A 143215-nucleotide genomic window follows, 5' to 3' on the forward strand; every position below is an offset into this window, starting at 1 on the left:
TGAGGATAGCTCAGACTGATGTACGCATGAAAAGGAGAATTAACACAGCATTGTGATCCTCAGAACCTCAGGAAAAGTGGGAAAGAGCAAAAAGAAAAAGGAAAAAATCTCTTTCCAATGCAAAAAGATCATTATTTGAGGCGACGGTGTATTCACTAACCTTATTGTTATAATCACTTACCTTATTGCCATAATAATTTTATGAGCATATTTGTCAACTCATTACCTAGTGCTCCTATGCAAAGTTATATGTCAACTACTGTCACTGTCAGTCACTGTCACTGTCCTCCCGAGCGGGCCCAGTAACATTGTGAGACTTGTTACTGTGTTGGCATATCGAATACGTCACGGGGAGCTTGCCAGGCTTTGCCGTGCTTGCCGAGCTCTCTGAGAGGGGCGGAGGAATCGAACCCGGGTCGGCCATGTTGGCTGCGTAAAAGGCGGACGCCCTACCCGCTGTGCTACCGCTCCAGCCCATGTCAACTACATCTATGTCAATTGTGTGGTTGGGGGTGGGCAAGAAGAAACAGAATAAAATAGTAATACATTTCAAAAACCAAATAAAATAAAAAGTCCTCGGTATCATCTCTACTCTATCACCAGCCAAAATGCAGAAAAAAAGCCCGCAGGGGTGGAGAGAGCTAGTATGTCAGGTAAGGCACTGGCCTTGCATGCAGCCGAGCCTTGCACCCCACATGGTCCCCTGAACCCCAGCAGGGGTGATACCTGAATGCAGTGCCAGGAGTAAGCCCCGAGAACCGCCAGAGCAAAGGAGCCCCTGCTTTCATTTTGGAGGCATCCAGTGTGAACCCCTCGGGGTATGTCCAATTCACCCCAGGCCCCCGGTGAGGGCTGGTGTGTGCCCAGGCAGGCAGGTCCAGTGCTGGCATCATACCCAGGCCCGGGCTCTTCACTGAAACCTGCACACGGCGGACAATGCTCCCTCCTAGGGGACCTCCGGGGAGAGGGTATGGAGAACGAAGCGCCCCCCATATCCCTGCTGACAGCTGTGGGCCCCCCTTGGCCCTCTCCCAGGCCTGGGCTGAGCTGAGCCCCTCCAGGGGTGCTCTCCAGGGGCCTGTCTCCAGCTTCCGGAGTCAGAGAATTCCCAGGATGGATCAGGACAGGGCTGGCCCCAGGCCGCTTGTGGAATTTCCCGCTGCCTGAAGGAGGGGGTCCTGCTCCTTTCCGCTTCATGAAGGGGGTGCGAGGGGGGGCAGGAGAAGGGCCCGGGCGCCAGCCCAGGCGACTGTCTGGACTTCTGGGTGTTCAGAGTTGGGTCCTAGGGAAGCGAAACCTCTGCCTCGCAGGTGCTCCCAGGCCCACTCTCCTGCTCCGTCTCCGGTGCCGAAGCTTCGCTGGAGACGCGCTGCCGAGCTGGTGTGCGAGGAGCCGATCTGCGCTTGTCTCTGTGAGTGCTCCCCGGAGCACCAGCCGACTTCCTCTTCAGTTCCCTGGCACCTTCCTCCTCCAGTTCCCAGCGGGGGATCAGCTAGTGACCTCCGAGCACCTCCGCTGACTCCTGTCCCCCTCCATTTCAGGAAGATTGTGACCCGGACTGGCTAAGCCATACCCTGTGATGACAAGGTCAGGCCCAGGAGTGCAGTTCGGGAAGGTCATGTGACCGATGATTGCATGTGCGTGGGGGCCCGAGCCCTCCGCATAGCCTCACTTTGCGTTTCTGAGAGGCTGGGGCGGAGAGGGGGTCCCAAGCGCCCTCCAGGATCTTAGCGGCAATGTGCATTCTCCGCCACAAGCTAACCTGAGTCCCGTTCGAACCCTGCTCTCTCCGCTGGATAAAAAAATGTGTACTGGGGACCAGAGAGTTAGTACAGTGAGTAGGACAGCTGGCTAGCACGTGGCAGACCCAGGTTTGATTTCCGGGCCCCCATATGGTCCCCTGAGCTCTGCTGGGAGTACTGGTGTGTTGGTGCTCTCAGTCATCCCAGTGTCCATCCCACCAGACCCCCAAATCCACACCTGCTTTCTGATTCTTCTTCCTGTCTCAGCCCATCGAGGCGCAGAAGCCCACGGCACTGGTGTTCTGGGGGTGCCAAAGTGGCCGAGCAGTGCAGCCGGTCCCCTCGCTGTCCCTCAGGGAACACAAGGACCCAGGCACCAGATGGTCCATTTCAGTGCCCCCGGCCACCCCCTTCACCGAGTAAAAGAAAGGGAACAGGCACAAGTTGTTCAAGTGACGTATTTCAATATAATCTCTAAAATTCTATGAATTGAACAGATAAAATACCTCTGGGCTATTTTGTTACAAAATATTTGCCATTTGGATTCGTTGCTGGGTGCAGCTGCCCTGCCTTTCCCCAGAGAGGTTCTCTCTGATGGTGTGAAGGGTAGGGGGCAGATAGGGGCGCCCCTTTGTAGGGGAGGGGAAGCAAGAAGGTATGTACAGCAGACACGGGGGTGGGGTCAGACGGTTGGGGGGAAGCCTAGTTGGGGGCCAAGAGATGTTCTGGCAGGATATTGGAAGACAGGAGTGGGTAAGGGTCTTGGCGGGAAAGGACTCAGGGCTGAGAGATTTGTGCGCCTCTGGAGACAGCCAGGCAGCCTCTGGAACACACCGTGGCGGAGTCTCACCCCAAGGCAGGGCCCGGCACCCCCCAGAATGGTGGGAAAAGCTCCTTTTACCTCCCACTTTTATTATTCTGGAACTGGGACCAAATGAACACAACTGGAGGGGGACGGCCCAGTCCCCCAAAACTAAGGCCTGGGAGAGTTAATAGAGGTGGGGCATCTTGGGGTACTTGGGCTGCACCCAGGAAGCCGTGACTGGGGTCCGCCAGCACTTGGTAGCCCCTCCCATCCCGAGAGCAACTCCATCTCCAGCCACACCCGCTGAGGGAACCAGAAGGCTCCCAGTGTGGCTCCTCTGGGGAGGGGCATGAGGCTGGTCTAGCCTTGGGGCCTGGGCTCTGGGCAGGGGCCACAGGGGCTCCCAGGCCCGGCCCGTGATGGAGGCGCATGCGGGGAAGATTTCACCCCGCTCTGGACCCCAGCTCAGGCTGGGCTGCGAGGCAGAAGTGCCAGTCCCGGAGGGGGCAGCGGCCTGGGCGAGCAACCCCCTTGGGGAGGGCCCCTGAGGCTGACACAGTAGGGGGCAGATAGGGGCGCCCATCGAGGTGCAGAAGTGGGGGGGGTCACCAGATGTCCACACTGTCCTCGGGGGTTTCAGCAGAGTTCGGGAGCAGGGACTTTGGTGTGTACAGCCTACCAGAGACCCGATGTGAGGGGTGCTGGGGCCCTTCCCATCTGCGTGTGGACCCCCGTGGAAGGCTTTCACAGTCACACCTCTCTGCTCTTCCATTACTTCCCTTCTGTTCTCGGGCCCCCTCATTCAAGAGTACCCCCTCCCCAATCCCAGTCACCCAACCCGTCACTGTGCATGCACTGCCCTGGCCTGGCCGAGGGCTTTGGGGTGTCAGGAACCCCTCGCCCCTGCCCCTGCCAGCTACCCCCCGCCCCCGGTTCCGGAAAAGATGTGGGAGAGGGGGCATCGGACAGAGGGGGGGCAGGTCAGGGTCTCCATGGGAGGGAGGCTGGGGCTCAGTTCTGGCAGCTGGGCTGACAGAGACCAGAAATCAACCCTTGGGAGACATCTGGTGACCCCCACACACACCTGGACTCAGGGTGCAGCGAGGAACACCCGGTTCTACCTGGCCAGGGAGTCAGGGAGCCCCACTTGCCTCTCCTTTGCACGTGGGAGGGTTCGGACTCTCTCAGCCACCCTGGCTAGAGGGGTGCTGCAGTCCGGGAAGTCGGGGGGGATATCTAGTGTGTCAGGGGGCTAAGGGACGAGAGGCTAGTTTGGAACGCGGGTGAGGAAAGGCAGATACCTCTGGGTCCCCCCTCTCGCGCCCACAGGGAGGCTGGCTGCTGGCTTCACGCAAGAATGTGCCTCCAGGGGTCAGAGCAATAGCACAGCAGGGAGGGCGCTTGCCTTGCACGTGGCTGAGCCGGGTTCAAACCCCGCATCCCACATGGTTGCCCCAAGCACTGCCAGGATCCATTCCTGAGTGCAGAGCCAGTAGTACATCGCTGGGTGTAACCCCCCAAATAATAATGATAATAATAATAACAGTAATAATAATATGCGTCCCTCGTCCGCCACCTGCTGGCCACCTCTCCTCCGTCCCTGCTGCTGCTGTGGTTCTCCCTTTGTGCTGGCTGGGGACTCTGCGCTTGGTCAAGGTTGGGCCTGGGGCCCGCACTCGTGCGCTGGAGACTGAACCTGGGGCTTCCGGCAGGCAGATCACACGCCGCCCCCCCCCCCCCCCCCAGGCCTCTCCGGGTGGTGACCCTCGCCACCACCACTAACCTTGAGACAGGAGGACCAAGAGGCTCTCGACAAAGGTGGACGGTTCCCCTCCCGCCGCCTGGAGAACTGGCCTAGGGAGGGAGGGCCTGCTCTTTCTCAGCCCTTCCCTGGGGTCTGGGCAGCCCCGGGCAGCGGACCCCAACTCCCGAGGAAGCAGGAGACCCCAGGGAGGAGGGGGAGGATGAGGCAATCTCCTTTGAGAACTGCAGGTTTGGGGAGAAAGCGGGAGCAGCAGAGATGACCACCCTCCCCCTGCACCCCTCCGCCCTCCCACCGGACGGACGAGGGCCCTGGGGACAGCCCTGTGCCCCCCAGCATGGCGCCTACAGGGCAGTGGGCCAGGCCACCTGGGGTTCAGACTCCAAGTGGCCCTTGGAAGCAGAGACCCGGCCGTGTCTGGATGCTGAGGAACGCCCAAGAGTGAGTGACGGCTTCTGGGCTGGGGGGGTGGGGTGGGTGGGGGGATGCTCAGCTCGGCCAGGGAAGCTCAGCGCAGGGGAGAGTCGGACCCGGGTCCCGGAAGCGGGTGCCAGGGAAGCTCAGCGCAGGGGAGAGTCGGACCCGGGTTCCGGGGACGGGGGTTCCCTTCCACCGGGGCGAGGGGCCACCCGGAGTCTACACCAGGCTCCGGGAGCCGCTGGAGTGACGGCGGCGGTGCAGCAGGGAGCCGGGCGGGCAGAACTGGTGCGGGTGGTTGTAGGGCGGGGGCGGCGGGGGCAGTGGGGGCCGGTGGCCGGCCTTGACCGGGGAGCCCGGGCCCCCCAGGGAGGCAGAGCCGCAGGAGTCGGAGGACGAGGAGGCGGCGTAGCAGGACAGGGCCCGGCTCAGCAGGGGCTCCATGCGGGCCAAGCAGGGCTTGTCCAGCACGATGACCTTGACAATCTGCTGGCACTGCACCAGGGTCCCGGGGGGCGTGGGCGGTGGCAGCCGGGGCGGCGGGGGCTGTTCCCTCAGGGGGCTAGGCTGCAGGTCTGGCTTCGGGGCACCCGGGTCGGGCCCCAGCCCGGGGCTGTGCTGGGCCGTTTGAAGCCTGTTGTGAATTGACACCTAGTTTAGAAACAGCCAGAGAAGCATGAAATGTTACAGGACTAATTCCCAGCGGCTGGGGGGGCTACCCTGAGCCCCTCCCCCTCCTGACCCCACCCCAGCCCCTGTCTCCTGTGTCCCCTGGACACTCTCCCGCACCCTCCCCCTGGCTCTCCACCCCGAGGAAAGCCGGCAGCCAAGCGGAGGGGTCCCCCCTTGGGGTGGAGCCAGGAGCCGAGGCCCGGCAGCCCCTGCTGGCCACAGGCCCTCACGGCTCTGCAGGAGGAGTCCTGTGGGGTGCTGGTCAGGGTCAGCACCCCGCTCCACCTTGGAGAGAGGCACGAACTGGCCTGACCTCTCTCCAGAAATGCTGGGATCCAGGGAGCTCAGGCACACGATCCGGGACCGCCCGCTCCCCTGGCCCTCTCAAGCCCCAGAAGGCCGGGGGTCCCCTACGTGATCTTCGCCCTCTCCCACCCAGGCTAAAGTCCAGCTGCCTCATAGGAGGCCTACCCCCAAAGGAGCGTGGCATGAGGAAGGGGCCCCTCCTCGGCCCGTGGGGGCGCGGGGCAGGGTCAGCTAGCCTGGCCTCCTTGTGCCATCGGCAGAGGTGGAAGACGGGGGCGGGGGGGGGGACCTGTTCAGTATTTCTCAACCCTTTCCCCAACGTGGGCCGCTTCCAACCCTGTCACACTGGTCGCCCCCACCCCGGCCCTACCCCCAACCTCATGTGCTCTCGTTTACGTCCTTTTCCCACGTGGTGCCTTGAAACATCCCGGGGTTTCGCAGGGGACCCTGTGGCAGTTGGGTTGAGAAATGCTGGACTAGAAGATTCTAGAAGGAGAGAGGTTTCTTCATACTGGCCCAGCTCCTAGCCAGGAGATCTGACATACCCCAATCCTCTTCAAATACCCGAGCCCTTTGGTGGGGGTGGGGGGAGGTAAGGGGGCTGCAAAACCCCTCCCCCCTAAAGGTGGGGTCTACTGCCCTGGACACGAGCACCCAGGATGGGCTGCTCAGAGGAGGGGGGAAATCGAGGCTGCAGGGGACGGACCTGACTCCCTGCCCTCCATCAGCAGGGCCCAGCCCCGCAATCTCAGAGCCCTAACTAGGAGACCCCAGCCCTCCTGGTGCAAAGGGGCGATCTCGGGGCCCCTGCCCGGACCCCCGAAATCCCAGGGGGACTGCCGCCTCCCCCGTCCCACAGGTCCCTTGGCTAGGATTCTTAATCTTCGATGGCCAGTGCATGAAAAGCAGGAAGTGACAGCGCCATGCCCAGCGCCTCCCGTCTCCAAAGCATGTGCTAGGTTTGAGACCTCAACGCAGCGAAGACCTCGGGCAGAGAGCAAGCAGAGAGCCTCGCTAGGGTCCACCTTCCTCCTAGGAGGCCCTGGGTGCCTGAGGAGGCCTCTGGGCCCGCACTGCACGGTAGGGAAAGGGGGGCTGGGCCCTTCCCCAGCCTGCCAGCAGGCGGAGTTATCCTGGGGAGAAAGGTGCCAGGGCCAAACTCCTCTGCTGCTCCTCCGGGCAAGTGCTGGCCGCCCCACACACCCGCTTCTTACTCCTCCCTGGCTGGGCCCCCACTGGCCTGTCGGCTTGCAGCTCGTGGGCCCGTCTTGCACCCTCTCTCCGCCCCTCTCTGTTCTGAGTTCCCTCTCTCGGTGCCTCCCTTGCCCCCACCTGCCTGATCGTTCATGGCCAGTAAGGGAAGAGCAGGAAGTGAGAGCAAACTCTCCTTTCATTTGGACCCCCTTCTCCTTCCCCACTGATGAAAGGAGAGAGAGCAAGTGAGAAAGAGAGCGGGAGAAAGGAAGAGAGGAAGAGGGAGAGAGGGTGGACGATGAGTAGCCAGTCACAACAGCTCAGAGAGGATGGAGAAGCACCTGCCGCGATGGAGAGAGCTGGGGGCTAGCTGAGCGGAGAGGGGCTGGTGAGCTGCCCTCTGTGCAGGGGGCGGGGCTGGCAGGACCCTGGGGCTAGCCCAGGGTGGCAGCCTTGCAGATAGTCACATGGTGGAGAGGCGAGCTCCGGACTGGGGGTCCTCCCTAGACAGGGCAGGGCAAACACGGTGTGTTTATCTGCAAGGCTGGAGGATGGGCGGCCGCAGGAAGATGGGGGTGTGCGGGGCAGAGGATGGAATACCCACCCTGGGAGTGCTCAGCTGCCGGGGCAGGAAGCTCCTCCGTGTAAAGGTGCCACCTCCGGACACAGGTGTGGGGTGGGGGGGGGGGGATGAGAAGAGAAATGGCTCCTGGGGGTGTCCCAGGCCCCCCAGGGTTTAGGCTGGTGGGAAGGGCTGGTCCCTTGGGCCTCTCGGGCATGTGCTTACGGGCTCATAGTGGAGGGTGGGAAAGGAGGTGTCTAGGGGCCCCCAGCCCCTGGAGGCCTGACAGAGAAGGAATGGGGGGGGCTGGAAGGGGTTAAGGAAACCTGGGGGAGGGGATCTGGGGCCTAGCAGAATTTTTCAGAGGCAACTGCAGGCCCCCGAGGTGCCAGTGTGGGGTGTGCTGAGGCCCAGTGCTGGCTCCAACTGCGGGTGGCCATCTGCCCACGTGGCTGGGGCTGGGAATCCGCTTCCCGCAAGGGGAGCCGCCTGCAGAGAGACCAGCTCTCCTGAAGGCCATCCTCTGAGACCAACGCGCCGGGGGCCCCTTTGGCCACCTGCAGGAGCCGCCCGTTCAGAGGCCCCAGCGACACCAGGGAGACGTTCCACCCTCCCCGCTGGCCAATCTCCAACTTCCCCCAGCAGCATCCAGTGAGGACAGGGCCCGCCCGGAAGTCATCCCTTGGGGCTGCCAGAACTGGGGACTGACTGACTGCCCGCTCTGGCCAATAGGAGGCCGCAGCAGGGCCCGGGGGGCGGGCATTGGGGGATTGAGAGTGTTGCTCTCTGATTAGGATGCTCGCTAGGGGAGCGGGGCTGGGGTGGCTCTGGGGGGGGGGGGGGGACACCTGGCGTTCATCCCTGCCCTGTCGATTTGGGAGCCTGGAGGGTGATGCGCTGGGCAGGTGGGGCCGGGGCGGGGGTGGACAGTGCCGGGGCTTAGTTAGGCGCTGGAAGAGTGGCATTACCCATGCTAGCAGTAACTTTTAATTGTATCTCTTGAAATTGGTAAAATGGTGAGTCGGGCTGGGGAGGCATTGATTAATACCTGAGAAGAGAAACAACAGAGACGGTGAGAAGGAGGCCAGAGGGGGGCACGGAATCACTCACCTGGGCGGCCAGGCCTCCACTTACCTCCACCGTGCTCTCCACGGGCTTCTCCCCCAGCGCGGCCTCCCTTTTGGCTTTGAATGCAAACAGCACAGGGCTCATTCTCCATGCTCGCCCAGAGCCCCTCCCTGCCCCCCCAGCCCGGTTATCTCCGACGGGTGCAGGCACTACGTTTCTGGGTACCGTGCCATCCCTGACTGAGAGGCCGCCTGGGGACAGTGGATGAAAGAGCCCAGCCCTGCCACTTAGCAAGACGCTACACCTCTCTGGGCCTCTTTCGGACCTGGGCACTAGGGAGTCTACCCTACCACAGTCGCACTCTCCCTGCTAGGGTCTGTGAAAGCTGGTTATGAGGGAGAACTGCTTCCTGGCTCCCTGCTGGTGGGCACCACCCCAAGACGCCTCCTTTGGTCACAGGCTCTTGGAGAAAGGTGCCTTGGTTCTTGCTGGCTCCCACGCTTAGCTGGCTGGTGAGGAGTCAATGAGCTGAGCTCTTTGCACAGTGCTTTCCTCAGAGCTGGTAATGGCTCTGTGACTGCAGCAGAGGGCCTTCTCTCTGGCCTGTCGCTGCCCTCAGGGCTGCTGCAGAACCCCAGGGAGAGATTGATGACTCCCCCACCCCCAGCTTAGTCAACCCCTCTCTGCCCACCTCCACCCCAGCAGGCAACCCCAGCCTCTTGGCTGCACCCACCCCCCAAACACCCCAGATAGGCTCCTCCCTCTGCTTTCTGCAGCTGAAAGCAGGAGCTGGGCCGCTGCTGGGGAGGCGCCTGATGGGCAAGGCCAGGCGTGCTCCAAGGCAGGCCGGGAGGCAGCGAGTGGGCGGGTGTCAGGCAGTGAGTCACAGCTGAGACTTGGCTCCACCAGCTCATCAGCTGCGCAAACAAGCAGTGAGCCCGGTTCAGGGACCCCCGAGGAATGAAGGGGTCGACTGGAAATCAGCGGGGCAAGAATAGTGACTCTCAGGATGACAGGTCGCCGGCGCTGCCGAAGGCGACAGCCCAGGGAGCATCGCCAGGGAGTGCAGCCCAGAGGAGCCCCAAGCCTGCCTGGAAAAAGGACTCGCGTCTCTGAGTGGGTGTGAGTGCTCCCGGGAGCAGGCTGCCCCAGGTCTGGCTTCTTTGGCCAACAGCATGAGACCCTCTGGGGCCCCCAGTCCACGCCAACGGCTTGCTCGACTCTCCTTTCCAGTGCGTAGGAGGGCAGGTCTCCCCAGCTACCCAGGGCAGGCAAGCAGCATTGTTAAAGAAAGAAGGCGCAATTGAACGGACGAGGGGACAGTTCTACAGGGCCTGTTGGGGCTTTATTGGGATGGGAGTTGATTCCTTTGCTACTGAGATATATATATATACACACATATATATATTCGGTGGGGGAAGGTCTTAAGCAATATTCAAGGGACCTGGGGTAATATTCAACTCCTGACAATACTCAGCCAACTGGGTTGGATGGTTCAATACTTGGCTTTGATCAAAGGATGCTGCTTGGGCCCAGCATAGGGCCGTGTGGTACTGGGGATCGAACTGTGGCCTTAAGCATGTGTTCGCGCTCTCCGAACTGTGTCCCTGATCCGCCCTATCTAATTTTCCATGGGAGACAGGGGAAAGCGAAGGCCATTCTTCCCGTGTCCCAGAAGTTGGGGGACAAGGACAGAGGGGCACAAGAAGCAGAGAGGGAGGAGGATTTCCATGGGAGGAAGCTTTCGTGTGGCCAAAGTACCAAAGAGTCTGGTGCTCAGAGTGGAGTGATGAGCTCAGTTTGACGGAACCATTCAACAAGCTGGGTTTGGGGCCAGAGCGACAGTCCAGTGGAGAGGGCACTTGCCTTGCACGCGGCCAAACGGGGTTCAATTCCCAGCCACCCATATGGCCCCCAAGCATCTCCAGGAGTGATTCCTGAGTGCAGAGCCAGGAATAAGCCCTGAGCCCTGCCTTGAGTGTAAACCAGCACCACCCCCAACTCCCCACCCCTCCCAAAAAAAAAATTGGGTCGGATGGTTTATCTGGGGCTGGAACTCATCAGTTAAAGGGCTGATGGGGCCAGTGAAGACTTGTCGCCTCCTGGCTGCCCTTCCTTCTTCCCCCGTGCCGACAGCCTTAGTTCCCACATACTTTGCCTCTACCACACCTCTAAGCAGACCCTGGGACCCAAGACCGAGGACTGGGTCCTGGGCGTGGTGCCATCTGTGAGCGGGCATGCTTCCTGCTCCTCCTCCCCCTGGCTCCTGATGCCCAGGCCGGAGGAGGGACGTGCAAAGGAGTGGGCGCAGAAAGGGGACCGCTACCTGCCCCCCAGTGCCCCAGGCAACGCCGCCCAGGCCCCAGCCCACGCCCCAGGAACCTTCACTTGGGCCAGCCCTGGCGGAGGATGGGGCCCAGCTCACCTGTAGGCGATCCCTGCTTGGACTGTGGGTCCCCTTGGGGTCCCCCAGACTTGAAGGAGAGCGTCTTTGCTCCCTGCTGCTTCTCCAGCTCCCCTAGGGAATGAGCAGAGAGACACCCTACCCTCAGCTACACGGCAGGGGGAGAAGTGAGGAGAGAGGACGCGAGAGCAATAGAGGCGCACCCGAACACGTGCTCCGGAACGTGGGCCTGGGAGTCTGACTGCCCCTTTCCAAGGCCAACTCGACACCCACTAGGGCCTCGGTTTGCTACTCTGTGCCGCAGGGGCTTACTTCAAAGAGTCGTTAAGCATAGTGCACAACACTGAGCTGCAAAGATAAAGAACTATGGCACGTCTACACAGTGGAACACTACTCAGTCGCCAGGAAAAATGAAGTCATGAAATTTGCTTATACGTGGATGGACATGGAGAGTACTATGCTGAGTGAAGTAAGTTAGAAGGAGAAGGTCAGGCACGGAAGGACTGCACTCGTTTGTATGAGACTAATAAGGCAAACTATGAGACTAAGCCCAAAGGACAGTAGAAACCGGAGCCAGGAGGACTGGTGGATGGTTGGAAGCCTGTCACAAATGGGGTGGGGGACGGGGAGGCAGTTAGGCAAAGGGATATGATAACCTTTACCTGTATTGCAAACCCATAATGCGCCCAAAGGGGGGTGGAGGAGGGAGGGAGAGAGAAAGAGAGAAGGAGGGAGGGAGGGAGGGAGAGAATAATACAAGGGAATAAAACCCTCTAGAGGCAAGCTGGGTAGGGGTGTGGGGTTTGGCAGGAGAGAAACTGGTGACATTGGAGGTGGGAAATGTGCACTGGGGAAGGGATGGGTGTGGGAACATTGGATGACTGACACCAATCATGAACAACTTTGTAACTGTGTATCTCATGGTGATTTAATTAAAAAAAAAGGGGGGGGTGGAAAGTGATGTGAGGGAACCTGGGGACACTGGGAAATGTACACTGGGGGAGGGATGGGTGTTGGAACACCGTATGACTGAAATCCGATCATGAACAGCTCTGTAATGGTCTATCTCACAGTGATTCAATAAAAACGTTTTTAAAAAAGGGGGGAGGATTACATGAGAGAAGAGCCAGAAGTAAGCCCTGAGGACATGGGTGTGACCCACCTGGCAAATTACAAAAAAAAAAAAAAGGACAGGGGACAGGGGCTGGTATAGCAGATGAGATGCTTTCTTTGCACACAGCTGACCTGGGTTCAATCCCCAACACATATGGTCTCTGAGCTTGCAGGGCATGATCCCCTGGACACAGAGCCTAGGAGTAAGCACTGCCAAATGTGCCCCCCACCCAAAAGCTTGCTGGTTTTTTTTTTTTTTAAAGAGGATCCAGGGGCTAAAGTGATAGCACTGCAGGTAGGGCATTTGCCTTACACGCGGCCGACCCGGGTTTGATTCCCAGCATCCCATATGATCCTTCGAGCACTGCCAGGAGCAATCCCTGTGCATAGCCGGGTGTGACCCAAAAAGCAAAAAATAAATAAATGAAAAATAAATAAAAGAGGATCCATCAGCCTGGCATGGCCTGTCTCTGTGCTCACCCTGAACTCCTCTCCTTATCCCACGCCTCTTTCTCCTCATTCTCTGCCCAAGAACAGCAGATTTGATCATCATCAGCCATCACTCCTTCAGCACCTCTTCTAAGGTTTCTTTCATGAAAGCGACCCCCCACCCCCGCCATCGCCCCACCTTTTCTTTCTTTTTTTTTTTTTTTTTGCCTCTCTGGTTGTCAAGAACCTAGGAACTCTAGACTGCAAACCCCCAACCAGACCGCTTTGTTCTGCTGGCCCAAACCAGGCCATCATCAGTCCTGATTACTCAACCGGGACTTACTCTCCTCCACACCCCCCGCCCCCCCCAGGGGTTCGCTGGGCTTTGGAGAAATTAGCCCAGTAATTACAAACCAGGAGTCCAAGGCACCAGGGTGCAAATCTAGTTTTGTCACTGCCTGCGGGAACTTGGACCATTTCCTTAAGCTCCGCAGATCTCAATTTCCTTCTTTGTGAAATAAGGCTACTACGGACTCACCTCTTGCAAAGCTGTTGCCAGAAATCAATCCTACAGTCGGCTCAGCGGTCCGCCCAGAGCTGGGTGTGGAATGAGTGTTTGATAAATGGTAGTTGTTTTTTCATTTTCTTTTTTGGCGGCCTGCTGTTCCTCTCGGCACCTTTCATTCCTCTCCCTCCCTTTTCTCGCCACCGGAAAATGAAGAGCCCAAAGCAAGCCTTTCGCCCTGCACCCCTGTCTTCAGGCCTGGGAGAGGTCAGACACCTCTTGACATAACAGTCAGGCGCTCTCCACTCCCCGGGCATCTGACACGCTCCCCCAGGGCTGAGGAGGGGAAGAGGAGCCTCTTGTAAGAGCGCTGCTCCCCAGGGCCCAGCAGAGACAGCTGCGACATTTGGAGGAGAGCAGTGCAAGTTCAGGCTGTGTCCTTGGGCACGGTCAGGATCAACAGCCCACGAGGCATCTCTGAGCAGCCCTGGTAGCCTTCGCAAAGAGTGTTTGTCGCACCTTGAACTCAAGTTCCCGCCCCCTCCACCAAGTTGGCGCCTGAGCTCTCCGGTCTGGTCTGTGTTAGCATGGGGATCTGTTTGAACTTGTGTGAGTTGTTTTTGTAAGAAATGAATGATTCACTGAATCTCTGGTGCTGAGCCTGCGAAGCGTAAGAACCGTGGGTTAAACTGCAGTGCAGAGCCTGCTTCTGGGGACCTCAGGGCCTGGCCCCTGTGGGAGGTCTGAGGGGAGGATGTCATCATCACTCCAAAAGCACCCCCCCGGGGGATGGGGACATAGTCCCAGGGGTGGAACACGTACCAAATTTGATCCCTGGCAGAGTTGAGGTGACCTGTCCCAGAGCACTCCTCGGCCCGAGGACTAAACTGTTAGGCTTTCTCCTCCAGGTGGAACGTGCTGGGAGCATCCCTGGGGTCCCTGCAGCACTATGGGGGGGGAGGCGGCTCAGAGGTCCCTAATTTTTTTTTTAAAGAGGCACCTCCTTACTAAACTGGGCCTGCTCAAAACCCACTGGCCTTTCCCATTGCTGACTGAAATTTGATTCATGTACTTTTCAGATCACAGCAGTAGGGCGTTTGCCTTACAAGCGGCCAACATGGCCAACTCGAGTTCGATTCCTCCGTCCCTCTCGGAGAGCCCGGCAAGCTACCGAGAGTATCTCGCCCGCACGGCAGAGCCTGGCAAACTCCCCGTGACGTACTCGATATGCCAGACACAGTAACAAGTCTCATGATGGAGACGTTACTCGGCCCGCTCGAGCAAATCGATGAACAACAGGAGGACCGTGACCGTGACCGTACTTTTCAGCTCAGCGACTGAGTGAGGCAGGGCTGACTGATGATGATGGTCTTGAGTTCTGGTTCTAGTTTCAGAACCCATTCTTCTTTCTTTGTCGGGTAAGGCTATGTGCAAGCACTGCAGTGTCTACTCGGGCTGTGTCCTTGAGAACGTTCAGGATCAACAGCCCAGCAGCTAAAACTTGCCAGAGTCTCTGTTGCAGCCCCCTGCCTCCTCCCCGACTCCTCTAGTTTTTAGGGGCTGTGAGTGGAGTAACTCCCAGCTGTGTTGGAGGTTCCTCCTGGCTCTGTGCTCAGGAGTGACTCCTGGTGGAGCTTGAGGGACCCATGCCACGGGTCCAGCTGGAGTTGGCAGCCTGCAAGGCCACCACTTTAATCCTCGTATACCTCTCCCGTCCTTGTCCCCTCCCCTGCTATTTTCTTGTGTGTGTGTGTGTGTGTGTGTGTGTGTGTGTCAGGGTGGCGGGAGGTTCAGCCACATGTGGTGATGCTCAGGGGTTACTCCTGACTCTGCACTTATGAATCATTCCTGGCAGTGCTCAGGGGACCATAAGGAAGGCTGGGGGATCAATATAGGTGGGCCATGTGCAAGGCCCTACCCCCAGTACCATCTCTCCAGCCCCTCACTGTTCTTTCATTAAACCAAAGGCATGTGAAGAGACCCACATGTTTTCTGAAAGATCTGAGTTGGAGGCAGGCCTTTCTGAGAGGTGCAGAAGAGTAGAGACCTGGTCAGAACATCAGGCCCGACTCTTCAAAGGGCCAGGTACGTAAAAGGAGCTGGGTGGAGAGGCCAAGGTGACCATTCTAGATCAAAGAGCTTAAAGAAATGAAGCACTGAGTTGAAACAGGTGAGTGGGATCCATGGGAAAAGGCTGCACATGGCAGTTTGTAGGGCGTGAAAAGTTCCAGACCTCTTCCACTGCATGTCTACCTAGGGGTGTTCGATTGATCATCCTGGTTGAGCACTGCAGAGGTCCCTGTTCTGGGGACCCACACACAGCCCGCAGCCTGGCTGGCCGGTGCTCCCGTGCATCTGTACACTCTACTGGATCTCGCTCTAACTGTGAAGAGACATTCTTGGCAGAGCACCCCCTGGGCTGACAGGATGCAGTGAGCTGTGCCTGGGACAGCTTTTAGATGTCCTTCTTTTTGGCCTCACCCAGTGGTGCTCAGGACTTATTTCTGGCTCTGCGCTCAGGATCACTCCTGGAGTGGTTGGGAGAGCATATGGGATGCCAGGGATTGAACCCAGGTCGGCCACATGCAAGGCAGGTCCCTACCTGCTGTACCATCACTCGGCCGCAGGGCAGGATGCTCCCGGCTCACCCCACACTCACCCCTGGGTGGACAGAGACTCGGGGCCTGTGTTCCAGGCGCCCGCCCGGCTGCCCTCCGTGCTGGAGAGCTGAGGGCCCGTGTCCTTACACTCTATCCGGATCTGCTCCAGCTCGGTCACCTCTGCAATGGACTCTTTCAGATCCTCCACAAACTTCTGCATCTCGTCTGAGCCCAGGGCACAGAAGTGCAGCGCCTGCTTCTTCTCAGAGCCAGACAGCGGGGTCACCAGGGTGATTCCGTGAGAATAATCTGGAAGCCAGACCCCAGGCCCCCATGGGCTGTGAGCAGCAGCAAAGGAGGCTGCCACCAGCCTGATGGGAACTTGGGTTGGTGGGGATCGACCCCTCCCCACTCCCTCCTGCCCACAGTCCCCCACCCTCCCTCACCCCACCACTGCCCTCTGCCGGATCTCCGGGCAGCCGAGACGTACATTCATTCTCGAAGAGCTGGAACTGCATGCCCAGCAGGCCGACGGACTTGCAGAAGGTGTACGTGGAGGAACTCTTCTTCTTGGGGCAGAGCTTGAGAATCTGAGCAAGAGGCCGGGATACAGGCACAGATGGTGTCAAGGGTGTGTGCACACTTGGAACAGCCAGGACGCGTGGGAGCACACAACGTACACACACACACACACACACACACACACACACACACACACACACGTCCATAGCCACCCTCCTGCTCTGGTGTCAAAGCCTCACTCGAGCTAGCCCACTCCCTACTCTGGGTTGCTCTCATGCTGTGCTGTCTACTCTCCACCTCTCTCTAGCAGGATCTGGAAGATCAGCTCCACCACAGACCCCTCTTCTCTGCATATATGCTTATCTCTTCTCCAACTGTTCCCGCCACCTCCTCCTGGTAGATGCAAGGACTCCTTAGAGTCCTTCCCTGATCATCCTAGCTATGAAACAAAAGAAAACAAAACAAAAAACTACAAATCGGGGGCTGGAGCAATAGCACAGCGGGTAGGGCATTTGCCTCGCATGCGGTCCACCCGGGTTTGATTCCCAGCATCCCATAGGGTCCCCCGAGCACCGCCAGGAGTAATTCCTGAGTGCAGAGTCAGGAGTAACCCCTGAGCGTCACTGGTTATGACACAAAAAGCAAAAAACAAACAAACAAACAAAACAACAACAAAAAGAATACAAATCAACCAAATTCTTCACCTTAACACTCTACCTAGTTGCACTTTTCTTTTTTCTTTTGAGGGTGGACATGGGGCCACACCTGGCTCTGCACTCGGGGATAACTACTGGTAATGCTTAGGGGTCCAAGTGGTGCCAGGGATTGAACCCAGGTCAGCTGCCTATAAAGGTAAGTGCCTGAACCCCCTGAACTACTACTCCAGTCCCAGATGACGGTTTTATTGTTTTCACTGCTGCTTTCCCGGTTTGATAGTACCTTATAGATATCATTTCTTGTCATTTTTCTTAATCATTTTCTATCACCCTCCCATATTAAAATGTAGCCTCAGCCCATAAGTATTTCTTCAGCAGTTTCTATGAGGCAGGAGTCTGGGGAGACAGAATGCAGACCTTAAACCAGAGAGAGAGCACTTTCTGCAGCACTGCTTCTGCCATGGGCTGGGCTGGGACGCCGTGGGACACCGTCATTGTATGAATCAGCTCGACAATCAGGCATAATAAGCATAATAAGCAAAAATGGATCCTGAAGGAGGTGAGCAAGAGGCAGGGCCGGACAGGCCTACTCGCAAGGTAAGGACCCCGAGGCTCACATGGAGACTGGAATAGGGTGGGGGTGGGGGTGCAGCAAAGATCCAAGGGAGCTACTAGCAGGAGTGATGGGAACCAGGACCTGACAGATTAAGTCTGACCTAGAGGAGGCAGCCTGGGGTGGTCACCAGAGCAGCAAGGTACTGCGGAGAACCGGGATCAGTGTGTCATGTGCCAAACTTATTTTCATTGTTATGTTAAATGTCATTCTTATAATTCCTCAAAACCACACTTAATTAAGGGCAGCAACATCCTTGCGGTTCAGGATTTAAGAAGGCATCATCCATCCGCTGCTTGGTCCTGAGGAATTAGGAGACATCTCTGTGCTGATAAGCACTGGGGGACGTGTGTCCTGACCATTAGCAGCCTTCTGTGCTTGCGTGGGATTTACGGAGAATATCTGTGCAGCTGAAGGCCAGGATAAAGTGCGCTCTAACCCTGAACAGCATACAGGATCATTTGCTCCAGTGTGGATAGTGTCTTGCTCTCCCTTTTGATGTATGGATGTAACTGTATCTTGTTTTCCTTGCCACATTAAGATATGAGAAAACTGCTTCATTTTCCATAAAAACCTAAGTAAAAATGGTAGCTAATTTTGCAACACTTTAATTGACACTTTGGAATGTACTTTTGGAGTATAAATGTAACCTCAGGTTTTGAATTACTTGTCCAATGGCTTTGAGTCCCATGACCCACCTCAACCCCTGGGACCATGTGATGAAATAAACTTCTGTCCCACTCGCCTTCAGTGTCCCAGCAGTTCTGAGGGTGTGGTCAGGGGAGACTGGACCTGCTCCGGCCAGCCGGCACAAGGAGCCACGAACTGCAGCAAGGCAGATATGAAGTCTGATCTGCACTCTGGAGGAGCTGTGCCTTCCAATAGGAATCACTCAACATGGAAATGCTTTCGTGCTCAAGCCAGTGTGATTCAGTGACAGAGAGGAAGTACCAGAGAGGCAGAACAGGGATGAAGCGCTTGCCTTACATGTGATTGACCCCTTGTGCAGCACATAGGGCCTCCTGTGTACTACCAGGAGCAACCCCTGAGCACAGAGCCAGGAGTAAGCCCTGAGCAAGCTGGGAAGGCACAAAAACAAAACCCTCCACAATACAAAAACTAAGGAGGGGTATGGAGGTGGCCTAAGAGAGAAGAATGATGCTTGACTGCTTGCCACAGAGTGGGCACTCCACTGCTATGAACGCGCGCACGCACACACACACACACACACATACACACACACACACACACACCCTTCCCAGAAACAGTAAAGCGCCCACTCAGCCCTACTGAATTCATTCTTGTCCCTTCCATGCCCCAAGTTTCTGGCAACGTAGGAAAGAGGCAGGTGAGTTGGGATTAGTGTCAGTTCCACCAGGATGGTGGAACCTCAGCCTGTCATCTGGGAAAGAAGATTTGAGAACACCTGTCACAGCCTCTGTTGGAAGGGTGATGGGAAGGCAAGTCTACCACTAAGGAGAGAACCCAGTGGGACTGGATCTCGGAGGCCCCGGGACTCACCACCAGCAGGTCATTGAAGAGGAACACCTCCCGCTGATGGGCAGCCTGCTTCTGCAGCTTGTTCACATCTGTCACCTCGAAGAGTCGGCTACAGCAGACCAGGCGGCGGTGGGGCGCCGACAGCACCTGGCCAGAGGCACTTGTTCAGCCAGAGAGCCCCTCGCACCCCAGGTCCTTCCTCACAGCACCCTGATCTGAGGTGGCTCTGGCTCTATTGCAGTCTCGACCTTTCCCCAAGCCTCCCCCCCGCCCCACCCCCCTGTTCCCAGGAGCTCTTACTCCTTCAGGAGAGCCAGGCTGAGAGAAAAGGGGGTTCAGTCGACTGGAACAAATGAGGAGATACAAGGTGGGGACAGGAATATCCAGAAGCACTCTCGGGTTATTCGAACCTAGTTGCTTACAGGTCTTTTCCTCTGGTTACACAAACCTTCATAAGGTCACCCCAATGTCCCAGGCTTTGCCCTGCAGGAGATCACCTCTGGCAAGTGGGAGGGCATTGCAGGGACAACTCAAATCTGCCCAGCATGCCAAACAATCTATTACAGAAGCATCTGCCAACCAGACTGAGGCAATAAGTGATGGTAGAAGAGAACTATCGCTTCATGGACAGGCAGACAGGCATTGGGTAGAACCTTGGACAAGGTCCTCAAATTGCTTCCCAAGGCAGCAACTTAGGAGAAGGATCTGGCATGACACCAAAACACACTGCAGCTTTCCCAGTTGTATCACTAGATTCTACAACACACAAGTAAAGAATCAAGCTCTGGAGAAGGCCACCTTAAAATCCACTGCAACTTGGCATGAATGTCTGTGGCACAGGTTGCAATAAAGAGATACACCCACACTTTGAGTTGTTACAGTTTTAGCCTATGTTAGCTTGTTTCCTGTTTTTGTCCAGTGGGGTCACCCCAGAGTCAGCAGGACCAAGTCTATCTGAAGAGAAAGACAAAAGAATCCTAAACCACACTCTGGCCATCTGGTCAACCCTGGATCACTGTGTATTTCCTCCTGCCATCTCATCGTTCCAGTCTCTCTTGACACAATGATAAGAGGCAAGTGACAATGAGGAATCAGGCAAGGGGGAAAGAAGGGGCACTGCATGGAGTACAGGAGGCTCAGTAACTAAAGGGAGATTTTGAAAGGAAAGGAGCAAATGCCAGAAAGATAAGAATGAAGAAAACTGGCAGCCATGAGAGAAGTGACCCATGCCTATGTGGTGAGTGAGGCTTTGCAGGGACACTTACTGTCTTCATGCCCACGATGGACTTCTCCACCTTGGTGACATAGGTGACATGATCTTCGTTGGACTTGAGTTCCTTCTGCTGTATCCTTTCATAGATGCCCACCACCAGCTCCCTGGGGATGTCGGCACCATCATCCACACCTAAAATGTGGGTGGAATGGGAGGGTAGCAGGTGTCAAGGCCTAGGGACACGGAGGGGATACTACCCCTGTCAGACAGATGGTCTTATAGAGTGACTCTATTCTGCCCTATTCCTTCAGTGGCTGGTTGGACACACCCTTTCAATTAAACACACACTCTCAGCCAGGCACCCAGTGCAGCACTCTCCTCCTTTTCTGCCGTTCTCTCACCAGGACCTAAGCTCTCTCTTCTTCCAGGACTCCTTTCACCTCTTCAAATATAGTCTGTCTACCTGGTCAGTGCCTTTATTCCCACATTCCTCTGCTCTGCACTTTGGCTGACTGCTCCTTGCCCACAAAAGCACATATTCTACGAAGGCAAGGGATGTTGCAGGGGGCTGTCGAGGGACCTTTGACATATGGCTTAGGTCCCAGGTGCCTGATACATAAGTGACTGGAAAACATGCCCAGTGTCCTTGGTTATCTGGTGTGACCACCTACAAAGAGTCAGGGAAGGAACATGGGCTGGAAGGAGGTGCAAGGAGGGTCTGCCCCTCCTCTCTCCCAGCCTGCCTACCTCTCAGGTTCCGGATAAAGTCCTCCAGCATCATCTTCCGGTCAGGCTTAATGTTGGGGCTGTACATGTCGGTGTTGAGGAGGATGATGGCGAAGGCGAGGATGAAGATGGTGTCAGGGTTGTGGAACTGTTGCACCACCTCAGGGTTGCACATGCAGTAGCGCTGACTGTGGGGGGACACAGAGCAGGTAGCTGGGGGTCCCTCCTCACCCCTTCCCAGCAGAGGGGACAGCGTAGGGGGCAACTCAGTTCTCTGAGGTCCCCGGCTGAGCCTGTTGGCCACTGTCTGCCCATACCCTGATCCTACTCCCCAGAGAGGACCCGGGGCCCTGGCACAGATGCTGCTCCAGCTGAGAGAGGCCAGAGCATCTGCCTTTCTGGGCCGCAGCTGTAGGACAGTGGGGCGGCGCTTGCCTTGCATGCCAGCTGGCCTGAGTTTGATCCCCAGCATCCCATAGAGTCTCCCAAGCACTGCCGGGAGTAATTTCTGAGGGCAGAGCCAGGAGTAACCCCTGAGTACTGCTGGGTGTGCTCCCCCAAAACACAAAAACAAACTGAGCTTCTGCTCTTCTCGCCTCTGGGCAGCTCACCCCTTCTCCCCAGGCTGGTCTCTGACCGGCCCTCCAGCAACTCCTGCTCCCCGGGGCAGCTCTGCCTTTGTGCCCCAGCTCTGCAGCCCTTACCCCGTTTGCCCCTGGTGGGTGTTTGGGGGGACTGGGAGGGGAGCAGGGCTGGGGAAGGGGCGCACCTGAAGGCCTCGATGAGCCGCTCCACCTTCTGGGCCTCCCCCTGCACTCGGATATGAGCCTGGAACTTTCGCAGGGCCTCATCCAGCTCCATGCTGGAGAAGTCCATCTCGTCCACCACGCAGCTGAGGGTGAGGAGAGAAGGGGGTGAGGAACTTCCCAGCACCACCAGGAACAAGCACACAACTGCAGGCAGGACCCTCCTACCCAGAGGATGACAGAGGGATGTGGTTCATGGGAGGAGGAGGAGGTTGTGTAGGCGTCCCAGGCCTTCACTAATGCCCAGGGGTCCCCCTTGAGTGGCGTGGGCCAGAGCCACGGGGGTGCTGTTAGCCAGAGGGGACCTGAATGGGGGAAGTGGCACCCCCCTGTCTAGGCGGGTGCGATGGAAGCTGGGTGCTGGAGACCGCTTGGATTTCACCCCAGCTCTGGGCATCTCTCCAGCTGGAACGTGGCCTGAGGTAACCTAGGGGGCCCCCAGAATGTGTGCCCAGGCCAGCCTGGCGTGGAATCAGATGGAGTACGAGCCACTCCACACTGCCAAAGCAGGCAGGTCAGTGGGTCACAGAGCAAGGGACCTGTGTGAGAGCTGGGGACAGACAAGGAGACAGGGAGAGAGAGCTAAGGGGCCAGGAGATTGAGGGACAGGGGAAGAAAGCAACACACAGACCCACTCAAAGCAGGACAGCCAGGCAGGAGCCGGGAAACACACACAGTGTCAAAGGAGAGACAGAGAGACGCCTCCGGAGAGATGGGACAAGTGTGCAGGGTTCTTGCCTAGCAGGTGGGCCAGCCCGGATTCAATCCCTGGCATCGCCATGGTCCCGTAGGCTTGCCAGGAGTGAGCCCTGAGCACAGAGCCAGGAGTAAGACCTGAGAACACATAGCTGGGTGTGGCCCCCAAACCAAAAAAATTATAAATAAAAATAGAGAGACAGAAAGAAGTGAAGGACATGAAATGCCACAAACAGATGGGGGTCCTAGAAAGATAACTCACACCCCTCACCCCAGAGGACCCTCTCACTTTTTTTTTTTTTTTTTGGTATGGTCTAAGGAAAGGGCAGTGAGTCCTGGTACCAACCGTAACAGAGAGTTCTGGACAGACGACCCAGGATGCCTCAGGGTGCCCTGTCCTGAGGAGCAGCTGCTACCTAGCACTTGCCCCTCTCGTGCTCTGGCCGTTCCATTTAGGCCCCTGAACCCTGCAGCCCTCACGAGTGACCCTCCCAGAGCCAGGATAACAGTGTGGGTGTCTGCAGGCCTGGACGGAGCGGGGATGCACAGGAGGACCAGCAGCGGGGCCGAGGGCTCTGCTCAGCCGAGCATGATGGCCTAGTTTCCAGCCCTGCACCGTGGAACATGCAGCCAGCTAAGTCGCTTGAGGCAGTGGCTAAAAGCTTCAGCAATGAGCAGAAGCCCAAGACCCGGGGCCCCTGGAATGGAGCACAGTCGTGTGGAAAACCCGGTCCTAGACGAGGACTAGGATGGCTTCAATCACGGGGCGACAGAGCAGGAGGCCGGGGACGGGTGGAAGGACTTTAGGGGAGTTTCTCTGGGCTTTGGGGAGGCTTGGGACGTGTTTTGCTGGTGCCAGGAGCCAGCTCAAAGGCCCTGAATGTGGCACTGCAGGTGGTAGGTCCGGGTTCAAGGCCTGGCACAAAATGGTCCCCCAAGTACTGTGGGGAGCGACCTTCCAAACTGAGCCAGGTGTTGGCCCGGAGAGCACTGCCAGTTGTGGCCAGTAAACCAAAAACAAAGAGACCCCTGGACTCCCCCCTGAGCTACAGAGCACAGTACTTGGAGGAACCTAGGAATCTGCATTTCACAAACCCTCCAGGTGATTTTTTTTCTTTTTTGGGGTCACACCCAGCGATGCTCAGAGGTTACTCCTGGCTCTGTACTCAGGAATTATACCTGGCAGTGCTCGGGGAACCATATGGGATGCCAGGAATTGAACCCTGGTCGGCAGAGAGCAAGACAAATGCCCTCCCTGCTGAACTATCACTCCAGCTCCCCCCTCCAGGTGATTCTCAAACACCAAAAAACAGGGTAGGGAAATAGCTCACCGGGTTGGAGCATAGTGTCCCTGTGCACCTCTGGGGTCACTGTGCTTGGAGTTACTTCTGAACACTGTCAAGAGCAACTCCCTAAAGAAAACGGAAAGTCAGAGGCTAGGGAAATAACTCAGGGGTCAGGGGCACAAGTCTCTCATGTGAAAGACCTCGAATTCCATCCCCAGCACCACATAATATCCAGAGCAACATTGCCTGGTGGTACCCAAGTACCACCAGAGTGACCCAAGTGCTCCCTCAGCATTCTGGGACCAAGCAGCACCACAACGCTGGACCCAGCCATTGAACGCTCTGACCCTTTTGGCCCAGTATCTCCGGGAGTATCCTCGGCCCGACCCAAACACAAACAATTGAAAACCGCTGACTCAGCTGAATGCAAGCAGAGGAGAGGACCCAGCCCAGGTGGATGCTTTTAAAATGTGAGCCCAACCTCCCCGAAATCTCCCTGTTCTTCCAGAAGCCTGGCTATCACACCCATGAACTGCCTCTGGCATCAAATAAGCTCATTTACCAAATAAACTCATTAACTGTCCATGATTCAGAGACTCATCAATGAATCTGGAAAGAGATCAATAAGTTGAAGAGATGCTTCCGGACCCCTCACTAGGCTCTGTGATCTGGGGCGCCCAAAGTCATCATTCAAACTCTTATACCACTGGTAAACCAGGAGTAGCACACCACATGGGATGATTGTAGAGCAGAAGGCAACCAACCTCAATGAAGAAAATATAAACACACGAGGCTTAACTTGTTACAACATGTTCGTAATCTACAAGGGCTTAATAGCTCCATGGTGAGATACAATAATAGTCACACTTTCTTCTAAGGAAACATTTTTGATAATTTTTAGCGAATCATAACAAGCAATATAAAATAAATTATTCAGGGCCTGCTATAAGGGCAGGCTTGAGGGGTGGTTGGGAAAATTGGAAATAATGGTGGTGGGAAGGTACAATGGTCCTGGGATTGGTGTTGGAACACTGAATGTAATAAATCATGAACAACTTTATAAAATTAATTTAAAAAATTAAAAATAATAAAATATGACCCCAGTTGCTGGAGTGATATGAAAGTACAGCAGGTAAGGTACTTTGCCTTGCATTCAGTCATACGGGTTCAATCCCAAGTACCCCAGACTTATCCAGAAGGGATTTCTGAGTGCAGAGCCAGGAGTAAGCCCTGAGCATCACCAAGTCTGGTCTAAAAACAAACAAAAATAAGTGAGCCCAGGGGTTAGAGGAATAGAAGAGCAGGGAGGTCGCTTGCCTTGCATGCGGCAGATGCAGATACGATCCCCAGTACCCCATATGGTTCCTTGTATCTATAGGACTGAACCCTGAATTACAGAGCCAAGTGTAAGCTCTGAGCACCACCGGGTGTGGCCCCAAACCAATAAATAAGTCACGGTCACTGTCCTCCCGTTGTTCATCGATTTGCTCGAGCGGGCCCAGTAACGTCTCCATTGGAGACTTTGTTGTTACTGTGTCTGGCATATCGAATATGTCACGGGGAGCTTGCCAGGCTCTGCCGTGCGGGCGAGATACTCTGGGTAGCTTGCCGGGCTCTCCGAGAGGGGCGGAGGAATCGAACTCGGGTCGGCCATGTTGGCTGCGTGCAAGGCAAACACCCTACCCGCTGTGCTATTGCTCCAGCCCATTAAATAAGTAAGTAAGTAAATAAATAAATAAATAAAACGTAAGCCCAGCAATGCACAGGCCACCAGCCCAGGGGGACACATGTCTGGCTCTCATCCATGGCTGTTTTGATGAGGTGGGGTTGGTGAAAGCATCTCTTTCAGGATGGTCAGACAGTCCCTATTTTAGATTTGACCTGCTCTTTCATGGTTTGACTTGTGCTGAGTCAATACTTGGCATTACCAGTTTTAGGCAGACTTCAGATAAAATGATCCCAAACTTAGTATCTTCCTTCCTTGCCTCCCCAGTTAAAAACAGAAGCACAGGGTCTGGAGAGACAATACAGCAGGTAAGGCATTTGCCTTGCACGCAGCCAGCCTAGGCTCAATCCCTATTACCCGATATGGTCCCCTAATCCCCACCAGGAGTGAGTACAGAACCAGGAGTAAGCCCTCAGTACCACCAGATGTGACCCCAAAAGCAAACAAACAAAAACCAAAAAAAAAAAGTATGCACATTTGTTGAGTAGAATTCGCAATTACTCCAGGAAGCTGAAAGCACATTCTTTTTATTTATTTATTTATTTATTTAAATGCTCAGGGGTCAGCGATCTTTTAAAAATGCTCTGGTTCTGTGCTCAGGGATCACTACTGGCAGGCTCAGGGGACCACATGGGATGCCAGGGACCAAATGTAGGTTGGCCGCGTGCAACCCTCCCTGCTACACTGTTGTTCTCGCCCAGGGAAACACATTCTTGTTCACGTGCCAAGGGGGTGTGGGTTCTCATCATGCCTGTCCAGCATGACTTCTGTCCCCTTCATTCTCTCTGCCCACCCACCCCTCTAAGGCCCTGCTGTCCCTTCTAGCTTCTGGGCACCTCCCCATCTCCCTGTGGCTACAGTTGAGGGGGAAGGTCTCAGTTCTTGCTGTGACGGCGTTAGCCTGGATGCCCTTCTACCTCTCTCCCTCTCTGTCTCCAGAACAGTCTCTCCGGGCTACTCATTGGGTCCTGTTGCTCACTGCTCTGCTTGGATTTTGTTCCGAATCTCGCCACCTCTCTGAGGTTATCCCAGTTATCTAGCTGAGCCCCTTCCACCCTTCCGCTTCTGGCTTCTTCCTGCAGGCCTGTTCTCAAGACAGTCCCCCCTCCCCATTTAGTACGTGCTCTCCTGTCTTCCCCCCACTCCACCCCAGCCCTGCAGGTCTCTGGTGAGTGCTTTATCTCGCGGCTGTCTCCCGTCCCCTGGACCTGGGTCCTGCCTTACATCTGATATGACAGCATGGCCCTAGTTTATGAACACTGCTTTTTATTGTCGCAGCATCCCTGCTGACTTTTAGAGGTCAAGAACCGTCGGGGCAACAAGTAAGGGGGTGAGTGAGAGAGAGGCCAGCCAAATGAATGAATAAGAATTTGAGCCTGGGGCTGGAGCTATAGTACAGCGGGTAGGGCATTTGCCTTGCACGTGGCCAACCTGGGTTCGATTCCCAGCATCCCATATGATCCCCTGAGCACTACCAGGAGTAACTCCTGACTGCAGAGCCATTAGTAAACCCTGAGCATTGCCAGGTGTGACCCAAAAAGAAAAAAAAAGAATTTGAACCTGTTGTCAGCTGAAGAAGGAGCCTGGCCTTTGGCGGCTCTGTGCAGTGGCCCAGCAGCTGCCTGTCCTGCTCTGCCAAGACCCTCCGGAGCTGACCTCAAGCCCTGTACTGCTACCAGGGAAATAGCCCTGCAGATACCAGCAGGTATGACAGTATGTGGCTCACGTGCCTCGCTCTGCCTTCAGCCTCATCTGCAGGTGAGTGAGAGGCGAAAAACAGCAAACTGGTACTGATTAGGCTGTCTGCAGTGGAGCATGTCTGAACCAGCCTCTGGAGGTGCAGGCGGACATTCAGCTAGCGGGACAGAAGTGGGGGCCGCTTTGGCTCAGGGCGCGACTCTCTGCTGTGTCTCTGCAGGGGTTGCATGCTGCAAATCCCTCAACCAGGGCCGGAGATGCAGCCTCACAGATGTGCCACAGATGTATAAACAGGTACAGTCTTGCATAAAATTGCTTGTTGATACTACTCTGTGCATGGAAGCCACTTGTGTCATGGGGAAATGAAGCCTGGTGCATGGCTGGGATAAAAATGAATATCGTCAGCACGGCTTGCTTTTTTTTCTTTTTCCTTTCTTTAAATGAGAGCAAGACAGCGTGTGGCAGACAAAGGAAGTGGGTGGGAGCTGAAAACACGTAATGAGAGCAGCAGGGAGTTTTAATTGGCCACAGAAGAAGCCGAGAGCCGGCAGAGGCTGGGCTGACGTGGCCTTATGCTCCGGTCACAGCACCAGGAGGGACTCTAAAACTGCCAACTGCCAGAGATGCGGAAACCCTAGTTTTATTTCCGTCATTCTTGGCTCACACAATTCAATTAAAAATATCCCCATTCGTCAGAGTTATTTTTGTTAGCTGGAATGCAGAACAGGTCCCACAAAGGTCAAGGCTTTCTGGAAAGGTGCAATGTGGCTGAGGAAGGACAGCAGAGGAAAGCAGGAAGGACTGGTCAGTGGTCCTGGGGACAGAACAGAGACATGTCCTGAGATGAGAATGAGAACCTCATCTGAGGGGCCCTCAGAAGGGATGACCCCACCCACAGCTCAAAGTCAAGAGCACTAAGTTGTTATGAATGAATGACAATCAAAACAATGTCTGCCATTGATAACAACTAAGTCGCAAATGAGAAGCCCGAGGTGGTGCCCCCTTTCGCCAAGCTGGCCAGGTGCCCACAGACCATTGACATCACCAGCAGGCTAGCAACACACCTACTATGGTTCCCTCCCCCAATCCCGAATTTCTGATCAACGGATCTGGGGTAGAGTCTGAGAGCGGACATAGCTGATTAGCTTGCAGGGGCTGCTGCTGTTTGTGGGGGCGCTGGTCCCAGAGCACTACTCACTCCATGCAGATAAATGCCAGGAGATGCCAGGGGAGCAGACAGACCCTCAGAGTCTGACACCCTTGAAATCGAACCATGTCTCCGCCATTTACCTGTCCTAGTCAATCAAGTCACTCAGCTTTCTTCCTCACTGTTCTCGTGGATGGACAAGAATTAAAACCTATAATGTTGATTGAACAGGGCAATCATGAGTTTTAAAAACAGACTAAAGTTGGAGGCTGGAGAGAGAGTGCAATAGTTAGGACATACGCATGCAGATGACCCGGGTTCAATCCCCAGGACCCCATATGGTTCTCCAAGCCTGCCAGGAGTAATTTTTGAGTGCAGAGCCAGAAGTAAGCTCTGAGCATCTCTGGGTTTGACCCCAACAACAATACCAATAAAATAGAGACCAAAGTTCCTGGCATAGAAGAGTTTAGTAAACGTCAGCCTTGTTTGGTTTGGGTGTGAGGGTCACACCCGGCAGTATGTAGAGGCTACTCCTGGCTTTGTGGTCAGGAGTCACTCCCATGGTACTCAGGGACCCTCAGAGCTGGGATCAAACTCCAGCTTCCTGCACACAAAGTATGTGCTCAGCTCATTGGGCTAACTCTGCAGCCCAGCACTTACCATCCTGTACCTAGAGACCAAATCAGAACTGACAGCCAGGTAAGCCCATGCATCCTAAGTTCCCTCGAGAAAAGGGTTTAAGAAAACCCTTTCCCTCCTGCCGGTTAACTGTGCCTGAAATCACATCATCTAACATCCACCCACGGTCAGTTTCAAAGCTAATAAATGGAGCCAAGCTGAGACCTTCTGAGATGTCTGGGTCAGTTTCTTAGCTCTTCCTCCTTCAATGAGGGGAAGCAGAGCAGGGTGAAGGGAGGGAGAGAAGCGTCCTCTGCCATTGACTGGCCTCCAGTCATTTCTTCTCTCTGGACCTCTGTTTCTTTCTCTGGGGAGAGTGGAGGGCTGCTCTTGGTAATGCTCAGTAAACATTAGCAGTAGAAGAAGGAGGGCCTGTGGGTACAGTATTGCTCAGATCCTGAAGAGCTGGGGACCGCCAGGGCCAGTCCAGCATTCTCCAGGTTCATATCTGGCAGTGCTCAGGAGGCCATGTGGTGTCAGAGACCAAGTCTGGGTTGGGCATACACAAAGCATGTACCCGAACCTCTGAACTTGGTATTGAACCTTGGTCTTGGGCCTCGGTTTCTACCTGGACAGAATGAGTTCCCCTCTAGGGGCCCTTGCTGCCGCCATTCATAGCTAGTCAAGGCCCAAACTTATGCTGAATGACACAGAGGGGTAGATGGGTAGGTAAAGGGCTCAGTTTAGGGACCATCCTGCGTGGCCTCGGGCCACAGCCACTGTCGAGCTTAGCACCTCACCTCGCAGACTAACAACCTTTCCTCACACAGTGGCTGCCAAGCTGTGGTGAGACTGCAAATGCAGGTTTTGGTGCAGGACCTGCAGGCACCCCCGTAGAGCTTGACAGGTGTGACCTGTCATCACTACATCTCAAGCCTGCACTTGCATGATCAGCCTGGCCCCGAAACTCCAGGAGGTTGGAATTTCCAGCACATCCCTCCTGAAAGTCCCACTTCAAAAGGTGGTCCTACTATGCAGCCACATGCAGGTCACAGGGGGTTGAGCAAGACCCCAGTCCTCTGCAGAACTAGGGCCTGAGGAGAGGGAGAGGGGAGGGTCTGTTCATTTAGTTGTAAAAGTCTAAGCTATTAGTACATGGACCAAGCCAAAAGGAATCTCAACTCTGGACTTATTTGCCCCATTTCTGGGGTCCCAAGTCCCCACATATAGAAAGAAGTAACTCTTACTTATCCAGGAGAATTTCATCTACCGGTGTAAGGTGATACTGGAAAAGTAAGAAGCATGGTCCTATAACCAAAGACACCACTTTGAGATGAGCTCCCGGCCAGAGAGATAATGCAGATAGTATAGTACATTTCTAAATGGTCCCTGTATCTCTGTATCACTGTCATCCCGTTGTTCATCAATTTACTCTAGCGGGTGCCAATAACGTCTCCATTCATCCCAGCTCTGAGATTTTAGCAGCCTCTCCTTACTCGTCCTTCCTAACGGTAACTCTTTCAGGGTCAGGGGAAGAATGAGACCCATTATTGTTACTGTTTTTGGCATATCGAATATGCCACGGGTAGATTGCCAGGCTCTGCTGTGTCCCCTGAGAAGAACAAATCTGTTACAGTCAGGCACTTGCCTTGCTTGCACTTCGCCAAGCCAGACTTGATCCCTGGTGCCATCTACGGTACCCTTAGAACCACCAAGAGCAATTCCTGAGTTCAGAGCCAGGAGTAACCCCTGAGCAGGTGTGGTCACAAAACTAAATGTTAAAAAAACGAAAAGCCAAACAAACAAAAACCAAGAATGGACTCTCATCTTGCATCTTCTGCAGAACGAAATCCAGGGTTCTCAAAACAGTGGCAACAACCCTGAAGAAATTAGTGCCTGCTTCTACTTCTTCCCCCTCCTCTAGCCCACAGGGACAGCCTGGGCCCCAGGAACAAGGAAACTGTTCTGGGGCAACACCATGGGCAGGAAGTTCTCGAATGATTTCTTCCTTGCCGTGAAAGGCCAGAGTCTTCCAGCCTGTTGAGTTTGACAGGCAATCTGTTTTCATTTCTAAATGTCCCCTAAGAAGAACAAATCTGTTACACTCCGGCCAACACATTTCCATGGAAATGAAATAATGAAACCTGACAAAAACATCAAACTCTAATATGTCTAGGAATCGAGTGGACACTCTGAGAGGAGACACAGCCAGGAGACCTTCTGAATCTTCCATCCGCCTGTGCCTTTGCATCAACACCCTCCCTGGCTGTGGAGGTCCCCTGGGCAAAGACTGCTGGCAGAGACACCAGCCCGCAGCCAGCCAGCATGGAACATTCCTCCGTTCGCTGGCCTTCAAACCTGCTGAAGCGAACATTTCAGGAAGGAAATAGAGCAGAGCCAAATTTCCTAGCCATGTGAAAATGGGGCTGAAGAAGCTGCTGTCTCCTGCCATCCGTCTCTTCTCTGCCGGTAGCAAAGTCCCCCCCCACCACCACCTCAGCCCACAAACCCCACACATGAGCTCCCTCTCCACACTAGCCAGGGCTTGTCTGGGCAGCAAACATAATCTCAAACCAGACCTGAGGTTGTCTGAGGTTGCTCGGTGCTTGGGGGCGTCTGGAGAAGGGTTATCTAATATCTTACAAGTGGGAAAGACCTTAGAAATAGCTGACATTTTGAAAGAACTTACTAAGCATTGGGCACTGCGTTAAGCACTTTGCATGCATCATAAAAACTGAATTCCTAGGAGGTAGCTACTATTATTACCACGGAACAAATGAAGAAGCTGTGGTTGGTTTCTTTCTATAAAAAACAAAAACAAAACCAAAAAAATTCCCCCAGCAAAACCCAAGTGGAACAACCTTTCCCAAGGAAACACATTAGACACTGGAGCTCAAAACTGTTATGGGTACCTGATGCCAATTCAATACTTGCATTGCAGACCACAATACCTTAAAGGAGAGAGAGAGAGAGAGTAAAAGGGAGTGTGCCTGCCACAGAGGCGGGGGGTAGGGGGTATAGGAGGGATTGGGGGGATACTGGGAACATCGGTGGTGGGGAATGGGCACTGGTATGGGTACTCGATCATTATATGATTGAAACATAAGTATGAAAGTTTATAAGTCTGAAACTGTACCTCACAGTGATTCGTTACAAAATTAAAATTAAAAAAAAATGTTATGGGTAAAGCCTTGTGAAGCACCATTTCCTCTTGGAACTTCTATGGAAGTAGGACACAAAGGGGAAGTCGAGGTCAGCTTCCAAGGGGCTGAGGGGCTGTTCTGGAGGCTTCTGTGCCACTCAGACACACTTCAGCAGCTGAGGCAGATCCTGCCAGGGCTCTTCTCTTTTTCTCCCTGCATCCCAGTCCAAGAGCAGAACCCCAAGCCCTCCCCTGCCTCCCCATCCTCCCCACTTCTAGCTGAGACGGTTACAGCCTCTTTCTTTCCCCTCCAGCTGCTGCTTGGAGGGTGTTATGGTTTGGGCTGTCTAGTCTCCAAGGGGATGGGTGATTTATGTCCTTTTCTTCGGCAAACAGCTTTGTAGAGAATGGATGTGACGTGCTGAATGTCATCAGGCGGGGGCAGGGAAGTCTCTCAGAATCCCAATGAAGCCGTCCTAGTTCAGACCAAATGGCACCCGGGGACTGTCATTGTGTGTTTCCTCTGGTGGGAGGAAGTGAAAAGGCACAGATCCTGAAAGGTTCCCTTGATTTGTGGCTTTCCTGATGGAATGTGCCCCAAACTGGAGTCCCCTGCTTGAGCCTACCTCTTCTGCATCTCTATCTTTTCCAGACAGGCCCAAGCACCCCCGTGCAGAGGCTGGGGTGGCCTCAGAGCCCTGCCCTTCCGGCTCAGGCACAAGGGACAGAGGCATTCACTAGAACAGAACCCAGGTTCAGCAGACACTCCCCTATCCCACAGTGTCCAGTGAAGCCTCCTTGGCCCCTTGCTCTCTCTCTTTCCAAACTCCTCTCTCCTGTCCTAGTGGACACTCAGTTCTCCCTAAGTCCCTGGATGCTATGAACTGTGTCTCTAATCTTCCTGCAACCATCTGCCAGCTCAGCAACTACCCCAGGACCCCAAGAACTCCTGTGTGGTGAGAGACACGGCCATCTTGTTCTCCCGTAAACTCCAGCACCCAAGCACTGCTGCTCTGGGAAGCTCTGGACAGATGACAGTGACCTTCTTGCTTGGGGCAACCAGATACACCTCGTGGCAGTGTATGGTGATAGTATTAAGGAACCGGAACCCTAACTGACTTCCAAGGCTTGGCAGAACCCATGAGCTCACACAGCCTCTCATTTTGGGGATGTGGAAACTGAGGCATAGAGAAATGGTACAAAGAAGCAGGTGCAGGGTGTAGAGCTGGGCTCCTGCTTAGGTCCAGGCATTCCTCCTCCTCTCCCACCCCGCTCCTCATCCCTCATCCCTTCATCGGAGCTCAGCCTCAGCAGCCAGTCCATTCTCCAGCCCAACTCTCCTCCCCAGCACAGGCTGCAGCCCACACACTCTGTCTCCAGGGAAGGATGGTAATTAGTTTTCACTGTGCTGTGCAGGCAGCTCCTGGACTGGAGGGGAAAAGGAGACAAAACCTGTGTGTTCCCAGCTCCCCGGACTGGGTCTGGCAGCTCAGAATGCCAGGGTCAGGCTTGCTCTTCGAGTTTGTGTTCTCCCTTGAACACACATCTCTACGTCCAGGCTTACTTGCTCTTTCAAGCTTGTTTTGTCTCTTGAATAAATTTTCCGTTCCATCTCCCCCCTGACATCTAAGTTTTGTTAATAAACCCATATTGCTTCGTGAGAAATAGAGAGAGAGAGAGAGAGAGAGAGAGAGAGAGAGAGAGAGAGAGAGAGAGAAGAATATCAGGTTCATCCACGTGGAGACTGGGCAAGGCAGAAGGTAAGGGTTGCCAGGATGCCAGGGAAGCAGTTGCCCCTTCCCAGAGAGCAGAGAGAAAAAGCAATGTTGCCCTAGGGTTGGGGGAATGCAAGGCAAACAGGTTACACTGACCTTTATACAGAATGGAAAGGGAACGAGAACTAGCAAAAAAGGTCACACACATGAACCAGGTGGAGGGAAGAAAATAGGGAAAGGAAGGAGATGGGAGAAAATGGATTTTTCTCTGTTAATTTCCCTGGCATCCCCAAAGAGCATTCCACGGAGTTGGAGATGGTGATAAGAAGAAAGGGGGATGAGAGGAGAGGAAAGGAAGGTGACAGGTAGGGCAGCTGGAATCACTTTGCTTTCCTTCGCCAGGCACTCAGAGCTCTGGTCCAGAAAAGCTGGCTAGTTTGCCCAAGGTACCACAACAGGGGCAAGAACTAGGTTCTGCCAATTAAGGGTCATCTGGGACTTTCAAGCTCTCTCCTCTGGGTCAACTAAATATCTGATCTCTGCACAACAATCCCCTTCATGAACTAATGAATATAACAGATTCTAGAGGGCAACTGGTCTACCTGCATTGATCCATCATGCCCTTCCCAATCTACAAGCATAGAGCCATGACTTGTCCAGACACATTGCATCAAGGCAATGGCATAAAAAATGCTCTTCATCACTAATCATTAGGGAGACGCAGATCAAAACAGCAATGAGATATCATCTCACACCACAGAGACTGGCACACATCCAAAAGAACAAAAGAAACCCGTGTTGGCGTGGATGTGGTGAGAAGGGGACTCTCCTTCACTGCTGGTGGGAATGCCGACTGGTTCAGCCCTTTTGGAAAACAATATGGACATTTCTCAAAAAAATAAATTGAGCTCCCATTTGACCCAGCAATACCACTTCTGGGAATATATTACGGAGATGCAAAAAAGGTATAGTAGAAATGACCTCTGCACTTGTATGTTTATTGCAGCACTGTTAACAAAAGCCAGAATCTGGAAAAAAAAACCCCGAATACCCATGAACAGATGACTGGTTAAAGAAACTCTGGTACATCTACACAATAGAATACTATGCAGCTGTTAGAAAAGATGAAGTCATGAAATTTGCATATAAGTGGATGACATGGAGAGTATCATGCTAAGTGAAATGAGTCAGAAAGAGAGGGACAGACAGAATAACTGCACTTGTTTGTGGATTGTAAAGTAACATAATGGGAGACTAACAACCAAGGATAGTAGAGATAAGGACCACGAGGATTGCTCCAAGGCTTGGAAGCCGCCCTCACATGCTGGAGGGGGGGGGTGGGGGAAGGCAGCTCAGATAGAGAAGGGATCACCAAATAAAGGACACTTGGAGGGCTCGCTCGGAATGGGAGATGTGTGCTGAAAGTTGACTATAGACCGAACATGATGGCCACTTAATATCTGTATCGCAAACCATAACACCCAAAAGGAGATACTAGGAACACTGGTGGTGGAGAATGGGCACTGGTGGAGGGATGGGCACTTGGTCATTGTATGACTGAAATGTAAGCACGAAAGTTTGTAAGTCTGTAACTGTACCTCATGGTGATTCATTAAAAAAAATTTTTTTTAAAAAGACCATGGCACAGATAGAGGCCAGGTCTTAGAGTGCCCACTGCAGGGCCACTGGCAACCTTGGAGTTGTATTCTCAACCCCAGAACATAGACAACTCCCACACTTCCAAACCCTTTAGTAGGAGCCTCTTGCTTTCTTGCAGGAGACTCTCTCCTCCAGGGACAAGTACCAAAGGAGCAGTTTTCCCCAGACCCCTGGAGAAATACTTCACAGATGGAATGAAGGAGAAAGAGAACGGGGTGGGGGGGCAGTGCAGTACTCTACAGTGCAGTGACTTTCAAGAAGGAAGAGCACTTAGGGGCAAAGAATAGGGAGATGGGCGAACAGTGGGACGGGGAACAGACTGGGCCCGCCAAGCCCTCTTTGCTAGGGACAAAGGAGTAGCTTCACTGCCCAGCGGTTACCTACCCTCCAGATTCTGAGGGGAGATGAGTGTGTGGGATGGAGGGTGGGCAGGGGCACGGGGTAGGGGATGTTCCCAAGGTCCAGGCACTCACTCCAGCACATCGCGGTTGAACTGTTTCTTGCTGTTGCCCAGGAACTCTCCAATCATCTGCCGACTGAGACCCTTCCGCTGGAGCAGGAAGTGGGCCACTCCGATGGGGGTGTCAGGGATAAAACCACGTGAGATCAGGAATTGGATGCCCTTGTCCGGGTTTCTGGGGAACAGGAGCAGCGAGAAAGAGTAGAGTGAGCTAAGACTCTCTATAACTCCTGTCTTTCCTTTGTTCTGACTGGTGGTTCCCATAAAAGTGCCTGCAGGTCCTGGAAAGAATTTCTAGGGAATATTAGATTCCTTCTCCTGCAGAGGGGTTCCTGAGGGGAGCACTTCTCACCACAGATTCACTCTCCTAGCCCATGGTGAAGACAGTGGGGCTGTCAGAAGCAGAGAGGAAGGTATTTGGGCCAGGAAGATGAGTTCTGGATGGGCGGGGGCACTCCTCTCTTCCTTCCTCCCTCCTGATGGATCTGACTCTGAGACTCCCAAGAAAGGCCCCTTTTCCTTACCTGTAGCCACCTTGGAATCTGGGAGAGAGGGTGGGTTTAGGAAATAAGGGTGAGAGTGCCCCAGTGCTGCCCTCTCCCCTGGTGGTAACGGCCTCCAGAAATGAGAGCAGCTTCTCATCCTGCTCTCAAGACTGTTCCCTCTCAGGCTTGAGTCCAAGCAGGGGTGTGTGTGCTGTGTCTGAAGGTGCCAGGGCTTGCAAAGGGACCACGAATCCACTCTGAGCTGGGATCAGTTCCAGGGAAGGTAAGTACAGCAAAAGAGGGGCAGCATTTAGCACTTCTTATAGCACTATGACATTTGGGGGACAACCAAGCATGTAATTGTTTTTCTAGCAATTCATTTTTACTGTATTTTACAAAAATCTCAGTCCATAGTATATTGGGTTAAACACACACACACACACACACGCACATACACCTGGTCCTGCACTACAGATTGTTCGAGAACCCTGTCCCGAGGGATTGAGTAGGTGCGGGAGCATTTGCCCTCCTGCAGAAACGATGCTGTGAATGAGTGAGCACCAAAGCCTGGCGCAGCAGGGAGCACGGGGAACAGAGTCTGACGGAGCTGGTCCGGCTACAGCTGGGGCTTCCTAGTCAGCTAGCAGCCTGCAGCTCACCTTACTGGTGGGAGTTCTTTCCTGTGGAATAGCACGATAATGTTCTCTGCTGACACTGCTGGCTAATTGCAGGTGCTTTCTGTAAGGTCATCTTTCTAAAATGCGAGTTTCTTAAGAGCAGGGGATGTGTCTTAACCCATCTTTGTGTTCCTGGCACTGAAAAATCAATCTGTGACAATCAGGTGAAGGAAAGCACCGACCCATAGGTGACCTGACTTGTTCGGGGCTTTGAAAGCCAAGGGAGTGGAGGGCGCAGCTCAGGGCCTTGGGACCTTGGACTTGCCATGTGCCTGGTTGGTTTGCCACACCGGTCACTGGCTCTGTCTTAAGGTCCTCATGGGGGCTCCAAGCCACTGAAGCCCTCCATTGCTGCTTCCTTTCCCTGAGCCTCTTTCTACTCCTCCGCTTGTTTCATCCCTTTTCCTTGTCCCTCTCCTCCTTTTAGTTCACCCTCTTTGCTTTCTCACCATTTTCCTCCAAGAAGGCTTAGCTCTCCCCAATCCAGACCTGCTCTAACTTTTCTCCTTTCCTGTTCTGCTCATTGCGTCTGGTCTCCTGACGATGCTGGTTCCTGGACTTCATAACCCACCAGAATGACTTCCACTCGGTCTTCTTCCTACCTGTTCTATTACTTGTTTTCTTGTCAGGGTTCTCGTTTCTGGGTCCTTAGCTGTTTCCACCTTAAGCACTACTTAAGGTGAAAGCACGGGAGTGGGGTGTGTTGTTTTGCAACTACTCCTTCTCCAAAGAAATACCTAACAATCCCAAAGTGTGTGTGCATGTGTGCGCGCGCGGGCATGCCTGCTTGCGGGCACGTGTATTTGCGCGTCCGCCTGGCTCCAGGAGCAGACGGGATCGTAGACGTTGTAGCACATGAACCTGGCACCCAGCTCCCGGGCTCCTGCAGCCACCCAGCCCTAGGACGGGCAGAGCTCGAGCCCCCGCTCCTCCCCGCCCCCGCGGCCACTCACATGTTGAAGAGGTTGAGGCCAATGCGGTAGAGCCGTTTCCGCAGCGTGTCTGTGGACAGTGTGGGCGATTTGCAGCTGGCAGGGTTCTCGCAGTGGTAGCGGGGCAGGCTGAGGATCATGGCCTGCAGCGCCTCCTTGGACGCCGCGGCCGAGACTTCGGAGCCTGACTTGGCCAATTGGGTGCACGCGCTGCTGCTGCTGCTGAGCTGTTCCGAGTGCTCCACGGCCTCGGCCCCTTTCCCCGCCTCCCCGGCCGCGGCTGCCTCGGCCGCCACCTCCTCCTCCTCCTGCTCCTCCTCCTCCTCCTCTTCCTCCTCCACCTGCTCAGCCCCCAGGGCCTCAGCTTCCTCCAGCACCTTCTCGGCAGCGGCCCCGGCCCGGTCAGCGCCCAGGGCCTCGCCGGCGCTGGCCTCCGGGCGCGTGTCCTCGGGGGGCGCGCTCCCCGGCGCAGCTGTGGCCGCGGCCACCGCCTGGACCTCCTGCCCCGAGGCCTCGCCCTGCTGGCCTCTGCTGCCCGCGGTGGCCGGTTCGGCGGCGACGGGCGCCGTCGGCTGCGTGCCCAGGCAGTTAGCCACGGACAGCGCCGTGGCCGAGGAGACGGAGATGTTCTGGCTGGCGATCTGCACCGTGACGTCCCGGAAGGCCATCATGAGGGTGCCGCTGTGGCCCGGCGGCAGGCGGGTGGCCTCGGCCGCCCCGTCGGGCCCGGGCCCCGCGCGGACCCCCTCGGGCTCGCGCAGGCCGGCGTCCAGGCCCGGGGGCCCCGCGCGCGCGTGCAGGGCTGGGTGCAGCGGGTAGGCGCCGGCCTCCTGCAGCGAGCACATGGTCTTGAGGCTCCAGGTGCTGAGCGCGTCGTCGATGGACTTGGCCAGGGACTGCACCTGCTCGGTGAAGGAGTCCTCGAGCTCGGTGAGCGTGCCCGCGAAGGGCGGCGGCAGCGCGGGCGCGCGCGCCAGCGGCAGCCCCAGGAGCCCGTAGCCCTCGGCCAGCGCCTTCTCGGCCGCCAGGCTCTCGGCCGTGGGCGCGCGCACCCTGCGCAGGGAGATGCGCCGCGGCAGGCGGCTCTCCAGCAGCGAGTTGCGGATCTTCTCGAAGTTCTTGCTGAGCTGGTACTGGCGGAAGGCGGTTTGGATGGTGCAGGCGGCGCGCCGGGACACCAGGTGGCCCCCGTACTTGTGCTCTAGCATTTCAATCTGCAGCGAGGACACAAGAAGGAAGAGGGGCGTCAGGGGCGGGGCGGCGCCGGGGCTTCTGGAAGCCCCCGTGCGGGGAGCTGCTGGGGGACCAGCGATGCCCCGAGGGGTGCCGGGCTTGGCAGGACTCCTAGAGGAGTAGGAGACCGACTGAGGAGAAGGATGCTGATGGGAGGCGGGCGCTGCTGTGACGGCTATTCTTACTGCTGCCGGACCACATCCAGCCGCGCTCAGGGTTTACTCTGGGCTCTGTATTCACGGGCTCACTCCTGGCAGGGCGCCATGACCATAGGGGGTGCCGGGGATCTAACCCCGGTGGGTCGCGCGCAAGGAAAATGCCCTACCCACTCTACTATCGGTCTTATCCCTGTAAGTGTTGCGTTGTAAATGTTCCTATCAGTGATGCATAAGAAATACTTACTCATGGAATGCACGACAGCTTCCATTGGTTTAAAGCATCTTATCAAAAAAGGTGAACCGTTAAGGGACTAGAGAGGTAGTACTGGAGGGAAGACACTACCCCGGCATGCAGCTGGCTTCAATCCCAATAGCACATATGGCACCCAGGAGTACGCTTGGCTCCTGAGCACAGAGGCGGGAATAGGCCCCCAGTACAATCCCCACCCCACCCCACCCCTGTGGCTCAAGCCCTCCCTTATCCTCTGAGTGAAAGGTTAATATTAATTCAATATTATTAAAAATTGTTGAAACCGGATGAAGAATATATTGTACTATTCTTGCTACTTTTGTGTACATTAAAAAATAATGAAAATTTTGTCAAATGAGATATTTAAAAAATATTGCTGCCAACAGAATACAACTCTGCTACATGAAATTACAATTAAATCGCAGGGCCAGATAGATAATCTGGTGGACATGACACTTACTTGCCTTGTACATGGCCACCCCAACTTGATCCCCGGAACTCCATATGGTCCTCTGAGTCCCACCAGGAGTGACTCCTGAGTTGAGAGCCAGAAGTATGCCCTGAGCACAGCCAGGTGTGACAGAAAGAAGGATAGAAAGAAGAAAGGAAGGGAAGGAAGGAAAGAAGGGGATGGAGGGGAGGGAGGGAGAGGTGGGAGGGAGAGAAAGAGGGAAGGAGGGAGGAGAAAGAGGTTTGCTACAACATACATGGAACTGAAGGGTCCAAATCGAACAAAGTGAATCAAAGGGAGAAGGACAAACACCAAGCGACCTCTCTCTTATGTACGCGGGGTACAAAGAAACATGGGAGACTGGAGCGATCGCACAGTGTGCAGGGCGTCTGTTCGCCTTGCATATGGCTGCCCTGGGTTCAGTTCGCGGCACCCCAAATGATTCCTCAAGCCCCACCAGAAATGATCCCTGAGCACAGATCCAGGATTAAATCCTGAGTACCACTGGGTGTGACCCCCAAACCCAAACCCAGCGAACAGAAAACATGGGAAGAGGAGAAACAATGGCCAGTGATGACAGACTCTGAGCTTCTGCCTCCAGGATTGAATTGACTAAGTGGGGGAGGCAGGGATGAGAGGGGAACGAGACACAGGGGCGGAGGGAGGGAAAAGCTCTGGTGGAAGGTGTGGTGGAGCAACACTGTACTCCTAAGACATCAATATCCACACTATTATAAATCACAGTGTGTAAGTAAACAAAATAATGATAATGAGACAAATGAACAGCATCATTGCTACTCCCCTTCACGGGTTTCCCCTCTTTGCTTTCAGTTCACTGCACTGGGGAGTTCCCCAGTTCCAACAGCATTGTAGGTTGGATTGATTCTCTTCGTGCTACCAGTAACTCCCAAGGACTTCATGTTAAATGCACGTGGTAGGTACTTGATAAATGTGAATTTAACACAAAGATGGGTATCTCAGGGGTGGGGTTCCTACCAGGCTATTGTGCTCCACAATTGGAGTAACCCCTATATTCTACAGCAGGAGCTGAAAAAAAACAGGACAGGACTTGGTGAGGCTGCTGGGAGAGAAGGAGGGAGGGAGGGAGGGAGGGAGGGAGGGAGGGAACGATGGAGGGAGGAGAAAGAGGTTGGAAGGAAGGAAGGAAGTGGGGTGCTACCTCCTCTGGGCAGATATGAACCCAGAAAAACTCCTAATATAGAACCAGTTTTCCCTCACCACCTAACAGCTTTGGTCTTTTATGCCCATTTGCAGAACCTCTCAAAAGAAATTTAGTCTCCTTGAGCTCTGAATGATCAAGATTATTTAGCCACGCCCCTTCCTGGAGTTTAGCATGAAATAGACAAGGCTTCTGTCAAGAGGATGGGCAAGATGGCAGTACTGTGAGCTTCATCTACTCTCTTAGGAGGTTTGCAGAGAGAGAGAGAGAGAGAGAGAGAGAGAGAGAGAGAAAGAGAGTGTTACTGGGCCCTGAGATTATGTCCTCTCATAGCCATACGCTCCACAAACATAGTGTGATTCCTAAACTAAGAGAAGGGGGACAGAGGTGAACACCTCAAGGTACGAACATCATCCCCCCCATGTCCCCGGAACTCCCAGTGGGGAGGGGTAAGATGGAAAGGCCGTTCCATACCTCAGTACGACAAATGCTTCCACCTGCTTCATGCCCTCTTCCACCCACTAGGATCTTTAGCTGGAGAAACTGTCTCTGAAGGACTCTCTGCCAAGGAGCATCCTGTTTTGTTTTGTTTTTTTCTTTTTGGGTTACACCTGGTGATGCACAGGGGTTACTCCTGGCTTAGGAGTAACTCAGGAATGACCCCTGGCGGTGCTCGGGGGACCATATGGGATGCTGGGAATCAAACCCGGGTCAGCCACGTGCAAGGCAAACGCCTTACCCGCTGTGCTATCGCTCCCTGGAGCATTCTGTTATGCTACTGCAAAAATCATGTCAGGAGGGAGAGAGCGTTGCAGCTGGTTCTTTATGCCGACTGAACGCTGCCAGGTTCAGCCTGCACTGAAGACCTTCTGAGGAGGGATGCAAGTCCTTCAAGGAGAAGTGCAGAAGGGAGCAGGGACATGTCACTGTCTCCTTCTCTCCCAATTTCTGGTGAACCCCCTCACACCTCTCCTGCAACACTGATACTAGACAGGAAGTCACATCTCATCCCTACCTGGCCTTCAGTCAAGGAACGCTCAGGCCTGGGACCATTCTTGGCATGTAGGTAAGGAGATGCTTTTGGCAACCGCGGACAGTTTGGACTCCCATTGCTGAGAGCATTTTCCAAATGGCTGAAGGGGGTCCATTCTCCGGGTCTGGTGTCAATGTCTGTGGAGGCTACCAGGACCCTTAGGAGACTCTCTAGCAGGTGATGCCTTCACCCAAACCGAGAAGAAGGCTCAGGTTTGTATTCTGAATTTCCTCCAAGCCCTGCGGCAACTGTCCGTGCTCGGAGAGTGGCCCAGCGTGCCTTCTGGCTGCCTTCCTCCCAGAGCTGGGAGAGTGCCCTGCATGCAGCAGGCTTCAATGAATGCTTATTGAATAAATGATCAGTCACGATCTCCTGACTCCCACAGACTCCTCTCATCTCTCCCATAATTCTCACCCCCAATTCACTCATAATCCCAGAGCCCCTGAGCCCTCCTCACCCCACCTCCCAACAACTCTGGTCTCCTTTCTAAATTCCTTTCTCTACAAGGAGACTTATCCTTGAGTCTCCTCCTCCTGCATCTCCAACCTCACCCGTCTCCTGACCCTCCCAGGTCTTCCCAGACTGAAACACAACTCTGCTAGAGTCACCTGCCCTGGGGTGCTAGCCCAGGTCTCTCTCTTTTCCACTGAGCCTCTCAAAGGACCGGTCTGCCACCCTCTAGTTCATCCCCCAAGTAAGTTCTCCAGGATTGACCTAAGCCTGAGTGCCCTGATCTCTCCCAGTGGGCCTCCTGCTGCCACCATTCTTCTAAAAGGACCCAAGAAGGTCACTGATGACCTCTAATCACTAAATCCAATGGCCCACTCTCCATCTCTCTCCTCCCTAATTTTTGTCAGCGCTTGATATTTTTATCCCCTTGAAATCTGTCCTCAGTTCTCATGGCCCAGTCTATCTCAGGCTTTCTGTCTCCATCAAGCTCACTTTAATCCTCGGTCACGTGACACACTCTCTCTGAGCACACTAAGTATAAGTCACGGGCCTGCCATCTTCCCTCCTCCACACGCATCTTCATCATTTGCTGTGTCCTTCCAAACACCAAACATCTTCCGTGATTTCTATATGAATGTCATTAGAAAGCCTCAGATCCCTGGGAAATAAAGCCTAACTTGAAGGACTGTCTCAGGCAGAGGCTTGTGGCAACTCTCAAGATGTTCTGTAGGCTGGTTTCTCCTCCCTGTTGTCTGTGAAAGCCTCATCCACTGCCTTAGTCACCCTGAGAGGCTGATTAACAAGGCGTGGAGAATTGATCCGTCCCATAGCTGCCCTTTTGCTGCTGTTTGGCCTTGGACAATATCTTAGTATCTTGGACTCTTTTCTATTCTTGTTTTTGTTGTTGTTATTCGGGTATTTGGGGGGGTACACACCTGGCCGTACTCAGGGTTTATTCCTGGCTGTGTGCTCAGGGATCAGTCACCCCCTGGCAGTGCTCTGCAGACCATATGGGGTGCTGGAAATTGAACTTGAGTTGGCCATGAGCAAGGCAAGCGCCTTACTCGTTGTGCTATCTCTCCAGCCAGACTCTATTTCTTGTCTGTCAAGTGATACTAATCCTAAGGGGCTTGCTGGGAGAATTCAATTACTCCAAAAGAGTACTGGTTCAGAGTAGGAATTCAGTAAGTGTTAACTGTTTGATGATGATAATAATCAGATAAACAACTCTCAAATCTCTATTCGCAGTCTTGATCCTAGAGCTGAATTTTCAATAGCTGAGGGATCTTTCTATCCACCTCTCAAGGTCATCACTTTCCCTCTCTCACCCATACCACTTTCACTGTCTTCCCTCTCTGCCTCACAACTGACCTGCTAAGCCATCCAGCCTGGAAAAGCTGTGCTGTCCTTGGGTCCTTAATCCCATCCTCTGCATTTGTCAGCCTCCTTCAGAATAGCCCCCCAGGACCTTCTGCAATCACCTTGACCTCTCCTCCAGCCTATATCATGCATGGCTCTTTGACTCACCTTTGGGCCCTCTGGAAGCCTCCTAACCATGTCCTTCTCCCCCTCACCATAAACCATCCATCATTATCCTGATGCAGCTCAGAAAACAGTCCTTTCTTCCATTGTTGGAGACCGTTGCTCCAAGTAATCACACATGCTTCATTCTGGCATCCAAGTACTGGAGTATCATGCGAAGCCTGGAGGTACACTGGCTCCACTCCCATCCTCCCACCTCTACCCTCCACTCCCACCTACACGGGGCTTCCCTGCCCGAGCACTGGCTCAGCTGCCCCCATCAGCCTGCAGTACGCTCCCCGCTCACTCTCCCTTCCTTTCCTCCAGGTCAAACTTAAGCCCTCTCAAGATCCCTCTCACAGGTGACACTTCCCTGAAGCCTTCTCCATCTCCCAACAAGATGGTGTCTTCTTCTTTTGGTGTGGGGGGTGGGGGACACACACACATGCTCAGGGGTTACTCCTGACTCTGAAGTTACTCCTGGCGGTGCTCAGGGGTCCATATGGGATGCCAGAGATGGAACCCAGGTCAGCCACATGCAAGGCAAACGCCCTCCCCACTGTACTATCGTTCTGCCCCAAGATGGTGTCTTCTTGACTTGGGTCCTCGGGGGGATGCTATTTCTTAGGTCTCTTTGGCCCTCCCCTCCCCCCTGTCTTTCCACTCATGCTTATCTATCTGACCTCCTCTCTGCCCCTCACTCGCCTCCCCAGCTTCTAGCAGCGTGGGGGTGGGGGGGGCTGGAGGCCTCAAGCACAGCCCCTGCCATCCTCTAACCTGTGTGGAGCGCCAAGCATGGCACCCAGCACACAGGTCAGCGCATGGCTGCTCCCTCGCTGGGCCTCCCAGTATGATCGGCACAACCATCTCCCACTCTTCCTTCCCCGCGCCTACCGCACTACCCCTTTCCTCCCTCAGTGCCCCCCACACTTCTTTCCCATCCTCGGCAGCCCCCCCCCCCCATGCTCTCTCAGCTCGCACAGACCACTGCTCAGGCTGGCCGGCCTTCCCCGCCCACATCCCTGCTACCCAGCCTTGTGCCAGAGCCCGAGATGAGGCTTAATAAATGTTTGCAGGCAAGCAAAACTGAATTCCCTCTTCTGCCCCGTGGGAAATAAAAACCCAGGCTCTCTTCCGCATCTGGGCTCAGAGTCAAACGCTGCCTGCTCCCTCCCCCCACCCATAGCGTTTCCCAAGCCCACCCCCTGCATCATAGAGCTTAGGAACTCGGCAGGCTGTGCCCCGTGCACCCCGAGACTGCTCTTAACCAGGTCCAGGTTGGGAACAGAGAGAGATGGGGCTGGGAGGGGTCTCTGGGCCCACAGCCCAGGAGCAGAGCAGCTGCCTTCTCTCCAACCCCTGTGGATCGTGGGGGACTGTGGCCTCACTGCCTCCCAAGAGAGCAGCCTCTCAGCTTCCACAGCAGAGAAGCCGCAGCTGAGGGGGGCTGGGCTCTCTCTCTCTCTCTCTCTCTCTCTCTCTCTCTCTCTCTCTCTAATGAGCCTCTTAGTGTTAATTAGAATATGCTCCCTCTTTTCAGGTTTTCTGCAGCGGCTCAGCCTGATACAGGCTGCTGAGAGGTGATCAACAAGTTGAGGAGGGTGGGAGGGAAGTGGGGGTGGGTGAACCACGATCTGGGGGCCCCCAGGATGAGGGACACGAGGGAGTTGGGCTGGAGGCCGGGGGAGGAGGGTGCGCAGCACACAAATGTGAGTCAGGATTTCCTCTGATCCAGATTTGACTGCCGAGAACACGACAGCACGACAAGGTCAGAGTCTGCAGAGAGAAGCTGGCAGGGCAAACTCTGGGCGGGAGCAGACAGCGGGAGAGCGGCTGGAGGAGCTGAGGACAGCCCGCAGCAAGGTGGGGGCCCTGCATGGGTGGCCTTTCCGGTTCGCCTTTTTCGGCCATGCCTGGTCAAGCTTGGGGGCTAGCCGCTCCAGTGGTGCTCAGAGGCCTTTGCAGTGCCAGGGATCAAACCCGGACCCCGCTAGGCGAAGCACACACCCAGCCCTTTGAGCTGCCTCCCCAGCCCGCTGCCTCGCCACCCCGCGTCCCCATGCCTTCTCTGCATCTGAAATTTACCGCTGAAATACAAAGTGCACAGTGGGGCTGGCCACGAGGGGCCTGCCTCAGAACAGGGCTGCCCTGGCAGGGGCAGGAGACCACCCTCAGCCCTCCCAGGACCCAGAGCTCTCTCAGGCCACTTGCACCTTCTTGCTAATGAGCGAGAGGTGGAAGATGCTGGGTTGACATCACCGAGACGAAGTCCAAGTCCTCGACCACAGGAGAGTGTGCCTCTGAAGCACATCCTTGGGCAAGCGACTCCTGAGCCCTGCACCCCAGTCTTCTAGCTCAGGGAAAGCAATAGCACCCCTGCCCTCGGGGATGATGGGAGAGGGCTAGACCATGCCCCACACTGTGATCGCAGCAGACACAGTGCCAGCTGCTCAGCAACCCAGCCTGGGACTCTCAGCATCGGTGCTGGGACCTGGGAGGCCCCTGAGGACCGTGTCGCCTCCTACAGAGCAGCTGAAGGGAAGGGGGTCCTACCCTCTCCCTCTCGGGGGATGGCGCCGGAGCCCTGGGGCATTTAGACATCACCGCGCAAAGGAGTCCCAGAAGGGGCTCGTGGTCTGCAAGCGAAGCCTCCCTTTCTCCCCTGGGGCAGCACCCCATGGTGAGGCGAAGAGAAGCTTGGCTTCCGGCTGGATCCCGCAGCACAGAGAACTGGAATTGGGGGCGCCCAGGTGAGCTCAAAGGGCCTCATCCCTGTGAGGCCAGACAATAGGCTGCAGGTACCAGGAAAGCGGGAGAGATTTGGGAATCACGCCTGGGCCCACTGCAGTCCCGCTGCAGTCACGATCCTAAGGACGCCCCTCGGCTCCCAGAGGACCCCACCTGCTCTTTTCCTGGGGGTGGGGGGTAGCCCCAAGGAGGTAAAGTGAGAGCTGAGAGCAGCAGGAGCAGAGCAGGGGGCTGTCCTCACTGTCCAACTGCAGTGAGGGGTGGGGACCAGAAGCTCAACTGGGTCTCATTCATTCACCTGGTCCTTCACATGTCCCTGCAGTACTAGGCTGTGCCCAGGCACCAGGGACTGGGAAACAACTGGTGGTGGTGGTGGGGGGGGGTACTGGGGGGGAGGCTGGGGGAGAGGCAGAAGCCAGGTGGCATCACATGCGTTCCTCTAGGGGGCGCTCGCTCCAAAGACAAAGGCGTGAAAGGTGCCCTGGGCAGTTGCCATCGGCTCAACTGGGAGACATTGGAGAATGAGTGGGACCGTGAGCAGATGGCACAGAGCCCCTCGTGGGGCACTCAGGGAAAGCACATGTGTAGGAGGACAGGGGTGTGTGTGACATGCGTGGGAATTGGGGGCGGGGGGGGATTAAAAGTCTATGACTGGGAGTGGCCATGCATTGGCCGTGGAGGCAGCTGAAGCTTTGAGCTCTGCACACTGATCAGCCACGCTGGGGCCCAGTGCTGTCACCCATGCTCTTTCAAGGGAGGACCCAGCTGCTCTGTTTGTTGTTTAGTTTTTGTTTGGGGGCCACAGTGGGCAGTGCTCAGGGTTTACTCCTGGCTCTGCTCATGGATCACTCCTGAAGGGACTCGACAGACCATCAATGGTGCCACGGATCCAACCATCCAACCAGCAAGAGCCCTACCTGCTCACATCTCTCTGCCTCCTTTAGCTCCTCTCTAGGAGGTTGGAAGCTTAGGGCGGGGCTACCTGGAGGGAGTTTTCCTACCGACACAAACAAAAGATGTCTAGCTTGGAGACAGTGGGGATGCAAGAGAGGACGGACTTGAAAATTAATTCCTCCCAGGTGGTATCAGAGGCTCAGAGGTTTGGTTTGGAGAAAAGGTAGAGAAAAGATGGGGGTTATGTGGATTCTGAAATGATCCATTACAACAGACTTGGCAGACCAGTGGACTAGGGGGAAAAAATGATTGTTCAAGAATCATTCTAGCCCAAAGAATTCAAAATTGGTGCATCTAGTGGGGGAAACCCAGGATTGGGACCCTTAGATTTTAGATCTCAAAAACCCTAGTCAGATCCTGGGCCCAGCCTTCATGTCTTGTGTTCCCTACGCCCCCATGAAGTTCCTCAGTTATTTCCCCTCTTTGGGTCCTTTGCACACCTTCTTCATGGAGGCACTGGGGACAGGGTGATGTTTGAGTCCTGTGTCCCAACTTCAAGGAAATGATGGGGGGCAGGTAGCTAGGTGCATGGGTGCATGGCTGATCAGGGGCAGCCCACGCTGCTTGGGGTGGACATGTAGAGGAAGAAGCACCGTAAGGAGATCTTAGAGCAAGAGAAAGAGGGTGGAGCCAAAGCAGCAGCATTTGTTATGGGCAGGGGCAAAGGGAACAGCAGATACAAAGAGGCCAGAGAAGTCAAGCAACTTGGCCCCAAATCACGCAGTTGGTTGGCACAGAGAACAAAGCTCTGTATCCTGTAAGACCTGTATGTGTGCTATGATTTTCATCACTTCACTCCACTCTGTGTTTTTCTTTTTGGGTCACACCTGGCAATGCACAGTACTCCTGGCTCTGTACTCAGGAATCACTGCTGGTGGTGCTTGGGGGACCATATGGGATGCTGGGAGTCGAACCCAGGTCGGCTGCTCACAAGGCAAATCCCTACCCGCTGTGCTATCGCTCCAGCCCAACTTCACTCCACTCTTAATCCCTGTCGACCTTCTTCATCCCACCCCAGCCCAGGTCTGCTCTACAGAGAAGCCAGGGAGCATGTGTGACTCCCCAAAGCCGGAGCCTACCTCCCTTCAGACCAGCCTCCACCTCTCCTGCCTCATTCTGCTGGCCTGAGGTGTGACCCCTCTATTGGAACTATGCCACCAACCATAAAAGACACACCCCTCTAGAACCAATCAGAAGCTGCACAGTTCTCCATATCCTCCCTATGCTGCCAGAAATAAACAAAATCTCCTGCCCAAGCCAAAGCCCCAGCTTCTGGGTATTAACTGGATTCGCCTTAAATGGAATAGAATCTCTTTGGGGCCATGCTTTTCCAGCAGGAACCATGCTTTTCCTTCCTCTTTGGTGCCTCAATCCTTGGCTGCTTTGCGCTTGTAGTTCAATTTTTTAAGTGCCAGCATATACAGGGGTTAAAGTGCTTGCCTTGCTCTTGGCAGATCCCAGTTGCATCCCCGGCAAAACATATGGTCTCCTGAGCACTGCCAAGAATAAGCCTCTGAGAACAGAGCTAGGAGTAAGCCCCGAGTACAGCCAGATCTGACCCCAAAACCAATAAATAAACAAAATAAAATTTCACTGGATGAGCTCTTACTAATCCTGAGATTCTCTGCTAGATGCTGGAGGCAGGATACAAAGATGATTAAGAGCAGTCTTTGTTCTGGAGCACCCCATATATCGGGAGGACAGAATTGACCCCCTGGTTACACTGCCATGTTCCAGGGAGACTGTCTTCCAGACCTGGTGTGAGCATTACGAACACCCCAGAACTCACTAGTCATAACAGAACATTCTGTTTCTAATAGCTCTGATTGTTACTGAACTAAACTCTTCTGTTCCTATCACATTAATCATTAATAACATGATTTTTGCTTGGAACGGTAGGAAAGAGAAAGCTACTGGGCCAGAGAAAGGGTTAGTGGGTAGGGTGCTAGCCTTGACCAATCCAGGTTCCATCCCTGGCACCACATTAGGTGTCCTGAGCCCCACCAGGAGTGATTCCTGAGTGCAGAGCCAGGGATCTCAGTTAAGTTCTGAACCCCACCAGGTGTGGCCCAAACATTTTCCCCCCACTTCTGGCCCCCAAAGAGCCAACTATGTGCCAGCTTTTCCATATTCACAAGTTATTTTCAGGGCCAAAAAGAAACTCGACTACCTGAGCATGTGTTTTGCATGCAAGTGGCCTAGGTGTGACCCCCAGCACCACAGGTCCCATGAGTACCTCAATGGTTGTTCCTGAGCACTGAGTCAGGAGCAGCACCTGAGAATCACTAGCTGTGCACCCCCAAAATAAAAATTTAGTTTTAAAAAGCTATTTTTGTGTCTACAGTTTTCCTTATGATCCCAGCAATCCGTTCCTATTCTCTTCTCAGAGGAGTCCCGAGAGACTCGGCGTTCTGATTTGTTATTAAATGCGATCCCCCATAGCCAGTAATCGGTGTGCTCTTCCCTTCTTCACCCTCCTGCGAAAGCAGCCCTTGCTTGGCAGCTACTTCACTGACTTTCTCATCTTGAGCCCACAGTCAACAGAAGTCTCAAGGCCCCACTCTTAGGACCACACCTGCCCATCTTAGTCTAGAACTTTAATTTTTTCTGCATATCGTTTGATCTTCCCCATAACCCATATCCTGATCAGGGCATTGGCTGATCAGGTCCTGATCAGTCCTGTTCAGGGTATTGGCTGCCACCTTTCCAGTCAGGTAAGTAGCCCTTGCCCACAGTGGTTGGACTGCGCAGGACCATGGACAGCTCTCCACTTGCTTTCTGGGGAAATTGACGTTGCTAGAAAATTCCTTTTTATTTTATTGTGTTTTGTTTGGGGGCCACGCTCAGCAGTGCTCAAGGCATTGCTTGCTCATGCTCCTGGCTCTTCACTCAGGAATCGCTTCTGGTGGTCTCAGGGGACCATATGGGATGCCACGGATTGAACCCAGGTTGCTTGCATACAAGAAAAGCACCCCTATCCACTGTACTATCCCTCTGGCCCCAGAAAATTATTTAAAATATTTTTTCTAAGGGTCACATTAAGTGGTGATGAGTGGAAGGCAGGAGGCAGGCCAGAGCCACTCCACATGGTCATTACTACCGTACTTGGGGTCTCCAGGCCACACCTGTTGGTGTTTGGGGAGTCAGGTGATACTGGGGATAAAACTCAATCCATTTGATTGTACTGTTACCAAATTCACAAGGTAATTCCTATCTTGTCCACACAACAGCATGGAGGATTTTGTCCAACACTTAACTGAAAGCCAGATGCCCCATCTATAGCTACTCCCTAATCCAGAATAATAACTCAGAATTAGTGTCAAAACTGAGAAATAACTAACTGGGTTTGACTCAGCCTAAGTAACCTTTCTCTTGGCTTCCTTTCCCAAGACTTCTCTTGGGTATTGCTTCTTTAGCCACAGAGCTGATCCTAGTAGGAAGCATATTACTGTTATGGGGGAAGGTGGATAAGATGGCGGGAAACTCTGAACAACGGTGGAGGGAAGCTGACACTCTAGTACAGGCTGTGGTGTTGGCGTGTTTTATTCATGAGACCCTGCCATAATTAATACTGTAAATCATGGTGCTTAAAATAACATGTAAAAATGGTCCTTTAGAATCAACCCATTTAGAATTAGAAGGGAAATTCTAGGAATTGGAGGGCTAGAACTGGGGTTAAGGTGCTTGCCTGGCATACCCCGGATTTAGTTCAATCCCCAGCATGGCATACGGTTCACACTCAAAGTCAGAAGCAACCCCTGAACACCCACTGTGTCCCTGACAACGCACACACAAAAAAGAAATTCCAGCTCTAAATATGAGTTTTAAAATGACTCAAAGTCTAATTTCCAAATTTTGCTGATAAGGAAACCAATGCCTACAGTGATTGTCTTGTCTTCCCAAACTAACGGGGTTCCTTCGAGTAAGAACCAGAATTGTATATCCCTTATTTATTTCTCCAAGTTCAATGCTCTTTCTTTGGGGTGGTGTGAGAGGGCTCTGCCAAGCAGCACACAGGGCGCTGGGGTGCCATTCCTAGCAAAGCTTGACTTGTTGGTGAAACATTAATGCTTGCGCAGCCCAGCCATGCAGGGCTGCTCTAGCTTGGCGGTGCTGAGGGCCACTAGGGGACCACACATGGTACTGCTCAGGGGCCACTAAGATACACTCGGAATTTCTGGGAGGGACATGTGACATAAGGGATCAAATCTGGGGCTAGCGCATGTAAGGCATGTGTTCCAACTCTCTGAGCTACTTTCTCGACCTTCCGTGCTCTTAATACTGAATCGTGATGTACATCCACTCATGTGCACACAGTTCCAGATCTTTCTTCAAGCCTCTTAACTGTCTGAGACAAACGATGGTAATCATGCCTACTTTTGTAGTGTTACTGGGGATTGCACAACAAGTTCCTCCTCCTCCTTCATGGACCTGACCTCTCTCTGTGGGATTTGCTTCCAACAGGGGAGCTTTGGACTCCCCCAGTCTGGGTGGGATGGGCACCCTCAACCCACCCTGCATGGCACCACTGTCTTCACACCTTTGAGTCTGTATGTGCCTGGGCCTGGGGGTACCCCATGGACTGGCCACATGCTGTGTTGTCTCTTCCAGCAATGAGCTGATGCAGAGACACCCCAGAGAACAACAGACCGCATGCCTGCAGGCTTATGGGGCAGGCAGGCAGGGGCCTACCTGTGAAGCGAGGCAGGAGCCCTGGAGCTCACTATTTCAGCCTGGTACTGCCAAGGCGCTGCTCTGCTGGGAACCAACTAGTTGCCCAAGGAACTAGGGCGACAGGAAAGGTGGTGTCCTAGCACTTTACCTAGCCGGAAAAGAAGGTGTGCCTGCAGCACAGGGGAGCCCAGCCGGGAGATGCTGGCACCTCGACAGACCCGGCAGCCACCCTTCCCGCCCCCCTCGGGAGGCCCTGGGTACCTGTTTATTCTTTAGGTCAAGGGAGAGCTCGTAATCGGAGGCGGCGGGGGCGTGGTAGCAGAGCGCTGTCGCCAGGCCAGGCTGCAGCTGGCCCGGGGAGGCCGCGCGGTGGGGGCCGGCCCGCGGGGACGCACCCCCCGCCCCCGGCCGCTCCTCCTCCTCCTGCAGCTCCTGGGCTTGAGCCTTCGGGGCATGGGCACTGGGTCTGCCGGCCGCCACCGCCGCCGCTGCCACCACGGAGTCCTCCGTGCCCCCACTGGCCTGGGCGCAGGAGCCATCACTGTGAACAGAAGGGCAACGGTCTCGGTTGGGGGAGCGCGGAGGGGTTGCATGGAGGTGTGGGGGCAGGGGACACGGGGACACCGGCCTGGCCTTTCAGCATGGGCTTTTCTGGGGGAGGGACGCTGGACTGGTGTGTTGGGGGGGGAGTGGGGGGTTCCTGCTGGTCTCTGGAGGGAGAAGTTACCTGGGCAGGGGAAGGAACCTGAACTCGGGGGACTGTGTCCCCAGCGGAGAGAAGCAGCAGCTCTGGGCAGTGCGCACGAGCCTCTGCTTGGAGGCACCCTAGGAGGGTGGACAAGCAGAGGGTCCTTGAGCAATGACGCGGCCTCCAGAGAACCCTAGTTCCCCGTCTCTGATGTGGGCATAATAATGGTACCTACCTCCCTCGAAAGTGAGAAGGATCAAGTTATTGAAAGCTGTAAAACCGCTCCTAGTGGGGGGCCCTGGCCCAGAACGGTCGGTTCGACAGCTCCCAGACCCTGAAGGGGAAGCAGGTCCAAACCAAGACTGCCCCATCTGCACATCGCTCAGATGAGGCTCAGGGAAGGGGTGCTGACTTGAGCATAAAGGCCCCCACCCCGGGCCAGTGTGCTCCCTCTTTGCTTTGTTTTGTTTGGACTGACCTGTAGCGTGGAGGACTCTGGCTCTGCTAGTTGGAAGGAGGCATCACTTCCCCCAGTCTTCTCCCTACCTTCCCCTGGAGCCCCCGGAAGGCTGAGACCTTGCTGCTGATCATCTGACTGCTCTAAGGAGCAGCTGCTGGGCGAAGTAGCCAGCCCCTCGCCTGTCCGTGAGAGTTACTGCACTCCCACCCTAATATTGCCTTCCCTTAAGCCTGGGGCTTAGCCTCTTCCTCCATGAAGCCTCCCCTGGGGATCCAGCTTTCTCTGTTCTATTTCCTAGAACAACATCTTTTTCACAGAAGAGGCAAAGCTTTACAGTTCACAGCCTGGGTCCAAGTCCAAGCTCTGCCACACTGTGGGCTGTCATTGCTTTATTTCTGAGCCCCGGTTTCCTGTCCACGTGATGGAAGAATGTGTACCTACCTTATGGGGTGAGGGGTGAAGGAAAGGGAACCAACTTGGCTCGTGAACACTGCCCAGGGAACCAATCTCTGGGAGGTGCACAGTGTACAGAGCCAGGCAGGGTCCATGCTCAAGAAATGTCAAATGGCGCGTCACCATCTGCCCCCTTCTGGAGGCCACTAAGTCCTGAGCAGATGAGGAGAGCTCAGTAAACACTTGTTGCTGGCTTGGGATTGGATTGAAGAGCGAACGCTGGCCATGAGGCTGACCTTTCCAGTGGACAGTGAAAGAAGGATGGGTGGGAAGGGAAGCTGAGGCCTGCTAGTCCAGCCTTTCAGTCCTCCTTTAGACAGTCCAGGAGGTGGAGTGTCCTTGGTTAAGGATGAGGAAACCTCCGAACATCTTTCTTCCAAGGTTTTGCTCCCCCCCCCCCCTCGCCCCCATAAAAAGTGTCTCAAATCCAGAGAGTAAAACCTCTTTCTGTTGCCTTCACCTAGCTTTGGGGGGTGGGAAAATGTTCCTCCTGGAGTTAGTCCATAGCTGCCACCTCCCCCAGGCCTACCCCCCTCAGGGAGAGCTCACTGGCCAGCCCGAGCAGGCAGGCCTCAGGCTTCCTAAGAGCCCCTCCCTGCTCACGCATATTTCTGCATATTTCTTCGCTCCATCATTTCTTTGATGGGTGTTAAGGCAGGCTGCATGGTTAAATGGGTGCCCTGTGACATGAGTTTTCACCAGGATCATCAGGAAGTTATTTTTAAGATCTTTCTTTGTCTCCTCCTATGACAGGACATGCTCGTTCTTCCTGCAGGGCACAAGGAAACATCCTCTCTCCCAGCCTGCCTCCAGGGCCTGAAGCAACCTGGGCTTGTCTTGGAACTGTCCTTGGTTCTGATCCCCATGAAGGTTTTTAAGACTTCAGAGAACCGGTGACTAGTCAGGACCACAGATACCTTTATAAAAAATAAAATAGCCCCACTCTTTTTTTCAGATTGCTATGATATGCTTTTAAGAGGTACTGATAGTTCCACTTAACTAAGATAATGGGGGAGGGGGGCTAGAAAACCCAACATTCTCATTTCATACACAGAACAAGTCAGGTGCAAAAGTACCCACTAGAATTGAACCCCAGTTCCCAAAGCAATGGTCTGACCAAGTGTGAACTGTTTGGGCTTATTCTGAGTCTCAACTTTCTTCCCGAATCGACATTTCTCGGAGTCCTTTGTCCCAAATAAACTGCTTCCATTAACATCAAGTATTTTCAAAATGGTTTGTGAGTCACCTCCTGGATACAGATAGACAAAAGCCCGAAAGCCTTCTCAACTGACTTCATTTCTAGGGGCTGGGAAGCCCATCACTGCAGTCTCCAGGATGAGCAATTTTGCATGAGCGTGAATACACACAAGCTCTGCACACACAATGCTCTCACGAGCTCTGTGGCTTTGGGCAGTTTGTGTCCTCTTCCTCACCTCTCGCCCGAGGGAAGTTTCCAACTTGGATCCTAGTGTTGAGGCCATAGGGTACTCCAGCCTGAAGGTTTCAGACTCTCTCACACATAGAACCAGCTCTTCCTTTGCTCATCAAGGTGTAAAAGGACCTGAAAGTCAGTCATGCTCGCAGGTAGAGATTGAAAGAGTCAGAAAGAAGACCTGAACTTGTGTGGTAGGAGGTCTGAAAATCCAGGTTCACCATCATCAACAAAAGTAAAAAATATGGGTTTTGGGAGGCCGGAATGATAATAATGAGACAAGGTACTTCCTTGCATGTGGCTGACCCAGGTTCAATCCCCTACATCCAGTATGGTTCCCTGAGCACTGCCAGGAGTGATGCCTTAGCGCAGAGCCAGGAATAACCCCTGAGCATCATGAGGTATGGCCCCAAAACAAAACCGAAGAAATGTGACCTTTGGTGCATGTCAGGAAGACCTGGACTTGAATCTACAATTCTACTTCCTTTGGCTTCATTTCTTCATCTGCAAAGTGGGCATCACACTAAGTCCTCTGTAGCATTGTTGTGATGAGTAAAGAGAACTCACAAAGCACTTATTACAGTGTCTGGCACACAGTAAGTATCGATAAATAGTGAGAGGGTGCTGGTTGTATTCTGCCCTGCAACTTCACAGCATGGAAGTCCAGAAGAGTTCCTCATTTAGGAATGAGAAATTCCTATGTGGATGGGGCAGTAATAGCACTTATTTCTATATTCGAGATTCTTCCTGGCTCTCGAGACTAAACTCCAGAGTCTTTGGAGAGAGGAGTAAAGGTAAGCTTGCTCGCTCCTGTCCTTATTTTTCCACTTACTGGAGTAATAACGGTAAAAGGCCTTGATTACAGGGGTCATTAAATCATGGAGGCCGTTGCCTCTGAGGAATCTGCAGATTCCCCAACTATCAGCAGACCTCCTGGCTGTGCACCTAGCCATACCCACCATAATATTGGGCATTTGCTACATGGAAATTTGGCCAATGCATGTGTATGCATTTGTGCTTTGGGTACTTTTTCTGGGATCAGCGTAGTCCTGGTTTCAGAGCCTCTATCTGGCATAGAGTATCAATAGTATGGACCTTGACTTTTCCTTCTCTGCACCACATCTATACAGATGGTCCTAGGGAAGAGTTTCAATCCTCCGTCCTAGGCTATCATAGTTAGGAAGCCCATCTTCTTCCATGAGACAAGTCATTCCATTCACAGTCTCTTAGGGAAGTGGAAACTCGGTGTTTCAGCATCCACTATATCACTATTTCCCAGACACAGGCTGCATCCTTTTTCCTAGGGTCTGCTGAGCTAATTCATATCATCAAGCCACCAAGCCTGTTAGGCTGTGTGTCAGAAAGACAGCCAGATGCTTGGACAAGAATCATGTGGGAGGAATAGATTTGCCTTCAGGAAATCAAGAAGGATTCTTGAGGGAAATCCTGGTGAACTCAGGCTGGCTCATAAGGCATCTTCCTATCCCTCAGGCCCCATATTCAGTTGCAAAAACAGATTTCATGAAATATTCAACTGACCAGCAATGACCATCATTGTGGACATAGGTGCCAGACATAAGCATGGGGCACTTATGTGAGGAGGTGAAGAGTAGAACTTGGGAGAAAATGAGAGACATTGTACAACTCTGAAAGTCTGATGATACGGATACTGGTGCTTGGAAAAAAAAAATCCATGCAGGATAGGTCATGCACAGGAACCAGAGGGTTTGAGTATAGGAAATAAAAGCCTTAGAAACTGTGAAAGTAAGCAGTATCTTAGAGGATTGCTGTGTGTGCTCAGGATCCATGTTAAAATATCACATTAAAAGGGAGCCACTAATGGGGGCTTCCAGGGATGCTGGTGCTGACTTGGCCAGTCCCCAGCATTGACGAATCCTCTGGAGTTCCAGTGACCATTACAGTCTGTCTCTCAACTCTCCCATCAGAGTTCACGCCTGAAAAAGGAGCTTAAATACTAAGCTACCACGTGGTTATCCTGGGTTCCACACCCCTGCACTGCATATGGTTCCTCCAAGCACTAGAGCTCACTCCTGAGCACAGAACTAGGAGCAGCCCCTGAGCACAGTTGGGTGCAGTTCCCCCAAACTCAAAAACAAATTAGTAAATGAGCAAACAAGTAACTGCCATTCTACTATTCAGAACGCATCAATGATTTTTCTAATGCTGCTTCTATAAAGCCCACCAGGACAGACTCAAGAACAATCATGATCTCATCTCAGCCTCCATTCCCAGTCTCCTACCCACCACTCTGTCTACTCTAAGCATCTCTCCAAATCTGCCCAGCCATCTCAGACCATAGTACCTTCCACATGATTTCCTTCTGCCTGAAATTCTTGTCATCCTCATGTCCTTCCCCTCCCACCCACACCTGTCTCTGCCACCCACTCCTGTCAACCTTTAGGACTCACTTGTTGCCCCAGGAGCAGTAAACCTCACCTTCAAATGTGCCCTAATAATCCTGCTCCAGTAAGCTTACTCTTGCCTCTGGATGAGCAATGACTACTTTGTGCCCTAATTAATTACTGATGCGTAAGTAATGTCCCATCCACCATACTGATGTGTAATGTGACGACTTTGTACCAGAGCTATTTATCAAAGTGGGCTGGCTCATAAGGCATCTTCAATAAATGTTGGATGAACGGGTGGATATGTGGATTAGTGGATGGATGGATGGATGGGTGGATGGATGGATGGATGGATGGATGGATGGATGAGAAAGTGGATGGATGGATGAATGGATTATAGATCAGTAAGTTGGTGGAAGGATAGGTGGATGAGCGTATGGATTAATGCATGAATGGATGGATGTACAGATACATGGATGAATATCATTTCATCTCTATTACCCCCTATGGTAAAAGGCAGTAAAGAAAGGTTGGGGGATGTGCTTCTATCAACACCTACTACTTGCATCGAGAACTACTGCTTTCTCAGCTCAGAGTGCTTTTGGAAACTGGTTTTGAGTGTTACCCTCATTGGCCCAACCAGGGATTGTCTCAGTTACACAGAGATACTTGAGCCAAAGTAATGTCCTACCAAGGACCGTCCTCGGACAGGACAGCTAAAGCAGGGATTTAGAGGCTCACCCATTTGACCCAAAATGGGGCAGAATTGAGAGTCATTCCCTGCAGGGAGCTTGCAGTGAGATGCTGCTGTTAGCCCTCCATTGCACTGGATTCCTCCTGTTGCCCTCCCCCCCCGCCACATTCTGCTCCTAGCCTCCTTTCTAAGAGTGTTTGTCCCAAGTGCATCCTTACTAAGTATTCAACGCCCTCAACTCAGATTCTGTCTCCCAAAGAAACCAATCAGAGATGAATACTCAGCTTTTCTTTTTCCGTCTCATTTTCTTGACAGCCAGGATCACTCTGGTCTCCCATGCCCAGACCCGTCCAACCTCTCTTGGTTCCAAATGCCTTTGATAAGGACTCTGGGCTCCCTTCCCAGAAAAATACACACGATTGTACACATGCCAAATTTTATCTCCACACTCAGAGGCTCTAGAGACTCTGAACCCAAACTGAAAACACTAATCTGGAGAGCTGATTCATGCAATATCTCCCATATGTTGGGGACAGTGCTGAGGGCTGCAGACAGCTCTGATCACATAGCAAACATGGCTGGTGCTTTCAGACACTGGTCAGGGTTACCCTCCACATAGATGGAACCCTCATTTATTTGTTTCTTTTTGGGGGGATTTTTTGGGGGGTCACAGCTGGCGATGCACAGGGGTTACTCCTGACTCATGCACTCAGGAATTACTCCTGGCGGTGCTCAGGGGACCATGTGGGATGCTGGGAACCGAATTCAAGTTGGCTGCGTGCAAGGCAAACACCCTGTCCACTGTACTATCGTTACAGAACCCTCATTTAAAGGCAAGATAACCTGAAAGTTCCAACTTTCTTCAGCAGCTTACTAGTTGGTTGATTTTGAGTGCTTTGGGTCTTGCCCTTGCAGACTGAGAGTATCTTCTATCCAAGAGAGCTGTAAAGATGAATTAACCTCATCAACAGTTGGTTACCATAGAAAAAGGCTTTCTGTGACAGCAGGGATCCAAGCTCACACACCTCCTGGTAGGAGCAGACTTGGTGTGGGGAGTGTTCTGGGCTCCCTAGCAGATCCTGTGGAACCTTACTGCCTTGTGCCAGGAACCAAAGAAGCCACTGAAGAGCAGTGTGGGGACCAGAAAAAAAGGCAGATGGTCTTCTTAGAGGGGGGAAATTCAGAAGAATGGTTCACCTAGGCCTACTCCCAGGATCAGTCTTCTTTATTTGTATTATTTTTTGGGCCACTACCAAAGATGCTCAGGGGTTACTCCTGGCTCTGAACTCAAGAGTCATTCCTGGTAGTGCTCAGGAGAACATAGAGGATGCTGGGGATTGAACTGGGGTGACTGTGTCCAAGGCAAGTGCCATCTCCACTGTACTATCTCTCTGGCCCCAGAGTCAGGCTTGAAAGGTGATGGCCTTTGACACAAACATGAAGAAGGGAATAAGGAGCCCGAGACTGCTAGGGTTGATGGCGGTGAGTGGTATGTGGGAGGCAGTGAGAGCAAGGCTGTGTTTCTGCCTGGACAATGCTGGGAAGAACAGAGAGCAGAGAGTTGCTGGAATGTGTTTTGAAGGCTGGAAGGTTTCCCCAGAGGGCCTAATTGGTTATACTAGACTCTCTCAGATTCTCCCAGTCTTTCCCAAAACTATTCTGGGCTAAAGAAATGGCATTTTTGGAGGCTGGACCGAAAGCACAGCGGGTATGGCATTTGCCTTGCATGTGGTCGACACGGCTGACCCCTCTCAGAGAGCCCAGCAAGCTACCGAGAGTATCTTGCCCTCATGGTAAAGCCTGGCAAGCTACTGTGATATATTCGATGTGTCAAAAACAATAACAAGTCTCACAATGTTACTGGGCCCGCTTGAGCAAATCGATAAACAATGGGAGGACAGTGGCAGTGACAGTGGAGTGAGAGCACAGCAGGTGGAGCGTTTGCCTTGCACGCGGCCGACCCGGGTTCGATTCCCTGCATCCCACAGGGTCCTCTGAACACTGCCAGGAGTAATTCCTGAGTGCATGAGCCAGGGTGTGACCCAAAAAGAAAAAAAATAGAAAATGACATTTTCCAGACAAAACCTTAACATTCTCATCTCACAATGTCTCATCCTTGGCTAAAAAATTTTCCCCCAATCTCCCTGGGATCAATCAAGTGATCTAAAACAGTGAGGTCAGTTTAATAAAAACATCAAACAAGGAGTCCTGTGTCCTTGGGGGTCTTGGAGGGAAATGCAGAGGGACTGAGGGGAACAGACAGCCGGTGTGAGAGATCAGTTCCTTCTGTGCTGACTCAAAGAATGAGCTAAAAGATATTGCCGGCAGGGGTAGGCTACATGGAGGCGGCAACCCCTCTGCCCTTGGTACCCCTGGAAACCTCCATCACTCTGCTGCTCTCTGACCCAGTTTCTTCATGACATGGAGCAAGGAGCTTTGTCTCCTGAGAGGACGAAGTCCAGTGTCCTCAGTCTCCTTCCTTGGGGCCTGGAGTTGCATTACCATCAGGCCTCCAGCCCCCTGTTCTCACTCACCCCAAACGACACAGCCCAACCCTACCTTACATGGGGGAGAGCAGCGGGTAGAGCCTTTTCTTTGCACATAGCCAACTCAGGTTCGATCCCCAGCAGTCCAGGTGCCCGCCAGGAGTAATTCCCGAGCACAGAGCCAGGAGTAAGACCAGGAATGATTCAGGGCCAGGAGTAACCCCTGAGAATCTTCGGTGTGGCCCCCAAAACAAATGAACAAATAAACAAGCCTGACTCTGGGAGTAGGCTAGGTTTGGAGCGGTCCCCGAGCAGACATAAAATAAACCTCTCTTACACTATTTCCTCCATGCCTGTCCCTTTCCCCATCCCGAAGTGACTCCTTGACCTTCATTATTCAAGTTGGACGTTGGGTCTCAGAAGAAAAAACGTCTGGAGGTGGGATCCAGCCATTTGCAAAGGCCCTTTCTGATTCCGTTGCCTGGGACAGATCTGCCCAAAGCCCTTGAGTGTGACGCCCTCCCCCTCCCCTCCCCTTCTCCCTTCCCCTCCCCCTCTCCCTCTCCCCCTTCCCCTACCCCCTCCCTCTCCCTCTTCCTCTCCCCCTCCCCCTCCCCCTCTCCCTCCCCTCCCCCCTCCCCCTCTCAGCATGGGAACTGTAGCCTTTGGCCTCACAACTTTTCTAGGCCTGAGTCCTAGACAGAGTTGGGTCTGCAGGTTCATGTCCGAAGGCTCCCAGGCCTTCCCTGGGCTCCAGCCCCTCCTTCCCCGGGGCCTCACTCTCTGTGGCCACAGGCACACTGTCCCCAGATGCACGCAGTGGACGCACCCTGCTTCACTCGCCCCTGTGGCAGCATCGGCACATGGCACGCTCCAGATGCCTTGTCTAGGAACTTGCTCAGAAGACCTCTCTTGGGTCTCCCAAAACGCACCCCCTGGAATCCCCACATTCTCGAATGTTCGCCTTTCTCACAGATTGGCATGGACCTGTTAGCAAAGCCAAGCTCCGAGACATCCTGTCCAGGCCTCCCCTTTTCGAGGGCTCGCACACCCTTTCCCGAATGCATGCCTCGCCCTGCCCCCACGGAATGAGCTGAGCACCTGAATGGAGCCCCGGTTTCCCTGCCCCTGACTGTGTGGAGCGCTGGAGGGAGACATTCCCGGCTCCTGCCTTTCTTCCTCACTCAGCCCAATATCCAACTGGGGCTCCAGAAAGGTCCCCTTTGTTTGTTTTCTTTGTGGGCCAACACCTGGCAGTGCTCAGGGCTTACTCTTGGCTCTGTGCTGGGGGCATCACTCCTGGTGGTGTCCTCAGGGATCAGACAGGGTTGGCAAGCAAAGCAAGAGCCCTACCCACTGTACTATCTCTCTGGCCCCAGAAAGGCCACCCTTAAAACAGAACAGATGGCCCAGACGGGAAGGCATCGCAGCTGACCTCAGTATGCCCACACGGCTCCTGAAGCTCCACTGAGAACGACAATACAAAATGAATAAATAAAATAAAATAAAATTGAATGCACAGTAGAAAGCCTCCTGGCTGACTCACAGGGCGCTTCGTACTTATATCCTAGTGAACTCCGGTTTTTATTTCAGCTTTTTCCCCCTTTTGTTGTGAACTGCTTTATAATGCAAATATGAATAATATATGTGTGAGGTTTAAGAAAAGAAAAATATTCTCTTATTCCCAACTCAAAAAACATCCCTCGAGAGTCCTGGGCTGCGTGTAGACCTCCTTCCCTCTGAGGAGTCCCTGTCCTGAATTCGCATCTAGCGTCGCCTGGCTTTGCCCGAAGGGCTCGTTCTCTCCTTGTTTTTACGTAAGCCTTAGCAGGCCCCAAGCCTTTGCAGCGCCTGCATGGGGGAGGCGTTAGCCCTATAATGTCTTTGGTGACCCTCAGAAGACAAGAAGTTCCTCTCAGGGAATATGTCCTCACAACGCTGAGATGGTCGGACTGGAAAGATAGTGGTATCAGACCACTAGGGCATACCCCTTATTACAGACTGGAAAATATATTATGGTTCAGAAAAACAATGGGGACCAGAGACAGTATGGGAGTTAAGACATCTGCCTTACATGAGGCTGACCGTAGTTCGATCTGCAGTGCCATAAATATTAGCCCTAGCATCACCAAGACTGACCCTTGAATAGCACCAGGTATGGCCCAAAGCAACCCTTGCACCGAAAGAAAAAAAGACAATGGACTTAATCTTATTTATTTTGGTTATTTTGGGGGCCACACCCAGGGATTATTCCTGGCTCTGTGCTCGGGGACAATTCCTGGTGATGCTCAGGGGCCATATGTGGTGCTGGGAATTGACCCTGGGTCAGCCACGTGAAAGGCAAATTGTACTAGCTCCCCACTGTACTAACTCTAGTCCCTGGACTTGTTCTTGAGGGGTCCCTTCTGGGGGCCCCTGTGGTATGGGGCGCATAGGGGTGGTGATCTTTACACGGAGCAGGGTGGTTGTCAGGACCAGCTAGATACAGCTCACGGAAATGAAGGTGGCACTAGAGGCCATGAGTCTAAGGGCAGGGCCAGGTGCGACATGAGGGCAGGAGTGCCTGCAGGTCCCGAGAGGGGGTGCACATGTGCACCCAGGCACTGTCGGCCAACTCATCATCTGAGGCAGCCCTGTGGGCATTCCAGGGGCACAGCCTATACCAGGCTGCCCAGGAGAAGGTGGGCACCGTCCTGACCCCATGTGTCCTTGGCCATATCACATCACCTACCTGCTCTCACTTGTCTCCTAGGAAAGAAGACACGGGGTAAGAGAGAAGAAACACTCAGTAAGGTTTGAGTAAGGAGCAACTATCTTTTATTCCTTTTCAGGATTTCCAAGATGCTCTTTTGTTAAAAAAGAAAGAAAAAATGAAATATCAACATCCTATAAAAGAGAAGTGCAAACGATGTGACTTCACAATTAAAGGCTAGAACGTGAGCTATCTGGGTTTTTGCCTGGGGCTGTCTTAGGCTTGAGTGCTTTGAACTTTTCTGTCTAGCATATATTTTTGTTTGTTTGTTTGCATTTTGGCCACACCTGGCAGTGTTCAGGGCTTACTCCTGGCTCCAGGCTCTAGGTTCACTCCTGGTAGTGCCAGGGGGACCATCTGGGGTGCCGGAGACCGGCCCCAGGTTAGCTGGTGCAAGGCAAATGCCCTGCCTGCTGTACAGTTGCTCCAGCCCCTGTGGTATAAGCTCTGAAGCTCCAAGTTAGAACGATGCCAAAGGAAGCATAACCAGAAGGTAATCAGGACTGGGAGACGGCCGAGTGCCATGGTATGAGATTGATGAGCAGACAGACCTGCATGGTTAAGACCCGAGTACTTGCTCCCCGGGTGGCTCTGGGCTAGCTCCTGATGGCTCCTTATAACTTCCTGGCACCTGTTTCCACATGTGTCAAGTTGATTTTGCTGTGAGAGGCGCCTCTACTGACACCCATTGATACTTGCCATCCTTATTCCAGAACTTTCATGCTCCCCAGAGTTCTGGTTCCTGAGTGATTGCTCCCTGGGTTGCAAAGACCTCATAGAGTCCTTCTTAGGGTGCTGCCCCCGCCCAGTCCTATGAGGGTGACCATCACAGACCTGGCACAGAGCCTGAGACCATGCTGTGGGGCAGGAGTGGGGGGCAGGGGGACTGTTTTCTCCTGGCCAAAAGCTTTCATTGCCTTCCTGCGCTCCCAATCCCCCAGATCAGCTTCCTTCAACCCAGCCAAACAGGCATTTCTTCGGTGCAGAGTCATTTCCAGACTCAGGTTCATCATCTGCCAGGGGGAGGGGCACTAGGGGTGTGCAGAGTCTGGTGTGTGTGTGTGTGTGTGTGTGTGTGTGTGTGTGGAGCAGGAGTCTTGATACAAGAGATGGCAGAATCCCCAGCAGCCAATGGCAATGCAATGCTCAGGACATCTCGTTCCCATCTAGAGGGAGAGTCCCTCTGAGTCCCCCCACCCCACCGCCCTTCCCCCACCCTGTCCCTTTCTTGATCTTCATCTTCTTTAAAAAAAAAAAACTGGAGTGGAGAAGAGCATCCAAGCAACGCTCAGGGGCGCAGGGAGCCATCCCAGCAATTCCTGGCAACTGGACCATCAGTTCACTGCAAGGACCCAAGGATGCAGTGTTAATCAGGCCCAGCTGTGCCAGGCTTTACACAGTCCACCCTGATGATACTCAGGGTTTTCTAAGGATGCACTCTGAGATGCCTGGGCATCCCTGGTGCCAAAAGTCAAACTGTGAAGGGAAGCCTGCTTCCTTTCCCACTTCCGTTCATCACAGTATCGCCGGCCCCTCCCTGTGTGCCAGAGCACCCTGACCTGCAGGTGTTCTACACCACCCTGTTCCCTGTCAGTCACCTCATACCTCGCCACTGGGCCCCACATGCAGACAGTCCCCTGTTTGCTTAAATATAACCTGAACCTTGGGCCAAGAGCTCAGCTTTTGGAGGAGACTGGGTTGGCAATGGTACCTTAAAAATCAGATTTTTCCTCCCTTGTTTCTCCCAGTGCATATCTTTGTCTCTTCCCTTTGTGGGGCAATTCTATAGCGAAATCAGAGTAAGCTGCATGCTTGGCATGTATCCAACACCTGTCCTACCTCTCCAGGCCCCTGACATTACATTTTTTTTTCTTTTTGGGTCATATCCAACCATGTTCAGGGATTACACCTGGCTCTGCACTCAGGAAGTACTTTTGGCGGTGCTCAGGGAGGAGGCCATATGGGTGCTAAGGATCAAACCCAAAGCAAATGCACAACCCACTGTACTATTGTTCTGGCCCCAACATTAACTTTCTCGCAGGAAGCCCTTCCTGATGTCCAGCCTCAGTCTGTCACATGGCAGCAGAAACCACTCGTCAACTGAGCAGAATCACCGTGTCATTTCCCACCTTTGAGTTTCACAGCTCATCCAAAAGGGAGAAAGGGACAGGAGAAGACACCCTGGCTTTGGGAAGCAGCCACTCATGAGGGGGAGTCCCCCCACAGCAAGCCAGGTGAGCAGTTACTGCTGGGCCCAAAGCTGGCTGTACCAGCAGAGTTCAACCATCTCCTCCTCTGAAGAGAACTGGCCAACTGTCAGCTGACATTTTTCTGATAAAAGGCCTTTGTTCTCGAGCTCACTGCCGTCTGCATGCTCATGGCAGTGTGGTGCTGGGAAAACCATTTCCCCTCCTGCCTTGATATTTAGAAAGTCTCCTTGCAGGCCTGTTGGCATTGCTTGATTGCTATGCAACTGGGTTTTTAGCTTCTTTGATCTCCTTTACTAGTTGGTCCTCTGTTCTCTCTCTCTCTCTCTCTCTCTCTCTCTCTCTCTCCCCCCCCCCCTTTTGCAGTCAGCGCTTGGTATGGCCTGGGCAAGGTTTGACTTGACATCGGAATGACTGCCTCCGCCCACCCCATGCCCATCACCTGCCACCCCAAGAAAGGGCTGGCCCCCCTCATGGTGCCATGGTCCTGAACACAAAGCAGCTCATTTCATCCTCCCAACCAACGTGAGAGCCAGGTTACTCTTCTGGGAGGGAACAAGAAAGAAAAGGACACAGAGAAACTGGTCTGGACAAACCACCCGTCCTCAAACATGAGTCCACATACTAGCCAGGGCACAGTATCCTAAGGAGAAAATCAGAAATCAGAATAAGACAAAGATTTCCTCATAGGCTCTAAATCTGGTGTGTGTGTGTGTGTGTGTGTGTGTGTGTGTGTGTGTGTGTGATGCGGGGAAGGCGTGTGATGTGGCATATGTACAGAACGTGGCATGTGAGTGTATGTGACGTGGTGCGTAGGTGATGAGGTATATTTGATGTGTGTGTATCTGATATGGTGTGTTGTAGTGTGTCTATGTAATGTGGGATGTGTGTGTGTATGATGCGGGGTGTGAGTCTGGTGTGTGATTGCATGTGATGTGGCATATGTATGTGGGGGAATGTGTGATGTGTCTGTGTGGTGTGTGTGATGTGGGCTGTGAGTCTGTGGTGTGTGTGATATGGGTTGTGAGTCTGAGTGGTATGTGAGTACATGTGATGTGATGTGTGAGTGCATGTGGTGTATGAGTGTGTGTGATAAAGTGTGTGTGTATGTGCGTGAGATGCGGGATGTGAATCTGTGGTGTGTGTATGTGTGGTGTGTGTTGAGATATGGGATGTGAGTCTGTGTGCTGTGTGTTTGTGTGTGTGTAATAGGGTGTTTGGCGCAGGGAGGGCGTGGGATGTGGCATATGTACAAAACGTGGCATCTGAGTGTATGTGATGTGGTGCATAGGTGATGCTGTGTATTTGATGTGTGTGTATCTGATGTGGTGTGTGTTGGTGTGTCTATGTGACTATGCGATGTGGGACGTGTGTGAGATGTGGTGTGTGAGTGCATGGGATGGGTCTGTGGTGTGTGTGTGTGTGTGTGTGATGTGGGCTGTGAGTCTGTAGTGTGTGTGTGGGGGGAAGAGGTGGGTTGTGAGTCTGTGTGATGTGTGAGTGCATGTGGTGTGTGAGTGCGTGTGATGTGATGTGTGTGAGAGAGAGAGATGTGGGATGTGAATCTGTGTGTGTGTGAGAGAGAGAGAGACAGAGAGAGAGAGAGAGAGAGAGAGAGAGAGAGAGAGCTCTGGGGGGTGTGTTTCTCCCTGAACTGAACAGAAAGTCAAAAAATCATGCAATACAAGGCTTTTCTCATAAGGTCTGGCACCAAGAGCCAGGGGACCCGCACAGAATTGTCGGTACTTTGGAGTCTGTTCCGCCTTTCATGCTTCCTGAGTGTCACAGCAGAAACACAGACGGGCAAAAGGCACAGAGAGGAAAAGTGACAGACCACACAACTCAGGGGACCGGTTTCTCTAGCTCCAGGGTCCAATTCTCCCCCGCTTCCAGGTGATCCAGCCTTAGCATGGCGCCCCCTGCCCCAGTGCATTTGGCAGGACCCCTCGGAGAGCCCTGAGAGAGGTGAGGCAACCCGCAGCTCCCTGGCACTGCAGAGCCGCCTGGTCCAAGCCCCCAGAGCCCCAGGAATCTGGCCAGAACCCTGCAGCACAGTGGTGGGAGCAGGATGCCCAGCCCTGCCCGCGCACCTGATCTCAACCCCACAAAGCCTCAGGGAGCCCGCACTAGGCTGCAGCTGCTGCACAGGGCACCCCAGTCCTGACAAGCACCGAGCCTAACTGCTGTCCGGGAGGCAGGCAGGGGGGCCCAGGGGTGGGGTGTGGCTGGGAGGGATTCGGCGCCCCCGGGAGCCTCTGCTGTTTCTGGAGGGCCCAAGTGATGCCCTCGCGCCCAGGCCCAGCTGTTGGAAGACTAAACGGCATCGATTGAGAATGTAATTGCTTGGTAATCACTGAGTAAACACTGCCGGGGCCACTGATCCAGCTGGGGAGGGACCGGAGGAGGCAGGCTGCGCTGGCCACAAGCGCTGGCTGCGGTCGGCTCTAGGTGATGCCATCCAGGAGAAACGGGCATAAAGCCTCTCGAATACCTCATCGAAACCCCAGCACTAGAGGAAACTCTGCAGGGCGACACCCTAAGACAGTAACAGCGGATAACGCCACATGACTGGATTTAGGTTGTTTTTCCCTCTTGATAGTTCGGATATGTTCCATGTCTTCAGAAACTTGCACGTGGAACTTACAATCAGAGCAAATAGATGCTATTTGAGGTTGAAAGAAGTGCCGGTGAGATCTGTGCTCTTTGGAAAAATGTATAGATGTATATATCACAGTACAACAGAAGCTGAGTGACCACCCCTCGGCCGCGGGTAGAGGAGGCTGCCTCTGGGCGGGAGGTGGGGCCCCGGGTGGTGCGGTCCCAAGGAAGAGCTGCTCCCTAGCCAGCTCTTCATCTGGAAGTAGGAAGAGCCTCTCTCAAAGAATTGAGATAAAAATATGGAACGCGCTTAGTCTGACCTCCTGCATGTTCAATACACATGAATATTAGTGTGTCTTGCACTGGGTGGGTGGGGGCGGGCAGTGAGGAGGGTGGGGTCAGGGCCAAGCGCTGTCATTTCAGGCTGGGGCACTGCCCTGCCAGCTCCTTTGTCTGCCTCCCCAAGGCTGGACTTGCTCTTGCTTCCCCCTTTCAGGACCCCCGCCCTCCTTCCATTACCCTAATAGCCCCCTAGCCGTCTTCCTCATCCTGGTCCCATGCCACCCCCGAGACACACGGGCTGCCGTTCAGCTCCGTGCTAGGAGGCGGCTGGCCCGCTCCAGGGTCATTGTTCCGAATGTCATGGAGAGTCTGGGCTCGAAACTAGGGCTGCAATTACCAGCCTATTCAGTTCCCCAGAATAACGGCCTGCCATCAGCTGGCTGTGCAGAGGAAGTGGGGAAGGGGACAAAGCCTTGGCCGGCTGCTCCCACTGCCACCCCAGCCTCACCTGAGGACAGGTGGCCTGCTCGGGGAACCTCTCGGCACAGAATAGACGGAAGCTAGGGTGATGCGACCTGCATGGCCCACATCCAGGGCCTTGACCTGCTCATCCCTCTCAGGACACCCCAATCTTTGCTGCCTGCCCCATGGGCTCTCTTCCACTGGACTCCAGCTTTCAGACTCACTCCACTTTAACTATTCCCATTTGGGGGGCATTGCTCCCGACCTCAGCGTCTCAGCCTGCGTTACAGAGGAGGGAGAGGCCTGCTCTTAGCTCCTTTGGAAGAGGGTGGGGATCACTCATGGACCCCAGAATCTCCCCACCTGGAGGGTTTGTAACTACATCTTCCCTTCTAGGGGGCAATGCCACTTCTGGGGTGCACCGGAAGATCCCATAGGGTGGTAGTAAAACCAGGTGCCATGGGGGTGCTTTCTGTTCGCATAATGAAAGAAAGTAGATTTGGGGACGGGGCCACTGATTCTTTATTTTATTTTTATTATTATTATTTTGGCTGAGACCGACCACTGCAGGCTCCAGATGAACCCAGAGACTCAGGATTCAGGCTAAGCCCCACTGCTTGGAGTAGGGGGCAGGGAAGGACAGGTCCTCAACCCAGGGCGGGCCTTGGTCACCACCGAGGGAAAGATCAGATCTGATTCCACACGCCCAAGGGCCCAGGTGCCTGAGTCCAGCTGGCTTAGCACCAAACCCTTACTGGCCTTTCCTACAGAGACCACGGACCCCTCACAGGATCCTGAGGGGATTGGCCAGGACCTGCGGGGCTTCTGGGAACCCAGGCTGGGGCGGGGGGAGCCTGTCCAGGCTCGGGGTCCCACAGCCCAGTCCAGGGTCTCCTTAGGGGGGGTCCAGTGGAGTGTGGGCCCCTCACACCCGGTGGGACCTCAGGCCTGGTGTCACCTTGCTGCATTCTTGCGGTTGGAGAGGTTTGGGGTCCTCCCCCGAGGCAGGACTCTGGTAACAGGGAAGGGAAAGGGGGCGCAGGAGGGTCTGAGAGCAGGAACATTGGGAGACTGAGGGAGGAAACTTCTTAGGCTGAGCCCCCCGCCCGCGGGAGCCAACCACAGACAGAATGACAGACACAGACACTGTTAGACACTCAGCAAGCAGCCAGAGGCCTTCTTCTTGGAGAAGCTGACACGCTGCCGTCAGGTGGACAGACAGACAGAGGGAAACATGCTCTAGGAAACAAGCCAGACAGACAGACAACACAACCTTGAATAGCGGGGAACCGAGGCAGAGAGCCGCTGAGTGTTTGGACCATTGTGGAGACAGGGACCTCCAGGCCCTGCTGTCTGCCTTCAGGGGGAAAAGTGTAGGAAGCAGAGCTGAGGGGTGTTCCCTGAGCCAACCCAGGAAGGTCCCTCACCACCCACCCCTCTGCAGAACCCTCTGCCTTCTCTGAGGGGACACGAGATCGCAAATTGTCTCCCGCCCAGTCTCAAGTGCGGGAAAAACCTGATTTCCTCTGTCGGCTGGTCCTCATGAGGGAGCAGCGCCCCTGCCAGACAACATGCCCTGCCCCCCCACCCCCACGGTCCCTTCCCCACCAGGGTACAGGGCAAGCAGGAGGGCCCAGGAGGAAAACTCCAGTGAGAAGGTCTGTGGCCAGTCTCTCCCCAGGGCTGGGCTTCTGGGAGCACATGCTTCTCCTGGGTGCTCAGTGGGTGCAGAGGGCCCACTCCCCTCTCCTCTGCCCAGGAGACCTCACTCCAGCAGACGTGGGGGACGCTTGAGATGTGACTGAACAAACGCAGCTTGTGGGCGGCACTGGAGTCTCCAGCTCTTCCTTCCCATTGCTGTTCTCCCTGGGGGCTCCCACCAGAGGCGAGTTCCTCATGTGTGTGACAGCCTTATTTGTCTCTAGGGCTCTGAACTTGGCACAGAGACATCCCAGGGCGATGGGGCGGGGGGGGGGGGGTGGCCCAACACTTGGGCTTCCCTTGGACCTTCCATTCTTCAACATGGGTGGCTTCAGGGAACAGCCCTGCCTCCCTCAGACACGAGGGTCAGGATGCTGAGGTGCCCACTGGGGCAAGGGCACCCTTCGCCTCTAGTTTCTCCCTCAGAGTCCTGCCCTAGCTCCAGCCCTCATGACCAGCCCCCTTTTAAGAGAAAAGAGCAACTTTCAGAGCATGGTCTTCCGTCCCCAGTCTCTACCTCTCATTATTCGCGGGTATTTCCAAGGACTAAAGTGATCATAAAATCACTGAACCTTAAGAAAGAGCCAGCATGAGGCAGTGGTGGCCCCAGTGCAATTCCGGGCCTTGGCGTGTCCTGGCTGTGTGACTGGGCATGTGGGCTGAGCTCTCAGGTCCCTGGTCTCCTCTCTCCTGAGACAGGGACAAGAAAAACCTTTGAGGGGCTGGAGAGATAGCACAGCGGGTAGGGCGTCTGCCTTGCACGCGGCCGACCTGGGTTCGATTCCCAGCATCCCATATGGTCCCCTGAGCACCGACCGCCAGGAGTAACTCCTGAGTGCAGAGCCAGGAGTAACCCCTGTGCATCGCCGGGTGTGACCCAAAAAGCAAAAATAAATAAATTTAAAAAAAAAAGAAAAACCTTTGACCTCATCAAGTGGCTGGGGGTCCAGTGAGATTCCACATAAATGTGACTTTCTGCAAAGACCATTCCCCTCATCACACAGAAGAGGAAACAGGGGCACCTTCATCTCCACAGTCTGAGCTGCAGGGGGGCCAGCTTTAAGTCAGATCTAGAACGTCATGAGTGCATGATGGAGAGGACAGAGAATATGTAGAACTGAGGCAGGTTGGTGGGGACAGAGATCAGAGAGCACTGAGGGTCAGAGCTGGCAACACAGACAATAGGGTAAGAGCAAGGCGAGGGGGGGGTGCACAAGGAGGAGGAGAAATGAGGGGGCATGGGCCAGAGAGACAGAGGCGTGAGGTAGGGGAAGGGAGACTACCGGCAAAGGAGAGGGGAGGAAAGCAAGATGAACAGCCCAGGACAGGGAAGAGAACCCCCCTTTCCCAGGCCACCACGGAGAGTCAGAAAATGCTTAAAATCAAAGCCAGTCATTTGGGTTCTGTTATGACAAGAGAAAAGTTAGCATGAAAAGTGTAAGTCTTTGATATTTAAGGAACGGGCAGGTCCCTCGTGAGCGTCAGACAACCTACTAGGTTAAAGATACAGTATTTAAGAAGTTGTGTTTTCAGGGACTGGAAAGATTGTGCAGTGTATGTAAGCCACTTGCTTTGCTTACAGTTGAACCTGGTTTGATTTCCGACATCACACATCACCCAGCATCACCGGGAGTAATTCTTGAGCACAGAGCCAGGAGTCATCACCGGTGTGCCCCCCTCAAAAAAAAAATTTTTTTTTCAATAGGCCAATAACTCAGACCTTGGGAATGGCTCATCTGGGGACCAGAGGAAGGAAAGAAAAATAGAAGTCGGAGGAAGGAGGTTAAAAGCAAAACAAAACAGAGAAACAACCAAAAACCAAAGACACACACACACACACACACACACACACACACACGAGACTTCAGAGGAAGCATCGAATGGTGCCATGATGGAGGCTTTGGGGTGGGGGCAGACAGGGACTGAAGCACACCCAGCAAATCGCACCTTTGGGAGGCCAGGTCGGAGCAGTCGGCAGCGGGGCAGCAGAACTGGTGCAGCACCGTCTCATTCCTGAGGGAAGAGGAGAGGGAGCAGGTCAGCTGTGGCCAGACATGCAGGTATCATCGCTCCAAGGCATGCCCCGGGGGTCACCAAACACTGCTCCTGGGAAGGGAGTGCAGAGCACCGTCCTCCGAGCTTCCTCAGTCACTCACTAAGCCCCACTCAACCACCCCCTCTGCTTAGTCTCCTAATCAGAGTCTTTCCCGGTGGGGAGCCCGTTTGTTCTGCTCCACCATTTGCTTTGTCATAGTTTCTTCATAACCGTTTCCCTCTGGGGCCCAGCAGAGCTGGGTCGTAGATTCTCTTCTCGTGTGCAGACTTGCATGCCGTAAACATTTTTAAGCTGATTACTTGCAAAGATACAAACATGCACTCAGTAGCTGTTAGTGTTGCTACAAGTCCAAGGCAGGTGTTTGATGTGGGATTTGTTTGATGCAGATGAAAAAGCCAGCCCAGCAGGCAGAGATCTGGGTTCCAGAGGCAGCTCCTGCTCGCCAACTGTGTGGCACCCGGCTCACCTTTTCAGGGTCTCAATTTATTTACTCTTGCCATAAGAGAGAGGGCAGAGCTGGAAAAACGGCTCTCAGCTCTTTAGAATCACGGGGAGAGAGATTTGAGATGCTGTCGCTGGGGCTGAGGGGTCCAGCAGGGATTAAGGCATTTGCTTTGCTGGCCCTAGTTTGGTCCCGGGCACCACATGATCCCCTGACTGTTCCCTGGAGCAAACACCAGCAAAGAGGTGAAAGTGGTCTCTGAGCAGCCCCAGATGTGCCTCCCCAAACAATACCGATAAACTCCTGGTGCCTGATCCCCACCGCCTTGGCCTGATTCACTGGGTTAGGCTTGGGACTCAGAGACTCAGGAGCAAATCTCGAAACCCAGTGGCTTTTGGCAGAAATCCCTCCAGATTTAAGTGTTAAAATTTCGGAATTTCAAAACCACGTGACCCTACTGCAGCCACGTGACATCATATGTTATTCATAACCAGCAACAGAACACAAATTGTCTACTGTTGCCTTTTCAGCAGATCCGAGTGTTGGGGTAAAATTTCAAATAATAATGGTGGGTCTGGTGTTGAAATATTGAATGTGATCAAAGTAGAGAGAGAGTAATGTGGAAATCATCTGCCCCAAAGGAAGGGGCGGGGTGTGGGATGGGGGTATACTGGGGTTTTTGGTGGTGGAGAATGGTCACTGGTGAAGGTACGGGTGTTTCATTGTATGACCAAGACTTAGACCTGAAAGCTTTGTAACTGCCCTCATGGTGATTCAATAAATAAAATTATAAAAAATGAAAAAAAAGTAAGGTGGAGTTCATGCACAATCAATCAGCTAATCAGTGGCTGAATAAATAGCAGTACTCCTACATTAAAAAAAAAAAAAAGGAATTACTCCTGGCTGTGCTCGGGGACTATATAGGATGCTGGAGATCGAACCTGGGTCGGCTGCGTACAAGGCAAACGCCCTTCCCGCTGTGCTATTGCTCCAGCCCCTTTCCAGGGTTTCTTTCATCTTAAAAAATACCATGATTCTGGGACCAGAGTGAGAGTACAGTGGATAGGGCCTTTGCCTTGCATGCAGCCAACCCGGGTTCTCTCCCCAGCATCCCATAAGGTCCCCCAAGCACTGCCAGGAATAATTACTGAATGTATGAGCCAGGAGCAACCCCTGTGTATGACCCAAAAAACAAACAAACAAAAAAAGAACAAGCGTCTTTCGACCTGGAAATTCCACCTCTGGAATATGATACACTCAAAATGCAAGGTCTGGCTCACAAAGGTATCTGGACAAATTGTTATATCTTTTAGGGGAGGAAGCTAAGCAAGGGGAAATAACCAGAATCTTCATCAATAAGGGAAGAGTCGCTCAAATTGCAATCATTTCATCTGCACCTGGTAATTATGTGTTGTATATCCGTGCGAAGCAAGCCCCACTTCTCTATATGCTCAGAAGTGCTCAGAAAAGCACATCCAACGAAACTTCCCCATCGCTCTAGGCGTGAAGCAAGGCAAGGCGAGTTTTCATTCACTGTTGGCATATTCCCCCACCAGCATTCTTTTACTTCTTTTGTTTGTTTGTTTTTGGCGGGGGGGGGGGGGGGCACATCCAGCAGTGCTCAGGGATTGCTCCTGGCTCTGCATTCAGGGATCGCTCCTGGTGGTGTTCAGGGGCTAGACATGGTCCCAGGGATCAAACCTGGATCAGTCACATATAAGGCGAGTTCCAACCTACTGTATTATCCCTCTCACCCCTCATTCACTTCTTCTGACTGCTTTTTGTTTTGCTTTGTTTTGTTTGGGGGGGTCCCACCTAGTTTTACTCAGGGCTTACTCCTGGCTCTGTGCTCAGGGATTACTCCTGCTGGCAGTGCTCGGGGGAACATATGTGGTGCCAGGGGTCAAACCCAGTTGAGCTGTGTACAAGACAAGCGCCTCACTCGCTGTACTATCTCTCTGGCCCCATGATAGTTCTTTATGACACAAATGATCATCTTATTTTTCATAAAGAAGAAACACAAAAGGAGAGAGATAACAAAAGGGAATGCCCTGTCACAAAGGTAGGGTGGGATGAGGGGGATGGGGAGTGGGAGGGATACTGGGATTAGTGGTGGTAGAGAATGAGCACTGATGGAGGGATGGGTAATTGATCATTGTACAACTGAAACCCAAGCACAAAAATTTGTAAGTCTACAACTGTACCTCATGGTGTTTCACTAATAAAAGGAGGAGGAGGAGGAGGAAGAGGAGGAGGAGGAGAAGGAGAAGAAGGAGAAGGAGAAGGAGAAGGAGAAGGAGAAGGAGAAGAAGAAGAAGAAGAAGAAGAAGAAGAAGAAGAAGAAGAAGAAGAAGAAGAAGAAGAAGAAGATGATGATGAAGAAGAAGAAGAAGAAGAAACAACCAAAGGCCCAGAGGAAATAAATGGCTTGCCATATCCCTCACCCTACCCCACCCTCCCAAAATCACACAGCTAGTGAGCAGGAGAGATTAAACCACCCCAGGCAGCCTGCAGTCTTGGAGGGGAGGCTCTGTTCTCAGAAGCTGCTACCAGCAACTACACACACACACACACACACACACACACACACACACACTCACACACATACACACACACATACACTCACACATACACATTTAGTGATGTGTAGAGAACATGAGTTTCTCCAGACGAGAAAAACCAGACAGCACAAATTTCAGGTCAAGATATAGGCAAATCTCCAAGATGGAGACCGCCCCAAATTGATAAGTATTGATGAGGTTGTTGGTCATGAGTGGATGGAACTGTCGGGGAATGGGGCAGGAGGGAAGAGGGGACTGCAGCTAGCTCAGGGGATTTCTGGGCATCACACAAGCAAGAGAGAGGCAAAGGCAGTGTAGACCAGAAGGACCAGGGTCTTGAGGGCTCGACCATAGAAGAATCTTGTTTCTTAATAGAACTGGGGCGTTGGGGAGAAGGGTGGGGTCAAGAAAAGAGAAGAGTGGGGCAGCCACTGCTGGAAGGAAGAGGCAAGTGGCACCAGGAGCTAATTAAAGCTTCCACCAGGTCAGGCTCTCAGAATGCAAGGAGACTCTTCACCTATCAGTTTCCACATCTATATTTAGCTGGAAACTCAAGATTCCACTGCAGGACCATAAAAATTGTTGAGTAGCTTAAGAAACTGACGTGTGCAGTTCTGCAGTGGGGGAAGTTGGCAGAGGGACGGAGAAAGGATTTCCTGCAGGAAATAGGAGGCGAAAGAACCAGTACCCTGTGTGTGTGTGTGTGTGTGTGTGTGTGTGTGTGTGTGTGTGTGTGTGTACATTGTCAATGCCCAGACACTTCCCCCGGATCCATGTTACCAAACCCAATACAAAACAGCAGATTCAACTCCCTTGCAAGGGAAAAATCAGGGAACCCCTCGGAGGCACTGTCTTGAGGCACTTCAAAATCATCAAATCATTCTCAGACACTTCTTCCCATCCCAATTCCAAGGTCACTAGTGCTGGTCCAGCTGCCTTTGTTCCACATTCTCTCCTCCTCCAGGAGAACTTCTCTATGGAAATATGATGAGGAAGAGAAGCTGCTCTTCTTTTCTCAAAAGTCATTCCTGTTCCTGGGCAATGGGAAAGCCAAAGAGCCAACAGAAGTCTGAAAGTCAAGAATGAGCTGTAGGACTTACATGGCGTATTTTCTAAGCAGAACATCACATGGCCCAAATGAAGAGAGTTTGGTGCAGGTGTAAGAACAGACCTTCAGATCAACTGGACCAAACAGAAAGGTTAAAAAGAATAAAATGTAGGTGCTGAAGTGATAGTATAGAGGTAGGGTACTTGCCTTGCATGCAGCTGACAAGGGTTAAATCTCCAGCACTCCAGATGGTCCCCCAAGCCTGCTAGGAGTGATGCCCTGAGTACAGAGCCAGCAGAAAACCCTGGGCACTACTGGGTGTTACCCCCCAAAAAAACAAGAGAGAGAGAGAGAATCAAATATTTATTGATTCTTGGTAAAATACCAAGGTCATTCAGGGGAGGGTGATGACCTTTTAAATGGATATGCTGAAATGATTGGTTATCTACATATTTTTATTTGTTTATTTTTATTAGTGAAACACCATGAGGTACGGTTGTAGACTTACAAACTTTTGTGCTTGGGTTTCAGTTATACAATGATCGAGTACCCATCCCTCCACCAGTGCCCGTTCTCTACCACCAATGATCCTAGTCGCCCTCCCACACTCACCCCCCACTCCCGCACCCCGCCCCCCTCTGTGGCAGGGCATTCCCTTTTGTTATCTCTCTCCTTTTGGGTGCTGTGGTTTGCAATAGAGGTATTGAGTGGCCATCGTGTTTGGTCTATAGTCTACTTTCAGCACGCATCTCCCTTCCCAAGCGAGTCCTCCAAACATCCTTTACTTGGTGTTCCAATGGTTATCTATATTTTAAAAACCTCAATTTCTACTGTGCATTATTTACAAAAATTAATCTTAAGTGATCTTAGACCTAAAATAACAACCATATTTTATAAACTCCCCAGACAGAAAACAAAAAATTTGAGATTAAGGGTAAGCAGAGAATTCCTAAATAAAACATAAAAACACAAACCATAAAAAGAAAAATACCTGTTAGATTAGACTTATAAAAATACAAAAGTTTTCCTCTGTAAAAGGGAGAGAGAGACAGTACAGGGCATAAGGCACCTGCCTTCCCTGCAGCCAAGCTGAGTTTGATTCCCAGTACCACATAGGATCCTCCGAGCACTGGCCAGAAGCTGTCTCCATCCCCTCCCCAAAGAAAACACTGTTTCCTAAAACTAATCATCCATACAACTGAATAATAAAAAGACAAATGGGAGGCTGGGGATAAACTGTATAAGGGTTGGAGCTGGAGCAACAGTGCGGTGGGTCGGGTGCTTGCCTTGCATGCGGCGAATGGGGCTGAATATCCAGCACCCCATGTGATCCCCTGGGCCCCACTAGGAGTGATTCCTGAGTGGGAGCTGGGAATAAATTCTGAGCACCAGCAAGTGTGGCACCCCCTCACAAAAGAACAAAAGTAAAGGATAAGGCTCTTGCCTAGAATACAACTGTGACTTTAAACCTGGTTTGAATCCGGCACCACGTGTGGCCCGAAAGGACCACTAGGCATTACACCGGAGCAAAGGACCAGCTGAAGACCCTGAGTACCGCTGAGCCTGGCCCCCAACAAAGAACAAATTAAATAATTAAGGATGATTTCTAATAGGGGTCACTCCTGATGGTGCTTGGTAGAGGGAGAGTGGATCATGTGGTGGTAAAGATAAAAGTTAGGGCCTCACACATGCTAGACATATGCCCTACCCCTTCAGTCACATCCCTAGCCCCTAAAAAGACAAACGTTAACCATAGTCCATAGAAAAGATGCTCAAAATTGTTTATCATTAGGGAAATGCAAACATATTTTTTTCATTATATCCAGCGATGTTCAGGGGTTACTCCTGGTTCTGCACTCAGGAATCATTCCTGGTAGGCTTGGGGACGAGGTGGAATTCCGGGGAATCAATCCTGGATTGGCCTCATCCAAGGTAAACATCCTACTGCTGTGCTATCTCTCCAGCCGGGAAATGCAAATCAGAACTTCAATAAAATAACACTTCACACAGGATTAAATCGCTATTATAAAACAGAAACAAAAGCAGGGAAGTAGAGAAACTGAAACTCTTCTGAACTGCTGTTAGAAGTGCAACATGTGAACACCAGTATGATTATTCCCTAAGAAATTAGAAATAGAATTACCCTATGATCCAGAAGCTCCATTTGCGGGCATTTCCCCAAAAGAATTAAAATCATGATCTCCCTGATATTCATGGAAGCACTACTTATAACAGCTAAGAATCACAATGTAAAATGTGTCTTGATGAATGAATGGATAGAAAAAGTGGAACACACTTCTAGTAGAATATTACTCAGTCTTGGAAAAGCAGGACCTTAAATACTGACCTTATAGATGAACTCTGAAGGATTATACTAGGTGGAACAACTAATTGCAGAAGGATAAATACTGTCTGGGTTTTGCATATCTGAGTACCTAAACTAATCAACTCATAGAATCAGAAAGTGCCTACCAGGGGCTGAAAGAGATAGGAAAATGGAAAATTGGTAATCAAGAGGCATAAAGTTTCAATTAGACAAGATGAATCAGTTCTAGACATCTGGTGTAGAACATTGTGCCTATAGTTTAACAATACTCTTATACAATTAAAGCATTTGTTAAAAAGGGTAAATCTCATGGTAAATGCTCTTATCACAATAAAATAAAATGAAAAAGTTAAACATCCATGTACGTGTTTTGTTTTGCATATTCACTTCTGGAGTTGGATGACTACAAAGAGTGTCTCTCATTGAGAACATCTGCATCCTGGCCAGAGGAGTAGGCGTAGGATGGAGCTGGCCCAGAGTTGATGTTCAAAGAGCACAGAGACATACACATGCAAAGACAGTGAATCATGTATCTTGCACACATCTGGACCCTGTGTTCTAGATGCATGCAGAGGCTGTTGTTATCAAAGAGAAGCTATTTGCATGTCAAAGTAAATCACAAGTTGAAAGATAAATACCAGGTGATCTCACTCATCTATGGAATATAGTGAGACAGAAGACGGGGAAAGACAATACCAAACAATCAAACCCTTGACCTTGTATGACGATATTGCTTACCAAATCCTAGGGTGGTGGTGAGAGGGCACAATGATTGGACTAGGCATTCCATAGGGACAGTGATGCAGGGTTGTGGATACATTTGTGGAAGTGGGGTGGAGTAATTCTGTACATCAATACCATGTGCTCTGGCATTATGCAACCATCTCACCCAATGGCAACGGACTTTGACATATATATATTTGCATGAAAAAATACACAGTGATAACCTGAACATCCACTCACTGGGAAGTGGACACAAGAATTATAACATACATATCTTATGAAATACTGGTCAACAATAAAAAAGAATGAGCTTTCACTTAAATGCACCAATGTGGATGGATTTCAAAAGCTTTATACAATGTGAAGGAAGTCAAACTCAAAGCCTATACACTGTGTGATTCCCAACATCTGACACAACAAAGAAGACAAAATTCTAGCGACAGAAATCAGATTAGTTTCAAGGATATGGAAGGGTAGAGATTAAATTGCTAAAGGGAACAAAGGAAATGCTCCATAGCTTGACTGAGATCATGGTTACCCAATTGAAGATATTTGTCAAAACTCTTCAAACTGTACATGTACAATGGGTGAATCTAGTTGAACCTAACTGTACCCAGTACAGCTGCTTTTTTTGAAGATGGAAATCTTTCTCCCCCTTATGACTTCTTGATACATCATCAAGAGGCTTTAGAATAATTTCCCATCTTCCCTCCATGCATTGCCCCAGATCACCTCATAATTAACCCCCCTCTGATAAAGAGGGGGAAAACACTGCATTTTTTCTTTCCTGTCAACTGCTGGGTTGGATTTTTCAGAGACCAGATGGCTCATCCCTGAGCCAAAAGCATGGAAGGGGCCAGAAACTAGGACAATCAGAAAACCAGGGTGGGAAAATTGGATGGGAGAAATGCTGGTCTTAGGCTTAAAGGCTGGGAGATCCCGGGAAGTGCCCTGGATCCCTGGAATTGTGCTGAGGTGAAAACCACCTCCATCTCACTACTGCTGCCCATTGAGGGTTAAATCAGGGAAAGGGGAGCTCTTCTTCCTGCCTGGCTGATCTCACTGAGTATTGGGGACTCAATAAGACTTTGAATATGAAACTGCCTTGGAGGAAGCATAATAAACCCTGCACAGATGCAAAAATCTTCTAATGACTTTTATTTTCTTAGTCTGTGCCACTGAGAATTTGGCAACTGTAACTCTATTGCAAGCAGAGAATTACCCAGAATGCCATCTTGATAGCCTTCCGCTCATCCCCCGCTCTCTCCAGGTCTGGGGACGTCCCTTTGCTCTTTGCTGCGATCTGTCACTGCACTGTCCTCCACAGAAAGCTTTGGAAATACCTTAAGAAAGCAAGTGATTACAGGTCATTTAGGCCAAAGACTGCAAGAAGTGTCACCCTGGTGGTCTCCAGGTCTTGGTGGGTCACTGAGGCTGATCTTACATGGCCTGAAAAAGGATGAAATCTCCACAAAAACTCCCCTCTCACCAGGATTTGTTTCCTACTCATTGTCTGCTCGTTTTCCCGAGAGAGCTAAATGGCATCAAATGCACTGTGCCATGGCCATGTACCAGAAGGTTCCAGAGAAAGTCCTTGCCCTCTTCAGTCAAGAGAGATTTTTCCTTGAAAAACACACTGCAGGATCCTCAGACATTCCTCTGAAGACACTGAGCTTGATCTTCCTATAATAAGACTTCCCCCCTGTATTCCAGGAGGCCATAACACCCATGGGCTGCCCCTGAGATTGCCCTAAGCTCAAGAGGAAAAGACAGCAGATAGGATCTTGATCATCAACTAGTACAGCTTGAATTTGGTCTGTTTCATATATTGGAGATGACTGTTGAGTCTCATTTAGACGGAGAAGTTTCCTGGCATGAACCCAGAGTTCTCGTACCGTGCCTGCTGAAGCTGCCTCCTAGCTCCTGCAGAGGACCCCCAGGGGAACTGCTTGCATCCTTCCTCCAGCGTCCTCTCGGACTTGCCCCTCCAACAACCAGCGGGGAGACTTCTTGAGTCATTCTACCTAGTTCCTGCAAAACTCACCCTTGGCTTTCTCATCTATAAAATTCAATTAGAATGGAACTTATTTCAAGGTTTGTAGAGAGGATGAAACATTAAGGTACTTACAGTATGGGCCCTGAGACGTAGTACAGCAGGTAAGATGCTTGCTTTGCACGTGGCTGACCCTAGCTTAATTCCCGGCACCACATTTGGTCCCCTAAGCCGCACCAGGAGTGATTTTCTTGAACACAGAGCCAGGAGTAAATCCTGAGCACAGCAGGGTGCAGTCACCCAAACAAACAGACAAAAACAAGAAAAAAGAAAACTATTATGTAATCGGAGAGATTGTACAGGAAGTAAGAAGGTTGCCTCGCATGCTGCTTCTGTGGCTCATGAACCTGGTTCAGATTCTCCGTACCACGTGTGGTGCTCTGAGCATTACCAGTAGTCCTCCTGAGCACAGCGCCAAGATTAGTCCCTGAGTACCATTGGACGTTGCTCCCAAACAAACCACTGAAAGCAGAACTTGGTATCCAGCAAATGCTCAATCAATGTCAGCTGCTGTTAATACTGCCTACTTTATTCTTTTGTTTCTTTGGGCGATATCTGGCAGTGCTTGGAGCATACTCCTGGCTCTGTGCTTAGGGATCACTCCTGACAGTGTTCAGGGACCATATGCAGCATCAGAGACAGTACCAGGGTAAGCTGTGTGCAAGGCGAGCATCTTGTACTATCTCTCCAGCCCCTGAAGGATTTTTTCGGTACCAGGCACTGAACCCAGAGCCTCACACATGCAAGGCAAATGCTCTACCACTGAGCCACCTTCCTGACCTGCCAGCCCATTTCTACCACCCTTGCCTCGTTCCCTGTGATTTCAAAAAGGTAGGTTCGCTGTTTCTCCGAGATCTATTTGGTCTCTACAGTGTTTAACTGATCTCCTTTCTTGCCCTGCTGGTCTTAAATATCATCATTTTCATAGTTGCTTTTCCTTCTTTTTAGAATATAAACATGCTCAACTCACCCTAAACACATTATTTCCCTCTGTAACCCTGCTCTCCTTCCAGAAAGTTGGTTGTAAATGACTTAATTATTGGTTTGGGGCCATGCCCAGTGGTTTTCAGGGCTTACTTCTGACTCTGCACTCAGGGATTACTCCTATGGTGCTGAGGGGACCATATGGGGGGGGGCTGGGGATTGAACCTGGGTCATCCGTGAGCCAGACCCACCCCCTAGCCACTGTATTATCACTCAATCTCCTCCACAGCTTTTCTTTGGGACCTTCCTTCTTGATACACTTTCTTCCTTTGAGTTCCAGGTAACCACCTTTATTTCAAGCTCATAGGTGGAAACCAGGAGCAAAGTAGAAGGAAGCTCCACTAACCATGGAGAGGCTCAGGGGCAAAGGAACCAACAACCAACACCAGCTGACATGGCTCACCATTGCAGGACATGAATTTTAGGACACTATTTTCTGAAAACAAAACTTTCAATCTTAGTGAGGCTGTGCCAACTGATGCCGTTTGTCACACACACACACAAAAAAAAAAAACCAAAAAAACACAAAAATTGCTGTCCCTAACAAGCCCTGCCTGACAATAGCTTTCTGAGCTAAATAGATATGTGTGTTTTTTTTTTTATTTTGGCATCCTTTTAAGATTTGACCTTGTGGAGTGGTTCATTATGCTCTCTCTCTGTGCTTGTCCACTGTATGTCCTAACTAGACTATATGTCACCTGGGCAGAGATGGCAATTCTGCATCTTCTGGGGGAAGAGGGGAAGTTGAGGTCTCACCCCTGGGTACTCACAGGTTACTCCTAGTTTTGTGCTCAGGAGTGAGCCCTGGTGGTGCTCGGAGGCCTGTATGCGGTGCTGGGGATCAAACCCACACCAGCTGCAGACACAGCAAGTACCTTACGCCCAGCCAAAAGCATTCCACACCAATTCCCCTGAGAGGTGGGGACTATTACTACCATTATTCACACTTTTGAGATTGGGGCCAGGAAAAATAAAGTGCTTGGAACTTACATGTAGGTGGTTGCAAGTTTTCTTGCAAACAATGGGCCCCAATTCCTTCCTACCTTCCTTAAAGACACATCAAAGCTCCCTTCTCTAACAGAAAGCCACCCCTCCTGTCTCAGGGCTCTCCTGTGGAGCTCAGGAGACAGCCAACACTCTAGAAAGGCTTGTTTGTCCATTTGTTTATTGAGCACATATTGGCTGCCAGTAATCTGACAACCAATCACTGTCACTGTCACTGTCCTCCATTGTTCATCAATTTGTTCCAGCGGGCCCAGTAACGTCTCCATCGTGAGACTTGTTGTTACTGTGTTTGGCATATTGAATACATCACGGATAGCTTGCCAGGCTTTGCCATGTGGGCAAGATACTCTAGATAGCTTGCCAGGCTCTCCAAGAGGGGCGGAGGAATCAAACCTGGCTTGGCCGGGCCAGCTGCGTGCAAGGCAAACACCCTACTGCTGTGCTATCATTCCAGCCAATCATGAGAAAATAAATAATAACACTCGTATTAATAATAAACAATAATAATGCAGAGGTCAAGAACCTTATCCCTATTCTACAGATGGGTAGAGAATTGAGTGACATGATCCAAGTCACACTGTGGGGCAGAGGCTGAGCAAGGACTTGAACCCACGTCTGCCTGGCCTCTTGCACCATTATTTCACAGCTCCAGAAGAAGCTGTGGGGAACAGCGACCAGCAGGAGGCCTGGGTGCAAATTTTAGGAAGATGTCTAGCTGGGTGATTTGGGGCTTTTTTGTTTGTTTGTTTGTTTGTTTGTTTGGGCTGGAGAGATAGCACAGCGGGTAGGACATTTGCCTTACACGCTGCCAACCAGACCGACCTGGGTTCAATTCCTCCACCCCTCTCGGAGAGCCCAGCAAGCTTCCGAGAGTATCTCGCCCACACGGCAAAGCCTGGCAAGCTCCCCGTGACGTATTCGATATGCCAAACACAGTAACAACAAGTCTCACAGTGGAGACGTTACTGGGCCTGCTCGAGCAAAACGATGAACAATGGGAAGACAGTGCAGTACAGTGCAGTATTTGGGTTTGGTTTGGGTTTGGGTTTGGAGAGGGGTCACACTGGCAATGCTTAGGACTTACTCCTGACCCTGTGCTCAGGGATCACTATCTTGCTGATGGAACATAGGCAGTGGAGAGGATGATGCTGGGAACTTTGCTAGGAACTGAACCAAGACTGACCACATGCCAGGCAAGCTCCTTAGCCCCTATAGTATCTCTTAGACCCCAGCAAGGTAGTTTATTTTTTGGTTACCAGGAGTAACCCCTGAGCACCACTGGGTGTGTGTCTGCTGGACTGTGGTTCTCACTGGGCACTGCTCCAGGGCCATTTGCAATACCAAGTCACCATGTCCGATGACTTGGTGGCCACAGTGACACCCAACAGCCTGCACTGGGATGTGCTGGAAAACCGGCTCTTCCAGGATTCTGTTCAAGTCTCTAGCATGGTGTTGAGCTCAGTGAATTATACCTGAGTGCATGGCCAAAATAACAAAACTAAACTAAAATTAGGGCCATGGCCCTGCAGGACACACACACCCAGTGGTGCCCAGGGGTTACTCTTGGTTCTGCGCTTAAGGATCACTCCTCGCGGGCTTGGGGCGACAATATGGGATGCTGGAGATCAAACCCAGGTGGACCACATGCAAGGCAAGTGCCCTGCTCGCTGTTCTTTCACTCTGGACCCAGTTCAGTAGTTTTGAGCCAATCACTGAGCTCTCTGAGCTTTTTTCCTTCTCAGTGAAATCCATGGTCTCACTGGTGCCTGAATATCCTGAGAGGCAACCGGCACAAAAGCTCTTTGTATCCAATTGTGAAAACCATGATCACCTCCTGTTCACAACTTCCCAGCCCAAACTCTCCTACCTCCCTGTCCATCTCACAGACCACCATCCCTTCTGAAAACAGGGTTTCATTTCACGGAAGTAGCAGGCACCGGGCAAAGACCTCTGCCTAGAGCTAAGCTGATTCAGGGCCCAGAGCAGTAGTTCAGCAGGTAGGGCGTCGCCTTGCATACAGCCCACCTGGGTTTGATTCCTGGCATCCCATACGGTCCCCAGGATTAACTCCTGAGTGCATAGCCAGAAGAACCCTGAGCACGGCCTAAAACCAAAACTTTTTTTTTTCTTTTTTTTGCTTTTTGGGTCACACCTGGCGATGCACAGGGGTTACTCCTGGCTCTGCACTCAGGAGTTACTCCTAGCGGTGCTCAGGGGACCATATGGGATGCTGGGAATCGAACCCAGGTTGGCTGCGTGCAAGGCAAACACCCTACCCGCTGTGCTATCTCTCCAGCCCAAACCAAAACTTTTAAAAAGAAAAATATAGATAAAAAATAGAACCTGGATGATTCAAATACCCAGAGCAGCCTTGCCTGACTGTTTGGAAAACCACTCTCAGCATCTCTCTGAATCTTTCAAGCAGTCGTTGTAATAGTAGTACCTCACTGGACAGTTGGAGAGGATTCAACGAGAATATGGACTCCAGGAGTTCAGTGCCCAGCCCACATCAGAATAGCGTAAGTAGGTATCATTCCATGCCCAGACTGAGTGCTGAACTTCCCAGAGAGATACTAAGTTCCACCCCATCAGCCCCCATGTGTCACTGTGTGTCAACGTCTTGATTCTCTGTCCCCTGTTCATGCACAGGGAGTGCCACTGATTATCAGCTCTACGTTTGTTGGACAGAGGACAGACAGCTTAGACAGATTTTTCAATTATGCATATATAAGTATATATATATAATTAGTGAAGCATGATAGCTTTTATTGAATCAAACTTATTTAGAAATATGTGAAGGGTTAGAAAGAGGAAATGCATGTTAGAGAGAAAACACAAACTTGAAAGTGCAAGCAAGCAAAGAGACATAGAGTCACAGAGACATAGAGACACAGAGACAAGATTGGGTGTTCAAGGGAGAACACAGGCTTGAAGAACAAACCTGGTTTCCAAGTCTACAACACCATTATCTCTGACAGTCACTATGTCTGACAGAGATTCTTAGACCTTGTTCATCCTGTACCTGAAAGCTTGTGCCCTTTCACTAATCTCCATCCTCAGACACTCCTCCGACCCTGGCAATCAATTTTCTGTTTCTGAGCCGAGTTTTCTTTTTTAAGATTTCTCCTATAAGTGACCACATGCAAGATTTATTCTACTCTCCCTGGTTTAGTTCACTTAGTATAATGTCCTCAAGTTTCATCCTTGTGACACATTTTCCCCTCTTTCTCGTGAATGAATAATATTCCATGGATGTGGTATGTTTCTGCCATATTTCCTTTTTGTTCATTTTTTGGTTTTGCTTTTGATTTATTTTTGCTCTTGGAGTCACATCTGGCAATGCTCATGGGTTACTCCTGGCTCTACACTCAGAAATTACTCCTGGCAGTGCTTGGGACGGCTGGAGTGATAGAATGGTGGGTAGGCGCTTTGTGGCTGGTCCCATGTTCGGTCCGATACCATGTGCTTGGAGGACCATATGGAATGCTGAGGGTTGAATCCAGGTCTGTCGCATGCAAGGAAAATGCCCTGCCCACTGTATATATGGCTCCGGCCTCATCTGCCACAGTATCTTTATCCATTCAACTAATTATGGACACCTGTGTTGTTTTCCATTATTTTGACTATTATAAATAGTATGACAAAATAGTGTCACTGTTACTGTCACTGTCCTCCCGTTGTTCATCGATTTGGTCCAGCAGACCCAATAAGGTCTCCATTGTAAGACTTGTTGTTACTGTGTTTTGCATATCGAATATGTCACAGGGAGCTTGCCAGGCTTTGCCCTGTGGGAGAGATAGTCTCAGTAGCTTGCCGGGCTCTCTGAGAGGGGCGGAGGAATTGAACCCGGGTTGGTCAAGTTGGCCGCATGCAAGGCAAACTGCCCAACACCCTACCCGCTGTGCTATCGCTCCAGCCCAAAATAGTGAGGGTGAAAAAATAGCATGTCACACTTTTATGACTAGTGTGACCAAACCTTGATGGAGGGTGAAGGAATATTTCTGAAAGGTTATTGAATTTTATAGTATTATAAAAAAAACAATGGTAGATCAAAAGGATTGATTTTTTAAAAAACTGTAATAAGCAAGAGTATAAAGCTCTGTTTTGAGGTTATATGCTCATTTCCCTAGGGTAGACACCCAGAAATGTCATCATTGCCGGGTGATGTGATAGTTGTCTACTTGTTTTTTGAGGCCCCACCAAACTGTGTTCCATAACGGATAGTGACTGGGCCAGTTTACGTTCCTCCCAACAGGGCACAGGGTTCCCTTCCCCACATCATTACCAACATGCGGCACTTCTTGTCTTTTTTTTTTTAATTATGAGAATAAGTGTACTTTTATTGAAATTTGCAAGCAAATATATTTCTTAGACTCTTGTCTCCAATTAAAAGCATTCAGTATTTGAAAAAAAATTCAGTATTTGTAAAATTGCTTTCTGGTGCCCAGATGTTTTGGTTTTTCACTGATTTCACAAAATATCATAGGCTTAAAAGGATCCATATATTAAAAATACATACCTCAAATTAATTTTTCTACTTTGAATCGTTATGTGCCTCTTTTTTATTTAATGCTAATAATTATGCTATCTAAGTATTTTATGTAGATATTTTTACATAATTATTTTTACCAAAATTTTTTGGTATGTTTTCAATTAACACTTTTTAAATAAAGCATGTGATTTTGAAAGTTATTCATAGTTGAGTTTTAAACATGAACTATTGCAGCAGCAATCCTACCACCAGTGTTAACTTCCCTCCACCCATGTTCCCAGGTTCTCGCCCATACCTAACCCTTGCCAACCTCCTCTGGTGACAGATACCTTTTAAAGCTCAGTTGTTAAAGTTTGGGTGGATTTCTAGTCGTTGAAGATATCCTAAATGGGGGGCTGGAGCTACAGTACAGTGGGTGGGGTGCTTGCCTTGCACGTGGTAGACCCAGGTGTGATTCACCCCATCTGATCCCCTGAGCACCTCCAGGAGTGATCCCTGAGCACAGAGCCATGATTAAAACAAAAACAAAACAAAACAAACCTTTCAGCTTTCAGTCTTCCTGGGAATGTGCCCCAGGCAGAGAAGACTGCTTAGCAGAAACGAACACATGTCTGGGTCGGAGCCACGCATGCACACGGGCATGGGAAGCCCACAGGAAGCCCAGGGTTACTAATGAACAGCCCGACCTGCCTGAGCCTGTTTCCTCGCCCATAAGACGGGACCGAGTGGCTCCACCTCAAAGGCTGGCGATGGGGCTAATCAGGGGAGTGTGCAGGACAGCGCACAGGCAGGACGATCTATCGCTCTCCCTCAGTCCTGGACTTGCATCCAGAAAGGACTCCCAACATACTGTGGGGGCTGCAGAGAACACAGCACCCCACCCCCACCCCCGCCCCCAGTGCCACAGCTGGACTTGACCACGAGAAACAGACTGAAGTTAATTAAGTCTCAGCCAGAAATCCTAGGGTCCTCCAATCTGTTTCCAAAATTACTTCCCCTTGGACTGGAAAGAAAGCTCAATGCTTTGTCTGCAGAAGGCCTGGTTCGGGCCCTGCCGTCACCTGGGCCCCCAAGAATGCAGAGTCAGGAGTAGGCCCTGAGCACCACCAGGGATGGCCTCCAGAAGCAACATCAGACACTTCCCCTTTGAAGCCCTCCAGGCCTGCCCCCGACCCTGTTTGCCTCTGCCTCTGCCTCTGCCTCTGCCTCCGCACAGACTGTCCACACTCATGCCAGGCCTATAGCACATGTCTGTGACCCCAGCAGACTGCAAGAGCCGTTTCTTTCATGCTGTATCGCCAAGGCAGGGCCAAGGTGTTGTTGCTACCTATTTGTCTCCACGAGACACAGGCTGCCTGACACATGGCAGATGCCAGGGGTCAAGTCAGGGAAGGACTAGGCCTCCCACAGGCGGAGGGATACTGGAGAGAAATGAGCACCTAAAAGTGCACGTGCCCGTGGAAACGGGAACCCGAGTCCTCAGCACAGAGACACTCTTCAGCCATACTTCCCTCCTGCAAGGCAGCCGGCCACCTTTCCCAGCACTCACTCACTGTATTGCTCATTTCGAAAAAAACTGAGACTCCTGTTTGGCCCCACCTGGCAGACTGCGGACAGCTTCACCCTGACAGGGGCCAGAGTGTAGGGTAACATTGCTTTGTTCTTCTTCCACAAGAAGCTTAGGTTTATCTGGTTACACCCATTAATCTGGTTACACCCATCACAGTGCTCCGGAGGCACTTCCACTTCCATTGTGTTTATCTGTAAACAGTCTTCCCTATGCTCTCCTTCCCACCCAGTTAATCAGCTTTCCCCTTAATCAGACTGTTAATTTGTAAAAATCAGTTTCCCAGAAATCTATGATTTTATATCACAATCACAATCACAAAAATCCTGTTAGTCATCGATTGCCTCGAGCAGGCCCCAGTAACGTCTCCTTCATCCTAGCCCTGAGATTATATTCAAGGCTCTTTAGGAGAATGAGACCCATCATTGTTACTGGTATTTGGCATATTGGGTACGCCACGGGGAGTTTGCCAGACTCTGCCGTGTGGGCAGGCTACATTCGGTAGCCTGCCAGTTTGTCCAAAGTAGGAATGAGATAATAAGATGTCATAATAAAATGTCACGCGGCCGCATTCCGAGATCTGTTTTTTATAGTCTCTGAGTCTTGGCCGCTGATGGGATTACACGGTGCCAGGGGGCCAGTTGGTGGGTGTGACCCCCGTCTACTGGAATTTGGAGGATCTGGGTGGAGGATGCTCGGCCCAAATCCGGGTAGGCTTGGAGATCTCGGCCCCGGAACCCGTGTGACTTTGTCCCTCTGCCAGTACCTTCATGTGTGCGGAGAGTGGTCTCAGCATGGTGGTGGCTGGTCCTGGATTTTGTATGTATGAGTGAAATATTGCCTTTCTCCTCTCCTTATGCCTTATGAACATTTTACCTTAAAGTAATATCCTTTTTGTATAGATACAGGAAGACCATTAACATTATGCTTTGTAACTTAGGATTTGATTGGCTTTGAATGTTATTCACTCCTGGGCATCTGCTTTCTCGACTTAAGCCTCAGTTGCCCTTAGTTCCTAACACCCCAAAAGCAGAGTCCGGACAAGGGACTCAATGGACCCAGGGCAAGTGGTGAGCTACCCTGGCAGCGAAATGGGCCAGGCCAAGGTGCCACGAGTTTGATCATAGACAAATGCTGTCATGATCCAAAGGTAACAATGAGACTAGGATCCTGCTAGGGATGGGAAAGACTATCTGGCCTGAGCACTGTAGTCTGAGATCGAGATGGCCCTAGGAGAGCAATTCTATAAGTTTAAGATATTTCCTACTGTATCCATACAAAATGATTTATATTATATATGCTTATATGCTTGTCGACAAGGAGAGGAGAGACACACCCTTGGGATTCCGCTCTAGGGTAGATCCTCCTGCTGAGAAAGGATCTGTCTTAGGAGCACCTTTCCCTGAGGCTAAGACTTCTACCCCTATTGATTTCTACCCCTATTGATTGTGACCGCACCTATGTGTAATTGTTCCCCCAACCCCTCATGCTTTGGGATTTAACTAGACTGTAGGAGTGGGCTGGAGATTCAGAGAAGAGTGAAGAAGGAAGAAGAAGAGGGATGAGAACCCAGACCCCAGAGGAAGGAGGATGAAGGGGAACGGAGAAGGAGAATGAAGTAGCATGGGGAAGGAAGAAGAGGAGCAGAGACAGACAAGAGAGACTGGTGTAGATGGAGAGAGGAATGAAATAAACTGCTACTAATACCAACCAGCCTGGCCCTCGTTTCCTTCCTCCGCCTGACCATCGCCATCGACCTCCCCGGGTGGGAGAAGGGTGAGACTACCGAATGCGGGCGGCGGGAGAGATAGAGCCACCGCCGCTGTGTGCCGTGTCCCCTTTGTGTGAGTTTACACACCAGAGTCTGTGATTTGTGTTCCCCGGACCCTAGCCAGCCCCAGCTCTACACTGCCCACTCTCCTTCCTGTCTACAGGCTGGTACTATCAGCCAGTCCAGCATCGTTCCGTCGCCAAACTTGCAGCCTACATGTTTCAAGTCCAGCTGCCTTCAGAGGGAGCCAGGAAGGCTCTCAGCGCCAGGCCAGGGCGGCTCGGCATGAATTACAGGGCCCGGCTCTTGGCTGCCTTCTGCCAGCTTCCCACACCCGAGATCTCTTTATTACCTGGCAGACGGGAGCCTGGCTGCCACGGCAGGCTGGCGTGAGAGGACAGATCAAGGCCACGAAGCCCAAGTCTGCCTCAGAAGCCGTGTCCTACCTTGGCCAGCAGCTCGCCCACACTGTGACGCATCCACCCTTAGACAAACGGGGCCAGGCCACGCTACTCCAGGAAGGCCAGACCCGATCAATAACTTGCCTGGGTGTTGCACAGGGTTTCTGATTTCCAGAAAATGTGTGAGTGCCCAGCAGATCGTAGGAGGAGTAACAATAACAAAATTATAATTATGGCAGTAATTCACATTAATATGAATGTCATTTGCCTCATGAGGAAAGTAAGGCGAAGAGGTCTGAAAACCTGCTGAAAGCGCAGAGCTGAACCTCGAACCCCACACCCTTTCTCACTCATGCTGCTTCTGGCCCCTACCCTCACCACCTCCCTGGACCCCACACAACATCTGCAGACAAGGGCACTGCTGGGCCACGAGTCAAAGAGCCTGGGTCACTTTCCACAGTAGTCAGACTCTTGGAATGAGCCCCAAGCCTCACCCAGTCAGCTCCCAATCCTGCCGTCTCAGCTGGTTCCCTAACCCTCCCTCACTGCTGTGTGCCCCTGCAACCTGTACACCCCCAAAATACCCACTACTGCTGGCGACCCACTCTAGTCAGTGCGCTCACATATGCCTGCTTGGGCATTCGATGCCTCATGCACATCCACACCCTTGGTGCACATCCACTCACACACACACATACTTAGCTCACTTCATGGGCACGTTCAGAGTGCTCATTAGAATGCACAGATAGAAGTCAGGGAGCTAGTAGGGGGAAAGGGTGCCTATCTGGCATGCGCCTGACAGGGGGTTGATCCTCTGGGGTGGTCCTGGAGGCCCCTGTGCATCACTGCAGGGGCCCTGGTGCTCCCCTGCACTGCAGAGCCCAAGCACCATCGCATCCTTGAACTGCCACCTCTGTTGGCCAAGCAGCACCAGGGGTGCCCCTCTGCCCCAGCGCACCAGTGAGGACAAGATGCACAGACATCGAGAATCGTCTATAGAATATTAACTCCCCATACCTATGCACATCCCATCTGCACGTAGGCATACCTGCATGACACACTCCCCCTTGGATATGCAGATATGCACAGACAAACTTTCACATACAACCAATATGGACCCCTAGACACACAGGGGATTGTGGCTATGGATCCCTCACCTGATTCCAGGAACCCTCCTGGCTCTGGGGCCAGACAAGTCTCCATCCAGTGCCCAACTCTGTGAGGCATGACAGGGGTGAGCAGGCCAAGGGCCAAGTTCAAAGCTACTGCATCAAGAACAGCCGTCAGGGCTGGAAGACAGTACAGCGGGGAGAACCTTTGTGTTGCACGTGACCAAACCAAGTTCAATCCCTGGCACCCCATATGGCCCCCCTGAGCATCACCAGATGTGCCCCAAAAAGTAAAAAAAAAAAAACCCAAGAAAGCTGTCTCATGGGCATGTGCCTGCTGCTTTGGTGTCCCTGAACATGGAACCACGGTCTGGGTCTCACCCTGCCGAGGGGAGGCCCTTCGCACACCTATGGGACCCCACCCCACATGGGAGAGTTGCTCTTCTACTGGCATGCGAATCTTGAAGAGGCAGCTTTCTCTGTGTGGCCTTGTGCAGGTGGCCTTAACCCCTCAGAGATGCTGTAAGCTTCCTCTCAGATTGGGTGGGTGAAACGAGATCTGACAGACTCCGACACACCCAGAACAGTGTGGAAGTGAGCACAGGGTTGTTGGAGGAAGAAAGGGTGAAGAGCTGGGCCCCAGGTCTCTCCACGGAGTGCTTCTGCTGTCTCCTCTTTTGAAACCCTTTGCGGTAGCAGGTCTCATCTACCTTCACTCCTCGGGACTTCCAAGTCACTTTCGACCCCATGCACGATGTCACCCCCAATTTATTGTCACCTTCACATCTATTTTGGGCATACATCCTCCACCCCAGCCCCAGGACCTTTACACAGATTGTGGGTTTTTTTTCTTTTTTTAATTTAATTTTATTTTTATAAAGTTGTTTACAATATTTGATTACATTTAATATTTGAAGACTAATCCCACTACTATTACACCTTCCCATCACCATATTTCAGATGCTTCCATCCTGAACCCCAAACCCTGCCCCCAAAGCAGAACTGAAATTATTTTCTGTTGCTTGCTATGAGTAATCCGCTAAAAATGAGACAGAAAAAGTTTCTTAGAGGAAAGTGTGTGAAGATTGTTGTATTTCACCCAGGAGCCATTAAACCCTTCTAGAAGGAATAGTAACATGTTGTTTAAGGTTGAGATATATATATATATATATATATATATATATATATATATATATATCCCCCTAAGATTGGTTGCCTTCTACTTTAAACCCCATTAAATATGATGTGCTACTCTTAGTATATCGGTGGTATAGATTGACTCATGGGGGAGACTCATCCGAGCGTGGGGAGAGTGGCCATGAGCATGGCAGCGGTTGAGTTCTAAAGGCTTTCGGCTGCCGGGGGCTGACTCCATTGAGGCAAGGAGGGGACCTCACACGTCACCCTCTGGGTAGCCTCAAATAAAACCAGGCTTTGTGTTTTAATGCTTTCCCCCTCATGTCTTCTCCAGTTTCTTTTTTTAAATATCTTTGCTCAAATGCCACATCTGGAGTGAAGTCATCTTCATCACAACTAGCCACTTCCTAGCTATTTCCTTATTTCTTTGAGTGTTTATGGTTTTTTATATATGTGTGCTCATTTTCTTTTCTATTTTGTGGGACTGTGTGGTTCTGGAGATTTAATCTAGTGGTCCCACATGCAAAGTTCCAGTCCTTAGTGGGTTTAATGTGAACTATATGCCCTCATTTTCTTATTTTATTTTTGCTTTTGAGGGGCTTGGGGGAGGGGGGCATACCCTGCAGTGCTCAGGGCTTATTCCTGCCTTTGTGCTCAGGAATAACTCCTGGCAGTGCTGAGGGAACCATAAGTGGTGCCAGGGATAGAACTGGGATTGACCAAGTTGAAGGCAAGTCAAAACAGGATACTATATCTCCCGCCCCCCATTATTATTGATATCTGCCTTCTCCTTCTAAATCTAACTTAAGTCTTCCCCTTCACTTTGTTCTTGCTGCTGCAATAAGTGGGGTGGGGTGGGGTGATGCTCATTTGGTTGTGGTGCTCACCAAGAATCACACACTTCAGTGGGAGGCTTGGCACACACCTGCTTATGGTACCCTGGAGATCCTACACTTTTGGGTGCACTGTCAGGATTGCACTCAGCATGCAGGATGATGCCAGAGACTGAGCCTGTGGATTTTTTGCTGCTGAGTTTTCCCTGGGCCTCGCATCACCCTGCCTTGAACGTGAGCTCCCTTTGCGCTCTATGAACCACCAGCACCTAGAAGAGTCTGGCTTAGAGTTGGTGCTCAAGGAATATTCATCAATTGCTGCTACATGGATGGATCATGTTGAGTGAAGTTAGTCAGAGGGAGCAGGACACAGAACGCTCTCTCTCACATGACATATATAAGGAAACTCTGGAAGGGGATAACAAAGACCAAAAGGCAATAGAAATGAAGATCTTGAGAACCGGTCTTCAGTAGGAAGCTTGCCACTGGGATGGGGGTTAAAGGGGTAATTTAGGGAAGAGAACACTGGCAAAGTGTCTGCTTTTGAGGCAAGTTGAGGGGCAGAAGAAAAACAGACACTCATGGTGTTGGAACATTGTATGCCTGAAACTTAATCAATAACCCTATAACTCTATAACTCACCATGATTAAAAGTGTTCTGAAATCTGATCATTAACAGCTTTGTAACTGTGGATCTTGAGGTGACTCAATTAAAAAAAAATAAATTAAAAATAAAATTTTTAAAAAATATCCAAAATAAATACTCATCAAATGAATAGACAGACATGACTCCAATCCCTGAGGGCTAGAAATAAAAATGTCCCGGCTTCCATAGGAAGAAGATGCTCAGCTTCCCTCTACATTGCAGCCTCCGGTTCAGTGCAGAAATTCTATTTCCATTTTCCCACCAGCCTCCAGCTAGCCTTATTATTTCCAGTGTTCATGTGAATATTTGCATGTGCTTGTCGATAAACGGGTACGTGTAGGCAGATCTATTCTGAAGGGATTTCTGTCATGATGATGACTGGGTGTTGCCTGTTCGCGGCTGCTGTGTTCATACACCAGGGCACCAGAGATGGCCCACTTTGTTCTGATGCCAGAAATCACAGACAGCAATGCCACCAGCACCGTCCTCGGAGATATGCCAGGGATCAAATTCTTGGTCTCATGCTTGCTGGCGGGGCAGGTGCCACCTACCACAGAGTCATCCCAGCCTCCAAATTGTTCTTAAGAGTAGGGGGCATGGGGCTGGAGCCATAGTACAGCGGGGAAGGCGTTTGTCTTGCACATGGCGAACGCGGGTTCGATTTCCGGCATCCCAGATGGTCCCCCGAGCACCACCAGGAGTAATTCCTGAGTGCAAAGCCAGGAGAAACCCCTGTGCATTGCCGGGTGTGACCCAAAAATAAATAAATAAATAAATAAAATAAGAGTAGGGAGTTACATCAGAATCCCCGGAACTCCCAGCTGCCCACCTTCCTGTTAACCCCCCTGCCAGCAAGGGTCTCTTGTGGAGAAGTTGGTGCCTGTTGCTGGGGAGATAAGAGGGGCTGGTGGCAAGTCAAACCTAAGAGGAGCGTGGTCTGCCAGAATCACACCCCACCACCTGAGTCGGGACAGGACTTCGTGTGAAGCACCTGGATGGGGCAACCTCACTGTATGTTGAGACAGTCTGTCCTGCACTCTCCTCTCAGGACATGTGACCCTCTCGGGCCACTCTCCCTGCACCCCCTCTGCTTCAGATTTCCTGATGAACCTGGCAGGCTGGGGCTGGGTCTTGGCAGGGTTGTGACGTGATCTGGGAAGCCAACCCTTCGTGTCCCCTACTGCCCAGCACTCCCTCCTCCACCTTCACTGTGAGACCTCCTGTGCACACTCTGAAACCTGCAAATCCCTTTATCACCAGGCGCCTGTTCCATCAAATCTACTTTGTTTTCATTATAGCTGCTTGTTTGATGTCTTTGGGCCACGCCCAGGTGTAGTCAGGGCTTATTATTGACTCTGTGTTCAGGGATCACCCCTGGCAGTGCTCGGGAGAACATTTAGGGTGCCAGGGATCAAATCCAAGTTGGGTGCATGCAAGGCAAGTGCGTTTCCGATTGTACTATCTCTCAGACCTTTCATTATAGATCGTACCTCTTTTTTTTTTGTCATGAAGGAATGGGGCCGGGGGGCTGTTCACTGGTGTGCCCTCATACCTAGAACCAAAATGGGCTCAAAATAGATAATAGTTGTTATAAGAGAGAATGCAGATGCCAGAACATATGCTGTAAAGCAAAGAACAAGAACTTGTGGGCCATGGAAATAAAAACCGGTTCATTCTTAGCAAGGACTAAGTCTACTGAGTCTACGGAGCCTGGGGTGAGAAGTAGGGAAAGGAGTTTGGAGAATCTCAGTTTATTTCGCAGGTTATTATAGGAGGTGAGGTTTTAGGACTTGCCATTAGCCCATTTTGACTAAAGATCCTATTTATTACCCTGTCAGTTCACAGGGAGCGTCAGAAAACAAAAATGAGCCAAATCAGAAGAATGGGGGAGAATTTTGCGGCTGACAAGTATGTTCTGGGAATCTTAGTTTGATTGCAATTTACCAATATTAGCAGAAATATCTGTAGAAACCAGCAGATGGAGAACAAAGCTGAATGGAACCCCTCCGTAATATCTACCTCCCTCAGAAAGCCCACCCCAAATGATGAGACAGACACCAAACACCCAGTGTTAACCTTCCAACCGCTCAGCAGACAAAAGGACCTACGATCCCAGCGACAGAAGTGAATACTTTGCAGCGACTAAAAAGAAAGAGACAGCGTGTTTTCTCTTGACTATGGAAAAGTCACCAAAATAGACAGCGAGGGAGAAAAAGGGAGGTGCAGAAGAGCACGGAGTATCCTACAATCACATGTACATGTAAGTACGAGAGGATCCCGGAAAGGGTATCCCAGACACTGCGGAGAGCAGCAGCTGGGGGCGGGGGTAGCAGCGAGGGAAAGTGGGTTGGAAATGCGTGGGAGGCACTTGGCGCTGTAAAGTCTGACATCTTTGCCATTGTATTCCCTTTCGGTCTATTCCCCACCTTGCAAAGCGGATATGAAATTAGAAGAACACGACTGACTGCTAAAAAGCAAGTCAGCAGCTGGGAAACAATAGGACAGTGAGTAGGGCACTGGCCTTGCACGCAGCAGACCTGGGTTCAATCCCGGGAGTCTGCCAGGACTGATCCCTGAGCACAGAGTCCAGAGAGTCCAGGCTTTGGATGGACCCAACTTTGTCCAGAACTGAAATAGCCAGAGGGTCCTAGGGATGGTTCAGAAGGGGTGGTGTGGGGAGGGGAGAGAGTACAGGAGGGATTCCCAGAGCCCAGCCCGCAGGGAGCTAGCTACACCCTGAGGCATGAGGGAATCAGAGAGAAACGAACAGGGAGGAAAGGTGAGGTGCAGAAGAGCACAGGGGACCCTCCAATCACTCATACATGAAACTAGAGACAGCCCAGCGGGAAGCTTGGCAAGCAGTTTATCCTGGATCCATCCTGGCATCCCAGAGAGTCCGTGGAGACCCTCCAGGAGTGATCCCGGGTGAGAGCCAGGAGTAAGCCCTGAGCATTGGTGGGTGTGAGGGTGCAGCTCAAGGACCCTATTCCAAAAGGGGAAAAGACAAGTCTTCTGGGAGGTGAGAAATATTATTCCTTCAAGAAGCACTTGTTCAGGGCTGGACTGATAGCACATCAAGTAGGGCGTTTGCCCTGCACGCGGCCGACCTGGGTTTGATTCCCAGTATCCCAAATGGTCCCCTGAGCATGGCCAGGAGTAACTCCTGAGTGCAGAGACAGGAATAACCCCTGTGCATCGCCGGGTGTGACCCAAAAAGAAAAAAAAAAAAAAGAAACACTTGTTCTGCCCCAGTTCTTGCTAGAAGGATCTGAAGGATCTGTAGTCCTCACCTCCCTCCCAAAGACAGCAACTACCTGTCTCTTGAGTCCTTGCTACCCGGCCAGGCCCTTGGCTTGCTGGCGCTCTGTTCGCGTTCGCAAGCCTGCGAGACCAGCCCTCTTGGCATCCCCATTTCACAGATGAGAACGTCAAGGTCCGCCGCCTGCCCTCAGCGCACCCCAGGAGCGCAACTCGGCCGCCAGCTGGGCACTGACTGGTCGGATTGCGTCATCCCGGCTTGGGCGAGAACAGCGGGGTTCCGAAAAGAACAGGAACGCGCGGGCAGGCTAAGCCGGGCCTGCGGGCCTCCGCAAGGGAGAGGAGGATGCGGTGGGCGCCGGTCGCAGCGGGGCCTCCTGCAATCCCTGCAATCCCCCAGGGCCCAAGGGGGGCGGGGGTGGGGGGCGATCGCCCACCGGCGGGCCCTGGCGGGGACGCGGGGCAGGGGCGCCCCCGACGCGGCGGGTCGGACCCGGGGGCCCGGCTGGGGGAGGCGCGGCGCGCGCGGCCGTGACTCAGCGCCCGGGGCCCCGGGGGGCTGCGGGGGCCGGGAGATCCCTGCCGGCTCCTCGGCATCCCGCCCCCGGCCCGCGCGGAGGAGCCCCCGGGAACGCGGCGGCGGGGCTCCCCGGGCGGGGCCGCGGACGGAGGGAGCCGCTTCACGCACGAAGGGGCCGCGCTGGGTCCCGCGGTACCTGCCGGGCCTTCGGGAACCCAACCGCCTCGGTCGCCGTTTTTCCTTCTTCCGAAAGGGCGCGTGAGTGGGGTCCCCCTCGACCTCCTCCCCTTCCTCAGCGTCTGCACCGCTGAGCTGCGTTCTCCCTGCTGCCGCCTCCTCCTAGCAGCAGTGGGAAGGGGCTGCGATGGGACGCAGCGGGAGAGACCGAGGAGAGGGCCGGGAAGGAAGCCCCGAGGGAGCAGAGGGGAATCCTGGCCCAGAGAAGGGGTGACGTTGCTCCCCGGCTTGCGCCTGGGGTCTGAGAGCGTGGGCGGGGCTGGGGGGCTGGGGCTTTGAGGCCCCCAGTCACTGCATGCTGTGCCTTGCCGTGACTCTACTGGGCTCTAACCTAACCCCCACCCCCGTGGGCTCTTGGGAATTTTGAACCAAAGACTTCCAAGGAGCCTGTTTGGAAGTGCCCAGACCGTGCCTGGGCAGTCCTGCAATTAGCCTCAAGCAGGAGATTCCCAATTGCTTTTCGAGATTCTTTGATGCTGTTGCTGTTTTAAAGGCATCTTTGTCTAGAATTGATGTGGAGAGAGAAGCTCCTGGTGGACGGGAATCGTTTATCAAGGAAGAACTTGAAGAATCTGCTCACCTCTCTGCCTGGGGGTGCGTTTCTCATTGGAGGTGGAAGAGCTGCCTTCTCCCACCCGGCCCCCAAGCCCTTGAGGTCATGTGGCACCTGGGGCACTGCCACAGCTTGACCCAGCCTGGTCCTCGGACAGGGTTGGGGTCTCCTGTTCCAGAGTGGGGAGGCCCCAGAGACTAGTCAGAGGAAGGAAACAGGTCCTGCAGGAAAAGGAGCCCCTGGTCTTGGCAGTGTGACCGCATCAGGGCCTGAGGGTAAAGAAGGACCCAGGTCTCAGGTCTCGACCTAACACCTCCCACCCCAGGCCATAGCAGGAGCAAGCTCCTCTGTGGACTTCGCCACCTCTGCCACGGCCCCTCCATTTCCCCACGTTCACATTTTCCTCAGATCACACTGCCCAGTTGGAAATGAACATATAAGACTTAGAGTCTGGAAATTGGTCCCCAGAATCCAACCCAGCTCTGTCTTTTTCCACCCGGAGTTGTGATTCCCCGTTCAGACCTTTCTCGCCATCCTCATAGATCCATTGTCCATATCTACTGTGACCTGCTTCCAAGGCTGAGTGTGTGTGTGTGTGTGTGTGTGTGTGTGTGTGTGTGTGTGTGTGTGTGTTTTCACTGAGAGGAAACAATCACTCAAAGACTTCCTCATGGTTTCTTCTTAACGCAGCTTCCAGGCTGAGGAATGGGCAGGTGAGACGCATACACCGTGGAAGGGGAGGTCTCTCTGCGTCCCTCAAACTCCCAACCAGCTCTAAGACCCGAATCTCTGATCCAGCTCATAGTTGCTAGGGAACTTGCCTTTGCATGCAGCCAACCCAGGTTCAGCCCCGGCACCCTATCCGGTTGCCTGAGCCTCCTAGGAATGATCCCTGAGCTCAGAGCCAGGAGTAAGCCCTGAGCACTGCAGGGTGTGGCTCAAAGCAGACAGCCAACAATAACAAAAGATGCTGTTGAACCTTCGCCCATCCCTCTAAGACTGGGGCCTTCCTCCAGCTGAGATCTTTGTCCCCTTCTCCCCCTCACTGCCACAGTCCCCCACCACACACACACACACACACACACACACACACACACACACACAGAATCCCCTCTCCCCCCCTCATCAACAAGCCATGAACATGCTTAGGCCCTACCTCTGAAAAGTTTTTATTTAGCCAGTACTTATCGAATAACTACTGTGTGTTGAGTTCATCTCTCCTTCTCAGTCTCATAGGATACTAACCTCTACTGCCTGTCACTCCTTCCTACCCTTCTCTCCCTTGCCCTGTAGCAGACCCCAGCAGAATTGTGTAAATTTTGGTCATCCCAACACATATTTTAGAAATCTAGAAAGGCTCAGTGGCGTTTACCCAGAATCAGGATGCTCTTTAAGTTCCTGCCAGATGATGTTTACCCTGGGACTCATGGGGAAGGGATCCTCTCCACAACACAGAGAGTTTCTTGTCCAAGGTAGCCTGATATGAGAGTGCTCTGGTCCCTCCCTTTTGCTTATGCATCCCAGACAAGGTGATGCTAATTCCCTGCAAAACGCAGTGGAGGTAAAGGTCCTTCAGGCTTCCAACGCACTCCTTCAGGAGCCCTTCAAGTGCTCATGAGCCTCCTGCCCTGGCTCTTAGTCATGGAATCCTCCCTCAGAACCTGTTCTTGGAAACTGCTCAAACTTTCATGTGAAATATAAAGGGCTGTTGTACATAAATGTGTTGTTTTCCTTTGGCCCTGGAAGTATTTGCATTTTAACAAGGGGAATAACCTTGAAGTGCTCAATTGAATATCTAATATGGAATGGCTGGTTTAGGTGAGACACTCTGGAAGGACAAGAGGCTCCCTGGGCCCCCTGAACCCTGCATCTGGCCGTTGGCTTGGCTCTGCACTCCCTGACCAGTCTTTGGCTCCATGCTGTCTGTTGGCAAGAGCGCTGTCTGAGCTCTGGTTCTGCCTCTCACAAGACTGGAAGCACCAGTCCTTTCTCCCTCAGGCCAGTTTTTTTATTTGCCAAATCAGAAGTTTAGACCACAGGACTTTCTAGAACATATCCAGCACTGACATTGACCTGACTCCCCGGGGGCTAAGGGAGCCTGGCCAAGCATACAGCCCCTGTAGCTTTGGCCTGGGATAAGTGGCCTGGTACCAGTCCAGAGCGCGGGCAGCGAGTTGGACAGTTCTGCAGTGCCCTCTGTCCACTGCCTTCTGCCTGCCCGCTGGGAGGAAAGGTACCACTCAGCACATGGCCCATGCACAGGTCTTGCTGAGTTATATAAGCTCCCTGATGGGCAATTCCAAACAAAGAACCACAGCAAAATGGCCTGGCCCCTGCTTGCTTGCTCCAGATCTCTCTCTCCCCTCCTCTCCTCTTCCCCCCTCCACATCCCTTCCCCTGCCCCTGCCAGCAGCAGCACGTTCTATTAGGGCCAGATGAGACAGCAGCCTTTCTTTCCCAGTCGCATTCCCCCAAACAGTCTCCCTGTGCCCAAGCGCATCGTACATCTCCCCTCCTCTCCTTCCCTTCTGCTACGGTTTCCAGTTCCCAGACCTCAGAGCCCGGCAGAGCAGATCTGCCTTTCTGTTTTCTATGGGGGGGGAGGCGGTATTTAATCCTCCTGGATTATATTTAATCCTCCAGGAAATTAGAAGAGGTTCTCCTGGTTCTGATGCCCTCTCCCTCCCTTTTTGCTCTTGGTCACTCTTTATATGCATGGGGCTGTTGCCCCCACCCTGCCACTTGCACCCCTTTAGATGGGGGTCATTTCTAAATGAGCACCTCTTTTTCATGAAGATCATTCTTGTCATCATGGAGTTTGGGATGATAACTCAGATCCTTTGTAATGTCCTAAGTGCAAAAATAATCCTAAAATGCAACCCAAAGGATTTAAGTTCAGCTTAAGGAAGCAATTTCCAGTGGTGAAGTTGTGAAACCTTCTTACAGCTCTCAAAGGGATGCGGATTTGTCATCCTGCCTGGCTGCATTTCAAGGTAAGTGCCACATGCATATGGCCAGAATAGCTTGGCGCCACATTGTTCAGAGGTAATGGGGTAGCCGAGGAATCAGCGGAGCTGAACCGGACTCTGGTCTTACTGCGGTTTGTGCTGTGACTCTTGGTTTCTTGATCTGAAACTTGAAGGGATCTCAGTGCTTATGATGTGCCCAGAACAGTGCTAAGCAAATGATACCATCTAATTTGTGCACGTTACAATAACCTTTTTAGGACGATATCTATCCTTATTTTATAAACTAAAGGAGGTGGTAAAAATCACATAATGAATTTTGTAAGTATGCAGAACTAGTAGGCAGTAGAAAAGGATTCAGGGGCCGAAGAGATAGGATAGTGGGTAGGGGGCTTGTTTTGCATAAGGCTGACCCAGGTTAGATCCCTGGCATCCCATTAGTTCTCCAAGCCCAGAAGGAGTGATTTCTGAGTAAAGAGCAAGAAGTAAGCCCTGAGCACCAGCAGGTGGGACCCAAACACTCCCCCTCCGGAAAAAAAAAATCCTGCCCAGGAATGAATGCCTAACTCCAAAGCTCATCTCAATTTTAAAAATGCCACAAGGTTATAGTTTGGTTAAGTTCCTTCCAGGTTGCAAAAATATCATTTGTCCCCTGCTCTTAAGCTTTTCCCGTGGTAGCCTGTGCCCCCCCCCCCCCTTCCCCTCTAGCCTGTCTGAGATGGAGAACGCCACCCCTCTCCTCTGTCGAGAGAGAAGCCCAGTGGCAGTCTGAGTGGGGACGCATGCAATATGCTCAAAGCTCCTGCCAGACGGCCTCACCCAGGGGGACCCACCAGACACAGTGGCAGCGCCCTCGAAACATCATACTAAGAAACCCCCATATCAGTTTGCTGTTGCCTTGGCTTCAAAGCCATGGAGCGTAGATGTGAGCCCCAGTGAAACAATGCCTGGGCTTTCCAGCAAGGTCAGTTGGTTTGAAAGTCCTGACACGAATTCAGGATCCAAATATCTCTCCAGACTGCGGCTGTAACTATTCATGCTAGCTGCCCTACTCCCCCTGCCCCTGTTTTCATGTCACTGTGCCATTCATTCCTCCTCCACAGGGACCTGACCTGCTGCTTTTTTTCCCTAAGTGACCTCTGAAACTCAGGAGGCACAGATACTTGCTGAGTCAGCAGCACCAACAACTGCTCCTCTGGCTTGGTTTCAGGCCGGCAGGAAACCACACCAGGTGCTTCTTCGAGGCCCAGGCAGGGTCTGTGAACAGCTTGGGAATAAGCAGCAAGAGAAAGAGGCAGAGCAAAGCAGAGGAAGCCAAGTGAGAAGGAGGGACCCACCGGGGGTTCCCAGAGGCCGGAGACGACTTGTCTCTCTTGGATTGTGCTCCTTAGGGATGAAAGGAGGGAAACAGCAGTCTGGGCCCTTGGAAAGGTGGGAGGTGGCAAATCTTTCTAAGTTCCCACTCTGTGCCAGCTTCCAGGAAAGTGAGAAGATACATACTCCCTCCCTTCCAGCCTCATGGGAGCTCCTTTTCCCAATAGAGCAGCTGGGGTCCCCTCAGTTCTGGGGATGAGGGGAGGAAAGAGGAGAGGCAGCTTAGTGAGCATTAGCCACCACGGCACTTCCCCCGGAAGCAGGCAGGAAAGATATAGACCCTTGCCTGCCATTCAGTGGGATGCCGAAGGACAAGAGACTGAACTGTAGGTGGGACCACGCACACGGACATGCAATGCAGACATCTCCGTGGACTGATCGTGGACTGATTTTGCCAGTTCTCTCCTCTTTCTGTCCTTGGCTCTAACTACTCCTGACATAAGCCCTTGACTCTAAGCAAAAAAATCTTCCCTCTGGGAGAATATGATGTCTGCTCACCCTTTTTATCCCATGCTGTTCTGAGAGAGGTTGAGTCTAGAGAAGGGCAGTCTGCTTACACATGCTTCATTGCTTCTACCGTGTCTCAAATGTGGAACAAGGACTGTTTGTTTCTTTCCAGAGCATTCTGTGCTATGGTTTTGCATGGACTGGACACTTGACTCATGGAGCTCACTGGCAGATCTTCAGGCTCTGTAGCTTCCAGAATGGGTCACTCATGAGCTGCCACCTCCAGGCAGAGAGCAAAGACGTTCGCTTCGGTCAGCATCTCACTCTACTCAGACTAAACCTTCAGGGATCCCTAACCAGCCCTCAGCTCTAATCAATAGGGAACTAAGGATTTCAACAGCAGATTCAAGATTCACTTGAGTGTAAAGGACGAGAGAAGATAAGGAGACTTCCCTAGTAACTTTTGTGGGAGTAAAAGACAGAAGGCAAAAAGAGAAGGATCAGAGAGATAATACAATGTAAGTTGTTTACCTTGTGCATGGCAGACCTGGACTCGTTCCCTAGCATTCAATGTGGTCTCCCTGAGCCCGCCACGCATAAATCCTGAGCAACACCAGGTGTGGCCCCGCGAATAAAACAAACCAAACAAAGATAGAAAGTGAGAAAGAGAAAGAAAGTGCTTGAGGGAGGGGCTGGAGCGATAGCACAGCCGGTAGGGCGTTTGCCTTGCCCGCAGCCAACCGGAGTTCAATTCCCAGCATCCCATAGGGTCCCCTGAGCACCGCCAGGAGTAATTCCTGAGTGCAGAGCCAGGAGTGACCCCTGTGCATTGCCGGGTGTGACCCAAAAAGAAAAAAAAAAAGAAAGTGCTGGAGGGAGAGAAAAGGAAGGAAACAGAAACGAAAATGGGCAGCAAGGGATAGGAGTTAAGAGGAGTATGAAAGGAAAACAAAGAGGGAAGGTAGAGAGAAGAACTAAAATGCTGAGCCACTCAGAGGCCATGGCGTTTTGGGATGGGGAGTCCAGGTCTGCTGTGGGAGCCCACCTTGAATGATTTTGCAGGAATCTTACTCAGCCTCCACTAATCCTCTCCCCAGGGGGCTTCCAGACACAGTGGTGCTCTGGGATCCACAGGCTTTGAGTGCATGGCTGGCTGGGTAGACAAGTTTTGTTCCAACAGAGATGCCGTGGTCACACTAAAGCCAGCAGATTTGGTGTGGTCACGTGCTAACAGCAAAGCGGAGACCTCGCTCGGTCAGTCTGAGGCTCCGGTTTGAGCCAGGAAAGGGATAATCAATTCTGTAGATGATGTGAGCCTTGATTGAAAAAATAAAGAGGAGGAAGCTTTAATTGCAGCTTTCATTAAGAGGCAAAGCGGTGGGGGCTGGAGCTTAGCAGAGCCAGGAAGCCTGCAGAGAAGGAATTTTAACCCCTCCAGTGTCTTTTTTCCATGGCATCACTTTACTCACTTAACACTTCCTTCATCTGACCTCTGTATCTCCCTCAGGGGAAAGAGGAAGAAAAGCCAGAGTGTATATTAATATAAATCAGATGATAATACAGATTGGATAATTCAAGAACCCATTATTTCCCAGGCATGGATTGCCCAGCACCTCAGCCTCTTCTAGATTTCGGTAGGAAAAGGGATTCTGGGCACGAGACAAATTGGAAAGACATAATACTTCTAATACAGTGCCTAGCTCCTGGTCAACCTCCCCATCACTGACAATCTCCCAGGATGAAAATCTCATTCTAATGAAGCCAGAGAAAGACAAGTAAGAAACAAGACTAGAGCTAAGTCGAAAGTATGAAGAACCCCGAGGAATATCTCAAAGGGATGAGCTCATGATTTCCATGCAGGAGACCCAGGTGCAGTCCTAGGCATCACCTAGTCCCCAAATCACCATTGGAACAACCCACAAGCACAGAGCTAGGAGTAACTACTGTGCATTTCCAAGTGTGCCCCCCCAAACAAAACTATGATTCAAAGGTCCCAAAAGATTTTTCTCCTACTTTAGTCATAGCCAAATGTGATTCAACAAGGAGCTCCCCAAAAGATAAAGACTTAGAAGCTTTTCCCAGGTAGCAGGCTACAGGCTCTGCTCTTCTTGTCTCAGCCATGCATGGAGATCTCTCTCTTTCTTTCTGGAAGCATCTAACTCTGCATTGTTGAGAAGCATGAGCAGAGGAGGACAAACATACAAAATGGGAGTCATCAGTAAAGAGAAGAGTGAGGTCAAACATGTAAGTAAAGTAAAAGTAAAGGCCCTCCCGTTGATCATCGATTTGCTCGAGCGGGCCCAGTAACATCTCCATTGCAGACTGTTGTTACTGTGTCTGGCATATCGAATACTCTAGGTAGCTTGCCAGGCTCTCCGAGAGGGGCGGAGGAATCGAACTTGGGTCGGCCATGTTGGCTGCGTGCAAGGCAAACGCCCTACCGCTGTGCTATCGCTCCAGCCCCTTTGGACTGAACAACGTAGGTTGAAATTAGTGAAGCAATAGGAAGAATTAGATGTTACAGAAGACACATAAAGGCTCTCAACCATTCCAGATGTTCATGATTTCACATCTAGACAGAGGAGGTGAGGCTTGTCTATCTAAGTCTCTAGGAACAAAGCAGGTAAACCTGGAGGATCTGAAGAAAGGAAAGAGCTATTGGTAGTGTGAATCTCTTAGAGTCTGGCTCTATTTCCAGCAGGAAGGAGTTCCACCAGCCTCCATTCTCCATCATTTTGATGGGTTTTTAATTTTTGTTCTGCTTCATTATTGGGAAGCAAAAGCAAGACAAGGGAGAAGGAAAGATACAAACAGAAACAACAGAAGAATCCAGGTGATTCTTAAATCCTTGGGTTCCTAATAAGAGCACCTAGCAGAAGATCTGTAGCTATTTGAGCTATTTGTGTGTGTGTGGGGGGGGGGGGGGGATTTGGGGGAAGATCACAGCAAAATCCTTAGTCAAGAAAAATTATATTTCCTCAACTCATACAGTTCCCCGGAGGGATGTTAAAAAAAGTGAGGGTGCAGTAGAAAAATGGGGGGAAGTGAATTGTGAAGAAACACAATTGTCAGGAGGCAATGGCTGCTTATTAGAGAACGGAATGGAAGCCTTGTTTTCCTCCAGTTAGAGGGAAACCCACATAGTATCCTGGAAGAATATTACCCTTGACTGAGTCCTGGGCACTGATAAAAATGGACTTTCTGCTTTTTATGCTAAGCAGGGAGACAAGCTGAAATGGAAAGAGGGTCAAATGGGCCAGTGAGGAAATGAGGGAAGAAAAACTGCATTTTCAGTCTGGGAGGTGGCTGGTGCTGGCTTGATCCCCAGCACCACGTGGCTTCCTAAGCACTGCGGAGTGTAGCCCAACTGCTAACTCCAGGCCTGGCTACAGTGCCCCTGCCCCCCGACACCCCCCCCCCCCCCTGCAAAACACCAAAAGAAAATTTTCTTTTCTTAAGATTCGAATCAAAGGCTTTAGGTATGCCAAGTCAGATCACCCCAGTCCTACAATCTCATGGCTTGGTCTAACCTATCCGGTGAGCTAATGTGTCCTCTCCCAACTTCTCTTACTCTCCTGCAAATTTGAAGAGGAAATAAGCTCTTAAAGGAATGAATTCAATCTCTCCAAGTATCCCCACACCTAAAGCACAGAGACAAGATGGGATTCTCCTACCCCACCCCCAACTTCTTTAGCATTCCAATTGTCAGGTTTAGGTGCTGAGTAGGTGACGATTTCCACCGAGCTATTCTTCCCTGTGGATCTCATCACCTGTCTCATCTGAGAAAGGACATGGCCACAGCCTTCCAAACACAGGGGCCAGACTCTCCTCTTCCCATGCCTGTCAGCTCTCTCCCATATTTCACGCTCATGGATCTTGAGAGGAAAGGTCCCCAGAAACAGTCTCTGAGGGCTAATGAGCCTATTTCCCAATCCCAATATGAGATTCCAGCTGATACCAAATATGCAGGGATTTCCATCACCAGCCATAACAGAGAGATTTCAGCAGGAATCACATCCAAATACCAACTCCGTTTGCCAACTGTCTCTCCCGTCATTGTTCGTTTTCCACAGTTGCCAGCTACTCTGCACAGAAATCCTCCTTGAGTCAGAGGGAAATGCTGGAATCAGATCGAGTCCTCATGCTGTGACTGAGCCCTCTGTTGACTGGAGGGTTTTGTACCCTTGCATTCCCCTTTGGTTCTGTGGGGATTCAGAGAAAGGTGCCCACCCAGGTCAGAGCAGCATAAGCTCCCCACAGCGCAGCCACTCCTACCTTTGACTCCCACTGCATCAGTTAAAGAGGCGCCTCCTTCCTCTGGGAAATGCTTTGTCCCACCATCCGCCTCCTCCCCTTCCAGCCGCCCAGCCTTCTTAGACCATTTCTACTTATTTCTCCTATCCTCAGCCTCTTGGATTTCCCGAGACCCCAATCCTCTCTCCTGGACCCTTACCCTTTTAAAGCGTCTAACACAACCCTGACAAGCCTGTCTTTTAAAAATATGTTCTCCGTTCAAATCTTTTTTTACGACCCAAACTCCCTCCCAATTTTTTCCTAACTTAAAAAAAAATGCAACCGTCCTCTTTTCTTCAGTTTGGTCTTTACCCCAACTTCTTCCCACTCTTGTCCCCTTTAAAACCTGACAGTTCCCCAAATCCCCAGTCATTTAAAACCAATTTCTTTTTCCTTTCCCCCCAAGTCTGGCTACTCCTTTTGCTCCAACATCCCCCAAGCCCCCCAAACCCTTCTATCGCCCCCCCAAATCTCCTTGACACACTTCTACCCCCGAGCATCTTCTCACCCTTCGCTTCAGGTAAGCCCCATCTCGCTATCCCCTGGTCTCCTCCGAGTACCCCATTTGGCCCCTCTTCCCCTACCGAGACAGACCCCCTCCCGGCTCCCCACTCACTCGGGTCTCCTGCTCAGGACGCCCTTGCCGAGGGCGGCGGGGGATTTGTGCTGAAGGAGGGTTCCCGCAGCAGCGGCAGCGCAACAACTCTGGGGACGCTCCTTCTCCTTCTCCGCGGCGGGCCCGGGCGCCGCCGGGTGCTGGTGGGGCGACTGGGGCGCCGGAGCCCGGCCGCTGGGGCCCGGCGGGGGCTGCGCCGCGAGCTGTCCGTGGTGCTGGAGCGCCGGCGGCTCGGGCGCGGGCTGGGGCGCGGCGGCCGGGAGCTGTCCGTGGTGCTGGAGCTGCTCGGGGGTCGCGGGCCGCGGGGCGGGCGCCGGGGGCACGAGCCCGGGCGGAGGCTGGGCTTGCAGCAGCTGCTGCTGCTCCCACAGGCTGCGGTTCTCGGCGCTGAGCTCGTCCAGCCGCCGCTCCAGCTCGTCGATGCGCTGGCGCTGGGTGTGGATGAGGCTCTGCTGGTTCTGCACGATGGCCGTGAGCTCCTTGAGATAGAGCACGGCGCGCACCGGGTTCTCCAGCAGGCTCTCCATGCCGCCCGCCGCCGCCTGCGCCCTGCCTGCGCCCGGGCGGGCGGCGCGGAGCGCGAGGGCGCGCGGGAGCCCAGCAGCCCCGGCGGAGCGCGGGGCGTCGCTCCCGGCCGCCCGGCGCCGCGTCACGGCCACGCCGACCCCCCCCCCCACACACACACACACGCACACGCGCGCACACACACACACACGCGCGCGCGCGCGCGCGCGCGCGCACCGGCGGGCGGGGCCGCGGCGCCAGGCCCCACCCACCGCCCTCCCACCCCGGGGCTGCCGCGTCGTCCCGGCCTCCCGCAGGGCCCCGGCTTCGGGGAGCCGGAGAGACCCCGCGCGCCGCGGTCCTGGGAAGTGCGGCGGGACGGGCGGAGGCAAAGAACGGCAGGGGAGAGGAGAGCGAGCGAGCGGGAGGCCGAGGAGGCAGGGCGAGGGCGCAAGGACGCGGTGTTTTCGAGATCGCGGGGACCCCGCAGGCCCACGCGTTCCTTTTCCCGAGGTCCCGCCAGCCCAGGGGCCGGGACGCATCTTTAAGACCTTCTGTGGCGAGGCTCCAGCTTCTTTTCTACTTAGCAGCGTTGTGCGGGGAGTTCCCTGGCTCACCCCGGGGACCTCCGGGCTATCAGGGCCCCCACCCCCCTCCCGCACACTTGAGTCTCGCTCCTTCCCTCGGCCAGAGGACATTCTCCGTGGGTCGACTGTTGGCGGTGGCTTCCTCTGGGAATGAGACCCAGTCATGCTTTGGGGCCACTAAGCTACAAACCCAGGCTAAATAAAACCAGGCCCTCAGGCCCTCAGGGTCAGGGACTAATGCTTCCAGGGACTTTGTGGGGTGGGGGGACGGCCGCACCGGTGATACTCGGGGCATACTCCTAGCCTGTACTCATTAATTACTCCTGTCGGTGCTTGGGAGACCATGATGGTGCCTGGGATCAAACCGGGTCAGCTGCATGCAAGGCAAGCACTTCAGCACTTTCCAGAAACTTCTGAGAAGATGGTTCTCTTCGTAACATCTTGAGAATACGAAAAAGCACTTATGAAATGCGCACCATGACCCAACATGGGGTTAGGTAGAAGTATAAAATCTAACTAGTATAAGTTTGGCTTCTTGAAGCTCATGACTTAATAGATGAAACTTGTGATGAATACTTAACTTTAACGTATGATGGTGGTTGTCAGCGATATGAGACAGAGATGTGCCGGAGTGCTATAGGAGCCACACGATCTGGGGATCTGGGGGGAAGTAACTCAGGGAGGATGCAAAACACAGGTAAGGGGAGAGAGAAGTATCAGCCTGGGTGGGACCGTTAATCACAGCTGTGAAAGGATGTAAAACTCAAATTAAGTGGTAGGTAGTGGGGCTGGGAACCATAGACGTACACCTCACATAGGCGGTGTGAGAGTTTCTATCACCAAATGTTACTATTTCTATAAGGAAAAGGATTACCATCTTTTTTTATTGTAAATATAAATCTGGATTGCACACAAATGACTGAAATATAAATCAAAATTTCTGTAAGAGCTCCTCAAGCGAGGTACCACAGGAATTCAGGGAGGAGGGGGTTATGTGTTGATGTATTGGCTGAGGTGACCAAAAATCAGATGAAATTATAATTCAAAACTGGCCATAGGAGCTACAACAACAGTACAGAAGTCGGTGTGTGTGTGTGGGGGGGGTGTAGAGCCATAGTACTGCAGGTAAGGTGTTTGCCTTGCATACAGCTGATCCAGGTTTGATCCCCAGCATCCCATATGGTTCCCTGAGCACCATCAGGAGTAATTCCTGAGTACAGAGGTACCATCCAGCTCTAAGCATTGCCAGGTGTGGCCAAAAAAAGTCTAGCATGTAGCGTGATATGCCCTTAGCCTGTCGTAATGCTTCATTATCCACACAAATGTCCATCAGGCCCCCTGTCTACCTGCTGTTCCCCTAGGGTGGCATATCTGTGGACACCATGTGTCCTGTGAATTGGGCCAGCCGAGCCCATCTGGCACCAAACTTAAATGATCTTATAGGAAGAGATCTGTGCTCTGTGAATATATTGGTTTCTCTGCATACGTAATGTGTTTTTTATTTTGTTTTTTTCTCCCATTTAACTTCCTAACAAATTTACTTTTGTTAAAAAAAATGAATGAAGAAGGCTTATCCACAGATCAGCCAACTGTTGGAAGAACAGAGCAATAGTAAGAATACTTCAGTAGTAATCAGTAAACCAGCTAAGTAATGGAGGGTGGAACATGGAACCAGGACACACAAAAACTTAAACTCATTTCCTCTGATTTTCTTTGCTGGCACAGTTGCTTATTGCCCATGTGTTTGGTGCTCATAGAGTACATTACTATTTCTATAATTAAAACAGCTTCAGGAGCATCTTTTTTCATGGTGTTGGCTTAAAATTTAGAATTCTGGGGCAGATCAAAGCACAATGAGCATCTCCAGCACCCTATTTATGTGCCCCGAGCACTTGCAGGAGTGACCCCTGAGCACAGAGCCAGGAGTAAGCTCCAAGCACCTCCAGATGTGACCCCTCAAAATGCAAGTAAAATAAAATTTAGAAATCTAGACCCCAAATTAGTTCTGCTATGTTGAAATCACTAGAAAAAGATTTTTTTTTGTTTTGGGGCTACATTAGATAGTGCTCAGGGCTTATTTATTCCTTGCTCTGCACCTAGGGATCACTCCTGGCAGGCAGACTCAGGGACCATCTAGGGTACCAGGGATCAAATCTAAATCAGCTGTGAACAAGGCAAATTGCCAACCAGCTGTACAATTGCTCTGGCCCCAGGGATCCAAATATTTTGTTTTACCCCCCCCTTTCTTTATTCTTTGCTTTTTTTGGCTACACTGGGCTATGCTCAGGGTTTACTCCTGGCTTGTGCTCAGGGATTACTCCTGCTGGGACTTGGGAGACCACAGGGGATGCCAAAGGTCAAACCCATGTTGGCCACGTGCAAAGCAAGTGCCTTACCCTATGTGCTGTCTCTCCAATCTCTTCACTTAATCACTTAAGTGCCCTACCTGCTATCCTATCTCTTGGGCCCCTTGGTTATATTTTTAAGTAAAATAGGTTATTAATTGACATGTATTGTCAATCACTCCAATCTCTTATTTCTTTTATTTAACAAAATGAGATTTACTGAGTTACAGTCTACACTCAGTGATATGGACCCAATTTGAGTGCACAGTTCAGTGAATCTTGGCAAATGCATATGTCCATGTAATCATAATTTCTATCGCTGCATCAGCCTCACACGGCTCTGCAGATCCAAGGTTGACAGGCAGAAGATGAAAGCGCCACTCATCTGCTTCCTGTCAAGTCATATTAGTTTTGCCTATTTTAGAGTTTTCTATAAATGGCAATCATAGAGTATACAATCTCTGTGTTTCACTTTTTTGTTTCTTTGGGGACCACACAAGGCATTACTCCGAGCTACTCCCAATTTACTGATCAGGGCTCACTCCCAGCAATGCTCAGGGAAGCAATATGGTGCTCAGAGACTGAGTGCTATTTCCAGTACCGTGGCTCTCTGTGTAGTCAACATAACACTGTAACACTGTCCTCCTGTTGTCAATTTGCTCAAGCGGGCCCAGTAACATCTCCATTGTGAGACTTGTTGTTACTGTGTTTGGCATATCGAATAGTCACAGGTAGCTTGCCAGGCTTTACCGTGCGGGCGAGATACTCTCGGTAGTTTGCCGGGCTCTCCAAGAGGGGTGGAGGAATCGAACCCGGGTCGGCCCGGTCTGCTGTGTGCAAGGCAAATGCCCTACCTGCTATTGCTCCCATAATGTCTTTGAAACTCCTCTACCCTGCTATAAGTACCAACACTTTGTTCCTCCTTTCCATTTCTGAGTAACATCCTACAGAATAAATATGTCAAAAATTATCTATTCACCTGCTGATGGATATTTTGGTTATCTCCACGTTTTGAGTCTTTTGTTTGTGGGAATATGCCCAACAATGCCCATGGCTTACTCTACCTCCTGGAATCATTTTGTGTGGGACTCCGTATGTGATCCCTGGGGATCAAATCCAGCTGGATGCATAAATGGCAAGTGCCTTACCCACTGTACTGTCTCTCTGGCTCCATGGATTCACTGTTTTTGGTTTGTTTTGTTTTGTTTGGGGATACACTTGGCTGTGTGCAAGACTTACTCCTGGTTTTTCACTCAGGAATCCCATATAATCCCCCATACTCCTGGAGGTACTTGGGGACCTACATATATGAGGTGCCAGGGATCAACACTGGGTCGGCAGCAAGTAAGGCAAGTGTCCTACCTGCTATCCTATCTCTTGGGCCCCTTGGTTATATTTTTAAGTAAAATAGGTTACTAATTGACATGTATTGTGAACATGTGTTTCGTGTGTTTCACATGTTTCATCAAGACAGTTTAGAATTAGAACTGCTGAATCATATGCTGAGTATATATTTAGCTTGATAAGAAACTATCCTTTCCTTTTCCAAAGTGGTTATGCTATTTTTAATTCTTTCAACAATCGAAAGGAGCCTTAGGTGTTTCCAGTTCTTTTAATACTTTGTATTTTCAACTTCCTTTTTATTTTAGCAATTTGAGTAATAAATAGCGGTTTATTAGTAATGCTTTAGTAAGTGCTGCCCAGGATCAAAGAGACGGTGAAAGGCATTTGCTTTGCCTATGGGTGTGGTGACCACAATCCTGGTTCAAGTCCCCAGCACCACATATGGTCACTTGAGCACTATAAGAGTGGCCCCTGAGCACTGTGGGGTGTGCCCCCCAAAAAACAAAAACATGTTTCTCAAGTGACTCATGCTACAGAGCATCCTCATGTGCTCATTGGTCATTTTTATATGTTCTTTATGTGCTGCTTTTATTACATCGGCTTCTTAGTTACAAGAGCTCTTTTTTTCTGGAAGGCAGGGTTGATCATATGTATGTTTTGCAAATAATTTCTTCCATCAATTGTTGTTTAATTTGCTTAACATTGTCTTTTGAGGGCTCTGTGACAAGTTGATGACAGAGTCTACTTTGCAAGCATGAAACTGTGAGTTTAATCCTCCACATCCCCCAGTAATGCTGATGATACTGTGACTGGTTGGGATTCTCAGCACTACAATTCTGGATGCCTGGCACCACAACAACAGTGTTTGAACTCCAGCACATCACAACTCTGTGTGTTCAGACACCACAGTGAAAGTGTGTGACCCCTGGCAAGCATTTATGTGTGCACCACAATCAAGTATGTGTGATACCTGGTCATGCAACAGCAACAACAACCAAAAAAAAAGTAAAAGGGAATAAAAGAAGAATAAAACATTGAATTTTGAGGCAAATATGACTTTTTTAGTTGGTGGTTCATACAATCTGGGAATTATTTGCTGATCCCAAAGTGAAAAAGCACATTTTGTGTCTTCTTCTAGAATCATTATTTTATTCTTTTATGGTTAGGTCTGTGATTCCTTTTGGATTAATCTTTGTATTTTCTATGAAATGTCAAAGTTCCTTAAATGTTTGAAGCTCTCGGACTCTTTCTGTCTGTCTGTCTCTCTTTCTCTCCCTCCCCAAAGCAGTGCCCAAGATCCTCAAGGACCACACCGGTGATTCTGACTAACCAGTGCTGGAGGCCTCCAGGGAAACACCTCATAGTGCTCGATGACCCTTATGGTACTGGAGAACAAATCGGGTCGAGGCAGTCCCTGGGCACCTTCCCTAGCTCCTGTACTATGTCCCTGCCCTCTGAAGGTTTCTTCAGGGGGAGGCTTTTAGTTACAAACACAAGTTCTTTTGTAGATATATAGATATTCAAATATTATCTTTGTGTATCCACTTAGTAATTTTTGTCTTTGCTGGACTTAATGACTTGCCAGAGATTTCTGTAGCTTACTTCCGAAAACCTGTATTACTTCACTTGGCAAAAGGAACTTGAAATCTGGGATGAAATCAAGGGTCATGAAAGGAGTGCATTCTGGATTAACTGTATGATCTAAGGTAATACTTGAGTTTTTATGAGAGGGCATCAGGGTCTCAGGGAGCAGATGTGACCACAGAAGCAATTCTAGAACAATGGAAGCCATTGTTATCTGGAAGCCAGAGCCAGGAATCCAAGTTGCAGGGGAGAGGGGCTGGGAACAGATTCTCCTCCAGAAGGAGCACGTCTTGCCAGGTTCTCCACTTTAGTCAGGCGAAATCAAATCTGAATGCTCAGAAAGATAAAACAATAAGCTGGTGCTGATGTAGGCAGGCAAGCAGACAGGGAAGGCCCCTCCCAAGGCAATGGCAGTAAATTTCCTGGGAAGTAATAGTCCTGAAGTTGCAAAAGCCAATCTTGCAGAAAACAGGAACAAAGGCCTGACTTATCAGGCGCCCTCACCTGGTGCCAGCAACAGACCCAGAGAAGGCTGGACCCGGCTTCCAGAGAAGCCCCAGCAGGAACAAAAGGAATTTCAGGAAAGGAATTTCAAAGAAGACCATCACCACTCCCAACCCCTTAGTAACCTCCTTAATAACGGACTATTACCTAGATAGAAGCCCCCACATGAAGGCAGGTTTGAAAACCCCTATAAAAGCCACCTTGAACAAAGGAAGGGCGCACATATGCTGCCTGAGCCCATGTGCGTCTTGCACCCATGTGGCCGAGTACATGTGGCGCCCAAGCACATTTGTCCCCTTCATGTCTCCTCTTGAGATGTGTACTTTCATGCTTTCATGTCTAGTGCTGGGATGTGTGTAGGGGTTCTTTCTGTCCTTGGAGAAGTCCAAGTTCACGTTACTCCTCTCTCTCTCTCTCTCTCTCTCTCTCTCTCTCTCTCTCTCTCTCTCCCTCTCTTCCTCCCACCCTCCCTCCCCTCCATACCTTCAAAACCTCCAAATAAAATATGTTCTACTTCATTGCTTGTCTACTCCTGAAATTCTTCTCTGCGAGGCAAGATAAGAACCCAGTAACCCTGGGTCCCAGGTGGCAGAGGTGGATGGGAAGAAAGTGATCGTCTTTCTCCTCCCCACTTCACATAAGCCATCCGTGGGGCCCACTGACATCAGTGTTGTTTTAAGTCATTATGTTTGCGGTAACCTCACGATGATCACGATCACGACCATCCTGTTATTCGTCGATTGCCTCGAGCAGGCCCCAGTAACGTCTCGTTCATCCTAGCCCTGAGATTTTTAAGAAAGTGCCATATTCAAGGCTCTTTAGGAGAATGAGACCCATCATTGTTACTGGTATTTGGCATATTGGGTACGCCATGGGGAGTTTGCCAGACTCTGCCGTGTGGGCAGGTTATATTCCGTAGCCTGCCAGTTTGTCCAAAGTAGGAATGGGATAATAAGATGTCGCGCAACTGCAAATGCGGCTGCACGCTTCCAGGAGCTGGATTTTATAGTCTCTGGGTCTTGGCCGCTGATGGGATTACATGGCACCAGGGGGCCAGTTGGTGGGTGTGACCCCCACCTACTGGAATTTGGAGGACCTGGGTGAAGGATGCTCAGCCCCGATCCGAGTAGGCTTGGAGGTCTCGGCCCCGGAACCCGCATGGCTTTGTCCCTTTGCCAGTACCTTCATGTGTGCGGAGAGTGGTTTCAGCATGGTGGTGGCTGGTTCTGGAGGTCTTCAGCTGCTGGAGCTCTGCTCGGGGCGGGGAGGGAAACTCAATCCGCCCCCCTGCAAGGGGCCTGACGAGGACAGCCAGGCACGGAGGCAGGAGCCTCTGCACTGTTCTCTTCCAGGAGCTGGGTTTTATAGTCTCTGAGTCTTGGCTGTTGATGGGATTACACAGCAGCAGGTGGCCAGTTGGTGGGTGTGACCCCCGCCTACTGGAATTTGGGTGGAAGGATGCTCAGAGGTAACTTAGCAGCAAATAAATTCTAGTACAAGAAATGTCTCCAGAGGCTGAGGGAAAAGTCTGAAATGACTGAACAGTTTTCCTCACTTGCAGGATCCCTGGTTGGATCCCAGCACCACTGGCACGAGCCCTAAGCACCAATGGATGTGAATCTCCCCAAGAAAGGAGAAAGCACGCATCCTTTTCAAATGTGTTGCCAAAGATACTGCTGTAAAGTTTTTATATTTCCCTATCAGCCTTTTGGAGAGCCTGGCAAGCTACCGAGAGTATTTGATATGCCAGACACAGTAACAACAAAGTCTCCAATGGAGACGTTACTGGGCCCGCTCGAGCAAATCGATGATCAACGGGAGGGCCTTTACCTTTACCTTTACCTTATCAGCCTTTTAAAGTCTAGGCTGTGTGGTGACTGCTCCTTTTGTGCATTGTTTTATTTAAATCAGACTAGGGATTTGCTCATTTTAGGATATTTTCTGATAATTCGTTTTTGGTGTCATTGATTTTTCTCTCTGTTTTGTCCATTTCTATTTAACTTACATCCTCATTTACCTTATTTCTTCCTTTTTCTACCTAAGTTTGTTTTCATTTGCTCTGCTTTTGCTAGCTTCTTTTGGGCCTTTCTTCTTTTTAAATATAAAGACTGAACGTTCTAAATCCCCACAGAGCACTACATTAGTTGCAAGTCACAAATTTTGTTTTCATTGTGATTTGGTGAAAAATAAGTTGTGATACTTTCAAATCTTTCTATCGCTGATCCTTACTTTTCTTCCTTTGTAGTCAGAGCACATATTCCATGAGTTTAATCCTTTTATATTAGTGAAACATTTTTTGGAGGTGAGTGGCACACCTAGTGGTGCTCAAGGCTTCTTGGTGGGGCTGAGGAACCACATGGAGTGCTGGGGACCGAACCTGGGTTGACCACATGCAAGGTAAGGACCCTATCTGATGTCCTATCACTCCAGCAAAGATTTGTCAATGTATTTCAAACCTGTATATGGTCCTATTTGTAAGTCTATTTTGATGAATGTCTATGTGAAATTGTCTGGTAGCCACCTCAGCTATGTCATTATTAATATTTACACAAGTACCAGGCAAAACAATGGCTGCCAAAATGTCCAAAGGGAACCCATTTTACATGACAAAGGGGAATTTGCATGTATCACTAAAATTAAGGACCATTAGAAGGGTAGTCTGATCAGGTTTGTCCAGATGGATCCGACCTAGTGGCATAATTCAGAGCAGCTGTGAATATAAAACAGTCAGAGTTGTGTGATGTGTGAAGCACTAACAGGCTTGCTTCAGATGGAGGAAGGGCCATGAGCCAAGGCATGTGGGTGGCCTTTCAAAGATGAAAAAGGCAGGGACTGGAGCGATAGCACAGCGGGTAGGGCATTTGCCTTGCACGCGGCAGACCCAGGTTCAATTCCCAGCATCCCATATGGTCTCCCGAGCACTGCCAGGAATAATTCCTGAGTGCATGAGCCAGGAGTAACCCCTGTGCAATGCCGGGTGTGAACCAAAAAGAAAAAAAAAAATATGAAAACGGCAAAGGGATTGACTCTCCCTTGTAGCTTCCAGGAAGGAATGAAGTGCTGCCAACACTATAATTTCAGCCTTTGAGACCCATGTTGGATTTCTGCTTACAAAACTAAAGACAATGAACTTGAATGATTTAACAATGTTTGTGATCATTTTAATGGCAGCCACACAAAACTAATACAGCATGCTACATTTTCCCATCCTTTTGTTTTTAACCTATCTGGGCCTTTATTTATGCATGTATGTATGTACATATATACATTCATTTATAAGTGTCAGGAATGCAACCCGGGACCTCACACGTACAAAGCATGTGCTGTGCCACGGAGTTACATTCTCCAACACCTTATCTGTGATTTGGAATTTAAGTTTATTTTCATATTTAAAACACACAGTTCGGGGCTGGCATGATAGTACAGCGGGTAGGGTGTTTGCCTTGCATACAGCCAACCTGCGTTCGATTCCCAGCATCCCATATGGTCCCCTGAGCACTGCTGAGTGCAAAGCCAGCAGGTAATCCCTGTGCATTGCCGGTGTGACCCAAAAAGAAAAAAGAAAACCCACACAGCTCAATACCATATTTTTAAAATCCAAGGTGACAGTCTATCTTTTAATTTGAATGCCTAGATACTTTACATTTATTTTTATTTTGTTTTAATGCCATCCCCATGGTGCTCGGGTGTTATTTATTCCTGGCTCTGTCCTCAGAAATGACCCCTGCAGTGTTTAGGGGACCATGTGTGGTGCCAGGGATTTAAACCGGGGTCAGCTGCATGTAAGGTAAACACCTTATGTCCTGTACTATTTTTCCAGTCCTACATTTAAATTTAATTATAAATATAGTTATATTTAAATCCACATATTGCTATTTTATCATTTATGTTACTTTCTTCTTTTTTGCCTCTTTTTGCTTTCTGTTAGAATCCCCCCCCCTCTCTCTCTCTCTCTCTCTCTTCAGAGAAGGAACCCAGAGCCTCACACATTTAAAGCCAGTGTTCTACGTTCTACTGCTGAACTCTCCCTGGCTGAGACTATCCTTGGCCTAGACTGAGTTTTTTCTAGCACTCCATTTCATTACCACTCTTTGTTTATGGACAATACCTGTTCATTTATCTGTTTAGTGGTTCCTGTAAAGATTTACAATAATAGATAGTACGTTTTCAATGTCTGCTTTCAAATATTGAAATATTTCACATATAATTCAAAAATCTCTTAACAAGACTCATAAAGAAATCTCAGAAGAGATCCACAAGCTGCAGAGATGCCTCAGATCCCAAAGTCATCATCCAGTTAAAAATTTAACTCCAGCTACACACCTTATTTAAAATTTTAGAATTCCTGTAGTGCATGGCTCTGCATGCAGCATCTCATACATTATACCACTGAGGAGTAGCACACATTGGTAGGATGAAAGGTGGAAGACAGCAAATTTCAATTTAAAAATATTAGCACACAAGTCTTAACCTGTAACAACATGTTAGTAATCTCTTATACATGAGCTCAATGGTTCGAGGGTGAAAAACAATAATCCTCACACACTTTCTTCTAAGGAAACCTTTTTTCATCATTTTTAGAGAATTATTTACAACAAGCAATACAAAATAAATTATTTAGAGCCTGCTATTGGGGCAGGCCTGAGAGTGGTTGGGAAAACTCTAAATAATGGTGATGGGCAAGGTGTAATGGTGGTGGGATTGATGTAGGAATATTGAATGTAATAAATTATTGTGAACAAAAAATTTGCATTTACAAATTAATTTTTTTTTGTTTTGGATCACACCCAGCGATGCACAGGGGTTACTCCTGGCTCTGCACTCAGGAATTACTCCTGGTGGTGCTCAAGGGACCATATGGGGTGCTGGGAATCGAACCTGGGTTGGCCACATGCAAGGCAAACGCCCTACCCACTGTACTATCACTCCAGCCCTCTTACAAATTAACTTTTAAAAAAGGAACGACTCCAGGGAGTTCTTGAGAGACAATACGTGGGGCGGGGAATTCAGGTGCAGGTTGGTAGGATGCAAACACCTTAGCCCCTGTACTATCTCTCCAGCATCACTCTTTCTTTTACAAATATCCAACTCATGAAATGTAGAAAAGTGGGGGCATGGTGCCGCCAGCACATGTCAATCTGTACCTGTGAGGCGAGTGCGTCAGCAGCCTGATGGCACCATCAGACTTTCAGATACCCCAAAAATTGCTGCTGTACCTTTGGCCAGACCCCCAAACCTTGGGGCAAAGTTTACCAAGAAAGTAAACGGCCAAAAGTTAGGTATGTGGGAGACACACCCACAAACCACCTCTGGCTCAGCTATATAATTGGAGGCATGGCCTCTCTGGTTCCTAATCGAACTGCTTAACGGCCATGATCCCAGAGACTCAGAAACGAATCTCGGAACCCAAAGGCTTTTGGCAGAAATGCGTCCTGTTCCTGCAGTAGGTTACTGGGGCCGGGCTACTCCAGGTGGGAATAGGTTTCACGCCTTGGCCTGTTTCCCTTGGCGGCCCGGTGATCGTCATCCTCCAGAGGCCACTGGACAGTCAGGTTTGGGCCTGCAGTGACGAGACACTCAGGGCCTCACCAGATGGGGGTAGAACTGGCCTTTTCCTCCCCATCCCAGCAAGACCTCGAGTCACTGCCTACAACCGGCCTCTCTGGCTTCTGATCAAGCTGATTAATGGCCATGATCCCAGAGACTCAGAAACAAATCTCAAAACCCAGCGGCTTTTGGCAGAAATACATCTGGACTGCATACACGGCCATGGCTCCAGAAGCAAAAGGACTTAATCCAGAAACCGGCAGCTTGCGGCAAAAAAAGTGAATGGACCATGCGTTAAACTACAGCACCGTGCCTCCCCGGGAGGGAAAGGGTGTTTCTCCCTTCTGCCTTTCTCCCCCCTGGCAGCAAGGTGGCCGCCACCTCAGAGCTTATTGAAAAGCCAGGTATGAGCCGGCGGTGACAGGTAACTGCAGTCTCCTGGGAAGGAGGGTGGTACCGGCTCGTCCTTCATGCCCTACTGAGGTGACGAGTTGCCCCCCGACGGGCGACTCTCTGGCACAGCCATGGCTCCAGAGGCAAAAGGACTTAATCCAGAGTCCGGCAGCTTGCAGCAGAAAAGTGAATGGACCATGCGTTAAACTACAGTGCCATGCCTACCCGGGAGGGAAAGGGTGTTGCTCCCTTCTGCCTTTCCCCCTTGCCCCGGCAGCAAGGTGGCCACTACCTCAGAGCTTATAGGAAAGCCAGGTATGAGCCGGCAGTGACAGAGCAACTGCAGTCTCATGGGAAGGGGGGCTCGTCCTTCACGGCCTACCGAGGTCACAAGTTGCCCCTCACGAGCGGCTCTCCAGCACAGCCATAACACCAGACACACAGAAATCAATCTCGTAATTTTCTGGCTCTTTGCAAAATCCAAAATCGACATTATATGATTCTCATAAGTAGCTCGGCATAGCCTGGCAAGCTCCCCGTGACGTATTCAATATGCCAAACACAGTAACAACAAGTCTCATGATGGAGACGTTACTGGGCCCGCTCGAGCAAATCGATGAACAATGGGAGGACCGTGACCGTGACATAACCAGCTATAGAAAACAAAGTATTTCACAATGCCTTTTCAGCAATTCTGATTATTGGTGGGGGGGGAATTCTAAATAATAATGGTGCATCTTTTGTCAAAATAATGAATGTAATCAATGCAGAGAAGAGTTAAGTGGAAATTATCTGCCTCACAGGCATTGGGAGGGGTAGGAGGGGGGTATATTGGGGTTCTTGGTGGGGATAAATGAGTACTGGTGAAGGGAGAGATGTTTGATCATTGTATGACCGAGACTTAAACCTGAAAGCTTAGTAACTTCTCCCACAGTGATTCAATAAATAAATATAAAACAATGAAAGGTAAAAAAAGGTAAAGGCCCTCCCGTTGTTCATCGATTTGCTCGAGCAGGCCCAGTAACATCTCCATTAGAGATTTTGTTGTTACATCACGGGTGGCTTGCCAGGCTCTGCCGTGTGGGCGAGATACTCTCGGTAGCTTGCCAGGCTCTCCGAGAGGGGCGGAGGAATCGAACACGAGTCAGCCATGTTGGCTGTGTGCAAGGCAAATGCCCTACCTCTGTGCTATCGCTCCAGTGTACTGGTGAAGGGAGAGATGTTTGATCATTGTATGACCGAGACCTGAAAGCTTAGTAACTTCTCCCACAGTGATTCAATAAATAAATATAAGACAATAAATAAATAAATAAATAAAACTATGCTGTCCTCGCCGGGGGTCCTTGCAGGGGGGCGGGTTGAGTTTCCCTCCCCGCCCCGAGCAGAGCTCCGGCAGCTGAAGACCTCCAGAACCAGCCACAACCATGCTGAGATCACTCTCCACACACATAAAGGTACCAGCAGAGGAACAAAGGCATGCGGGTCCCGGGGCTGAGATCTCCAAGCCTGCTCAGATCTGGGCTGAGCATCCTCCACCAAGATCCTCCATGTTCCAGTAGGCAGGGGTCACACCCACCAACTGACCCCCCACCTCCTCCCAGGAGACTATAAAACCCAGCTCCCAGAAGTGCTCATTCTTACTTTGGACAACGTACGAATGTAACCTGTCCACACGGCAGAGTCTGGCAAACTCCCCGTGGTGTACCCAATATGCCAAATACCAGTAACAATGATGGGTCTCATTCTCCTAACCCTGAAAGGTCATTGAATATGGCACTTTAAAATCTCAGGACTAGGATGAAGGAGACATTACTGGGGCCTGCTTGAGGAAATCAACGAACAACAGAATGATCGTGATCATGATAAAAAAAAGAAAAGTAAGGTGGAGTTCATGCCCAATCAATCAGCTGATCAGTGGCTGAATAAATAACAGTACTCCTAATTAAAAAAAAAAAAGAAATGTAGAAAGGCATGAAATGTGTCTTGAGAATTCCTGGTCTCTCATTTGGAATGATGTCATCAGAAATCCTGAATTTCAATTTTCCTGCAACAGCTTTACCCCAGTTTTTCTAATAAACCTGTTGAATCTCAAATACTAAACATGTTCTCCTTTTTATTTATAGCTTAGTTGAAATATGAAGTAAAATGCATGTGCCTGCTAAGGAGTACCCTAGAGGGTGGTTGGGAAACTTGGGACAGTGGAGGAGGGAATGTCATATGGGTGGTCGGACTAATATTGGAACATTGCATACCTAAAACAACTGTATTATAAACAACTGTGTAAATCATGATGTTTTTATAAAAATAAAATTTTAAAACAGTTTGAAAAAAGACATCATTTAGCATTTCTTATATTCAGGTCTCTTGGTGGCAAATTGTGTCACTCTTTCTTTGCCTGGAAAAGCATTTATTTCTCCTTTACTGTTGAAATACATATTTTTCCAAACTCTGGATACTACTGATACTTTTCTTTTTCATCTAAAGATACTGTTTTGCTGGGGATAGAGAGACAATACAAGAGATAAGACATTTTATTGCATACTGTCAACTCCAGTTCAAATTCCTGATATCACATACAGTTCCTGGAGCACCACCAGGGCCACTCCTGAAAAAAGAGGCCCTAAACTTGATCAGATGTGGCTCAAATCCTCTCCCACTCAAAAAAATGACTTCTGTTTTACATTTACTGGCAAGAGATCCATGGTCATTCTTATCATTATTGTGATCCAAAATGAGGAGGAAAATAATAAAAAAAAAAAAAACAGAATGTGAACTAGTAGGTAAAATTAGCAGATAAAGATTGTGAAACTAACTGGAGCAATAGCACAGTGGGTAGTGTGTTTGCCTTGCATGCAGCCGACCCAGGTTCAATTCCCAACATTCCTATGGTCCCCTGAGCACCACCAGGAGTAATTCCTGAGTGCCGAGCCAGGAATAATCCCTGTACATCACTGGGAGTGGCCAAAAAAGAAAAAAAAAAGATTGTGAAAAAGTTATCAAGAATATGATTCAGGATTTACTGAAATACATAAACACAGAGAGAAATGGAGGATATTTTTTAAAGAACTAAATAGGAGTGGGTTGGGTGTTTTTGTTTTATTTTGTTTTGTTTTTTGTTTTGGTGATTTTTTGGTTTTGTTTTGGGGTTACACCTGATGGTGTTCAGGGCTTACTTCTGACTCTGCACTCAGGGACCTGGCAGGGCTCAGGGAACCATATGGGGTTCTAGAGATAAAATCAAGGTTGGCAGGTACAAGAAAAACACCCTAGCCTCCAGACTGTCTCTCTGGTCTTAAATGGAAGGGCTTACTATGCTGCTGCAGTGACTGAAGAAATCATGCAATTCTCAGCAACTTGGATGGAACCGGAGGATATCTATCATGTTAAGTGTGTAAAATGAAGTCTGAAGAAGGACAAATACCTGATGATATCTCTTACTTATGGTATATATAGAAAAACAGCATGAAGGAATGTAATATATCCAAGTGGGGAGAGGGGGGAGGGGGCACCTAGATTCCCCCTGACCCTAGATTATAGAAAGGAGGACAAGGAGGGAAAGAAATCAAGGAGTATAATAAAAGGTGGATAGAGGTAACAGAGGAAAGGGGCAGGGGTCTTGGGCACATCAGTTATATAGAGACGTATAAATATGTATCTAGAGCCACGTAAGATGCAAATAACAGGGGGCCAGAGAGATAGTACCGCAGGCCGGGGCTGGGTGTTTGTCTTGCATTCAGCTGACCTGCATTTGATCCCTGGCATCCCATAAAGTCCCCTGACCACCATCAGGAGTGAGGCTGGAGTGAAGAGCCAGGAGTGAACCCTAAGGATCACCCAGCACTACCCAAAAACAAACAAAAATAGATCCAAACTACCAGAACCTAACTTCAAAATGTACCTGTCAAGGAGACGGAGGGGACCTGGCAAGAGTGGTGGAGGGAAGCTAACACCAGTGACGGGATGGGAATGGAACATTGTCTGCCTAATGCTTTACTATGGGTAACTTTGTAGAAAATTGGTTTAAAAAAGCTTTTTATTGAATCACCGTGAAATAAACCATTACAAAGCTGTTACACCAATGTACATTTTCCACCACCAATGTCCTCAGTTTCCCTCCCATCACCCCAACTGCCCCCCAATAACCTGCCTCTATAGCAGGCACCTCTCTCTCTCTCTCTCTCTCTCTCTCTCTCTCTCTCTCTCTCTCTCTCCCCCTCTCCTCTTGTGCATTATGGTTTGCAATACAGGTTCTAAGAGGTCATTGCGTTTGTTCTGGGAGTTCAGTATTTTTATTGGGAAGGTACAGCTGGAGTGGCCTTTTTAACTAGGTGGCAGCTTTTGGGTGTGGACAAGACTGTCGGGAGTTTTATAAGTACAGGGAGGTGGGGGAGGTAGCCCATCCCGACCCCCAAGAAAACCTGGCAATTTTGTCACAACACCTGCATACCAGAATTTTCAGCAGATTAATATACTGGTGAGTTTCCTTCCTAGACATTGGAGTCCAGCCAGAGGCATGATGTTGATTTCAATTGTGAGAGCAAGTGGCTGCCAGGGGCTCTTTTTGGGAGACACTGGGCTAACCTGCTCCCCCTCAATTGTACCCGGGATTATCCAGCCATGTGCCTGTCTGAGAAGATTTGCTCCCTCTTTTTTTTTTTAGAAAAAAAAATCTCTTGAGATTTATGGGACTCTGGAGCAAAGTCCATAGAAGAGCTTATGTAGTAGCCCTGGTGTTGGTTGGTGGGGGTGATTGCTGGGGCTCCTGGGATTATAGGGAATTTAGGCAAGTTAGCCCATCTCAACTCTGAGAAAGCCTGTAGATTTTAGTCACAAAACCCACATACCCACATTTTCAGCAGATTAATTTTTCAGTGAGGTCCGTCTCAAAACAGTTGGGTCTGGTCAGGAAAACAGCAGCAATTTTGGATTGTGAGAGCAAGAGGCTACCAGGGGCTCTGTTTGGGGAGGCACTACACTAATCCACGCCCTCTGATGGACCCCAGATTATCCAGCCACACCTGGGTCCAAGAAGACTTACTGCTTTTTTAAAATCTCTCTTGAGATTTATTTATTAGTCTGCAGCAAGGCTGATAAATGAGCTTGTATGGCAGAGCAGGAAGTGATTTGTTGGAGTGGCTCCCACATACCTGAATTTTGGCAGTTTAATTTCTTGGAAAACATGCTTCTGAGTTGTTGGAGTCCAACCACAGGCAGAGTAGTGACTTTGGGGTGTCTGGAAGCCATGGGGCAGCATCAGGCAGCTGATAAATGCTCTCTCCCAGTGGGTCCAGGTTGGCCTACCCGGGGGGTGGGGGGGGTGGGGGGGCGGGGAACAGTGCCCTCTGGGCCCCATTTTTGACTGCAGCAGTGGCTCCAGCTGGGACCAGGACTGGAGTAAGGGCAGCTACCATACCAGATGGCTCAGGTGCTCGGGGCGGGTCACCACCAGTCCAGCAGAACCTGACCAGGGGGCACGTGCCCCTGGGGCCTGGTATCCAGCCAGTTGGCGCTCAGGGAGATTTTCCTCCATAATAGGCTGCAGCAATAGCACAGCAGTTAGGGTGCTTGCCTTGCACACGGCTGGCCCGAGTTTGATTCCTCCGCCCCTCTTGGAGAGCCTGGCAAGCTCCCTGTGGTGTAATCAATATGCCAAACACAGTAGCAACAAGTCTCACAATGGAGACATTACTGGTGCCCGCTCAAGCAGATCGATGAACAGCGGGAAGACAGTGCGACGGTGCTATTATGCTGCAGCAGCGAAGGCTGATCCAGAGGAGGAAAAGGAGGAGGAAGAGGAGGAGGAGGAGGAGGGGGGGGGGAGGAGGAGGAGGAGGAGGAGGAGGGGGAGGAGTGACAGCCAGGACACCCAGCTGGTGACGGAGAGGCACCAGAGCCACCCACATCGCCAGGGTCGCTCAAGCCTGTACGCCATCCTGGAAACCCAAGGCACCTCCTCAATGTTGGGCCTTGTGCTCAGCAGTGGTGCCAGGTTGGATCGAAAGGGCGGGAGTCATTCATGCAAAAATTCTGCCACCGCAGCAGCCCTTTGCCCACAGTGCCGAGAGCTGCGGCCGCACTGCCTCTATCTTCTCAAGTCCCTCTCCAGGCCATTTTTGGCTTGTTGGGTCACACCTGGCGATGCTTGGGGCTTCCTCCTGGCTCTGCATTCAGGAATTACTCCTGGCGGTGCTTGGGGGACACGGGGGAATCGAACCCAGGTTTGGCCATGTGCAAGGCAAATGCCCTCCCCACTGTGCTATCCCTCCGATCCTTAAAGGCGCTGAGGGAGAAGGCAGTTCAGATAGAGAGAGGAGCACCAAGTAAAGGGTGTTGGGAGGACCCTCCCGTGATGAGAGATGCATGCTGAAAATAGACTATAGACGGAAGATGATAGCCACTCAATGCCTCTTTTGCAAAAACCACAGCACCCAAAAGGAGAGAGAGAAAAAAAGGGAATGCCCTGCCACAGGGGTGGGGGGTGGGAGGGATGCTGGGAGCATTGGAGGTGGGGAATGGGCACCGGTGGAGGGATGGGTACTCAATCATTGTATAACTAAAACCCAAGCACAAAAGTTTGTAAGTCTACAACTGTACCTCATGGTGTTTCACTAATAAAAATTTTTTTAAAAGGGCGCTCTTTCAGAGATTATTTAAAAGGCTCTTTACATTCATTCACGCAGAAATTGCATGACCCCATTGACCAACTTTTCAGAGCACTGGGAGCTGCTGCCAATCTGCCAGTTTTGGCGCCTGATGCCACGCAGGCACCATCTTAGGAACCCCAAAAATTGTTTGTTTGTTTGTTTGTTTTCAAAAAAGTAAAAAAACACTCTTATCCACCTTGAGTTTCCACATGTCCAAATTTTGTGCCCTTCAGACTCAATATAAATAATACATACTTTCAACTTTTTCTTCTTTCTTTTGGTTCTCATTGCTCCTGATCTCTTTTTCTCTCTGTCAACCACCAGCTCCTTATATATTTATTTGCATATGAACATATGTAGTCTCCTCTTACACTGCAAACTTTCATGGAATTGGTATTTTCGAGGGGCCAGGGAGATAGTACAGTGGGAAAGGCACTTACCTTGAATGCAACTGCCCTAGGTTCAATTCCCAGCATCCCATATGATCCCTGAACCCTTCCAGGAGTGATCCCTGAGCTCAGAGCCAGGAATAAGCCCTGAGAAACCAGGGGTGTGGTCCTAAAACAAAACTAAACTAAAAAAATGGTCTAAGAAGGGGATGGAGCAATAGTACAACAGATAGAGTGTTTGCCTTGCATGTTGCCTACCTGGGTTTGATCCCTGGCACCCATTACGGTCCCCCAAGCACTTCCAGGAGTTGAGTAATTCCTGAGTGCAGACCCAGGAGTAATCCCTGGGCACCACCAGGTGTGGCCCCAAAACAAAAACTTAAAAAAGGAACTGCTACTCTCTAAATCTGAGCATCTACCCTACACCCTTATGTGAATGAATTGCAAGGTTTGGACACAAAAAGCACTCAAATAATGTGTTCAGTGGGAGGACAGAGCAGTCGCCCAGGAGTAGAGAGAGCAGTTGTGTGTAGCCGTAGAAGTGGCATATTCTGAGGGCCGGAATGATAGTACAGTGGGGTATGGCACTGTATACAGTGCCTTGTATACAGCTGACCTGAGTTAGATCCCCAGCACCACATAAGGTCCCCTGAGCACTACCAGGAGTGATCCCTGCAGGAATGCAAAGTTAGGAGTAAGCCCTGCACACAGCCAAGTGTAGCCCAAAAACAAAATAAAGAAAAAGAATAAAAGAAAGTGACATGTTGTCACTTTGTACCTCAGATGTTTGGTTTGGTTTGGGGACCATACCTGGCATTGCTCAGGGCTTACTCCTGGCTCTGGCTGGAGGGACCATATGGTTTACCTGGGACTGAACCCATGTTGGTCGCATGCAAGGCAAGAACATTACCACTGTACTATCTCTAAGGCCCCTGTTTGTATGTTTTTTTTTAGGGAGGGTCCACATCCAGCAATGCTTAGGATACTCCTGGTTCTTTGCTCAGAGGATCACTCTTAGTGGACTCAGGAATTGAACCCAGATAAGTTGCATGCAAGGCAAATGCCTTACCCACTGAACTATCCAGTCCCAGGTGTCTGTTTTTTAAAATGCCATGTGGTTATTATGCATAATTCTTTGCCTCCTTACAGCACTCAATTCTTGTCTGAAGTGATCATTTCCAACTATTTTTGTCATATATTGTCACCTTTCAGTACCTGGATTGCAAACCATAATGCCCCAAAGGAGGTGCGGGGGGCTTAAGTGCCTCCCATAGAGGCAGTTGGCTGGGGGAAGGGGGTGGGGGAAATGGGCAGCAGGAGGAAACTGGAGGCACGGGTGCTGGGAAATGCACACTGGTGGCGGGATGGGCGTTACGGGTGTTGGAATATTATTTAACTGAAACCCAATCATGAACAACTTTGTAACTGTGAACAAAAAATAAAGAGAATTGAGCTTAATAAAATAAAATGCCATGTGGCCCCCAGACAAAAAAAGTTAATGAATAAATAGAGATAGGACAGTGAAAAGGTACCTGCCTTGTACACAGCCAACCTGCTACTTGTTCCCGGCACATCTAGTCCTCCATGCGTGGCCAGGAATGGAGAAGACACTAATAAGAACTTAGACACCCAAACACCAAACTGTAAAATAGCAAGTTTGCTCAGGGTATTAATTTGGTACCTCTCTCCTCTCCCAGTGACCCGACAGGAACCTTGGCCCTGTCCCCTGGTCTATCAGCTGCACCCCCGGGGGTGGGGGTGAGGAGTTGACTCACCATGGGCTCACTTGGCTCTGCCTGTTTTCCCAGATGGGCAGGGCCTGGGAAGAAATGCAGCAGTGGCTGCTCCTGCCCACAGCCAGGATATCCGACACACCTGGAGAGGGCCCTGGGGACCCTCGCAAGCAGGCTCGCCCTCTGGACTCAACGCATCTAAGTCCACACACAGCCAGAGCTTCCCCTGGCTCGCACATGTTTCTTTTCTTTTTCCTTTTTTTTTTTTTTTGGCTTTTTGGGTCACATTCGGCAATGCTCAGGGGTTACTCCTGGCTCTGCACTCAGGAATACTTCTGGTGTTGCTCGGGGGATCATATGGGATGCCAGGAATTGAACCCGGGCCAGCCATGTGCAAGACAAACACCCTCCCTGCTGTGCAATTGCTCCTTCTCCTTGTACATGCTTCTTGTGTGTTATCAGGACTGGAAAGAAATCAGATATATAGGAAAGCCAAACAAAGATGGCCTTACCTCAAGGCTGAGGCTCTGTTTCAAGGTATATATCCACCTTGTTATCATACAGGGCTGGAGCAATAGCACAGCGGTAGGGTGTTTGCCTTGCACGCAGCCAACATGGCTGAGCTGGGTTCGATTCCTCCACCCCTCTCGGAGAGCCCGGCAAGCTACCGAGAGTATCTCGCCTGCATGGCAGAGCCTGGCAAGCTACCCATGTTGTATTCGATATGCCAAACACAGTAACAAGAAGTCTCACGATGGAGACATTACTGGGCCCGCTCGAGCAAATCAATGAACAACGGGAGGACCGTGACCGTGATCGTTATCATACAATTATCATGACGAAGAGCCTAGCCCTCGTTCGTATCTTTCTAGTGTGAGCTGTGGGTTGCAGGGCTGGAGAGTGAGCGCGATGGCTCCGTAGAGATGGGACAGGCAGGAGGCCCAGGTTTTATCCCTGGCAGTTCAGAGACCCACAAAGAACAGCACTGGGAGTAAGCCCTACACACAGAGCTGGGAATAGTCTCCGACTACCCCTGGGTGTGGCTCCCAAACCAGTAGATAACTATCAACCTCTGCACCTTGGGATGGAAAGATCATTCAAGGGACGAGAATGCGCTTTGCTTGAGCAACCCCCAGGCTTGATTTCTGACGTTACATGGTCCCCTGAGCACCACCAGCTCCTGACCAGCTTCCTGGGAGTAGCCCCTGAACATGGCTGCATATGGCCAAACAAACAAATCTCTGGATCTTGACTTCCTCAACCACAAAATGGGGTAATAACAGCACCCACACCACGGCTTCATGTAAGGATACTAAAGGAAACACATCAGGGGCCATCACATGCACTCCTTTGACTTTTTCCTCCGTGAGGGAGAGGCAAGCAGCCCCTGTGCGCTTTTCCGGTGTGGCAAGTGAGACTCAGAGAGAATTGGTTTTTTTTCCTAACTAACCATTGGGGCATATAGAGAGGTTGAGGGATTTGGGCCACATCCAGCAGTGCTCAGCAAGCCATATGAGGTGACAGGATTAGAATTAGGGTCAGCAACATGTGAAACTAGTGCTTTTACCCCTATTCTATTCTCTATGACTAAGTGGCTTTCCTCTTTTTTTTTTTCATTTCTTTCTTTCTTTCTTTCTTTCTTTCTTTCTTTCTTTCTTTCTTTCTTTCTTTCTTCCTCCTTCCCTCCCTCTCTCCCTCCCTCTCTCCCTCTCTCCCTCCCTCTCTCCCTCCCTCCCTCCTCTCTTCCTTCCTTCCTTCCTTCCTTCCTTCCTTCCTTCCTTCCTTCCTTCCTTCCTTCCTCCCCTTATTTCTTCCTTGCTGTTTTGTTTTTGGGGTCACACCAGGTGATGCTTGGGACTACTCCAGGCAGGTTCAGAGGACCATATGGGGTGTCAAGAGTCGACCCTGCTTAGCAGCGTGCAAGGCAAACACCCGACTCACTGTGCTATCCCTCCAGCCTCTGAGTTGGTTTTATTTTCTTTTTAATTTTTTTAGTTGCATCACAATGAGATTGGGTGTCTTGAAGGAATATAGCCAATAAAGATAGAACCAGACAGGAAACTCACATCTCCTATGGTAATCCCCTGCGCTCTCTCCTCTGCCCTCCCTCCATACCAGGAGTATGACTGGGCAGGGAGGGGTGATCGGCAGAGACCCTGTGATTCAGTGGGTCTCTGCTTGAAGTGAAGCACTGAAAGGTGTCTGGCACAGGACACTTTGCCCCATAAGAATCAGCTTCATGGCCAGTTGATAACTGTTATTGATGAACAACCCGCATGCCTGGGTTCCTCTGCCGGTTCCTTCATGTGTGAGGCTTGTCCGAACGTGTGGAGAGTGGTCTCAGCATGGCTGTGGCTGGTTCTGGAGGTCTTCAACATGTTATTATCTAGTTCTTACTCTGGAGAACCTGGCAGGCTACCAAAAGCATCCTGCCCGCACAGCAGAGTCTGGCAAACTCCCCATGGCATATTCAATAAGCCAAAACCCAGTAACAATGATGGGTCTCATTCCCCGGATCCTGAAAGAGTCTCAAATGTGGCACTTTCTAAAATCTCAGGGCTAGGATGAAGGAGACATTACTAGTGCCTGCTCGAGAAATCAATGAACAACAGGATGACAGTGATACAGTGATGAACATCCAGTGGTGCTCAGGGACTTTTCCTGGCTCTGCACTCAGAAGTGACTCTCTGAAAGTGCTCACTAGAGATTTAAACCAGTGTTGGCAGGAGGCAAGGCAAGCGCCTTACCCGCTGTACTCTCTGGCCTTGGAGTTCCTTTCTGACACGATGGGGCTCTCTACTATCTGCAGAAGCCCTGTTCTTGCATGCTTTCTTTACACACTTCAAAAAAATGTATTTTTAAAAGCAACAAAGTATTTTCACAGGTACACAATCTCATTAAACTCTCACAAAAAGCCTCCAGAGTCGTGTGTGTGTGTGTGTGTGTGTGTGTGTATGTTTTATAGAAAAGTGAAAAGGGGCATCCAGAAATAAAATGACTTGCCAAAGCCTAGCTAATGATGGTCAGGAATTGTACCCCCAGGTTTTCTCATCTGGAGTTTTTCTAAAAAGAAGTATTGCACTCCAGATCCACCCCACCCCACTCCAGATCCTGGACACCTTGGGCTTTTCATATAAAGAAAAGTGAGTTGAAGAGATGCGGGGGGGCAGGGGGGTTTCTCTAATTTTAGATTTTTTAAATTTAATTAAGAACTGTGATTTACCAAGTTACTGATAGTTGAGTTTGAGGCATGTAATATTTCAACACCAGTCCCACCACCAGTGTCAACTGCCCTCCACCAGTGTGCCAATACTCCATCCCCCTCCATTCCCCTCCACCAGTGTTCCCATGCTCCGTTCCCCACTCCCCCATTCCCCCACCTTGATGGCACATTACAAAGTTCAGTGGTTACAGCTTAGATCTCATATTTTCAGTGTTGCTGGGTCTTTGCTCTGGGTATAATGGCTATACCCCTCTCCCACACCACTGCTATAGCAGAAGCCCCACTCCCTGTTCTCACATTACTTTTCTTTCTCATCCCCTTCCTTGTCCCCTTGAATTATTTCCTTCTCTGTTCTTCTCCAAGGAGATGCAGATTTCAACACAGACAAGGAAGGTTCTGAGCCCATCTCACACTTGGGTTGGGCCGTGGTTTATGGAAGCTCTGCTTACTCCCAATCAAGCCGCTCCTACCAGGTTCTCAAACTTTATGAATCCAACCTAAACTTCTGACCTTGAACAAAACCTATGCACCCTTCTGCCAAATTACTGCCTCCTTGAGTCTGTTTTAGGTTGAAAAGTGGTAAATAATCATGGGAAGAGAACACAGATTCTGTAAAGGACAGCTGCAGTTATAGGCCCTTATTCTATAGTTCCAATCTGTGATGTTTAAGCCTTTATTCAGGCACTAGCCTTGTTGGTGTTTGATCCTGCTTCCATCCCACACACACAGCAGGAGGAGGAGGAGGAGGAGGAGGAGGAGGAGGAGGAGGAGGAGAGTGAGGAGGAGGAGGAGGAGGAGACAGCCCTTCCCCATTGTCCCCATATCCACTACCAATAAATTAATTGCCTCGGTGTGGAGAAGGTAACTTATGAGCCTCTGTGATAACATGCTGAGACAACCACCGTGGGTGGGTCATTAAGAACATGAGTAAACTTTGAGCTGAACCCACAGTTCTAAGAATACTGATTGCTAGTTCTTAAGAACCTGTCCCCTCTGCCCATGACAAACTGTGGTACCTAGGGTCAAGCTCCTGTGTAACCACAGGGGTCAGAAATAAGGGATGTAATCAGAAAGTCTAGGATAAAGGATCCTGAACCAATACTGGATCACCTTCCTTTCTGATGCAGGCTTCCTGGTCATGCCACCCCTAGTCACCAGACTCTGCTCCAGGTGCCTGACAACTCACAGGGCCCTACACTCAAGACGGTTCTTTAAATTTAGGATAATGGGAGACCTAGGAAGATATATTTTTAGCCATTATGTCCTCACCTGCCTTCCCTTCCCTTTCCCCCATTGGTCCTTCGGTCTGAGTTCAGGTCCCTGAAGTCTCACTATACAAGTCAATCCTGGTGTGCTTCCAGCTCAGGAAGACAAGGGAGTTAAAAGTGAGGGGGAACCAGGATCCTAGCTGGCTGGGCCTTCTTACGCATCATCTGACTACAGGCACAAACTGTGGGTGTCACACTTGACAAATTGTTTTAAAATATTCCTTTTTTCTGATGACTGCCAACACTTTCTCACCCCACCCACAGGACCCATCTCCAGAGTGACCCAGGAAACATAAAACCGTCATAGAGTTTTATCCCTTGGGCTTGGCCAGTTGGAAGGCCAATTTTCAGTATGTTAGTACTTTTTCCTTTTTTTTTTTTTTTTGCTATTTCTATGACTTTTTTTTCCAAAAGAATCTTCTTATCTAAAAAACTCTTACATGGAAATCAGATGACTGGATAGATGTATGGATGGAATGGATGGAGGGATGGAAGGATGGATAGGTGGGTGAGAGGATGGATGGGAGGAAGACAGAAAGAAAATGGGTGTATGATAGTTGAATAAATGAAGTCCAGAGCCAGATGACAAAATTCAATTCCCTGTTCTGTCATTTATTAACTATGTGGCCCTGAGCAAGTTAATCACTCAGCTCTTCAGTTTTCTCATCTAAAAATAAGCACAGTGGGGCTGGAGCAATCGTACAGCAGGTAGTGTTTGTCTTGCTTGAGGCCAAACTGGGTTTGATTCCCAGCATCCCATATGGTCTCCCAAGTACCACCATGAGTAACCCCTGAGCATTATTGGGTGTGACAAAAAGCCATAAATAAATAAAATAAAAGCATAGTCATGGGGTTTTGGTATTTTGTTTTGTTTTGAGACCTTGTTTGGAGGTTCTAGCAGGGAGCGCAGCTACTTGTATATCCTTGACCGAAGACCAGTCCGTCTCTATTCAGGGGAGGCTGTCCTCTTCCACCGAGCATGCAGCTTCGGGAGAGATGCACCTGGAGCGGTGAGGGAGGAAGGGGACACCCACCTAGCCAGCCAGATCAGCCGAATCATGACAAATGTTAGGTGGTTTCTTTCAGAGATTCTTGTCGTATTCAATGTAGAGATGGATTTTTCAGGTTCGATTCCTCCATCCCTCTTGGAGAGCCCGGCAAGCTACCGAGAGTATCCTACCCCCACAGCAGAGCCTCGCAAGCTCCCTGTGACGTATTTGATATGCCAAAAACAGTAACAAAAAGTCTCAAAATTTATTGTAAGCCGTTACTGGTGCCCACTCGAGCAAATCAATGAACAATGGGAAGACAGTGCTACAGGGTTTTGATTTTGGGACCACACCCAGATTTGCTTTAGGTCTTCTCTGGGCGCTGTGCTCAGGGATCACTCTCAAGTGGGCAAGATCAGCACCTTACCTACTATACTATCTCTCTAGCCTCTTTTTATTTTGGGGGGGGGTCACACCCAGTAATGCTCAGGACTTATTTCTGGCTCTGTTCTCAGAAATCACTCCTGACAGAGCTTGGGAGATGTATGGGATGTCAAAGATTGAACCCGATTCAGCTATGTGCAGGCAAGAGACCTACCTGCTGTACTATCACTCTGGCCTCAGGTATGGCATCTTAAAGGAATGTTGTTGAAACTAGCTGATAGAAATTAAAAGCTGAAGTCAAAATTTAAAACCAGCAAACTCTTCTGGACTTGGGATGCTGAGAATGTTAAGAATGTTTCTCTTAGTTTAGTACCAAGAGGTTTGCTCCATGGCTTGGAGGCCAGCCACACATGCTAGGGGAAAAGGGAGCTCAGATAGAGAAGGGAGCACCAAATAAAGGGTGTTGGGAGGATCCTCCCAGGATGGGAGAAGCATGCTGAAAGTAAACTGTAGACCAAACATGATTGCCATTCAATGCCTCTTTTGCAAACCACAACACCCAAAAGGAGAGAGAGAGAACAAAAGGGAATGCCCTGCCACAGAGGCAGGGTGGGATGGGGGATTAGGGGTGGGAGGGATACTGGGACCTGTGGTGGTGGAAAATGGGCACTGGTGGAGGGATGGGTATTTGATCATTGTGTAATTGAAATTCAAGCACAAAAATTTGTAAGTCTACAACTATACCTCATGGTGTATGCCAGACACAGTAACAACAGTAACACTAATAAAAATTAAAAAAAAAAAAGAATGTTTCTTTTATCTTGCCCATCCACCAAAAACCAATTAAAAAAATAACATGAAGGCTGAGGTTTTATGCCTCAAAGGATTAGCCTTTAAGGGCATTTATTGGCCACCTGGTGCCCACCAGTCTTCAACCTACCCTTTCTAAAAATAGATTTTCTTATCTCCTATCTAAACTGCTTTTGTGATCACGCAGGCAAATTGGTTCTCTTCTAATGAGTCCACCCTCTTCCAACTTGCTGGCTTGTGGCTAATGAATCTCTGTTTCTATCTGTAGTTGTGTCCCTCATCTGATTGACCCTCCACTGGCAGTGAAATTGGAACCTGCATGGTTACAATTGGTGAACCAGTCAACAATGGTGTTCTACCGTGGCAAGCCTAACCTGGACTATGAAGTTGGTTGGTAAGTCCCTTGAGACTGACAATGCTCTTTGTCCCAAGACTTGTCCCTTCTCCCCGTGCTGTAGACCAAACATGATTGCCATTCAATGCCTCTTTTGCAAACCACAACACCCAAAAGGAGAGAGAGAGAACAAAAGGGAATGCCCTGCCACAGAGGCAGGGTGGGATGGGGGGATTGGGGGTGGAAGCTGACTGCTTCTCATGCATAGTAAGTTAGAGAAATGTCTCCTTCGTAAGTGATCAATTCTACGTGTGGCCTCTTGAATACCTACAGAGGGCAGCTGGAAGTTCCTGACATAAGAAACTCCAAGATTATTCCTCCTCTATACTGTGAGCAGGAAGGGACTTCCTCTCCATTGTTCCAAGGGTCATTCATTAACAAGTGGAGCCCATAAACAAACTATTCAGCTTCCTGAATTCCTCCCAATTATCATTATTTCTCATAACCTCAAACCAATTTTTCCCCATGACTGTCAACCCGCTTAACCATTAACTAGCTTATTCTGCTTCTGTAACTTTCTTTGCTGATCACAGCTCCTTGCTACATATTTTCATTGTATCCATTGTATTTTCCATCTGACTAGGATGTGATTTTTGTCTTTATAAACTCATCCTTGAGTGTCCCCAGGGCTGTGAGTTTTTTAGAACTCTAGTCCAGTGGCAGCTGCTGGCTTCTGTAACCCAGACCCCTGCGTGGGCTTCTTTAAGTAGTGCTCACCTGTCTCTCATGGAACTGCCTTACAACATAGGTAAGGGAAGTTTCCTGGGGGTACACTCCTGGGAGCTTCCTTCATTTCTTTTGGGCTCCTTTTCCAATGGATCCATTGCTGGTGGTGTTTCTGGGTGACTTGGGTGAAGCAGGGAGAAGAGAGGCGGCAGGCAGCAAATCTACTGCTTCCTCTATATCCACCTCCGTCATCCCAGGAAGTGGCTGGAATCTCTGAGGTGATAAAAATCTGAGGTGAGCCCCTGAGCAGTACAGACCTCACAGCTCACCAGCCACACTAGGCTGCACCTGGAGGCCACTTGTTCTGCACGGTAGGAGATGGTCCCCAACTCCCAGTTTCTCAGGAAGCCACAGCCGCAGGCTGCAATGAGGAATTGCTCTTTGTAGGAAAGTCAGCTCCAGATTTCACCCAGGCTTTGGGGGTCTGTTGCCTTGCCCTCACAGAAAAGAATTTCAGTAGGAGACAATCGTGAAGTTAAAACAGCTTTTATTTAGAGATACAAGGAATGGGAGAGAAGGAGAGAGAGAGAAAGAGAGAGAGAGAGAGAGAGAGAGAGACAGAGAGACAGAGAGACAGAGAGAGACAGAGAGAGAGAGAGAGAAACACATTTGAGAGAGAACGTGGCATCTCTAGAGGTGGAGAGATCTGAGTACCCATCTCACTAAAGGAGATGTGAGCAGCATGCCCAGAAGCATGGGCTGGCAACCCATGCCAGTGTTCTTCCTTTGTTCAAGTTAGTTTGCGGACATTTCGCCCAAACTGCCCCACCCAGCCTGTTACTAGTGTGGTTGACAAAGGGACGAGCTGGGAGCAGTTGCTGGTCTTCTTTCTGATCTTTATCACAACCTCTTTCTGCTGGAGCTTCTCTCACAGTGGGGTTCAGCCCCTCAGGGTCATGCTGGTGCCCTGTTAAAAGTTTTATCAGATGTCAATTCCTGTGTCTTCAAATTGTGTCCTGGCAATAATGCTTTTAGGGAAAGAGACAGTCACTTCTCCAAATCCCAGAATCCTTAGTTTTGTTACATCCCAAGAATCCGTTGCCTGCGGTTCCCCCTTAACTACCTGCCTGCCTGCCTCAGAACATGTCTGGAGCGCTCTCGTGGACTAGGAAGAGTTGGAGAATTTTTACCTGGAATGCTGGCACTGGAATGGAGTTCAACTGGAATGTAGTTTTACCTGGAATGTAGGTTTTGGGTTTTTTTTTTTTTGATACCTGTTCTTTTTGTGTCTATTATTCTGGCAACTATGGTAAGTTTGTCATCAGTCCCACAAAAAGCACAGCTGGAAAGGGAAATTCTTTTGTGAAAAAGCATTTCATCAAAATATGAAAACTCTAGAAAGTTGAAACCTGGTTAGTCTGCCTGTAGAGAACTTCATGCTCCTATAATCTGGTTTAATTGGCTAACAGGACAAACCAAACCAGGTTCTGGCTGGAATCCTGAGCTATGGAGAATCTAGAAACTAGCTAGTCACGGTCACGGTCACAGTCCTCCCATTGTTCAACGATTTGCTCGAGCGGGCCCAGTAACGTCTCCATTGGAGACTTTGTTGTTACTGTGTCTGGCATATCGAATACATCACGGGTAGCTTGCCAGGCTCTGCCATGCGGGCGAGATACTCTCGGTAGCTTGCCGGGCTCTCCGAGAGGGGCGGAGGAATCGAACTTGGGTCGGCCATGTTGGCTGCGTGCAAGGCAAACGCCCTACCGCTGTGCTATCGCTCCAGAGGTTCCCCTGCTGGGAGAATTTCCTCCACTTCATTGGAGGGATGGAACCTTGAAAGACTCCACCATTGTGTGAGTAGATAAGGAAGGAAATTCATATGACTTAAAATCTTTCAAGGGAAATTTTGAGTCTCTTGTCTACTTCAAAACCTCCCACACCTTTGGTAGAGGTTAGTTATGTGTTTTATTAGCTTCAGGGAATGAATTCTTCCTTCCATGAGGAAAAACCCTGCTCATCAGATTCTGGGAGAGATGATGATTAGAAGAATCCATCCAGGTGAGAGAGAGATCACTTAATGGGCTGAGTTTATGTGGCTCCTGGCCCCTTCCTAAGCACCCATAGGCACACCCCCTGAGCACAGAATCAGGGTAGTACTTGAAACTTCTGGGTGTGGCCCCCAAATCAAAACCAAACAAAAAGTTTAAACTAGACCAAAATAAAATGATGGATTCATAAGAATTTAAAAAAAAAATTTTTTAATCACTGTGACATAGGTTTGGAGGTTCTAGCAGGGGAGCGCAGCTACTCGTATACCCTCGACCTAAGACTGGTCTATCTCTATTCAGGGAGCAGCTTCGGGAGGGACGCACATGGAGCAGTGAGGGAGGAAGGGGACACCTGCCTAGCAAGCCAGATCAACCAAATCAACCCTGGCCTTCAATGGGGTGACATATGTCGCAGCCAGATTGCCCTCACATGATAGCACAGCGTTAGGGCATTTGCCTTGCAGGTGGCCTACCCGGGTTCGATTCCTCTGCCCCTCTCGGAGAGCCCTGCAAGCTACCGAGAGTATCTCGCCCTCACAACAAAGCCTGGAAAGCTCCCTATGACGTATTCGATATGCCGAACACAGTAACAACAAGTCTTACAATGGAGACGTTACTGGGTCCGCTCGAGCAAATTGATGAACAACGGGAGGACAGTGCTACAGTGCTGCTGTGACATAGACCCTTGCAAAGCTCTTCATGATTCAGTTTCAGTCATACAGTGTTCCAACACCCATCCGTCCACCAGTGTACACTCCCCAACACTAGTGTCCCCAGGTCACCCTCCACCCCCACTTCCTGCCTGTCTCTATGGCAGGCGCTTTTCTTCTCTCTCTCTCTCTCTCTCTCTCTCTCTCTCTCTCTCTCTCTCTCTCTCTCTCATCTTAAGAAAAGGGAATGCGCCATAAAGTAGTTTGCTAGTCTTCCTTTTTCTTCAGTTGCCAATTTTTAAGGATTTATTTTCAGTTTTTTCTCATGTATTGTGTTTCATTCTTGTCACCTGTTGCACTGTGATTTTCAAGTTTCTCTGTGAATCTGAGGATTTGGTGGAGTTTCCATAATGGCCTCGTAGATTGTATATGTTGTAAAAGATACTGTAGTCTCCAGGGGCTATTTTATTGTAAGAAGGAATTTTGAAAGCTAGTTTTGGGAGGTATGACTAATTTTTGACTCTAAGGGATTCAAGGCTTATCTAGAAACAATGTACCATAAATATTTCCTTTGATCATTTTATGCTTGGAGTGAACTCTTTCAAAATTTTTGATAAGCAAAAAAAAAGATAGTAATAAAGAAAAGCGTTAAGTTTTGTTGAATTGTGAAAAAATTAAAGGATTCCTTTAAAAAAATTG

General features: G+C 50.9%; 1 protein-coding gene across 1 annotated transcript; it reads right to left on the reverse strand.

The window, feature by feature from the left end:
• Positions 1 to 4943: 4943 nt before the first annotated feature.
• Positions 4944 to 111174, reverse strand: IQSEC3 (IQ motif and Sec7 domain ArfGEF 3). The gene is made up of 15 exons (XM_056117741.1): positions 110508 to 111174; positions 73037 to 73102; positions 52770 to 53049; positions 38354 to 39070; positions 37878 to 38287; positions 35776 to 35937; positions 21579 to 21701; positions 20831 to 20997; positions 20136 to 20275; positions 18892 to 19017; positions 16070 to 16169; positions 15727 to 15888; positions 10954 to 11046; positions 8595 to 8644; positions 4944 to 5377 (listed from the first exon to the last, which is right to left on the reverse strand). Exons 1-15 carry the CDS (start codon positions 111032 to 111034, stop codon positions 4946 to 4948), a joined length of 3555 nt encoding a protein of 1184 aa, XP_055973716.1. The 5' UTR covers positions 111035 to 111174; the 3' UTR covers positions 4944 to 4945.
• Positions 111175 to 143215: the final 32041 nt, after the last annotated feature.

Source organism: Sorex fumeus, unplaced genomic scaffold, assembly GCF_029834395.1.
Source record: "Sorex fumeus unplaced genomic scaffold, SorFum_2.1 ptg000036l, whole genome shotgun sequence".
In the NCBI taxonomy this organism is placed as follows: domain Eukaryota; kingdom Metazoa; phylum Chordata; class Mammalia; order Eulipotyphla; family Soricidae; genus Sorex; species Sorex fumeus.

Bases quoted from the DNA above. Each gene is read 5' to 3' on its own strand.
- IQSEC3 (XM_056117741.1), bottom strand. From the start codon at position 111,034: ATGGAGAGCCTGCTGGAGAACCCGGTGCGCGCCGTGCTCTATCTCAAG. The intron at 21,702-35,775 runs GTGAGTGCCTGG...CCTCACCCTCAG, and splicing joins TTCAACCGCGATGTGCTGGA to CTGCGTGGTGGACGAGATGG. The intron at 8,645-10,953 runs GTGAGCTGGGCC...TTGCATTCAAAG, and splicing joins CAAGCAGGGATCGCCTACAG to CCAAAAGGGAGGCCGCGCTG.